Source organism: Cygnus olor, chromosome 2 (assembly GCF_009769625.2).
Source record: "Cygnus olor isolate bCygOlo1 chromosome 2, bCygOlo1.pri.v2, whole genome shotgun sequence".
NCBI lineage: Eukaryota > Metazoa > Chordata > Aves > Anseriformes > Anatidae > Cygnus > Cygnus olor.
The window spans coordinates 72,428,629-72,572,807 of NC_049170.1; the positions used below are offsets into that span (position 1 = coordinate 72,428,629).

Sequence of the window (144,179 nt, forward strand, 5' to 3'; positions counted from 1 at the left end):
CCTCCTGCTACCACATTGGCCACAGTATCAATACCCTTAGGCTCCATGATTTGCACCCTGACTTCATGCAGGTGCAACAGAAGCAGAGCTGGGAGGATAGGCTGTGTTTACACTTGAGTGCAGCATAAGATCAAAGGATAACTTGAGCTGGAGGGACTTCAGGAGGTCTCTAGTTCAAGGTCTTGCTAAAAGCAGGGTCAGCTGTGAGATCCGACAAGATTGTACAGGGCTTTATACACCCTGGTCTTGAAACTCTCCAGTGCAGCCTCTCTGAGCAACACGTTTCAGTGCTTGACTTTTCTCAGAATGCAAACCTTTTTCCCTTTTCCAGAATTTTCCTTTTCTAGTCTGAACCTCTCTTGTTTCAGCTTATGTCCATCGTGTCTTGTCCTCCCATGTTGCACTGTGAAGAACCTGGCTCCATTTGCTTGATGACCTCCTTCCAGATAAAGCAGGCTGCTGTTCAGTCCCCCTGAAGCCATCTCTTCTCCAGGCTGAACAAGCCTTGGTCCCTCAGCCTTCCCTCACAAGGCAAGTGCTCCAGGCACTGGGTGCAGTATTTGAGATGTGGTCTAAGACATGTTGAGTAGAGAAAATTAAGCCCTTTCCTGGATATTCTGGCTGCATGTGGGTGAAAAACTTCCCAGGGCATGTTGCTGGCTTGTGCCCAGCTTGTGTCTGCCCAAGCCCTGTGTCTTGGTTCCTGCCCCCAGCTCCTCCAGCCCAGCTATGTCCCTTTGGATGGCAGCACTGCCCATAAGTGGATCAACAATTTTCCTGCAATTTGGTGTCATTTGCAAACTTGATGAGAATGCAGTCAGATCATTGATAGATATTAAACTGGACAAGTTGTAGGATAAGCCCCTTGCTACTCAACTTGTTACTGGCTTAGAGGTAAAGTATAACCCCTTTTTAGCCCCTATCCTTAGAGCCTAGTGAACGAGTTTTTAACCCATCTGGTTGTCCATCCATCCAAACTGTAACTTCCTAACATGGGTAAAAGAATATTGTGTATGACTGTGTTGAAAGCCTTGCTGAAGTCAAGGTAAATGACATGCTTTCCCTTCACTCAGAAACTGAGATCCTGATCACAGGAAGCAATCAGGTGGATCAGGCATAATTTATCCTTGGCAAATCCATATTCCATGACTTCCCCAGAGACCAATCATCCTGCAGTTCTTCATCTAGACCTTCTGGCCTTCTTTTGAAGATGGCTTTGACTTCTGCTTTTCTTTAGTCATCAGCTAACTTCTCTGGGTCTCTGGGCATATAGCTCTGGATAGGCCTTGAGAGGGAGGTCTTGCCAGGTAGTGTGCTTGCTCTGTCTTTCCTTCAGACACTTTGTCTGGATGAACAAAGTTCGTTTGGAACAGAAAAGAGTGAATTGCTTTGGGTTTCCCTTTTTAACACAATGGTAAGCTTCCATCAGGCAGAGAGCAAACTGAAATTCTGCTGCTGTCAGCATAGACAGCACAGACCGAATGATGCCCTTTGTGTGTGGGCCGGCTTGCACTTACGGGTAATGTTTCAGAGCATTTCTGTAAAACTGAGGAAAAGTAGGGTTACGATGCTGGGCTGGGGTGTCGCCAGATTACTCTGGGCACCCAAATTCCCATTCTTCTGCAAAACTTCCACATCAAACTGAAAAGACTCGAGCAACTTTCTCCTGTGACCTCTACAGAAAAAAAGAAAAAAAAAAGGAAAAAAAAAAAAAAGAAAGGCTCTAATTTTTCCCTCTGTTTATTTATATTTGAACACAACACTTTTGGTCAGAGCATATGGCAGTGTTTCTTCTCACTTGCATAATTCAAAAATGGCTCAACAGATTTCACTCAGACTTCCAACATAATCACTTTTGGGCTGAGGTCAAGTGTGGAAAATTGAAGCCAAAAGGAATATGAATTATGATCAATGGGAAAAGGGACAGGAAGGCAGGAGGGCAGATGGATTTCTAACTACATAATTCTAACTGCATCACAAAGAGCCTCAACATCAACTGCTTCCCTGGTCCAATTTCAGATGAAAGAGCACATATTTGTATAGGTAACATGGGAAGGACTTTCAAAGTTGCAAGGGGAAGTAGCTGCAAACATCAAAACATCAGACCATGCCTTGCTTATGTGCAACCAACCACTAAAGGGAAGGGAAGGGCAAAGTGAAATCTTTTGAGCAGGTTGACTAAACAAATAGATGCGGAAAGCTCACATGATTCATGAATTGGAGTAAATGGTGTCACCTAGCTAACTCAGTATGTGGCAAGGTCTGCAGAAAATGGGGAGTTGAGGGTGCTCTGTGTGGTACAGGTTAGCTCAGTGACAAGTCCATGAGATGGTGACACAGCTGATGCCGCATGGAAGCAAAAACTTACCCTACAACATACCAGGTTTATTTCTGAGAAAAAATAACTAAGGGGGAGGGAAAGCCACCTTTTCTGAGAGGGTTTCAGTGTAGCCTGAGGCATGCTTCCTCACAAATATTCCAGATTTCCTGTGTTAAGAAAGAGGACAGTGTGAAAACAACTAAGCAGATATCATGACAGCAAAGCAAGCAGTAATGTACTTCCACAGAAACTGCTGCCCCCTGTTTCTGTGGCGGTCACTTTATCCATGCCTAGCAGGGAATACCTGGTGATATGTAAATTATCGCTTATAACTAAAACCAGCTGTCTTCCCCTTCGATGTCAGTAAGCCTCAGACTCACTGTTGCTTAAAAAAGCTCCTTGTCAGCTGTCTATATGAATTTGAAGGACAGCCTGGAAAGCTGAACTTGAGCATTTTCTGAAGTCATTCTGGCAGGCAGCCTGAGACAATAGCTCGGCTAAATGTGACATGCTCCATTTTCTGTTCAGGTGTCAGAGACAGTTCAGAGTGGATTTTCCAATTGAACTCAATGGGAATCATACCACTTCCAAAGGAGCCTTTGGGATTTTCATCCTTTCAGCTAAGACATACAAAAATCCTCAGCACTTTTTATGTATAGTCACAAATGAAAATGTTGTTCTAAATAAAAACACAAGAGCCTACTGACTTTATCCAGTGAGATTGCTGTAAAAATGGAATGTGTGCTAGTGTTCATCTAAATGCAGATGCTTGCTTTTAACAATGGGGAGGTAGGAACTTCAGTTTATTCAACTACTGGCTTACAGAAAACTGCTCAAATGCCCAGGTCAGGAAAAAAGTGATCGAAAAAAAAAGCAATTTCTAACAAAACTCAGAGAGGTATTCTCTAGTGTAGCCATTTGGTATTGAAGGCTCCTCATTGAAAAATAAGGGTGGTTAATTTAGCATGTGATCCAGGGGAAGTTCTAGTTTCCTGTAGACTAAACATTTAAATATATTTCTGAAACATTGCAGTGACTTTTAATTAGTGAAATTTTATATAAGCTTTACTACACAAATACACATTAATGAAATACGTATGCACATAAACATAACAAAATTCAAAGAATATCTTCTTTTGCAACAAAATACTTCTTTCAAGCTCAATGAAAATTAAATTTATTTCCATTTTGAAAAGGGCTTTTTAAAAACAAACAAACAAAAAAAAACAAACAACAAACTAATAAATAAACAAAAACAGAAGAGGAAGAAAAAACTATTCAATCTTTTCCAGATAAAATATATTTTCAAATGTGAGGACAGGAATCAATGTATGCAAATGGAATTTTTTTTCTACTTCTGTGCACTGCAGGCATTACTAGGAAAATAACATGTGAGACACAGAGGAAAAAAAGTATCACCTGTCAGTCTGAAACCAGGGTGTTCCTGAAAAATTATTTATTCCTTTTCACAACGTGGGTTCCAACTTCATTTACTGCACTTTCTGAGGATACATCAGTGGCAGAGAAGTCAGAGGAAGTGGTTAGAGCTACTGGATGTGTTCTGGTCCAAGATGGTATTGGGTTGGAATTGCCATGTCCCAGAAGCGTCTTGAATGCAGAAACTGGCCTGGTGCATGTATGTAACATAGAGAGAGCAGCTGTGCTGTCCTCTGCTCCACCATTCCAGGAAGCTTGAAGAGATTCTCAGTTTAACAAAGGTAGTGTTTATGCAAGCAATTGCTGCTGCATTTTCACCATACCCTGTCTTGTCTAGCTCGCTTCCCATTATACTTAATTCCCTGGAAAATGAATAGCCTAATGCTTGTATATTACTGCAGTTAAGACCATTATATTTTCTTGAGAAAATAAATCCACCTCATCCTTGATGAGAATTCCATACGCACAGTTATGTTGTTTTGATGATAGAGAAGTATGTGTTTATACATACTTCTTGTACACGGCAAGTAAAACTTGCTTCTATCCTAGACCGGGAAGGGGAAGTACAGAAAAGAAGTCAAACTCCATTGTTAGACTACCAAAGTTAAGAAGAAAATACTATAATTTGGTTTCTTATACGTTGAAGACAACTTAAGACCAGCTTGATTGAATGCCCATCATGTTCTCTCTCTTTGAGCTTGTGAAGGATTGTAAGTAATTATGTCAGCTCTCCTGCAAGGAGCATGGCCTACTACTTCTTTTGGATTAAGATTTCATGAATGCCAAGCTCCTTAGAGCTTGTTTTTTTTTTCCATTGGAAGGAATTCAGGGCTCTAAAGTTTCACTGCCCTCCTACAAATAGATCACAACCTGCAGTAACTTGTTCAATTTTCATTTTTATTTTTGTGATTTCATATGAAATCATAACGTTTAAATTCAGTTTACTACTTGCTGTTGAACATGCATTGTATACAAGAATCCAACACTGCATTTCCAAGAACAAATATTTCCAAAGGAGCATGAAAATTTCCCAGAATTACCAGTGATTCACCAGGTCTGCAACTTTGGCTGATTTAAATTAGTACAGCAGTAATGAATGAGGTTATGCCATCCACGTCAGCAGAGGATGTAGCACACTGCACAGCAATGTGAAATTTGATGAAATAGTACACATTTTATGTTCTTAGTAATGGATCATATTGGCTACTACTGACATACTTTGTTACTGTTTCCTTTGTGAGTTTACTTGGAAAGGTGTAGCATCTGTGGGCCACAAACAGAAAAGCAAAAGACCAAAGCATCTCTCTGCTAGCTACTTAGTAGATGACCATCAGCCAGACACAAAGACTTTTCAAGAAATGTGCATTAAAATCATGAGAGTTTCCAATCTGAAAACAATAACATGTTCTGGACCAAGTCTCCTTCCAGAAATTAAACAGTAAGTTACAAAATAGACTGGTTCTCAAGCATTTTGGAATGACAACAGTTCAAGATTTTTGTGGTGAAAGCATAACCTTTGAAACCGTTATTTCACAAACAAATGGCAATCCCTGTCCTTTTTCACACAAACACAAGATTTCATTACGTCTGTAAAAACTGACCCCAAAGCATTTCCTTTGGCTGATGTGGAATGCTGACTATTCATTAAATCAGACACAGAAAGAATTTTTTTGGCCCTATGAACTTCTGAAGCTTTGGGGTTTAACAGCTGCTTATCTTGTGAACACTATTTCCTGTTAGTACCCTTCCAGCCTATCTGGTCACCAGAAGCACAACAAATGTCAACAAAAATAACACACACACTACGTTCCAGTTTTTAAAGACTTTTGAGAAATCTCAGATGTTTTACACTTTCCAAGTAGGCCCCGGTTCTATTAATGAATGTACTATTGTGGCCTTGTTCAGATCTCATTTAATTCTGATGACTATTTGTTGAAGTGTGATTACAAAGATGTTGAGGGTCTGATTATAAACACCATGTTCTTGTAATGTACAATGCACTTCTGATACCAGTACTAGCAACCATTTTAGAAAAGATTAAGTACATTTTATGGTAAGAAAAAAAATCTCTCCTTGCTACAACAGTAAAATTCTGAGAAAATCTGTTGTTCTGACTCTCTGCAGGTTAGCTAATTAGCAGTGATTTTGGCTGACAAAATGAGGTCTTACCTTCTCTCTCCTCTGTGGAAAGCTGCCCTGCCATATCTTCCTCAGCTAATTCCAGCTATAGTATCAGTGGAGGACCTGTGGAGTAACTCATTCTTGGAAGAAAATGCAGCAAATGTTCAGTGCCCAATAATCCCAATCCTACTAACTATACAGCTTTCATTTGGCCAAAAAATAAAAGACAGTAACTGTTATTTAGTTCCTACGTGTTGAAGATTGGATGGGCAGGACAATAGTTTTCCTTTGAAAGATAAAGTAGAGTGACACTGGGTATAGCAAGAGCCCAGGACAGACAGACAATATTCATTTGTGCAGCTTCTGTAGTCATCCCAAAACTGGGAATTGGAATTAGGAGCATAGGTCCACTGCTCATCCCAGCAGGCAGTCTGGGATGTTTGAATTACTGGAGAGCTGATTTTGGCCCCACTTGCTTAAGTCTAAAATGGGGGGTGGGGGGGAAGTATCAGGTTCTAACAGAGGGAAATTTGGAATCAATCAGTGGCTGATATTTTTGTAGGACCTAAGGATAAACATGTTACTTCTTCAAAGGTTCACTTAGATTGCAGATAGCTGTAATGAGTCATTCCCCTCCCAGTCAAAAATGGTTCTGATGAGATTCTGCATGATTTCTTGTTTGGTAAATGAGCAGAAGCATGCTGCCTTCTGGTAATGCCATTTCTAGCAGTGCCTGCTGCATAGAACTACACTCATCTGCTCTCTCCAAGTGTACTTGTCACCAAGATCAGATTATCTGTGCAGATCACCAGTTTCCACTGGAGTGGGACACACGAGTGCAGCAAACAGTGCTGCTCTGCTTATTCTCAGGGAGGTAATCTTAAAGCTATGTCTACTTTCTCAGAAGGGGGACCAAACACATGACAAGTCATTTTGCTTAGGACACTACTGGAGAGCATTCACATGCTACAGAAAGCCAAGAGAGCAAGAAGACCACACGCCATCCAGGACTCGGAACTACACTGACCTCCTTTGACAGCATTGGTTGATATTTATAGCACAGAAGTTTGTGCTGCTTAGCGATCCCACCCAAAAAGCAGGAGCCAATTGGGAAGCCCTGAGAATTACACACTACAGAGCTTCACAGTTATTGAAGGAGATGATCCTTCTTCTGGCCTTGCTAGATTAAGCAGGGGAAACAGCTTTGTGCAAGAAAGCAAGGAGATCTGTGAGCAACTGAAGTTGCTGTAACAAGTGGAAGCTTGTTTTCCAGATCCCTGTAGCTGATGCTCATTGCCTACCACACACGTTACGGTACATGCGCACACAGCAACTGCAAAGCACATGTGTAGTAAAATCAGACCATCCAACATCTGTGCAGCACATCTGGCCTCATTTATGTGAAATGTTGACTTGCTATGTACATGTGCCACAAGAAAGACATTCTTATTGTGCCCTTTATAGCTTTTTGCCTTGTGATTCCTCTCTCTATCTAAAGGTGTGGACAGTGTCCAGTTTTTCCTAAAACCAAGGAATTTGTAATACTCACGCAAGTACTTTCTAATATCCCTGTGGTACAAACTCACATTGCAACCATTACCTAGAGTGGAGGGTCAATGGAATCCCTCTAGAAAACCAGGTCATCTCTTTAATGTACACGTGCAATTTTTTCATGTAAGATCTCTCACTGTTGGATGAAACCGTCCAATATGTTCAAAGTTGTGGAGGTGGTGGGGGAAATAATTTTAGTTCTTGCTTTTCCCACTTGCAAATGCTGCATTTTGCATACAAACCCTAATGTGTGTAGAGCATCAACAGTGGCACTGTCAGTGTTGCCCTGTACCCTTGAGTCCAGAAAGCTCTTTTTATCATCCCAGTATGAATTCTTGGGCTTTCCAGTGAATAGCAAGTATAAAAACCATGCATTCTCCATAGATGTCATTCACCCTAATAGTGAGCCAATAATTCCAAAGTCATCTAAAATGCATTTTTAATTGGCATTAGTGATTCTTATCTTTTCAGGGAAAATGTGCTTATTCACACATATATTTGCACCTTTTCCATAAGGATGCTGCATTCTTCTTTGTGATGGTGAGGAAATTGGACAGTCTTCAAGGTTATGTCATTGCAAATTCAAGAGGGATCCACAAGCCACATCCAGTTTGACTTACAGTTTATTGCATGAAATAAAAGTATAATTTTCCCTGGTTGTAGCTGAAATGTATTTTAAAGTAGCTGCTTTTGAAATCTAACAAAATCCACATGAGTACTAACCTGAAAGTGGCTGAAGTGGCTCTGGATTCCCACTGAGAAGCTCTACAATCCAAAACTACTAAGCTTCCCAATGAAGGGGGATAGTCAGTTCTTCCAAAGCATGTTTTCCCCTTATTAAGTGCACAGCGGTGTCTTGGGTTATGAAGAACTGATGCATTTCATTCATTAGCATTTCAAAAGCATTTAACTTGACTGAAGCTCTATATAGGATTACTGTGAACTGTATTGCTGTATGTATATAGGCACTACTGAATACAATAGGAAATGGGATATATTTACATTTTTATTAGAGTTTTCTGAGTTAAAGGAATGTGCTTACTACTTTGAAGTTGAGAGCAAGTTCTCTTTCTGCTCTCTGTCAACCTGAACAGTCCTGTGTGCACTATAGTTGTATTATCACAGTGCAGGTGAAGTCATAGCTGTTCTAAACCATTCATGTATTTTCCATGGGTGCAAATTCATGTGTAGGCAGAAAACTGAATCTGGGTGCTGGGGCTTGTCTGGTGGCTCGCTTCACACCCTTGGCTGTGCTTGTGAGCCATGTCACAGGGAAGAGCTCTGTTGCCCCCTTTAAAATCACAACTTCATCTTCCTGTCTTTACAAAAGGGTAAGAGGAGAGGTCCAAAATATGAAACAACATTTAACACAGCAGGTTTCGATGGCATGTGAAAGTGAAGTATAAGCTAGCTATAAACAGACATGAAGACTGGGCACCTTGAGTGAGCATCTTGGATTCTCTTCTTGTATAACATGAATCCCTGGTGAACAGGGACTGAAGTCTGTGGTCAAGAATGAATAAAGGGTGATTAGTTGAGAATGGGAAGGAAAGAGGAGGAGGACTCAGGGAGAATTTGACTTCCCGGTGTTCCAGTATAAAGTTGAGTGTCGTGCTCTTTGAGCATGTTTCTGGGTCAAGAACAGAGTGTGGAGGTACACTGAGGATGGGTCTGTAAGGGCTGCCTAACCAAGAGGACACAGTGATGAGCCCTTCTACAAACAACTAGTAAAGGTCTTCAGTTTTGAGGCTCTCATCCTCATGTTGTTTTCAACCCTCTAGATATTGATAACATGGCATTTTGCAAGAAATCCAGGAAAACCCTAGGTGGTGTTGGTGATAATTTCCTAACACAGCAATGTTACGGGGTTGCCCATAACATACTCTCTGCTCACAGTGAAGTGCTATTCGAAAATGTAGTCACAGTTGGCAGCTTGGTTTGCAGTAACCACAGCACAAATGAGCGCAGGATTTGAAGGATGGCTGGGAAGGAAAGCAGCAGGGTTAGGACTGAATTTCAGGAAAGCAGACTTTGGCTTATTTTTAGGGAATTGCTAGGCAGAGTGCCCTGGGAAACAGCCATGAAGGGGAAGGGTGCCCAGGAAAGCTGGCTAATTTTTAAAGGAAAACTTTTTGAGAGCTCAGGAACAAACCATCTTGTTGTGCAGGAAGACTGGGAATTTTGGCAGAAGATCTGCCTGACTAAGCCAAGGGCTTGTCAATGAACTAAAAAACAGCACCACCACCACCACCAAAACCAAAAAAAAAAAAAAAAAAAGGATTGTACAAGAAGTGGGAACAAACAGAGGCAATAAAAGAGCAGTGTAACAATATTGCAATGCATAAGGTCTAATGCTGTATGGGTGAAACCAGGGTGGTCAAAACATAAGGTGGGGCTGGAGCTAAAAGTGCCTAGAGGTAATAAGAGATTTTATGGGTATTTTAGCTGGAAAAAGAAGTTCAGAAAAAAGTTGGGTTGGTGGATGAATGAAGAGACAGCCTAGTAACAAACATGGAAATGGCTGAAACACTCGAGTTAGTCTTTTTGCTTCATCCTTCACAAACAAAACCTACTCCCAGATCTCTGTGTGAACGCGCACCTATCAGGGAGGAAGCGGATGTAGCCACAGTTTAGGGACTACCCAGCAAAGCTGGAAGCATTCAGTCCGTGGGAAGAGATGGGTGCTTACAGAGCTTGCTGGTGTGATTGTGCTGCGTCTATCAATGGAAAATAATAACAATCAGCAGAGGCTGCTGAGGCATGACCTCCGGATGTTTGCAATCCCACAAAGGACAAGAAGGTAATGAGAACTATTCAACACAGACATCCAAAGAGCAAACCATCCTTGGCTAAACAGATTACCTTGTCTGGCAAAATGACTGGCTATGTAGGCAAGGGGAGAGTAGTGGGTCTAGCTTACTTTGATTTTAGTAAAGCATTTGACACCACTTATCCTATCCCAAAGCTCACTCAGAAGCTGAGGAAGTTTGGGCTCAGAAAGTGGACTGTTGAGTAGGGTAGAAATTGGGGCTCGAAGAGTAGAAATCAATGGCTTGAGTGGAGTCCCTCAGGGATCAACACTACAGTCCATATTATCCAGTGTTTCATCTGCAGCTTTGATGATGAGGCAGCACTTACTCTCCACAAATGTGTGGATGATGGTAAATCAGGGGGAGTGACTGAAATGACAAATAGCAGAAGTTTAGTTCCAGTGACCTGAGAAACTTGGGGACTGGGGCAACAGAAAACTGCACAGCTGGGGCAGAACAGCCCCATGCACCAGAACTGGCTGGGAAGCAGCTGGCAGAGCAGCAGCCCTGCTGAAAACGACCCAGGCACTGCAGTGGGTGTCAACTGCAAGCTCCCATCCTGAACAGAGGTTATGTGTTACCATAGGGGTAATGTGACCAGCAGATCGAGGTAGGTTATTATTTGTTTTAACCTGCTGCTGAGGTGGCCATAGTGGACTACTGTGTCTGCTTCTGTGAACTCCCGCACCCACCCGCCTACCCTTCAAAAAGGATGTTAAAACCTGGACAGAGTCCTGTGGAAAGCTGTTAAGATGGTCAGTGACACAGAGCACATGAGCATGAGGAGAACCTGAGGAAGCACAGTTTATTTAGTCTGTCAAAGAAGAGGCTAAGGGGAGATTGAATAGCATACTATGACTACACAAAGGAAAGTTACAGAGATGACAAAGCCAGACTTCTCTTCAGAGTACCAAACAAAAAGCAGACAAGGGTAATGGACATAAGTTGTGCCTTGGACACAGTCACAACTTATTTCCTAATTAGACATTAGGAAAACATTTTCACCAAGCTGGTAGTACAGCACTGCAAGAAGGTACGAGAGATGTTATAAAGTTTCCATCCTCAGAGGTTTTCAGGACTCAACCAGATGAAGCCATGATGAGCTTAATTGAGTGTTAATGATTGTCTGTTTTTAAGCAGAAGATTGGGCTACACACCTTCCAAAGTTACCTGAAAACAGCATTTGTAGTATGTTGTGAAATTGTCTCTGGTCTACGCTGAATACTTGCATATCAAGGAGTTTATTTGGCACGTGTTGTGTATATCAGTTAAGAATATACAACTTGGATTGTCAAAGAAAACTTCTGGCTAATGAAGTCATTTCAGTTTATGGTCTATTTCCTCCCTCTATCTCAAAGCAGGTATTTTTTATAGTTGTTTGTATGGAGAGGAAAGAAAAAATTACATTCATATATTATGTTTTGAAAGGTCTGGGTAACCAATAACACTCATTTGCATGTAAATCCAGAAACTGATAATTAAGCAATTGCATGGAAAGCAGCCTCAAACTGCTAACATTTATTTTGTGTTTACAGTACCAACTCTAATGTACTCTGGCTCACAATAAAAATGTTCTAGTTCAGCCTCTTTCTTATAATGGGGAAGAAGCTTGCAGTGTGTTTTTCCAAGGTTGCTTTCAGCAGAACTGCCTTGTGGTGAACTCAACACTCCAGTTATTTACAGGTTAGCAGAAGTAAATCTTGTTCTGTCTCTTTTTGGTATGAGAAGGCTAAAAAAAATGGAGGTAAATCTTCAATATCTTTCATTTATCTCATAGTATCAGGAATGGGCAGTATCAGTTTAAAGTGTCTTTGCAGTATGAAAGCAGCTTTACAAATGTGGATGGTTACAGGATACAGGAGCAGAAGACAGCTGTCCTTCAAGCTTCCCATTTCTTTATCTGGTTGGGGCATCTAGTGGCTCTTCTGACTAAATTTCATGGCTCTGAAAAAAATTGCTGGCTACAGGTTAGTTCCTCCATACAAAAGCCTAGGCTGTAACTGGTAATTGTGGCAAAGGTTTTCAAAATTATACTATAGTAAAGGTGGGCATGTGCTTGCCTCTACAGATAGAAGGAAGTGTCTGAGAAAGCAACATGGGACAGTTATCCTTTTGTCCTCCAATATTACATATGATCTGTGCTCAGAGGCTTGATTATTCCAGTCAGAATACACAGGTAATCGTGTTTAAAAACTTTTTTCTTTTTTTCTTTTTTTGAAGTACATGTAAAGAAAGAAGGCATCAGGATTTGCTTTAAGCTATATTTCTAACATCTACAAACAAAAGAAACAGACATTGAGTAGAAGTGGCAGAACAAGAAAACCAGATGTCGATCGTAGACTGAACAAGACTGCAGCTTCAGACCGTGTACATGGCTATGCATCTTATTCATACATATCACTGCAAATTCACCACAAAATTCTCAAAGCTAAGCCTATTGCATCTGCTGTGGAAAAGCATATTTACACAGAAGATGACTGCCTCAATGTGCTCTGTTCAGCTTTTCTTTCTAAATGCACCAGTAAGAATGTTTATTTTTGGTAATGATGGTTTCCATGCCAAAACCTGGGCAAAGGTAAGCTTCTTCCTGAACTCATTTCTTCTTCTCATAGCTTCTTCCTGAACTCTAATCTTCTTCTCTTTCTGTAAGGAGGAAGTTTATGCTCTAGGTGTAGTTCTGGTGTCAGTAATCCTACCGGATGCATAAGATTGGGCATGCTGGCTATGTTGGGGTGGTGCCTGAGTGCCCTGCCATCTGCATCATCATTAGCTACCCAAGCAACAGAGGGCAACAGCACTCAGAAAATATAGATTTCTCGTCTCCTGCGCTCTTTTAATCCCACTATGTGGACCTGGTTCATCCTTACACTTTTTGTGATCCTTATACTATAACAGGAGTCTAGCCAGCACCATGATCTTACTGATCAATATATTTGACTTGGCTGAGACCTACAACGCAAAGGTGTCTATGAGCTTTAAAAGTTTCTGCCCCTGCTGCAAAGACCTAACATTGCAACAAGACAAGACACGTAGATGGAAATCACATGAAAGACCAAAAAGCAAGGAGACAGTGATGATTTCGTGTTTTGATTATGACTTGATTTTACTTACATTATGAATTTCTGCAGATCCCTTACGGTCCCTTTGCATTGGTGAAAGACTGTATGAGGTCCTACTGTAGCTCTTCTGAGTACTTCAGCCTTTCTGGCTAAGAAGCCAAAGGGATGGTGTGTTAGGGAAGGAAAGGGAAAGGATGGGCAGGGAGAGCACAAAGAAGAGCTGAAGCATCTCTTAAACTCTAAACAATTCATCATTCAGCTAACTGGCAACTGTTTTGTACTATGCCATTGCCCAATTTTCTTTCTCAGAACAATGAAATGGTTGTCTGAATGTCCTTCTGGTAATGTTGTGGCTACCACCTTTGGAACAAAAGCTGTTTAATGATTTCTCTTGTAATCTTTGCATACTAATATCTCAGCCTTGGGCTTATGGAGCTCATGGAATTCAGGATACATTTAATAAAACCTGACTTCCCTTCAGGTGTGGTATTTGCCTTGTTTTCCCGAGAGGTGAATTAAAACACGTAAGTTTGCTTGAGACTACGCAACAGATGTGGACACTACAAGCTATTAGCTACGAACTTCACTAATTGTCATTAAACCCATATGCCTCTTCACAGGAGTCCCATGGGACAACAAGTTCAGGAAGACTTGGCCATAAGGTCACACTGTGGACTGCTGGTCACAGCTCTTCTGTAAGGTGCAAGTGACTTTGATTCCCCTGGGAAATGTGATGTTCCAGATGGACTTGTAAACTACTCCTTACAGAAAGCTGTAATTTTCCAGTCAAAGCGGCTGATTGTCCTGTGAGCTTTGTGTCAGACCTACCAGCAGTGGGGCCTCTCTCGGTGATTTTGATGTGGAAGGATTATGTCCTGCTTATCCCACTGGAAATTTCTTACCTTTTAAACTCACTAACTAGAAACTGGAGGTGCTATTTTCATGATCAGATGTTGTTACTGCAATTAACTGATACTGACTGAAGGACAGACTGGTGGTGTAGTAACAGTAGCAGCCTGTGCCTGTCTCCAAGGCTGTTACCTGCCTCTAAACAAATATGAGCTGCCTGGCAAGCAAAAGCAGTGTCTGCCTCCATTGTATGAGGTCATTCAGTTACACCGGTCAATGAACCGTAACTGATAAGGCAGGAGATGCCTGATACCTCTGTGCTGGAGCACAATCAGTTATCAGCTTCTGGATCTCCACAGATCCCACTGGCCTTTATCTTTTCCTTTCTAAAGTTTTTTTCAGTCAGGCTTGAATTATTTTGTGTGTGCAAGCATTTGAGTTATGCACTGCAATGGCCTTGATCTGACCATATGTCAGGACTCCCCATATGTTCTTTCGTTTGCAGTATCCACAAAATTCACCCAATAAAGGCAAAAGGTATAGCTTGGCTACAGATCCTCTGTCATTCAGCTACAAACAGCTGGTACTGCACATTACAAGGCTTATTTAAAGCTCAAGTACTCTCACCCACCCTCTCTGATAACTCAGCTTGGCACGTAAAAACACAAAAATAAAAATATCAAAGTAGTGTAGCGTTTCAAAGAAGCATTCAGGAAGTAGACAGTGTGTCTTGCTCCAACACGGAGAATCCCGTGCCTAAATGGTTGGAGCGTGCTTTGAGAGCGTGCCTAGCTCTGGTGTGGAATGGACAGGTCACTGAGCTGTGGTTGCACAGCATACCATGGGGCAGCTCATACGTGCACCGCCAGGTCTGAAGCACCGGGTCCTTTCTGTCAGCGATCTGCTGCTAACATTTCCATTTCAGAGAAATCTCCATAATTGACTCTTGATTGGGAGCAGATGTTTTTGTACATGGGAGCGATCTCAACAACTCACGCTATTGGCATGTCTGGTGGTTGGTTGAGGAATAATGGTTTTGAGGCATGCGCATTATCTGGCTCTTATTCTCTGGGAGAGCCACTTCTGTCTAAATGTTTACAAATATTTTCAGTTTTAACCACCTCAAATACAGTTATCTAATTTGACTCTCAACAAGCCATTTGCAGCTTGTGCTTGGCACTAATAGCGCAGTGAGGTATGAGAGGCAGACAGCTTTAAATTTAGTGCCACCGCCTTGAAGGAATAAATGGGACTAAGAACTGTGGCTGCATAGGACCAAAGCTGCTCTGGTTTACAAACTCTTTTCTGTGACCACAACTGGGCTACTGGGAAGCACCTGTGGCAAACTGGATGTCAGGGAGCAGCAAGTGCAGGGACAGTGACTGATGGCCTGGGCTGAGCTGAATGGGGTCCTGGGCCCTGGGCAGGCTTGGGGCAGGCCCAGGGGAGGTGAAGGGGGACAGTCTGGGCTAAATGTGTCCTCAGGGCCATTACTCCAGAGTTCACAGCCAGGAGCTCTCTCGCAAGGTGGGAATCCAGCTTGTGTTTCAAACGGAGCAATGTTTTGGTCCAGTAAGTAAAGTACATAAGCAGCCTTCAGTGCAGAGGTCAGACATCAAACTCTAGAGCAGAGTTTTTCTTCCCTCTGTGTTTGACTTTCTTTTCTGTGCACCTCCGTTCTCCCACCTTGTGAGTATTCAGTGCTACATCGCAGCTGTCAGGTTAGTTAGAGCATCCAGTCAGTCATGCATTTGATCCCACATTACTGACATTCCTGTCGCTGAATGAGATACCCGAGGAGCCAATTCTGATCACTATCGAGGTACTGATGTACGCACTCTAGCTGTTAAATGAAAGACATTTTTTGGCCATAGAAGCCAAACAGCAAATACATTATTCAGCTGTTGCTTCAGTGGAACTTGCAAGTGAAAAAGGAGAAATGACTCCGAGATCCAGCTTATAGATGGTCATGGAGAAGCCTGGCATACATAAGCCATAATAGAAGCTCACAGTATTTGAGCACATTTGCTTCTTTTGTACATAAGCAACTCCAACTCTTTAGGGTAATTGTGGTAGGAGTCAGAAATAACCCAGATAAACAGAAATAAATTGTACTGTCAGAACAGCAACTATATCCATCTTTGGGAAAGCTTGCACACAGACTTCTGTGTAGCAGGGAAGCCTTTTAAACTCAATGGCTAGAGCAAGACCTCCTGGGAGGCACATATGCTTTGCATTATAGACTGAGCCAAAGCCAGGAACATTGGGGTAATGCAGGGTTCACGACACACGTATCCCTACCTGGCCACTTTTTATGTTATGTATGGTAACACCCGGTCTAGTAAAACTTGATTTAGCTATGCCTGCCACCATAAGGCTTTGGCTTGTTAACATTAAAACTGTTATCAGAGGCTAATATCTGCCTTTATTTCAGGATTTAAATTTGGATCAGGGTGTTCCAGTAGCTTTTTATCATAGTTGCTATTTCATGATTTTATGAAAGCTGTTTATTTTACATGTGTTGCCTACAAAATCTATGAAAAACAACAGCAACAAATTTGTGTCTACCTATACTATTGTAATCAATTTTTTTAAAGTAGAAGTGGCTGGTAGTTACGTTTATAAGGAGAATGACATCCACCGCTAATAGAAAATTTTACATATGCCTTACACCTTTTATTTTCCCCAGAATAAATGATACTCTAACCCAGTGGATCAACAGGGAATTAGACTCTAACTGCTTTTTAAATACTCATTATAAAAGTTATTATAAGTGAACAATACTCTTATGAAAGTAAAAAGTTGCACTGCATGGTAAAAGAAAAATGTCATTACGCGTATGCTTATTGAGCAAACGGGCTTGGGAAAACTCCCACATAGGGAAAACCGAATTTCTTCTCTTCCCCAGATGCAAGGCTAAGTCGGCCTGCCGATACACTGGGCAAAACGCTCCCTCTTGTGGCCACCGCTGGGAAGCAATGGCAGGAGGAGGCTTGGGGCTGCTCAGCCCAAGTCGCAAAGCCCCGGGCTGTCGGACTCGGGGTTTGCTATGTATTTATACATAGCATGAGGATTCCTCCTGCTAGGCTGATTCTGGGAGAGAAGCTCTGGCGGGATGAGCTCTTGGAGATTTTTTTCCCTTGCCCACCGGTCGTTCCTCTCTCCCCACTGGGCAGACTGACCAGCAGCCTGCTTGCCCAGAGCAGGAGCTCCTCACTGACACCAGCATCTCCTGAGGAAAAGGCTCAGGGAGAGCCACGGCGGTGCTGGGCCATAGGAGATGGAGGGATGGTGGTGGGATGGCAGGAAGAGGTGGCCGTGCAAGCATGTTGGATGTCTGCAGTCGGGCCTTGCGGCTCTGCTGTCAGACCTCACAGAGCACGGAGCTGCTCGTCAAGCAGAAGGACAAGCTGGATCCGAATAAAAGGGCGAATCAGGAATGTAGGGTTGGAGTTGTTCCCTAATGGCAAAGGTGGAAACGGGGTAGTTGGTGTGACCTGGAAGGCAGAGAGGGCTGAACCAAGCTGGGCCTGAAAGGCTGGAGCAGGAGGGGAAGGCAGGGAGCTGGAGTAACAGGCAAGGGGCGAGAGGAGGAGCTGGCACAGAGGAGGGAGGCTGCCGGGGTGCTTGTCACCGCACACTGACAGAAAGGCAGAGAAGCAGGATTTCAGAAAAGCATAAAACAATTACGGTACACAAAAGGGCTGAGACACACCTACTTTTCCAGAAGAGACAGCTCTCCATCCTTCTGCAGGTGCCTTGCTCAGTGCTTTTTTCTTCCTGATGCCAGCATTTCCCTCTAATTCCTTGCGGGCAGGAGGAAAAGCTGGGGATACTTTACACACCTTTAGTTATGACAAAGAAATGTCCAAAGGCTGCTTCGAATCCCCATTTGGAGACATTTATCACATTTATCAGACATGTGTGACATGTTGATGCAGCAAAGTAACTGAAGGGAGCCTTTGGTGGAAATTCTGATGGGGGGATTGTGTGCGTTCAGAGGCACGTAACCTAATGTGTAGGTGTATTTAAAAGGATGCTGGCTGGTAAACCAGCTCCCAGCTCAACTGGTGTAAACAGCAAACAGATCCCCCCCCCTTCCCAAGCTGGTACCAGCAACAACAATTTATTTTTCAACCCCCCCCCCCCCCCCCCCCCCCCCCCTTATTATTTCACGCTGGCCTTGCAGCAAATGGGACATCTTCCAGGACAACCTTGACAGTGGTGGCCCGGAGGGCACCGGGTGACTTCCCCTGAGCCCGCAGCAGCCCTGACCGGGCCATTTTTTGGCTTAGTTCCCGGCCAAATGCCCAAATGTGGACCCCCTCCCCTCGCCGCCCGGCAGATACCGGATCGGCGCGGCTCCGGCTGGGCTGCGCAGCCGGATTTCACCCTCGGCTCTGCTCCGCGCCCGCCAGCGCCCGTTTAATTTTATCTTTTATTTTGGTCTCCCTTCTCTTTTTTTCCTCGATTACCCCAATTTGACGGAAAACGCCGGGCCGGCCCCTCTGCTGCGTTTGGGCAGGCGTGGCACGGCTGCGGAGCGGGGCTTAGGCCGCCGGGGGGAGCAGGGATGCGGAGATGGGGCTTTTTAAAGGCAAAAAAAAAAAAAAAAAAAAAAGGGGTGTGTGTGTGAGGGGGTGGTGATGGTGGGGAGACTGAAGTGAGGGCGGGCACACGAGGGTGTGCGATATTTGGGGGCTCATCCCCGTTGCCGCGGATGCTCGCCCCCTCCCCGCACCGCACCGCATCGCCCCCGGGGGGAGCGGGGAGAGGGGGAGGGCTCCTCCTCGCAAGCCCACGCCGCCACCCTGCAGCAAAACCGCCCGCCCTGCCCCCCTGCCTGAGCCCCCCCCCTCCATTTTGTCCCCGCCCGGCCGCGCCCCTCCCGCCCCACGGCGAGAAAATGTCCCTGTTCACCCCACAGCCCCCCGGGCCGTGGCACCCCGGCCTCGCGATGCTTGGGGTCGCCCCTCAGCTGCTGGAGCTCCCCAGAGCCGGGTCTCTTCTCCTCCCCCGTCCCCCCCGGCGCTGTCCCCCGTCGCCTTTGTTCCCCCGGCTCAGCGCCCCCTCCTCAAGCCCTCCGGCATCACAGCACGGAGCCTTTTCGGGGCAAACCCCTCTCCCCTTCCCATCCCCGACGGGCTCCTTCTCCCCTGAAGCATTGGGTGTGGTTTTTTTTTGGGGGGTGGGGGGATTTAGGATGCAAGGTGCGGCTGCGGACCCCCGATCAGCGCCGCAAGCCCCCGTCTCCGTGCGCCCCCTAAGCGTGAGCGCCGCGCAGCGCAGCGAGCCCTCGAAATAAATAAATAAGTGCGGGTGGCTTTTGAACTGCCCACAGACTGTCACAGAGAGGGGGGGGGTAGGGGGGGGGGAAGGGAGGGAAAGAGGGAGGGGGAGAGAGAGCGAGAAATGCAGAGGCAGCAGCCGCGGTAGCGGCGGCATTGCTCCAGCAGGCACCAGGCACTCCAGTGCCGGGCGGCGAGCGGGGGAGCCGCAGCGCTCGGAGCGGGGCGAGCGGGCACGGGGCCACCCGGGGCGCTCGGTGACACGGCCACACGCGGACACGAGAGGGGCACGGAGGAGAGGCACGCAAGGTAACACGCGGGGAGCCCATATCGTGCCGTTTGCGGGGGGGAACCGGAGAGCCTTGCCTTTATTTTTATTTTTTATTATTTTTTTTCTCCCCCTGCAGTGTCTCAGGTGTGGGGAGAGGGGCTCCTGAAGCTGGGGGGGTGGGTGTGTGGGGGGTTGGGAGCTGCCTCCCCCGGCGCGTTTGGGGTGCGGTGCTGCGAGGAGCGGGGTTCCTCGAGAGGGAAGGCGCCGGGCACCGAATTCCTTCGAGGCACAAAACGGGATTTCCGAGGAATTTAAACGCCCCGATCGCGCGTTCCCTGGGGGGTGGCAGGAAGCGATGGGTGTGGTGGGAAGAAAAATGAAATAAAATAATAAAGAAAAAAAAAGGTGGGGGGGGAGAGGCTTTTGCACCCCGTTCCCTCTCGCAGCCTGGGGTCTGCTCCCGAGGGGATGCGGCCGAAAAACGAAGCCCGGGGGCGGCCGAACCCGGCCCCCCCATAGGGGCGGCGGTGCTGCGGGGGGCTGCGCGCCGTGCCGTGCCGGGGGGCGGCGGTCCCCATTCTCCCCCTATTTCCCCATTATCTCCCCATTGTGTCCGGCACCCAGGCGCTTGTTCTCGGGCGGGGGCTGCCCACGCCGCCACCACCACGCGTGGGCGCGGCAGCCCACGCGTGTCGTGCCGGTGCCGTGCCGGTGCTGCGGGAGCAGCGCCCGGATGCGCTCGGCCATGAATATTCATCGAGTGCCTTCTCCCGACATATTCCCCCCCCCCCCCCCCAATTTGTCACCCTCCCCTCCCCCCCAGCAAGGAAGCTGCGCCCCCCTGGAGCCGTGTCCCTTTTCCTCCCGGCGTGTCGCCTCTCCCCACGCACTCGCGTGTCCCAAACGCCCCCGGCCCGGTCCTAGGGGGGGGAGCCGAGGTGGGGTGGGGGTCGCGGGGGGGCTCCCCGCGGCCGGGGGGGCGCAGCCGCCCCTTCCTTTGTCTCTGCCCGGCGCATGCGCGGGGCCCGCCCCGCCGAGGATGGGGATGGGGAGGAACAAAGGCGCCCCCCCCACCCCCCCCCCGCAACCCCCCCTTTTTCCCCGGGGGGCTCCCGAACCCCCTCGGCCCCCTCGCTGCGCCCCGAGGGAGCGAGCGCGGAAAATGGGGCGAGGGCGGGCGGGCGGCGCGGCCCCCCCTGCGGGCAGGGTGGTGCTCGGCTGCGGCACCCGCTCGGCAGGGCCGTGCACGGGGCCTGTCGGCGGAGGGGCGCGGGGGGGCTGTGATTTATGCGCTGCGGTTCAGTGCCACGCGAGGAATGTTGCGGAGAAGCCCCGCTTCCACCTAGGGGGAGCCAGTGGCGCTCCCGGCTGCCGGGCGGCCTCTGGAGCATCCCCCTCTGCTCGCCCTCCCCGGGAGGATCCTGCCAGTGCGACATTTTGAAAGCTCTTTTGTTCCGATGGCTGCACCTCGGGGTTGGCACCGCTGCTCGTTCCCCCTCTGCCCCCGTTCCTCCCCAGTGGGGCCCGTGCTCAGGACTGGGGTGCCTGGTCCTGCAGCCCTCCTGCAGCCTGTTGTAAAATGGGTAATTTTGCCAACTGGCGACCTGCGAGGCTCTGCCCGCAGAGAACTGATATGCTCGCCAAGCTCAAAGATGACAAAAGAATCTCGCAAGTGGGCTCCCAAACGGAGGGCGGCCGTGGGGTTTTGCTGCTTCCACTCTGGGGCTGCGGACGTGAGCTGCAGAGCGCACACCCCGGGGCCTCCGGCTGCGACCACTTGGTGTTTCCAGTGAAGGCCACTTCTGGAGAAGCAAAGCCATCAGAGCCCTCAAACCCGTGGCAGAGCTGCTTCTCTGCCTGCCAGGTGCCGCCCAGAGCCACAGGCAGGCTTCAGGCATGGAGGGTTTGTCCCTCGGGCACGCAGGAGCGTGGGCTGGGAGTGCCGTACGCAGGGAGATGCGGCATCTGCTGCTCTGCTGCCACTGCTCTCCGTACCTGCAGATCCCTTTGTGCCTCCAAGGATGTTGCTCACAGCCCCCGAGCTCTAGCTGGGGGCGGGAGGGGGAGAGGAAGGCAGCCAGGATGTGACCAGAGGTTTTTTTTACGCTTTGCTGTGCCTGCTCCTCGTGGCACGGAGCGTCGGATGAGCGAGGAGCCTTGCTTTGTGATCGACCTGCTGATGGGATTGTACGCAGCGGATATCTCCTTTTGGCGTGGCTGTTGTAGTTTTGCTGGAGAGCACTGGCTGTGCTGTGGATGGAATAAACCCAAAGAGAAGGGAAATTCACGGTGGCTCTGTCTATTCTTGTATGCTTCATGTGTGAGATAGCTGATTGTGTAATTTGGGGAATTTGTTCATACATAGCTGCCAAAAAGCAATCACGCAGCAGTTTCTCCTGTTGATATGAATCTCTGAGAGTATTGTATCCTCATATCCAGTTGAAAAGGAATCAGCATTAAAACTGGTAAAACTACTGGCCCAGTAATTGTATGAAGCAATGACGAGGTGTTTTTTTTTTTGTTGTTGTTTTTTTTTTCTCCCTTCTTCTCTTTCCATGCCTCTTAGCATCTGAAATGCAACACCTACTAAAGCACCCTGGTACTAAAAGGCAAATTTATCTCAGAAAGTGGCATACCTTTGGAGCATACCTTTTCCCTGAGATGACAGCGTGCACACCCCATAATTTCAGAACTGACTAGAACGGTCCTTAAGCATTTGTCGGTTTTGGTGTTTCAACATGAAGCCTCTGGAATAAATCGTATTTCTGAGTGAAGCTCCTTGTATTCGTGCTGTGTTCCAGTGGTAGCTTTGCCCCATGCAGTGAACCATGAAGTCCTTCATCAGAGTCTCCTGTGTACAGGACAGCTTCAGACCAAATAATGCGAAATTCTTCCCTTGTGCTGGCATCCACACATGCCCCGATGGTGCACGCTGGGGGACAGAAGCTTGCACAAAGAACAGGCTGCTGGGCAGAAGCAGGCTTTGCCATGAAATCGTGGGCGAGCTTCTTTGCAAGGGTTTGGCTACCACTGAGCTGCTAACTACTTGGAAACTTTATGTTTCATGTTGATGTCACACAGTTTTGAAAACACGAATTTCAGAGTTTTTCTTTCCAGGAATTTGTATATACAGATTTGTGTGAAAATCCCTGGACTGGACTTAGGTCTTGACTTAGGTCTTTAGGTCTTTAGGTGTGAATGTAGTGTTCCTGGGTGCTCTGCAAATTTAATGGTTTAAGCCTGAGTGCTTCGAGTAAGAAAAAGGGGATGCTATTCAAATGCAACAGAGACTTATCAACCAATATTCAAGGCTCTACCTTCTTTCCTGCAGGGGCAGTAAAGGCAGGCCATTCTGAAGTACTGTCTGCATCAAGACAGCTTCATAACTAAAGAAGGAAAGCTTAGGAGGGGCTTGGGTTATTTCTTTTGTGTCAATCAGGAATGACAAGAATGAAGTAACAACTAGAGAAATCAAAGAAATTCCTGAAAGCATTAGAGACTTGAAAATAGAAACCATATGCAGCATAATAGAGGTTTCATGCATTAGTAGGAAATGCTTTCAAGATTTAAAAAAACGCAGAGGGAAGAAGGGGAAAAGCACCTCGTGCAGAATGGAATGAACATTAAAGTCTTCTCTACGGCATCTTGTATCTCACAGCTGCCTTTCTTAAAAGAGTGATGCCAGCTAAGCTTCTTGCTTCAATATGGAGAAATATGGTTCGTATAAAAACGTAGCTATTGGTTGTGTGATATGAAAATGTGTAAGTTCAAAATAGAAACTGATTGATAGCAAAGAGATTCCTCAAACATGAAAGATTCCCAACTTGCCAGAATCTGAAAATAAAATCCTTTGACTTTTTTTTCAGCACACCAATAAATGTAAAGAGATACTAATTTTTAACACATGTGGAGCCGTCAGGTTTTGCCTGGGGGCAAGATGTGTAGTAACTCCCTGTTAAGTACGGTTAATGGAATTTAAGTCTGAGGAAACAGTTTTATTAATAAAACCCTTCTGTCTTAGGATATAAATCAGGGGCAGATCTCTTTTGATGTGTTTGGTGTTGGGTTTTGCAGAGTCAAACTGCAGCAGGCTGCACCGTCGACCTGACTCGTGGGGTGTCGACTGCCAAGTACCTCACCAGTACTGTAGTGCTGGGCAAGACACGTGTTGTTTGGGCACATGTTGCCTAGTTTAGATTTTAGCCTGGTAAGTAGTGACACATATGCTTATGATCTGCTGATCCAGGGATTTTATTATTATTTTTGTTAATTCTTGTTTTTTTCTATCCTGTAGGAATTTGAATGTATTTTCAAAAGATGTAATTTTATGTATGATTCCCTAGCAGTTGTTTAGAGCAGCATGCCCTTGGTGCTTAATATAAACTGTAGGTCTGATGGTGGGAGCTTCATTTTGATTAATGACTTTCTGAGTGTGTAGTAAGATTGGGCCTCAACCACCTACCTTCTGCTACTTACAGAGGTATATTGATAGATGCTTGCTAATGAGGTCATCATGCTGGTAGTAGTACCTACGCATTGGCATGAGGAGGATGTCAACGCAACACTGAAGCAAAGCTTTTTACTCCAAGCAAAAGCCAAGTGACTGTAGTGGGAAAGCTTGCCTTAGGATTACTTTTAATGGCAGAAATGTATGCCATCATGTCTTTACGTGACAAATGGAAGCTGCTCCTATACAAGTAGTGAAATCAGGGGGCTGCTGGCCATCTTCTGTTTCAACAGACCTTAAATACACAATGGGATGTAGAGTATAAGCTCTTCAAAGGCTAGAGCCTGTTTTATCAGTTTATTTTCTGCTATTACTGTTTTCCTTGAGGGATTGGTTGCTGAAGGAGAGGCTTATATTCAAAATTACAGCTTGATGTTATTAACTGTTTTAAGATAAAGTGGATGGTCACATAGCAGTATGCTGTAGATTTGTATTTGCTAGACAAATTTAAGATGATTGCTGAACAATGGAGAACAAATGAAGCAGCGTTAGACAAAACAGAACAGATCAACAATAACAGAACTGATACATGTCTCTTTCACTATCTAATTTAGAAAAGCACACACAAAACAAGACCAAATCAAGATGTAGAAAACAGTGAAAACCCACAGTTACAAACATGCAGTCAGCATGGGAGGGTAAAATCATGACAAACATGTCATGTACATCATGTCCATCTGTTTATCCAAGATAGGCTGGAGCCTGAGAAATGCTACATCAGCTTCCTGTAATCACAGTTCCTCAGAGCAGTTAAGCACGTCATTCTGGGAGAAAAACAAAACAACAAAACAGGCTAAAGGTGGTACAAAACTAGGAGTCTGGAAATGGAGACGGTGAAACCTGTCACCACTAGACGTGATGCTCAGATGATTATGGCATTCCCCATTAGTAAGCAAAGTTTCCTGCTGCTTGTGCTTCGGCCAGCACTGGTAAGTGCATTACTGACTTCTGCTGCTGGTTGTGCTGAGCTGGTGGGAAGAAGCAAATTCAGTGAGCTCTGAGATGGTGAAAGCAGCTCTTCTGGGTTTCTTGCTTTCACCACAAAAGCTGAGGCAAAGCTGAGGGAAGATGTGCTAGGTACTCTAAACAACAGGTTTCTGAAGCAGATGGGCTGAGAGAGTGGGGCTGGTGCTCCTCCAGCAGCATCACTCAGCCCTGGGTGTGTGCTCGGCACCAGTGAATGAACAGCCTGTGCTGGGGACAGCTGGTCTCACTGAGGTGTCTGTGAGAAGAGCTGCCTGCTGAGTTTTGCTTTCATTTGCAGATCTGCAAGCCCTGTGAAGGGAGAGAGACTACAGGTCCCCAGGGAGTAATAACGAGAACCTGGACAGATTTCCTAGCTTCTTCCATTCCATCTTTTCATTGAGAGGCAGTAAAACACAGGTGTTGGTTCGTAGCTTCGTTTTACTAGGAGTTTTCACTAAGAGCATGTGTTGTCAGTGAAGCCTCCACAGTGTACTTGAGTGCTTGGGATCTGAGCCTCTAATTCAAGTCCCTAAATTAGTAGACTGAAGCAAATGTGGAGCCTCTTACCTTGCCTGCTGCAGCTCGTGTATGCTCTGCATAACTCCAGCATTCACAGCCAAGGGCATCCTGATGACTCTAGAAAGCTGCATGTAGGATGTGGGAGCTCAAGGAGTGTGACAAGGACTTGTCCATGCAGACAGTTTTTTTTTTTCTGATGGATCTGATGCCTGCAGTTCATGGTATAAGAAGAACTTATTCATTCTCTGTTCCTGCACTCTGCATTTCTCCTTTCCCGCCTCACGGATCTTCATCTTGAAGAAGACCATCCTACAGTTCAGAAGGATCAGCAGAACCTGTTTTAAGCTGCTTGTGGACATCTGATGTTCCAAGCAGTCTTGTAATTGCTAAAATAACCATTTTGGTGATTTCCTCAGTGCTAGTCTCCCTAGGTGATATTTAGAGGAGCATTCAGCTTTCGGCATAGTGACCCAAGCTTTATATGCAGTTGCCTTGGACTGGTGACATTGCCTTAATGAATAGTGCTTTTAGAACCAAGCAAAATATGTGCAGCCCTCCTGTGCACTCAAATATAATAGGTCATCTGCATGTACTCTTTTCCAGTGCATGTAATATTAAAATCTACAACAGTGCTCAAGAGAACTAACATTACAGCAAGTTTTTTATAAGCACTAGAATAATTATTAGGTCAGTGAAAGTTCAGTTGTCGTTCTCTTCTCTGGACAAGACGTTTGCTGATGGCTTCATGAACAAATTATTGATGGCAATGATAAGAGGAGCGTGGTGTTCCTCATGGTCTCTCACGCCTGACCAAGCAATACAGTGACAATGGCGATCCACAAAACCATGATGTCTTGAAAGTGGCCTTCAGTACTGACGTAGCTTCTGTTACCAAGGGTTCAAACTACACTGCAAACCACCTTCAGGTATTTGTTTTGTAAACATCTCTTGAAACGATGCTGCCAACAGAGCATTGTGGAGAAAAGCAACAATATCCAGTCAGCAAATTATAAATATAATGGATCTCTCCTGCTTGAAGCAGGCTAAACATCATGACTTAAAATACTTGCCACCTCTGTTCTGCCATGGAGTGGTACATGGAGGATGGTGTTGAGGGGAACAAAGTGGCTTTGCGTGTCCTTCCACAGTCATTGACTGAGCATCTGAGCCTCTCAACAACTAAAACAGAGAAGTAATAAGCAGTGAAGGAGGGAGTGAAATAGCTCACCAGTTCTGCATTAACAGATTTGTGGTTTGGAAAAAAACCCTGTCCAGGAGTTTGCTTTAAAACAATGACAGTAAATTTATGGTCTGAGAATAGAAATATTTATCTCACCAGCTTTTATTTCCTTTCTACTTCAAACAGAAAGCTCTTTGGCATGCTTGCTCCTGGTTAAAGAAGCCACTTGATATACTTTCTTATAGGAACTTTGTATTCTAACATGTTGGGATATACCTTATATATCTCTGTGCATACCACGTATTTGTAAATGTGTCACGGTGAAAAGAGTTCAAAGGTCTTCAAGCTAGTACTTCTGGTTCATTTTTTTTCAGCTAACTTTGGCTCTGTATCCTTCCTTGTAATAACATTGTAGATAGTTTTTCTGTTAAATTATCACACTGGTTATGTTGCCATTTCTTTTGGCTATCCTCTCTAGAAGTCCGTATTTTCAGCTGCAAACTAACACAATGCGTTTCACAGAACATCTCGTTAATTGCACATTAACATGCAATATGTGCATTAGCAGATACACAGAGTGCAGTAAGGTCTATGGCGTAAGCTTTAAGTGTAGTCTCATTCCTTTGTAATAAGCAGGAATATGAGTACAGAATGCCTTTAAAAACTTTAATTTTAAGCTCTAAAACTAATAATGTTACCCCACTGTTACCCCACTAATAATGTTACCCCCACTGTTTGCATGGATATGGTTCCCAAATCTAGATGTGCACTAAAGTGAGATCATATCAACATGAGAACTTGATTTTAAAAGTATTTTATGCAAATCCTATAACAATATGGACATCTTGGAGCTCTTCCAGCCAAAAGCATTCAACACTTTTAACTGTTTATTACTTGAAAAAAATATTCATGTGGTTTCTCCTTCTGCTGAGTGGAAGGGAATTAGATTTTTTTTTTCATTTTTTACATGGTGCTTTATTTTTAAGCAAAAAGGGCTCATGACCAAGTGAAAAAAAATCTGTGGTAGCTTGCCCTGCCAGTCTTATTTTCAAGAAGAACTAGATTTGTTTGATTCCTGTAGGACATTAAACAAATTGCCACAAGATCAGAACTAAACTACATTAGTGAAGTGCAAAACCTTCCAAAACGCATTTTTTTGGGGGGGAAATACTTGCTATTACAATAGAGAAAGCTTGTCTGTTAAGCTGTGGCTTTTCTGGGCTGCATATCACATGAAGGCCGGTAGCTGTCACAGCCACACTGGCCTGAGCTTCTTTCATGGAGAAACCTTTCTTCGGATCCACTTATAATTGTTTGAGATTTTCATTGTGCCCAGATAAAGCATCACATCTATAAATGATGGAGACAACAACACAACTGCTGTGCAAATTCATTATGAATGCCAGCAAGATGAGTCATTTGGCCATGTTCGGGCCAAATGAGTTCATGATGGCAAATATATATGCCTTTTTTCTAAAGCACAAGTTTGGTTTCAAGTACTTGGTGGTTTTTCAAGTTGCAGCAAATTCTCAATCCTCCCTGCTTTTGAAGCTCCTTTCCAGCACCTCTGGGGCCTGACCATGGGTCCGCTACAAGCTGCTCCCAGCATTTTCGTGGTTCTGTTCCTGAGCTGCAGGTTCCCGGCTTGCATCTTTTGTCTGTCCCACCCTGCCAGCTCCAGAAACCTTCTCTCTTCTGAGCAGTGTCAGGGACTCCCCCAGGGAAGGAGCTCCTCTGGCCACTTAAGTCTTCTTCTTAAAGCAAACAAAGAAAATGAGACTGTCCGCTGGAGTTTTCTGCGCTGTCTGGCTTTGGTGGGACTTTATTTGTGGGGCATACACAGACTAAAGTGCCAGTCATCTTTGATTCCCTGCACTGGAAAGGAGACCAAATAGTTAACTTAATTATTACAAATGTCCTGCTTTATCTTAATTAATCTAGCCGTATGATTCTGGTTCCTCAATCTAATTATCTGGGGAGATAGTTAAATATAACTTCATGTATCTAGGCGCATTTAGCTATTCATGGTTAAATATGCTCACGGTTCCTAAGAGACTATATTTCAAAGTCACAGAGTCACAGCTGAGAATACCTCCTAGCCACCCTTCATCTGAAATGAAAAATAGAGAGAATTCATCTTAATTAATGTGGTGGAATAAGTTTTTATGTTAACGGTACACCTCATAACTTACAATCACCTTCAAGTCTCTCATGAAAACAAGGAGGCATCTTTCCCTGTTCTGCCACAGAGGACTACCAGGTAATTGCGCTGTACACAGAAAATGGGATTTCCGCTGCTTGAATATAAACATAATTTTAGAACATATGTGGTAAACATTTTCCCTTTCGTCTGTAACAGATGGGAGATGGTCAGTATTGAGTTAAAATAATCTGAATAATTTGAAAATAATAAATCACAAAAAATTCCTTGTCTGTGGAACATTTCTAATAAAGTCATTGTAGCCACGTGATCAGAATTACCATAAAGAAGACTTTGTTGACCAGTGACTTTGTTGACCAGTGATGGACAAGAATAAAAGTGTTCCACTAAATGTCAGCAACCATAATAGAATAAATTGCCTATAACTATCCTAAAATGAACATCTAAGAATTTTCTTTCGTATCCTATGTGTGGAACGTATAAACGTATTACTTCTGTGGGTCATATGCTCCATACAAGGTTGGACTTGGTGCTTAGAGACATGGTTTAGTGGGTGACATTGGTACTAGAGGGATAGTTGGACCAGATGATCTTGGAGGTCTTTTCCAACCTTAATGATTCTATGATTCTACAAGAGAGACATCGTTCAAATGGATGCACACATAAACATTGAGAACAATCAAGCAGAATCTGTGAAAGGAAAAAATGAATAGGTTGGTTTTGAGCAGTGTAAAGAAGAGAATGATTATTTGAAGAGCAGGTAAGAACTACCAGCAAGGCATCACTTAAATGGAAGTCACTCTTCTGCCTTGGAGCAGGAAGGAGGATTATCCAGACTGCTTTTGAGGTCCCTCCCTGCCAGCCCTACAGTTTGTGGGATAAGGCACATGAGGTACCTTTGGGGTGAGCTTGTTCTAGAGTGCAAGGAGATTAGTTCTGTTGAAAAACATCTGTTCCCAAATGTGCTAATTTATTAGCAATATGTCTGAGCTCTGCTAAAGTAAAGATCAAAGATAAATTTCTGCTAATATGAAATACACAAATAAAGCTTTTCTAAAGCTGGTACAAAGAGATTTAATTTATTGATGCTGGACAGCATAGGCTGTTAAACAGAGATTTCTTTTGGGTACTGCTGACAGAATTCTTGAAATGTGTTGTACATTTGAGGCCATTCTTCAAATTAGGGCTGATGTAAAAGAAGGGGAATAAAGCTTACAAAAATGATTGAGGCTTTTCAGTTACTAAATTTTATTTCAGGATGGTAATATGTAGTCACGTGGGTATGTGTGAAAATTGTGCTCTGTAAGCCCAGAAAGAAATTTTGTAACTGCAGCTGAGAATGGCTGCATGATGCTGGTTGGTACGACACAAGTACATCCTTTGTTATTTAATCTATAGGCTGCAGAAACGTTTATGGGGTTGTTCCACAGATGAGTAGAGAATCTAACTGCGTAACAAAGGCTATACACACATTTTCAACACATGGTTGCTCAAACTTAATGGCATAATAACAATAGCTTTGAAGGTTAAGCCTGATATAAATTAGGCTCATTTCTAAAGAAATCCTTGGTGTGTATTCATAAATGGTTTTGAATAGACTTAACGTTTAGCTGAACAAACACCTCTGTGCAATCTGTTTTGTGTGCAGGTGGGCAGCTGCAGTTGAAATTCCTGGGTCAATACCAAGGGCGGCCCAAGCTGCAGCTACTTGGGACTGTGTGTTTGAACTCTGTCAACCTTTTGCACCTGAGTGCAACCTGAGACTTATTTAGTTTCCATATGTGCTTACTGAAAATAGTGGTGTGCTCTTCAGAAGCACTTGCAGGATTTGTGTGTATGCTTCTGTTGGATGAATCAGATTCTTGGCTAGTTGCCCGTATCTTGGTGTTATTAGAGATGAGGAAACGCTCACCTTTGTTCAGCTGCTAATTGTCAGACTGTTCAGCTCGATATGGATTTCGAGCTGCGCACAACAGTGAATTGGCATTCTTTGAAGTGAATCTCTCACAGAGGGAGGCGTGTTTGGGAGCAGAGCTAGAGCTGTGGGCTTGATTCTGGCTCTATTTACCTGCTTGATCAGAAAGTATTTACTCTGAATATAATTGAGTTGTACCAGTAAAGTCAGAGCTGCGAGCTGCTGGAACACCAGGCTAATTTGGGTGGTTGGATATGCAGCACTGATTGGGTCTGATGTTCTGATGTGATACAGCAATGCCTGTGTTTGCAATCATAATATGCAAACATTTCCTAAAACATTAAATCCAAGTGTTCTGTCATCTGTTTGCTTTTCTTCCTCAGTTCCTTTAACACACTAATGGTAGGTGAGCTTGGATAATATTGGTGTTGAAAGCAAGTTTCATACTGCCTGAAGAGGAAGAAGGATTATCTTTTTAATCTGTAGAATTTAAGTGTGTGCAGCAGTGCAATTTTCATGTTGGGTAGATAGGTCAGAAAAAAAATATATGCCTTAAGTTAGGATTCCTTTAGTCAGAGACAAAATCCCTGGCATTAGGTCTTACGAATATTAATAAGCTTATATAAACTGGCACAAAGGGCTGCAGAATTGTCTGAGCAGACTTTTTTTTTTTCCAGTGCATGGACCTCTGCATGAGAAAGAGGCCTAACAATGACAGCATGAGGGAAAGGAGCTTGTAATAGATGTATTAGGCTATCCTGCTATGCCATGGTATAGGCCAGGGAAGGTGGAGAGCGCATGCTGGTGTGCGTGCAGGCAGTGCTCTCTTACTTCTCTGCAGGAGCTACTAGATGAGGAGGTGAGCTGGGGTGGTCACGGGGCTCCAGCTGATTATACTGGGTTAGAGGCAGCACTTTGAGCCCGAGCTGTAGTTCAGGGATGAATCTGGTTTAGGTAAAACTGTACACAAGTGGTCCAACCAAGCCTCTCTCACCAGCTGCTTTATGGAGCTCTTCAGTACAAGCAGTAAGTAAGCAAGATGAAGTGCTAAAAATGACCACACTGGCACCTAATCAGGGGATATGCCCTAGAAAATAGTTTTTATCTTAAAGTATTATGTGCATGCCAGTGTTTAAACTCCAGAGCTGGGCTGGTTTGTCATAGAGAAATTTCTGACATGTATAAACCAGGAACGGCTGACGTAATTGGTGTGCTTCTACAAAAAACTTTTCTACTTAAGAGACAGGCCAATGAAAATAAACATGAACTTTAAAATCAACCCTTGAGTTTGTATTCCAAGATTAGAGTATGCTTTTGAGACTACTATATGCCACAGTAGGACAGTAAAAACATTTGCATTTTCTGAGATAAGGTAAATAACCACAGTTCATACCATTTTCAAGTTTATGACCTAAAGCATGCAATAGCATACAAGTCCTATGGACTAGTAAGTGTTAATTTAAGAAAGGCATATATCACATGCCTGTTGGTAAAACGCCGTGAGGATGTGCAGCAGTAAGAAAACTCATTGCACAAAGTGTAGTGTGACCGATTTGACATTTGAATGTATTTTGGTAGATTTTGTAGATTCCTGTATAGTACTGCATCCTGTGCATTTTTCGACCTAATAGGAAGTGTAATAGTGATAGGAGGAAAGTTTAAATAAAATCCTATCAACACTTCCTAGTCAAATAAAGATTTTTTTTTTTAAGAGGTTGTGATTAAAAAGTCTGAACTTTGAACATGACACTGGAGCCAGCTGGAAATCTCTCAGTGAAATGTTTTATGCTGGAAAATGTTTGAGTTCTTGCAGCTCAGCATATGTAGGAATAATTGTACGGGTTTTGATTTCTAGCTGAAATAAAGGTCAGACTTACCCACTTTGGGCTAGTTAATCATTTAATGTATAAGCAACCCATGCGGGCAGCAAAGGTTCAAATTTTTGTTGTTACTGATCCCAGCTGGGGGGTTTAGTCTTGTCTTCCCTAAAGCAAGTGAGCAACCTACTCAGCAGACTGGTGTCCAGTTTCAGTTGGGTGAGTCTGAGCCGCTGCTGACAGAGCTGGTTACTCCATGCTGTATAAGGTACCCCTGGCTGGAGATCACCTGTGCTCAGAGGTGCTGAATGCCGAGGTTCAGGTCTGAATTGGACAGAGAAAAGAGCTGAACCATGATCACTTTCAGATGAAGTGACTGTTTCAACAGAGGGCTTGAACCTATGGCTAATTCTTTGCTTGTCCGACTGCAAAAGTTCATATAAAAATGCCCCAAATACCAATCTTTCAGGGGACTAGAGAGCATTTGGTTATGTAGCTGTAGTGTAAAACCAGTGTCTTTGTTTGAATTCATAAACGAAATATGCAGCCCTTCTGTCATTTTGCAGTGTTTGATTTGTAGGCGTTTCTGGGAAGATGTTCAAGTCCCCAAGTGCCAATTAAGTGCCCAGCATGAATCTTAACCAAGGAACTGGTCCCACTACTTTAAGTTAGAGTTAGATGATGTAGTATGAAATTGAAATGTTCATTGCAAGCTGTGGGAGTTTTTACTTATTTGAGATCTAATTCTGTCTGCAGTGTTAGGTACTTCTAGCAGCTCCTTGGGGTGGCTCGCTGCTTGCTCCTCCCTGTTTGCTTGTTTGCTGTTTCTGGCTGGGCTTCTTTTGCTCCCAGCTGGGTGAGCTGCATCGCCTCGCCCAGGGCTTTGCTAAGAGCCAGACCAGCTGCGAGGGAAGGGGAACGGGCAGTGGGCCCATCCCGCTGGAAACAGCAAGCTATTTAATTTGGCTTAGTGCATCACTGAGCTGCACATCCATCTCATGGTCTTAATGGTTTTTAATGTTCCTCTAAGCATGTTTTTCATCTAAAAACATATTTTTAAAGAGTATCCACCGTACGAACAGAACATGGAAACATCACATAATGGGTCTTAAAAAAAATTGCATAAGCTTCTGCAAATTAAAAGCAATTGTGAAATTTTCCAGTAAAATGCTTTTTGGTTTAAAATCTATTGAGTGATTTTCTGCAGTGCCAAAGGTCTAAATCTACCCAAAGATCGCTGAATTTCTAAGCTGACAATGGAGTTCAGAAGTGAATTAACTCCATTGGTCTGTAAAGACCATTTACATCTCTTACATCAGTTTCTATTTCGTCTGAATTAAGACCAACTCAAATCTTAAGCTTCCTTTTTAAGTTGTTTCAATTCATGTAAGGCAAGCGATAACCGTTATGGCTTATAAGGTGTCCATTTTGTTTACATCTGAGTTGAGTGTATGATGTGTAAATGAGTGAATGATGTGTAAAACTCAGATGTGAGTAAAGTGGCACGGTGACTAAAGAAATGCCTGGGAGCATCTGACACTTGTGGCCTTGGGCAGGAGCCAGACACCTCTACAGGGATATTGCAATCCTGGCTCTGCAAGAGAGCTACAGAAGCAAGAACTAAATTCTTGCTTTAATGTTGTCTTTTTATTCAAATATTAAAAGTAATGAGTAGCTTGTAATGATAAAACCATCACATTGGGCTGACAACTTGGGTTCATGCTTTCAAGTGTTTCTTAATGTTCATTTAATGCTGACTGGGGGGAATCGGGGGGATTTCCATCAGTTTTAATCAAGAGGACTAAAATTTTAATTCCTAATACATATTTATAATCTCTTCAAAGGAACTTTTTTTTTTTTTTTTTTTTTTTTATTAATATAAGAGCCTCTCATAGTTTGGTTGAAAAGATAAAGGGTATTTTAGCTCAACTGTTTTCATCTGTAATTCCTGATTCCCATTACAAACCAGGTCATTGAGAGTACAGATACTTCTCAATAGAATTAGAGCAGTAAGGCAGAAATCGAAATGTGTTGCACATAACAAATTGCTACACTGGTGCTGGTGTAGGAAATCGTTTACATTGTAAAAGGGAACTTAGCACTGTTTATGAAATGTCTTATCCTGAAGATAGCTACTCAGAATAATTTATGAATTTGTGTCGTTTTCTCACGTAGCTTACTTACATGACGGCCGTAAAACTGAGCTTCAGTCTATGCAGCTTTTTTGTAGTTATGTCTGCCGTGTCAGCCATTTGGCTGCAGGAGAGCTGCAATGCTTGCTGGAAGGAGGGGAGTCAGCGCTGTTAGCCAAGCACGAGGTGGTTTGTCAGGAGGGAGAGGGAAGTGCGCTGTTCCTGTGTAAAGCTGTGTTTTGTGAGGTGAACCCAGCTGCTATACGAGCTTTTCATATAGTAAAGCATCAGGTAATGTCTGCTTACCAAAACTCCTTAAGAGCTGTTTTCCACCACGTCCTGAGGCAATATAGTAAGACAGGATTATTGATGGGATTTCTGAGAAACCAACTGCAAGTGAATTTCTGTCCTGATTTTATCCTCAAGTGGAGAACAGTTGGACCTGTCCTAATCCATCAGATCTACAGCTCTGGATCTACACATTTCTGCTGGGTTATGTTGTGGCCATAAAACCAGGGATACGTCTGTAGTGTGATTGGTAGCTTCACAAGTGCTGGAGTTAGCTCCATTCCCAGCAGCACCATAGCCGTGTTCATGTGGAAGCTCTGTGGGAGCTAATTTTATCCTTCTGAGAATGTTTAGCAGCCTCTTGTAGAATTTCACATGTATTTTACCCTGCTGCTTCCTCTAATGTGGGCACCAACACGTTATGCTGCTTTGTGCCCCATAGTTCTGCCTCCCAGCTAGCTGTCTCAGAACTAACTTCAGTGTTGCAATGTCTGGAGTATCCTTGCTCCATTCTTTTAAATTGAATTAAATTGAATAAATATAACACCAATTAAAAAAAAAAAAAAAACATTGAACGTGTGAGTTTTATCTTTCATTATAAAGCTTAGATTTTATGCACGTGGCTCTCAGAAATGCTTGTAAAATTTAAGAGCCCCTCTTAACTTCAGCCCTAAGTAATTGAATATGTACAATTGCAGCATGGCAACATGAGAGATGATGGTAATGATGGAGATCCCACCACCTTACATTTGCACACTTCTGCAAATGAGCAGCATTATAGGGGCTGGTTGTGAGCTAGCTCAGGGCACAGCAGTTGTATGGCAGTGCAGGGGTCATCAATCTGCAGAAACCGTGCAAGGAGCAGTGTGAATACAGAAATAGTTCACTCACACGGCGCTTCAGGCTGCTGTGGCTCACACCACTACCAGCACCTGGCCTAGCAGGTGTTAAAGCCAGGCTGCATGCGTCTGCATTTCAGGTGGTCTGGTACAAACCCATGCCTGATGCCTTGGAGCACTCTGCCTTCCTGCCCAATGCAGGTTTTATTGAAAATCCCTTCATTAAAAGGGCATTAGAGTCTATGAAGGCGGTGCCTCTGAGAGGAAGAAAGGTGGCTCTTTGAGAAGAACGTATTGAGATGAGAAAGAAACTGTGTTAATCTTGAGCTGAAACTCAAATGAGAACGATATCTAATCACTACAGCAATCCAATCTGAATATTAACAGCCCCTAGTGCTCTTTTGCAAGGACGAACATTTCTTTCTAAATCTCAACAAAGCAAGATTCTAATGTGGGTCAAATGGAAATCTTGTTTATTAAAAAGCTGCTAAAGACAACTAAATTTTTAATTTCAATGGAAGAGGCTTCTCTGTGATCCTTGAAGGCATGCCAGTGGGCTCTTCCAACACATGCCTCAGTAAACAACAAATGAATCACTGATGTGCTCTAACAAGGATTGATGTGTCTACCCAATTAGAGGGATATAATGAGCGTTGTCTTGAAATTCTGGGTTCATTTGGGTTGCTCTGCAATTTCCACAATCTAGCACTGAAGCATTGCTTCAGGGGTATTGTTGGTCTCAACAACTGGCATGGGTGTGTTGTCCTAGCTAACAAGTACAAATTTTGTACAAATATTTCTCCTATGAAGTACTCAAAGAGTAAAACAAAATTAAAAAAAAAAAAAAGTTAAATCAGTCATTAGTCTGTCTAGGCTAAGAGTGAGGTCTTCTCCGGACTTAGCATTGCTATAAACCTAACTGAGAAGACTCTTGAAACACCTGTTTTCAGGGGATCACAGTTTCTTGATTCTAGTTGGGTTTAACTTCTTCATGCCTAATATATGTGCAGTCTTGGGAGGTGAGAAGGTGTAATGCTTCTTGTATAGTGAGACTAATGCAACTGGTCAGATGGAGCAATGCACGGAAAATTCATTAAGTATTTTGAGACTGTTTCTCTCTCTCTTGGAACAAAGTTTCTATTTTCCATTTTAACTGTACACAGGACTAGCACTGCTTCAGAAATAATTTCCTTATGCCATTTTAAAAGAAAATTAAAAATTAGACCATTTTCTGACTATCCAGAATATTTCTATTCCCAGACAAATAGTCCAATTGTTTGCATAGAACAACACAAAGTAGCCAAATGAGGGACATCATGCAGATCAACAATAAAGCAAAGATCAGAGTTTGTTTTGTTTTTCATCCAGCTGCTGTCTCAACAATTGTGGAGAGCTTCGAGACTTCAGGGGGTATCTTGCAGGTACTATTCCTTGACCATGCTTCCAGGAAAACTGCATCATGTTATTATGTGTTAAGATAGTTAGATACTGGCAAGTGAAATTTTATTTCCTAGACAACAAATGGAAACTCTGACTTTTTAAAAAATTGCCTAGGACAAGCAATAAATCATTACAAAACTGCTGGTTAAGATATTCAATTAAGAGTTATAGAGGATGCTCTAACTCCTCCCCTCTTGTTGGTTCTTATCCCTTCAGTGTGATGTGAGTCTTAATAGGGAATAGTAACTTAACTGTGGTTAGCACCTATTTGCATTCGATTACAATTATATGCCTGGGCTACATGATATTTTGAAGCCTAATTCATCAGGCATGAAAGTCTTTACAATAAAGAGCTAGCAGTGCTGTAAAGCAAGTCATTATAATGTAAAAGATTTTGCTCCGTTCTGTAGGTTTTATAAAAAATAAGCGTATAGTGTTACCGTTCTCACTGAGTAGCTTAAGAAAATAAGTAAAATGCCTAAATTAAAAGCCTTGACATATACTAGTGATGGAGGAAGCCAAGCTCCTCAGTGTTCTTAATTATCCACTGAGGATAATTAGCTGACCATACTTGGACATGGTTATCATACCTCAGATGCCACAGAGATTAAAACAATCTGAGGATTTCTTTGAAGCAAAGTAAAATGAGACATGCGAGTTAGAAACAGACTCTGTAAGGTACTGCCTTTCCTCTTTGTATAACTGGAATGCAAATATATCATGTGTGCAATGAAGCAGTGCACAATATTTCAAAAAGCTGTAGATCATTTGAGATTGATTTAAGCCACGTTTACTGGAGCCAGTAACTTCAAACTCTGATCTGTGCTGTCTTTTAGCCAGGGAACATTCTTAGCTCATCTTCTGCCAATTCTTGATTTTTCATACCCAGCATGACTTCATTTTATTAATAGATGCCCTGTGTTGGGGATGATTTGATCTCTTACTTCCACTGTTTATGTAATCGAGTCACTGACCCACTGTGGAAATTCAGTAGCATGCAGCTGTGATACAGAGTATGTGTGCCTTATGTCACTGGCCTTCATGTTCATAAACTTAAAAGCTGCTGCCTGGCCATGACTCTGCTTGCCAAATCTGCCTGCTTGCCAACTGCTTGAGAACATAAAAGAATTGACGTGTTTTCTTAAAATTGAGGCTTTTTTTTTTTTTAATGTGTGTGTGTGTGTATATGTCTGAGGCTTTCCCATTAGAGTGGGGAAAAAAAAGCACAGTAAAAATATTCTGGAATAACATCAAAAAATATCCCACTACAGTAGTGACTGAGATCTCCATCTTTAAAATAACCTTAGTAGAGTTAAATACTAGAGTGAATGGAAAAACAGATGAACCCTGTGCTTGTATTTAATCCATTCCTCTCTGCCAACATGTGCTATGTTTTGTGGCATTGAGGACCGTTTCATCTCTGCTCCTCTTGGGAAGCTGCTTTGGGGCTGGACCAAAGTAATGGGCAATCCTTTATTAGCTCTGATAAACGAATGGTCAGGTAATGGGAAAGGAAAAAACACTGATGAGGAAGGTTTGACAGAGAATATTGTGGGCTTTGTTTTGTTTTTAAATTACAGAACTCCTTAACTCCTTCAGTGCCAGGCCTAATCTATCTGCCCCTGAGCCCCTTCTGACTCCTGACCCAACCTTTGCCAGCATGCAAGCAGACACTTACTCTAGTTCATTATAGAGACTGGAATGAGAACCAAAATCTGGCTATATGAATTAAGGATTGCCTTGATGCCCTGAACAACCTCTTCTTTTATCTTTCTCCCCCCACTCTCTCTGTTCCCTGAATCCTAAACCACAACCAGGTAGCAGAGGTCACTTTGAGCCAGGGCTCTCAACCCAGCACATGGTCTCTTCCAGTCCCCACCAGGGCTGTATCTCCCTGTCTGGCACTGCACTTCTGTGTTGCTGCTCTGGGGACATTGCCCTTGTAGTTTGGCACTGACTGTCCTATCCCTTATCGCAGCAACAGGCCTCTCTAGTTAATTATTGGTACAAACATCTCTGCCATTAGGCATCTCCCTTGTGCAGCTTCCTCACCCTTCCCCCAAATCCTCAAAATATTTGTCTTTGGGTCTCGGGGTTTTCTCATAACTGTTTCACATCCCAGCTCTACTTCTTGTGCTCCCCTGTGCTGCAGCTGGTCCTAGTCCCCTGCCTGGCTACAGGCTCCCCTCCTCCTCTGCTCTTCTTTTCCCTCCTCCCCTCTCCCTGAGTTTGCTCCTGGCTGGGCGCAGTTCAGGTGAGACCCTGCTGGTGCTGCCAGCCCTCACGGAAATACAGCTCTAGCAGACACGACAAAGCATGCCAAAACCTTGTGCCAGGGCACAGGATAGTTGTTCTGGCAGGCTCTCTGCCCCATAGCCTGCCAGCTGGCAATGACTCTTTTATGCACTTGTAGTATCTCCAAAAATACTGGTCCTTCCTTGCTTTGGGTTTATTTTAAATTGCTTGCTTTCATAGCCTAAATTTTATTGCATCACTTTTTACATTGAGGGATGCAGGAATGGATGGAAGCCAGTAGGCACACACTGAAACATCCCTGAGAGAGCAGCTCCTTTTGTTCATTGACCATTAGCCACTTGTTGCGTTCAGATGAAATCCTCTTATGGGTTAAGAAATTCTTTGAGATAATTCACTCCTGCCCCCAACCAGGCAGTTAGGTGCTTTGCCAATGAATACCTCAAAGCAGAAATCTCAGTTCTCTGGATTACATCCTATGCTGGAGAGAAACATCCATTTTAAAGGGAAAATACTTGCATTTAGATACTTAGAAAATTTCCTATGCACTTTGTATGTTGGAAGCAGTGAATGACTGAGTTATGTAAAATGGAAGGAACTTACATAATTAAAGTTTCACAGGCCTGTGGGGAGACTTGAATTTCCTTGGTCCTGCTCTGCTGAGTGGCTTCTAAGCTTTTACCTTGCAAACACAGAAAGAAACACCGAAAGTGAATCAGACTAGTCGTCTCCTGGCCATGTCCGGATCTGTTATGAACTTTTCCCACTGTCATTTCTTAGGACATTTTTCACTCCAAATAGACCTTTTCAATCACCGTATTTGCATCTTGTCTTTTGGGATACATCCTTAGAAATGACTTCACCCACATCAGGAACTCCTAATTCCTTTCCTTCCCATTCCTGATCACCTCACCACTCTCAGTGTTGAATGAGTTTTCCTGTGGTTGCTTAAGACCACTCACTATAAGCAGCTTCCAGTTGGATCCATTTGGGCCTTTAAGGACTTTCTATTCTATTCTGTTGGTGCACACAAACAAAAGAAAAAAAAATGGATCTGCATAAAGTTCTTTCTGGTTAGGAGGTCATGGCTCCACAATAATACTGATTAAATGTTGTCCACATCACTGTTGTACTTGTGATTTTTCTTTATTGAACACACAGTAAAGCTAAATCACTTAAAATTGCAAATTTCTTCTAAACAGTGTTGCACCTACTGAGATAGGTGTTGCTGGCATAATCTTCCATGCTGCACCTTTCATTTGTAGGTTCCTTACCAAAATACTGGCTAGGACCAACTCTCTTGCTGAGTGCTAGTTTTATTGGATCGGTGCAGACCACCTGCTCTTTATACTTGAGTCTTTGCTATCACGTACGTAAACTATGTTTTTATGCAGTAGTCAGAGGATTACAGTTGCTTGCTTGAGGAGCTCTGGAAATGTTCATCGTATAATGCTGTGGCTCTGATGTCCATGCAATTAAAATGCTCTCTTTCTCCTGGCTCAGGGGGGCTAGAACAAGTTGCTGCATTTCTTATAATAAATGCGGGATGAAAGTCATAAGGTTGACTGTGTCTGTGGGGCATTGTTTTCTCTCAGATTGCTGTGCTGAGTCAGTCTTACTGAAATGAGAGCCTGGGAGGAAGCACTGCTTATGCTGAATTCAACAGAAAGCATCATTCGGATAGGCCTTCGGAGGCCTTTGTCAAGTTATGCCAGGGATCAGAGAATAAAATTTTAGGCGTAAATTTAATGAAGAATGGAGCAAATGGAATCCCAGATCTGGAATTTTTACTAGGTACAGTGGAGTGTAAACTAGAACTATTAATAACAGGACTGGTGCCCATGCAATAGAGTGGCAGTTTAAGTTCCTGGAATATAGAGCATTTATTTTTTAAAATATAGTTCATATTTCACAAAACTTGCATACTGAAAATGCTGAGTTTTGAGGATCCTGATAGCTTATGATTTATTCCCCATTGTTAGTTTTCAGCCTGCCTTACTGGCACTGGAATCCAATTTGCCAAGCTGATTTCCATCTCTTTTTCAGGAAGAAATAACAATGGCACTCCTTGCTCTTCGCATGCCTGGGGCAATCCCACGTCAAATTATTTTCCAGCTTTGTACTTGAGTTTCACAGAGTTCCTCAGTACAATTGAAATACTCATATTCATTTGGAGTCCGTGTCTTTATCTCATGGCAATGGCCAACATGCAGGGAGGAAGCTTGTGTTTCTCTGGAGCTGTGGCTTGTTTTCTGCTATATGGGGACTAGTCATTTCACAGTCTTTCTAGTTCAACAGGGGAAGCTCAATCCACATGGGTAGGGGCAGTTCCTTGTAACATTTTGTCACCAGTCTCACAGGATAGGCACAGCTTGAAGAAAAGCTACTTCTGGTCCCCCAGTTTATCCATTCCGACTGGAGCGGATATAAAAATCGATGTGTGAACTGATTTGTGCCTGGTTCTGGAAGAAACAGAATGCATGGATGTCCTCTGAATTCACATTTTTCCTTGCACAGGCTTGTACCAAGCTTGTTTAATGCTATCCTGGTATGCAGGTGGAATCTCATATGCTTGATGGTAAAATTATGATGATCTACTCTTTTTACTTCTGGCCTCAGAACTGTTACTGGTAGGGTTATGGCAAACATTTCTAGCTAGTCTTTAGGAACTCCTAGTTCTGCCTGAAATCCCAGCAGTGCCAGCACATGCATTTGTGTGCAAAGCTTATATAGAGAGAGCATCCTGTCTGCTTTTTTGCTCTTCATTCATTCAGAGCCTACAGTCACCCCAAATAAGTAGATAAGGAGGACTTCAGCAGTGCAGCCTGACAGATCACTTCAGATGTTTAAATGAATTCTGCTGCAGAACTTCAGAGGCAGTACAGCACTGGGGCTAATGATGACCTGGTGACCTACCAGTCTTACTTTGTTATATTGCCCAGAGATGGTACAGGTTTTTTTTAGACAAAAAAAGTAGGTTATTTGCAAATTTGTTTTAATTTTTTTTAATACATATGAAATATCAACCTGTTTGGGTAACCTCTGAAGGGACTGAAATTAGGAAGGGAGAAATGTGCAGATTAAAAAGTAATCAGTTCACTGGTGTGTGTTTTTCTTTCTCTCCCTGCATTGCGTGAACCATATCAACTCTACTTTGCTTCCACTTTTCAGTTAGCTTGTGTCTATATTCAGCTTCGTATGTGAAAATTTGTGAAGTTACGGTAGTTTCACTTCCTGCACAATTTCTGTCGTCCCCGGCTGGTATGTGGTGTGCACACACGCTCTGCCTGGCGCCGTGTTGTGAAACTTTCCTCTTGCAGAAGCTGTGTCCCGGGGAGTGGGAAAGACATGTTTTAATGTTTGCCCTTGCAGGAGGGGAAGGAAAAAAAAAACAAACCAACAACAAACTGGTCTCTGAAGTATTCATTTTTCATGGTTTGAGTGGCCACCTTCTCCTCCAGAGAAGGTGGAACCCAGGCTGTGCTTGTATTCATTTTTTTTTTCACTTATTTTTAATGGAAAACTGTCGACTAATGACACTTGTTGAAGTAATAACTTTGCATACATGCTACCTGTGCTGAACCTCTCCCAACAGGAAAAAAAATTATGCTGACATTAACTGAATGTCTCTGCAAGCCTTCGAAATTCTGAACTGACAGAAAGAAAGGTCTGGAAAAACAATTCTCTGCAGTATTTACTTGAGCCTTCCTTCTGTCCACACAAGCCAAAATTAGCAATGTCAGTGTGAATGTTGGGTAGTTATGCCACACATGGATTTATGAGCTTGCATAAACATCTTGTTATTAAAACTTTAAATATTTACACTGAGATTCTACTGCCTTCTGGACTCTTGTGAGAATATTTCTGAACGCTAAGGGTTGTTTTTTTGTTGTTGTGTTTGTTTTGTTTTTAACTGAGAATATTCTAGGGTTGACTTTTTAACATAGAACTGTGCTTCATTGCTTTTCTAACGAATGGCTACAGAATAATTTACACTGTATCAGGGCTAATGTGTTGCTTAACACTGTTATAGTTCAAGCAAAGAGTGACCATTTGTGTAATCTATGTAGCTTTGAAAATGAGCAATTTGAAATCGGACATTGAGAAATAAAAATAAAAAAGAATGTAGAGCTCAGTGTGCTGACTTCCGCTGGTATCTCCAGGTTTGGATTCTGGTCTTAGGAAATCAAGGCTTGTGCTGACTGTTCCTCCTAAGGGCCCAGTATAAATCCCCGTAAGTGAGACTCCTATTGTTTTTGGTGAGACGTGAATTGGGGCATTAAAGCAGAAATCATTATAGTGGGTTAAACTTTAAACTCTTTTCTGTTTAGCTGTATATACATATAACAAAACATGCCCTTGGGTTGCCAAACATTATCCAGTTGGCAATCACATGGCAAACAACATACTGAAGATTAAAAGACTCTGTGCTTTAAACAACACTTTTTGTGCTTGATGCAGCATTTCCCTCTTAACTATGTAGGGAACTAGCATTGTTAAGTGGGGGCAAATAATTATCATGAAAATTTGCAGATTTTCTGAGTAGAAGTATTACTTCAAAGCAGCAGTGGGGTAGACATGGTGGGAGGTGGGAGATAAGAAACAGCCAAGTGTAGCTGATGGGAGGACTGGCTTACACATGAACGGGTGCTGCACTGGAATCCAGTGTGACCTGGAGGATCTGCAGCCTGCCAGCCATCACCCATGGAGCAGTGCAGTGACAGCTCTCTTTCTGGCAAAACAGTAATGGCTCCCAGGCAGCATGGACAGGGAAATCATGGGATGAGGCAATTTGTTTATGGCAGGGAAGGAAACTCTAGGTCCAGTTGTCTGTCCAGTGGATCTGTTCATTTTAATATTTTTAGGATAATTTTAATTCATTCAATAAACAAGCTAGACTGAAATTTTTCCTGCTTTAGAAGTTTGGAAGGAGGTAACGGAGTAAGTAATAACTTTGGAATTTTACAGTGAACATGGATGTTGGCTCTCTGTTGCTGTAGCTACATCATCCACCTCAACATACAGTAGCTATGGGAACAGAGCTATTCGACATTGCAGAAGGAATGCAAATATTTCACCCCTGATTTGTGATTTGTCAGAGTCCTTTTCTCAGAAGCCTTAATATAATTTCCATTCCTGTCTTAGATCTTTCAAGCCTAAGGCTCTAACCACGGCATTTCCCTCCTACAGAGTCAGTCTCGAGGCAAACAGGACTCTTTTCTCCATATTCTTCAAGTCTTTGTATCAAATTCTACTTTGTTGTCATAGCTCTGTGCATGGCAGTTTTCTTGGGGTTTCTTTCTCTTTGACTGAGCAAGGACACTGAATAAAAAACCTGTGTAGAAAACAAAGGAAACCAAATGGACATGGAGTAGCTTCTCTAACATCAGAAATAGCTTTACTGCTTGGGACACAATTCATGGTTGGGTAGCTTTGTTGCAGAATCCCATGGGTGACGCTAGCACAAGTGCTTTGTTTAACCTGGATCTCAAGAGATGTGGTGCTGAAGAGCTGTTTAAAAAAAGCTTGGTAGAAGGCTTATTAAAAGGAATAGTAACTATTAACTTCTTGTGTTGCTGCATTCAGAAAACATGGCAGTTAGCTGCCAGGAATGCGGGGCATTGAGCAGTTGATCCAAGAAGAAGTTTTGTAAACAAGGGATACTCCTACTGGGCAGAACCTGTATATGTATATATACATACATTTATATTTATAAACATGTAAAAATGCTTAAAGATAATATAAATTAAACATAGATACAAATTAAAGTTTTAACTGTTTAGTTCTCCTTTTCTATGTGGCATCCTGGCATGTACTTTGAAATTGCTGCTCTTTTCCGGCTGAAGGATTGGCAAAATTTGGTACAAGTGTATTCGGCTAGTTTATCTGAGCACTATTGCACATTGGTGGCCCTGAGGAGGGACAGAAGTGCTATAAATACTGCTGTTTCAGTAAGCTGCAGGAAAAGAAACAGGGCAGTTAAGTAAGGTACTTATGTTGATGAAATTACTGCTCAGAGCATGAATCTGTCAAACCTTGGCATAATACATTGTAAGCAATTTACCAAAGAGAACGGGTATATTCACAGTGCATACAGCCACAGTCTCCTGGTTTCTGAGAGTGGAATATAGTTGAGTTTGAATCTCAAGAATTTGATCCAGGCTTACCATTTTTGGCTACAAGTCAAGCCAGTAACATCCTAGTTTCCAGGAGATGAATTAAAATTAATCACCCGTGAAGCCTTATTCTGTTTATTGCTTCTCTCTATTCTCCTGCAAGTAAGATTTCTTATTAAAAATCACCATGGATACATGATCCTTATATTCCTGGGTGTCTTATTCTGATTGCTTAGCTGCAGGAAGTTAACTAATACAGTGCCTAAACTTGGAGAAATTGTTATGGAGGTAAAAATGAGATTGATATCTTCAAAGCTTCAGGAGAGGAAGGGAAAAAGCATGCTTATGAGATCTCAAATGCTCTGCCAGAGACAGGGTAACAAGCTGGCAGCAAGGTGGAATAAGGTATTTGGACAGGTGCCATTGGTTTTTATACTTGCAAGGTTGAGGGGGTCCTTGCCTGAGAGCCATGAAATTGCTGCACAGTTTTGCCCTTTTCCTTCTATTTTCCCTCCTCTCAGAGTAGTGTGTTGAGCAGAGACAGCTATTCTGCTTCAAATTAAAGTTAATTGCAGTGTTTCTCTGTGGAAACATATCTGCTTTTACAGAGTTTTCCACCTGAATCCATGCGTTGTCCAGAGGACTGCACGGCTGTGGGAAGAGGGCCGGCTGCCTTGCTCGCTGAAGGACAGATTAGGCTGCAGGAGATCCAAAGTTCAAAGTGTTTGTTAGGATAGAGCTCTTGTATTCTTCTTCCCCCTGAGCTGGACAGAGCAGGAACTTGAAACCCAACCTCAACATCTCGCAACAAACATACTGCCTTCCCAGACCCCGCAGTAGTGAGCAGGGCAATGACCGCTGCTCCCCTCCCCGAGTCCCACAGCAGAGAAGCTCACCTCTAAATGAAGTGCAGTTGTTCTGATCTATGGCAGATACATCAGCATTGTTTTGCTTTCATCCCAGTGGGATCTGTGGTGCTTGAGAGGGGCACTTTGCAATGGCAGAGGGAAAAAAAACATGGTGTGGGAAGTTCCTTAGACATCTTTGGAAAGGGTGGAGGAGCAGTTCAGAAGCAATCACACTGCATACCTTAACAGAAGCCTGTATTCAATAACTGGTGTGATTGCTGTGGACCAGCTGGCTATTATTACTAGTAAACTGGTAAAATCAGTACTCTGATTTGTATCAGCACATCCCTGCAGTGACAACATGAACTTGTAGTCACTGGTTTTCAACCCTGCTTTTTATGTATGTGGATTTGAGCCTCTGAAACTTGGTAACATTCAGTGCTTTGGGTGACCCCGTTGCTGTTGAGAGCATCTCCTGGGCTGTCTCATCTGGTTGCAAACATGCAGTGGTCAGTAAGGAAGAGGGTCTTGACTTGGAGCAGCATTTTGTACTGGCAAGTACCACTGCCATTACTTTTTGCTGGTATGAGCTTTCATTAGAAGGTAGCACAAGTAATTTATGTTGCATGCATCCTTTCTGGGTTTCTCCTTAGCAGCACAGATGGGGTACCATTATGAGCTTCTCCACTGGATTAAAAATGACTTCTGTTACTGTTTAACATACTGCAGCAAATGCGGCGTAGATCTGTAAATCAAGACATTTGTTCTTCATTTTTAGCAACGCCCTTTCCCTGAACTCTTTTAATGAGACTGAGTTGTAAGATGTTTGTATGTTATCCAGCTGGACTGGGCGCACAGTGCTTGAGCACTGGCTCATACTATGTTCTCATTTTATAGTGTTCTGTGTCAATGGATGGTGGCAGCTATACTTTTAAGGCAGCCTTGTTTCATACAGTAACACTCTAATGTTGTAAGCAGTGTAACAGACAGGAAAATGCCTGAGACTGAGAGCATTTTGGAATTTCTTTGTTACTGGAGTCTTTGACAGCTGTGCTTCATAACAGTGAAAGGGCACCGTAAGTGCAGGGGGAGGGTAATTCATAAAAGATAATGTATGAGCCAAAATAGGACATACAACAAAACGTGACAGTGAAAAACAGAAGATTGTGTGCTTTATGAAGCTTTCTTGTCCAGTATCATATCTCACAGGAAACGTGCCCAGAAATAGGCTCCAGCATATAGTTTATGCAATTATAGCAATACTAGCAATTAGAAAAGTAGTTGCAGAGGCTTCAATTATTACTCTAATTTCAGATGTCTGTTAAAGAAAAAAAAATCATAGTTGCTGTTGCTGAGCAACTGAACTATTCATATTTCTAACTGTTCCAGATTAAACTCTAGGTGAGATTTTTTTTAGAACCCTTTAAAAATTTTTATGCCCCTTTTCCACCAACTGTAGTGGTACACATAGGCTGTTCAGATTCTGAGGTCAGCTATGCATCTTGACCTGATGATCCTAAACAACTATTTACCAAGAATAGTAAATACGCCTTTTCTGTACACTTTGCTGTTAAATTTAATCTGATGCTTTGCTGGGCCTCATCTTGCACATTCAGACTGTGCCCCAGCCTCAGTGACGCTTGGCACTTGGAGCAAACCAGTACTGACTTGAGAGAGAAGTATCACTTTGAAGATTTGCTGATGCTGCACATTTCTTATCGAGGCCAGGAGAACACTTACCCCTGTGTGTAGCACCCGGTGTCGTGGGACATTACCTGGTGTACAGCTGCAGGTGGTAGGGCTTGTTTGCAAGGGCCCCAATGAAAAAGGAGGTGAAGGAAGTCTCTTGACAGCATCTCCTTACGTGTTTTGAATATAGAGAAGGATAGTTTTCCTATATATCATTTTATCAAGATTTCTGTCCTCTTCTGCCCCTCTCCTCCCTTCCATCAAAGTGTAAAAGAAAATCTCCTCCTCTGTATGTTTTCATCTAGAAACTTCTTCTGGAAGCTTCTTTTGTAGGGTCTTTTGTTATTCCTAGAACAAAAGTAAAGCTTGGAGCTGTTGTTACACTAACTGTGTGGAAATGTCTTAATCTAGATATTGGTGTTTTAGGCTATGTCTGGTTGTTCAGCCCACAATGCATAGAAATCTGCACAGAGCTCTTGAATGGTGCTGGTCTCTCAAATCTTTGCAAGATTAGCAATGGAGCATGGAGCCTTTCAGAGCTGCAAGATTGCTGATCTGGTCAGTTAGGATGGAAAATAGCCACTCTGCGATGCATTCCCACTGTCTGTGGATAACCATCCATTGAGTCCCCATGGCTGACTGGCAATGTCGGGTGGTACAGAGCATGCAGGATGACATTTTCATGTCTGTGTGAGTGTGTGTGTGTACCTTTCCAGTACCAAATAAGAAATAGAAAGAACACCATTTTCTCAGATCTCATTACCTCTTTACAGACTCCAGACTTTGTTTCCTGCTACATTTAATTGCAGTCATGCTTTAATGTCTCTCTTTTTAATACACGAAAGTGGATGCACCCAGTTACTCTCTTCTTGCTCCCTTGTCCTGTCTATTTATTAGCAGAAACATGAACTGCTTGATAATGTCACATGAAGGAAGACAGGGCTTTATATTTTTTTAGACATCGGTCTGATGTTGATTTACAAAGTGCTGATGGAAAGTCAGGCTTTTAATTTTATCCTGATGTAGTCAAATATTTAATTAATCATTGCATGTTTTTGTGGCTGAGTAGTAAGCCTTTTATTCCACATGCTTAATCACACGCACTGAATCTTTGTAAACCCAGTGGTGCATTCTGCTCCACAGCATCGTGCTGAGGTGCTAGTCATGGCGAGGCTGTAAATCGTGGTGATTTACAGTGGGGAAATGGTGTTGGGCCTTGTGAATGTAAAGAATATGCTTTTAATAACCTTCTAAACAATGTTCAAAGGTTGTTGAAGCAGTCTGAGGAGGGTGATGCTCAGCTGAGAAGAGAGTTAATGGCTCTCAGTCTGTATGGGCTGGTGGCCATGTACAACTGTACAACCTCTCTTCTCTGGCTATTGAATGTTGATATCCATCCAGGTATACCACTGATACTAATGTTTTCCAGCTGCTGCTTGGTAGTATGAATTTATTCTGGTAACTGAAGATCATAATAGAATAATTGTAGATGTCATACAGTTGGGCTGTATACAAAACACATGATTTTTGAAGAAAAAAAACATGTTAAATGTGGGCTTCAGCATAGCCAACAGGCTTCAGAGCTTCTGGTTCACTATTCTTTGATCCAACTGCTAACCTCATAAGTAGGGCTAGCAAGCAAAATCTCACTCTTTTTCTTGTTTTACTGAAAGGGAATTGTACTGGCAAATGCTGTAGATGTGGTCAAGGATCCCAGATAAATTTCACTCTCCTAAATATAAAATTTAGTAATTTAGTACTCATTTGAAAGTACAGAATTGCAGGCAGATATTGCGGATTATCTTTTGTTTAGCATTGCTAAGCATTACCGTGTAGTTCTTCGAGTGAAACTGCAAAATTATTCTTAAAGCTGGTGGCATTTTGTAAAGACCATTTTCTGTAGCTATCCTTTCTGTAGCTTTGAGGGAAAGATCATAAGGAAAAACTGTCAAGGGCACCTAGCTGGATTTTGAAAATGTAACTAATGAAAATAAAATTTAGAACTTAGAAAGGGGTGAGGAAACTCCTGTCTCTTCAGTAACACTGCAGTTTCATATTGATTTATATCTGCATTACTTGGTGCAACACATAATATCACCGCATTATACTGAACAAATTTTAGAACTACTGTTCTAATCTAGCATCATGGCAGATAGCTATTTGCGAATCACTAAAAATAGGAATGAGTTAGAAAAAAATACCCAGGCGAAACAGTAGAAATGGCCTAACAGGCAGCCAATTTCAAATTCTGATGTTTTCATTTGTGGATTTGTTCTATGCTATAAATAACATAAATAAAATCAAATTATTGTTATAGTGCTCCAGCTGGAAAACCACTCAGAGCACCCAAAATATCAGTTAAGTGCAAATGAGCAAAGGGATGTGTGGGAAAACGTTGCAGAAGCTCAGTAGATGGAGAGCTGATGGCATAGATCATCTTGCAGTGATGCACTGTAGCTAGCTTGTGGACAACCTTCTCAACATTAAGAAAAATCCAAACAGACTTCTTGAAGATCTTTCTTATTTAAACAAAAGTGTTCTTGACCTTTTCATTTTAAAATTATTATTTTTTTTTAGGAAAATTTTGGATTCTCCATACAGGTTTGAAATGGAAAAAAATATTAGCAGTATTTCTCGCTCCCCTCCACAACTCTTCTCTCTTCTCTGTGGTCTTGCTGTAGAGCCCTTTGTCAGGTTAATTTCTAACAGCGCTATCTTGACTCCTGAAAGTGCAAGGTTAATGTATCAAAAAAGCATGCCAAGGAGAAACATTCATACAAATATTAAAATAGATTTAAATATTTCTTGTGTTTCTTCATTGTCCTGAACACCAGGATAATGGTTATGGATGCTTAAAATAAATTGGCATTAATTTTTTAATGACTGTTTCAGATACCTTTTGCTCCTTACAAGCATGCTGAGTTCTCAGCCTTAAGCACTTAAAATCAATGATGTCTTAAGCAATCATGAGATAAAAACATGGATCTGGTTTCAGGACTCTTTCAGGACTTTTCGTGCTAAAATGAGGATTAGAAATGAAAGCATGGATTATTTTTGTAATAAATGCCAGAACTGATGGTTTGAAAAAATTCAAACACTTTGAGGTTATGATAAAATTATGAGTTGACAACTTATGAATATGAGAATTCATAGAAACTGAGTTCATTTGAAACTGAACATCTTATGGTTATGATCCCATATGATCTAATTTCTTTAACCTCAATTTTTTCTCAGACAAGTAGCTCCACAATTTTTTGGCACACATGATATTTTTTCTAACTGGTCTCTGACAAATGTGGTGGTGAAATCAGTTTTCTTTCAGTTAAATAAAAAGACATCTTTCAGTCTTTTTACTTTCTCTGTAACAGTTATTGGAACTTTTAACATGGAAATTCTGCATATTTATGAAATTCATCCAGACAATCTTTTTGCTTTTAAGAGAAATTTATTTGTCAGTCAGTGACAATAAAATAGATTCTGATCCTGCTCAACAGGCACTGATTTGAGATTTTTCAGAAGTGTGTTTACAGAATTGTCACCATGTAACCTGCATGACAACAGTTAGCCTCATATGTAAGTCTCTACAATAAAATGTGTGTCCTTCATCTCTGCATATTAAAAAAATATGAAAATATATTGAAATGAGACTAGTATGCTTTATATAAAAGTTAGTGAATACAAAGTTATAGGTTCCCAAACTGACCCTGTATCTTTGAACCTGCAACGGGCCGTGTGGCCCTTTGCAGCTACTTGCCTCAATGCAAGTACTGAGAACTGAGACCTCTGGGAGCATTTTTCATTCCTGCTGATGCTATTTACCTGGCCAAGTTTGTGCTGCCGGTCTTACCTTACTTACCAAGGCTTCTGAAGCTCCGGAATACAGACTAGTTGGAGAAGCCAGCGTGAAAATGCTGCTTACAGATGTTAAGGTGAATTAACCAAAAATTGTCACCCTCAAATTCTAATTCCTGCTAGTCCTTGCAGAAGATCTGTCTGTTTCCTGCTCTATTGAGCACCACCTCCAGCAGCACTGTGTTGCGGTGTCTGGCTGACATTTAATCACAAGTTATAGGAAGATGTTTTTAATTTTCACAGCTCTCCATTATTGTAATGATGTTGCTGCTACAACTCAGTTCTATAGATAGGAAAGGCAGCTTCTGCAATGTGTGACAAATATAACTCAGAATTTTCTAACTTTCATAGTCTTTAAAAAGGTCTTGGAAAGTTAGTGAACCAGTTTAGAGCTTCCTCTTGCATCTGTTCATATTTGAATGATTGCTCTTAAAAGGGAGGTCCTTTTAACAAAGACATGCATTTAACTAATAAACATAGCATAAAGATAGCACTAACTATGATGTCTGAGCCCAGCTACTGAAAACCTAATGAAAGTAGATTAAAAGGGGTTTGCTGGAGTTTTTCAGGCATTCACAGTCTTCTTTTTAAGCAAAATTACTTTGTTTTCTTACATCTGTCTTTAATAATGCTCTAAGATGGCTGCCAAACAGCAGCTTCATCTTTATCCAGCTGGATACACCTGAGTTTTCCTAGCTTGAGCAAAAAATCCTTCTCATCAAGTGAACAAAAAATGACTGAAATGTGTGCATTTGGAACTCTAAATCAAAATGCCCATGCACAGATGTTCTCAGCCTAGAGGCGCAATTGCAAAGGAGCTTGGTTCCAAGTAGGGCTTTCAGTAATACCTGAAAATGTTCAGAGATGCTTTACATCTCCATACCACATTAGCACAGTACCATAACATCTGGAAGAGTAACTTGTTCATTATGATATTCTAATATGTTTTATATAATAGTACGCTTTAGAGACAGTAATTTAGCACAGTGCCAATATGTAAAAGGACAGCCTTCCCTTATAAAGAGATTTGGGGTGAAGCAATTCTATGATAGGAGCTTTTGTTTTAAAACAAGGAAAAATCTCTTCAGTTCTTTATAGCACCTGTTGGCAGCAGCCAGACCTTTTCTGAGGAAGAAAAATGATATTGTCCATTTTGCAAATGAGGAAGTTGGATTGCAGATGAGCTGGACTTTGAAATGCAACTGGCGGAGACTGAGTAGGTTCTGAGCTCTTGCCTACTCCAGGTTGCTATGAACCCCTGAAAACATGGAAATGGAGGTATTCTTATGATTTTGGACTACAATACAGTTTTATTGCAGTAATACTTGTCTGTATTTGGGCTTTGGAAGGTAAAATGTCATCTTTCATTTTTACCATGGTAGGCTTTGTACTATGACAGATGCCAGGAACTTAGAGGAAGGGACATTGTCTCACTGCTCTAGGATGGCTCATTTCATCTTGAAAAGATGACTCCTGCCCCAGATGAGTGATTTTGAGGGACGACTGGAAGGTGAGGTTGGTTCTTTGGTCCTGCAGAAGGAGGCAGAGCTGGGATGGGCATCACAGCTGAGGCTAAATGTGAATGGCAAGCTATGAGAAAATGTAATGGTGTGATGGTGGTTTTGCATAATTTATCTAAATTGTCTTGAATAAAGATAATAATTCTGTCTGTATTTGATTTCTGTATTTGAATAAAGTGGCTCATTTTTTAAATTTAAAGTGGCAGATTTTTTTCAGGAAAAGTGTGTAACATGAGAGAGATTTGTAATTACGAGCAACCAGTGTACAAGGACCCCTATTTTTAACCCCATATATTCACACAGAAATTTGAGGGAACACTAGTCCAGACTATGAAAATAAGTCATTTTAAATAATTCCTTTGCTAAAGCTAATAAATAATCAAATAGAACTCTTGCCCCTTGGTAATGAAGAATTGCTGAACTGAAAGTGAGCAGTGAAATGGCCAATTAGAAAAAAAAAAAGTTTTAAATTCTGTTTTAAGTATAAAACATAGAATAAACTTAGTTGTGGTGTTGCTTAGTAGTTACCCATGATTAAAAATAGAATGAATACCAGTCAGAGATTGTGGTAGTTAAGAGACTTAAATGAAAATTGCTGGGTTACAAATACTGTTAAAACTAGTCATGTGTTTCTTGATAAGTGTTTCTTGATACTATCTCACTCACCATTTTCTGAAATAGTATGAGACTTTTGAAACCAATATTTCTAAATATGGACATGAGACTTTTATGCACTTGAATCATCCCCCTTTGCTTGGCATGTGTGAATTTAGTGCTTCACTTGTGCATGTGAGGGGATTATCCAGAAAACTGTGGTGAGTGTGTGTGCTGTTTCTGCAGAACTGAAAGCCTCTTAGTTTGTGACAGCCAACACATTAAAGTTCTTGAAGCACAGCTCCCTTTTGCCACCCTGCCCCAGGCAAATGAATTGTAAAACGCTGCAAGCCAGAGCTGAGACAGTAGTGCTGAGGGGCTCATTGGGTTCCCATTCCTTGATGAGATTTCATAGGGGAATGCAGGGGCTCGTGCCTCCAGCTAACCTGCTAGTCTGGGAAAGAAAAAACAAACAGACAAAAACACATTGAAGGGCTGCTCAGTGTGACTGCTGCTACCTCACCAGTCAGGGAACTGATGACAAAAAAAAACTTTGGAAAAAACAATTATAGTCAGGAGTCTTGGTAACTGTGATCTGTTCACAGCATTAAAACAGATTGATATCCTCTCACTCCTTTTAAAACCTGGACAGCCTGGGGCAAAGATGGACTCCACGTATGTGCCAGTATTGGGGGCAGCAAAATGGGATCTGGTACTGGTTTAAATCATGGGCTACTACTGAAATGTATTAGTGATGAAAGAGCTAACAGAAACTTTCTGTTAGTGTTTATGGTTCTGTCTTGAAAAATGCAAACCAATCGTCCATACTTCTCATGTCATTGCTTTGAAACACTTTTCTCATTTGAATCCTGAAGTAGCTTAGTTATACTTTATACTGATGTCTGCCTGCCTTCTTTGGTTAGAATAAGTAATTTTCAAATAGCCATAGACAGAAAGCTTCTTAGAGTGAAGGAATAACTCTGAGAGTTCTCTATAAATAGATTCCCATACTTCCAAAGCATGTGGGCTTTTGAAAATAAGCTCTTTTCTGTTATGTGCTCTGAGTTGACTAAAACTGCAAATTGGCATATATACAACCTTGATGGAGAGCTGGTCTACATCAAGAGTAATATAATCTAAAGCAATTGATATGCATTCTGAACTGCAGGTATTGAATTGTGGCCATATTAAACTATTAATTACATATATTTTCACATGATGCAAGTCAGTGCTCAGGTGAGGGGGAGAGAAATGGACTACATCCAACTCCACAACTATGCCTACAAAGTTATTTGTGTTTTGCTTTCATTTTATGGGTTTAAATCTGATAGCTCTAAGATGGTCAGATTTCCTGCTGATACTTAAATGCAAAATGAAAAGGAAGCTATTTTATTTAAAGGAAATATGCACCCGATCACTTTTCCTAATTTCTGGTTTTCTTTTGATACCTTCTGTATTGTTTGTTCTTCCCCTTTTTCTATACTAACTTGGAATGGTTCTGGCTGAGTAATTATTAACTTGCGTTTCTACCTTGCTTGGTTGAATATAAATCCCTTAGTGCAATTCAGGGAATACACTACTAGCTACTGACTTTAAATTTTGCCAAATGGACTTGTTAGTCTCCATTCTTATGCAGCCTTCCTTCTAATAGAGTTGATCAGCCATCCCAATATGAACTGAACCAAAACCAAGTCAAAATAAAAAAAAAAAAAATTACAGAGGTCAGAAGGAAACCTAGGCAATCAACTTAGATCTGGGAGTCTCGAATCCTAGCTGACGTCTGACAGCCCAACACATGACGTGGTACGGCTTGTTTCCAGGCATAGCTTTTACTTTGGGTTTCTTAGAACACTTTACGTTTTCAAAGTGGGTTTCTGAAAGCAAACCATTGTCATATTGGGACAGAAGACAAAGCTCTCTAATAAAGCTTGTTTTGATTCTGCCGTGCCTCGTGTCAGCTTGCACCACTGAAACATAACAGCAAACTCTGCCTTTTTCCTCATGGTCATCTATGGCACACTCTATCTTACTATCAAAATGTGACACCTAAGAAGTGTAATAGGCTTCACATGACAATGTCTGCTGATGCATACCTATGGTTCTTCATCTGAGTCAAGAAATGCAGCTATTGCTAGTCTTAATTAAAAGAGTGCCTAAGGCAGCCTAGTATTTTGAACAGCCATTAGAGGAATGTAAATGAGTAGTGGTAAAAATGGTGGAGAAAGACATTTGCAAGACACAAACAGAAATCAGATGCTTGATGATCTTTGCTCGCCAGTGACTGTTGTATGCCAGTTATTTTGATAATCCTCCCCCAGTGACTAGAGTGAAACCGGTAAGCCAGGTAGTTTGAATGCAATGCTTTGTTAAAAAAAAAAAAGTAAAAACAAAAAGTAAAAATCCAGTATAAACATGCATTCTAAATGAGATCAAAAAAGAAAGTCTGGAATATGAGATTTTCTTTTGTGTTATATGTATGCTGTTGAAAAAATATACATATTGTACTAGTGTGAGAACCAGGAAGTGAGAATGACTGAAGTGACTACCCTGATGTAATAGGGCAAGCTGCAGTGAGGTAGCAAATGTTAAAAGGCACAAGAGAGTGTCTGGGAATGTGAATGCAAAAGGTTTTCTAAGATGTTGAGCATTCCAACTCGCATTTCTCCCATTTCTTTTGAACATGTCTTCACTACAAGACGTTATTACGACAGAGCTGTGAGAAGCTGAGAGCTGATAAGGTGCTGACACTGATACTGTGCTCACAAGGTGGGGGAATTTCTTAACAGCATGAGGAATACTTGTAATTCAGCCCAAAGTCTTGCAGGGTTTAATTACAGGTAGTTTTGGTGCTATGTGAAACATGACTGGACTTGTATACGTTGACTTTAATACAGAATTTTTCATTTAAAAGGAAACTTTGTACAGAAAGATGAAACGGCAAAAGTGGTTATTGCAAGGGGAAATGCAGCAGCACTTCAGGAAGTCAGTGTAAAAATCCCCTGTAAGTGCTGCTGAGGTGGAAAGTAGGTTTTGTGTTGACCACTTGCAGAAGGTTAGTTTCTACCAGGGAGGCCTGATGTGTAGCACTGTCCTACAGCCGCAACTGTGCTCAGCTTTCTAATGCACTGTTAAACTTGCAAGTATGTTCAGAACAACAGTTCAATGACTAATTTAACGGTCACTAGCTGTTGTGCATTAATTGGAGGATGAAATTGGCTTAATTCTGTGATTCTTGCACAAACCTTCATTACTGAGGAATGCCATGGAGGTGTTCAAGGCCAAGGTTAGCAGGGAGGTGGGTGCACCGCCATTACCTGAAGCAGCTGTATGTTCTCTGATGCACGTTTGGGAGAACAGAATGGGGGATGCTTTTTTAAAATCATGCCACCTCTTCCAATCTGCTGGATTGTCAGGTGGATCTGCAATTGATTCTTTTTGAAGAAAATGGAGGAAGGCTAGCAGTGCAGCTTAACATGGAGCTGCACTGATATAAGAGGATAAGGAATGTGTTAACTAGATCCAAGATGTTACAATTCTTTAATAGTTAGGTAATGGAATAAAAGAGTTGACAATAAATGCTTCATTTAAATTGCTAGTGTTCTATTTTGCCGAGTAAGGCAGACACTGTGTGTTTTGGAAAGAAGGACTTGCAGTGCCCTCATGAACACCGCCATGTGCACCGCAGCAGCGAGTGCTGCGCCAAGTGTGTGGCGGCTTGCCTTGCCTCCCTGTTCCCTTCCTCGACACAGTGTGACTGTAGGGTCGCCTGCTGCAGTCAGGAATGGCAGCTTGTGTTTGGAAAAGGAAAACAAAACTGGGAATCACAGAACCACAGAATCACAGAATATGCTGGGTTGGAAGGGATCCAAAAGAATCATGCAGTCCATCTCCTGGATCTGCACAGGACCACCCAAAAATCAGACCCTCTGTCTGAGAGCATTGTCCAGATGCTTCTTGAACTCTGTCAGGCTCAGTGACATGACCTCTTCCCTGGGGAGCCTGTCCCAGTGCCCGTCCACCCTCTGGCTGCAGAACCTTTTCCTAACACCCAGCCTGACCCTCCCCTGTCCCAGCTCCATGCCGTTCCCTCGGGTCCTGTTGCTGTCCCCAGAGAGCAGAGCTCAGTGCCTGCCCCTCTGCTCCCCTTGTGAGGAAGCCGCAGGCTGCCATGAGGCCTCCTCTCAGGCTGCTCTGCTCTGGGCTGAGCAAACAAAGGGACCTCAGCCACTCCTCATATGTCTTGCCCTCTAGATCCTTCACAATCTCTGTAGCCCTCCTTTGGACACTCTCTAATAGTTATATTGCTCTTATACTGTGGTGCCCAAAACTGTACACAGTACTCGAGATGAGGCCACACCAGTGCAGAGCAGAGCAGGACAATCCCTTCCCTCGACCAGCTAGCAGTGCTGTGCCAGATGTACCCCAGGACACAGCTGGCCCTTTTGGCTGCCAGGGCACACTGTTGATTTATAATCAATTGGATTTGGTTCACAATTATAAATGTGGTTTCACTGCCTGTAGCGAGGGTGTCATGCAAACATAAAAAGGAAAATATATGGCCCGAAGATTGTTGTGACCCATCATAGGTCTGAATTGTCAGTTAAGAGTCCTATTCCCAGCTGTAGCATGTTTCCTTACAGCTGGGGCATATACCTAGCACTGTTTCCAGTGAGTAGCCTAGAGATGGGAAAGAAAGAAGAATTTGACAATCACATTGGAGAATCCATTTTCAAAATAAAACTGGTAGTTCCAATATTTCAAACTGAATGTATCCATTTATTGTTGTATACTGTAATTTATATTCTAAGGACTGTTTCAAATTTGATTGAAACTAGTTTGACCAGTTAAATGGGCATTAAAGTAATAAAGTTTTTTAAAATATGGAATGTTAAGCGGATATAATGTAAATGTAGATCCCCATAAATAACTATCTCCAGTGACAGTTCCATAGTTTAATACTCTAAGGTGCTTTTTAAAACGTTAATGTGGTTGTCCATGTCCTTGCTAAGGAAATGGCAGGTAACTTTTCTATTTATGCAAACAGTAGCTGGGATCCTTTGTTATTGAAAGAAACATTCAGATGAGGATCATATAATATATATATATATATTTTTTTTTTCTGGTAACTGTGCTCTGGTATAGAAACCATGAATTTGAAAAGCCACGTGCCTCATACTGCATGTTTAGTATAAGGCTGCATGTTCTTTATTCAGGATGAGGCTAGAGATATATAAGTGATAGGCTTTACACTTGAAAAAAAATTGGTTTCCCAGCATACAGTCCCTCCAGGATAGAGGTTTTCGCACACCTGCTTTTCACCAAGATTGTACTGTGGAGGAGGCAAATGTTTTCTTTGCTTACTAGCATCTGACTGTTACAGTTTTAGAGTGTCTTTTTTGTAGGCACCCAAAATGGCTCAGGGGTCTGTAAGCCAAGCATGGCAATATATTTGTGGTACTGACATCTGTAATGGAGATAATGCTGAAGGGACACGTTTTGAGTAAAATGCAAATTGGAAGGAAATTGTCCTGTTATCTAGGCTTTTATCACTTTGTGTGTTTTTGTAGTTAGACATGGTGGTGGTGCCTAAAGTATTTGAGGGAAACAAAAAGTAGCTCACCATAATTGGAATAATATGTGTGGAATCTCGCCTCTCCCTCTGCCGTGAGCACTCTTGGGCCCTGAACAGTTTGAAAGATGTGGGTAATCAGCACCTCTGAAATTTGCATCATTTCCTACTTAGGAACGTAAATCTAGGATATAGATTAGAAAGCTTTGGCTAGTGTAACATACGTATTAAACTGCTTCTTGGGGAGTCATACATGAAAAACAAAGTGATGTTGCAAGTTGAAATGGGTAAGGAGGAGGCATGTACTTTTATTTTTTGGCTTATTCTTTCAGGTTAGTTTTGAAGCCTGCAAACTCTTTCTACAGGAGGTGCTGTAAAATTAATCTCAGTCTCTGAAAAAACAGGTGTTTACAGCAGAGTTCCTTCTTCCAAGTATGTGCCTAACAATAGTGTGATTAGGATCTTGGTCTGGGGCAGGCTGACTTTTGACTGCATGTGTGTATCTGCACAAGCATGTCTGTACACTGCTTTTTTTTGTTTGACAGAGAGAATATATGCAGGTAATCTGAATATGGGAGAAATGCTTTGAACATGAGCTAGGTCTCAAGCCTGTAGAAAGGCTGGTAGACTGAATGGGACAGATGAGGCAAATAAAAATGGATGGAAGCATTTTTAATTTCATCAATCAGAGCATTGAACAAACTGAAAGCAAGACTAAGCAACGCATACACTACACTGTTAAAATAATCTACTTTATGCTTCTTCTGTGTTGCGTGATTTTTAACATGACTTGCGTTTCTGTATAAACAATGCCAAATAGGCTTGGAGGAGCTGCCAGAGATGAAACTGGAGGCACTGGCAATTGTATCTGTGCTGCTGGGCAGTGCATCATTGTGTTGGATCACTGAAAAGACAGATGTGGCAAAACCAGTGAGGTTCTGATTTGAAACCTGCAATTGGAAAGTATCAAATAATGTTAATACTAAAACAGATCAGCTAGGGACAAGTGTATAAGGAGAATTGGGGTAATGCTATTTCTGTCCATATTAGCTGGTCTGATAGAATCACAGAATCATTTAGGTTGGAAAAGACCTCTAAGATCATCAAGTCCAACCTTTAACCTTGCACTGCCAAGTCTACCACTACACTGTGTCCCTAAGCACCACATCTACATGTCGTTTAAATACCTCCAGGGGTGGTGACTCCACCACTTCTGTGGGCAGCCTGTTCCAATGCCTCACAACCCCTTCAGTGAAGAAATGTTTCCTAATATTCAACCTAAACCTACCCTGGCACAACTTGAGGCCATTTCCTCTTGTCCTATCCCCTGTGGCCTGGGAGAAGAGACCGACCCCCACCTTGCTGCAGCCTCCTTTGAGGTAGTTGTAGAGAGTGATAAGGTCTCCCCTGAGCCTCCTTTTCTCCAGACTAAACAACCCCAGGTCCTCCAGCCACTCCTCATTAGACTTGTTCTCTGGACCCATCACCAACTTCATTGCCCTTCTTTGGCCAGGCTCCAGCACCTCAATGCCCTTGTAGTGAGGGGCTGAATACAGAGGGACAATCACTTCCCTGGTGCTGCTGGCCACACTGTTTCTGATACAGGCCGGGATGCTGTTGGCCTTCTTGGCCACCTGAGCACACTGTTGGCTCATATTGAGCTGGCTATCGACCAATACCTCCAGGTCCCTTTCCGACGGCCAACTTTCCAGCCACTCTTCCCCAAGTCTGTATCACTGCATGGGGTTGCTGGGCCCCAAGCGCAGGACCCAGCACTTGGCCTTGTTGAACCTCATACAGTTGGCCTCGGCCCATCGCTCCAGCCTATCCAGATCCTCCTGCAGAGCCCTCCTATGCGCGAGCAGATCAACACTCATGCCCAACTTGGTGTCATCGGCAAACTTACTGAAGGTGCACTTGATCCCCTCATGCAGATCACTGATAAAGATATTAAAGAATATAGAAAATAGAAAATGTGATTTTTGCCTATAAAGCACAGCCTTGCCTGGGGTGAGTAGGAGTTTGCACATAGCAGAGCATCTCTTCCATGCTGTCTATGGACTTGGGAAGGCATGGCACATTAATCCATGTTCTGCTCATGTTTTCTAGATGGCTTTGTAGCTGGGGAAGCTAAGGGTGTAACAGCTTAAAGAAATGACAAGTACTGCATTCAGGAGCCAGCTGCAGCAGAGCAGCTCTGCATCGTGTCTTCATACAGTGCGCAGCTCAGTATTGCACAAGTGGCTTTAATAAAGGGTGACACATACAGAGACTACCTAATACAGCACCTTGATGTGTTTGTTTCTGCAGAAGCTCCTAAATCTAAAGTAGTGTTGGTGTCTGACCAGAGTCAGACTGGGCGGTGGACTTTCAGTAGCTATGCACCTCCATGGTCTTCAGCTGTAGAGTTCTCCAAGTGAGGAGGGCTACGTGCAAAGTCTTAGATATCTGCTTTCAACGTAACCCATGAAATCTTCATTGCTTTTTGATCAAATAATTGATAGATTTTTTTTTTTTAAATTTATTTTTAGGAATTCTGCCTAGCTAGATAGCAAAGATGAATTATGCATGTGAAGTACTTGTGGTTTCAGGTTGATGATAATATGAGTAGATAATTTTGGCAAAGCCTTTGCCTGTGACGAATCTGCTGATCTTCGTTACTATTCTGTTCCTGGAAAAATGTGTTCCTAATTGATGAATTAAAACATACCTCAGAGCCCAAATATTTCACATGAATCTTAGTAATTCTCAGGTACAAATTTTTAATTTGCTCACTAAATAATCATCATATGTTTATGAAATTTTCTGATAACTCATTATACTTTTCAAGTGAACCAGTTACTCATGTACGAGTTGTTAAATAGCCAGACACAATTTCATATCAGCCTGCAGTGTGCTTAAATTATTATAAGCCTCATAATGGCTATCTATTATAAATGCTCATAATTCACATATGTTAATGATAAATGGCCAATATTTAAAAAGTACATTGTCCTTCCCATTTTTCTGTGGTATACATGTCCCCAAGAATTTTAAAAGAACTTAAAAATTAAAGTTCTTCATAAAAAAAAAAAAGCAACAGAGGTATACTACTTCTAACCACAGAAAAATAGGATTAAAATCTGGCTGAAAATTACACCCTTAGACTTGGCAATACAACTTCTTAGGGTTCTTCTACTGGCTGCCTATTAGAAGAAAACAGGACAGTAACAAAACTGGCATTGGCATTTTTTTAAATATCAAAGTTAGTCATGTGAGCACAATTTCTGTGTTTTAAGCATTCACTGTTCTTTTACTCCATGCTCCTTCACTAGATCTTGAGGTTCACAAGGCTTTGGAGGCACAGTAGTTACAGGCCTGTGCACAAACCGAGGAAAGGAGAAAAGATTATCAGTGGTCAGCAAAGAAAACAACACAGACTGGTTACACGCTCCCCGAGCACCAAGCTGAGATGTTCCCAGTGTACTGTCATGCATCTCGCAGCAATAAACATGCTGAATCGCTAAGTTTTAAGGACTGGAACAACCATAACATGTGGAGACCACAGGTCGTGCATGCATCTAATGAGCCAATATCTTGTTATGTTCAGATGCGTGAAGCTGCTGTCACAGACCTGCAGGTGTGGCATTGCTTCAGCTGCCTACTCTCCAGGAGAGGAGAGGAGAAAAAGAAAAGTCACTATTACTGAGCTGTGAAGAGGGTTGAACCTGAGTGAGACCTAGCATTTCTGCTTTGTTAATTCCAAGTAATGGCAGAGGAAAAAGAAGATTTGTGAGGGTAATTGAGAAAGAACAGAGAAGCAGGGCTTTGTGGCTGGACGCAGGGCTAGTGAATCAAATTCTATATAGGGGTTTGCTACAGACATCTTCTAAAATTAAGCTGGTAAACTGGTTGTCTGTGGCTGGTGAGTTGGGATACTGTGTTGATGTGTAAGGGGAAACATGAAATTGTTCTGCATATCTTAAGAAGTAGTAAGTTTTCAAAAATCTTTTGACATTTATACTTGAAAGTCCCTTATTTCCCTAAGTCCCCATATAAATAACCCTTTATAAAAACTTCCATTGTTTTTTCAAAACAGAAGTGTAAAGCAAATCAATGAAGTAACAGGGATGCAAAGCTTTCTTCAAGATCTTTTTATTTATTTTGAGTAGTTGGTGCTGGAGCACTTTCTGGGATTGGTATTTCCTTTGGTTTGGGTTGTTGAAATCCTGCCTTGGGAGGGATGTGCATTTTACAGCTCGTGTCTGCAGGTAATGTGAGATAACTCATGCTCAGGAACTGGCTTGCACCAGGGCTACTTTTGACGGACCTGCTGCACACACCTGCACTGCACTGAAGGCAGCAGGACTTCAGAAGATACCTACTGCCTTCCTGAACTGTATTTTTTTGGAGGTGGACTGAGCTCCCCACACTTCATGTGAAGTTAAGCATGAGCTTTGGAAGGTTAGCTTTGCCAGTCATGTGGTGGTCCCTTCCTGATGTGCTGTTTTCTGCATTAAGGGTGAGGGTGACAGCTTGTCCTCCTCCTCTGTCCATTCTTGGGAGAGCCAGACCCTTTCATGGCATGTGGAAGTGTTTGCTAAATGAAATTTTTGGATTGTTGCATGCACTTAAGAAATCTACCTGAGCAGACAAATCATTACTGACAGAAGAGAAGAGAAAGAGGATAATTCTAGGAACTTACTCATTATAGAAGCACAATCTGAAATATAAAACTTGGAAATAATATTTTCTGTCCTGAACTGTACGAATGCATATGTTCTGTGTTCCAGGGACTCATTGCCATCCTATCAGCTTAGTCTTCACCCATAAAATTTGAAATGATCTGTGAATTCTTCTTGCTATGCTATGGTCTTATGGACATTGTCTTTTTTGACACTATTATCCCAGGAAATCCTGATTATCATAAATGTTCAATTTTTGAAGGGCTTAACATGCTCAAGGTGAGCTGTAGATGTGATATTTGTAATGCAAATACTGCCAGATTATTTCTTCTGTACAATAAGAAAGATAACCTGTGCAAGCTCTCCATTCTTTTCCTGCTTTCTGGAGGAGAACGGAAACTTCAGGATGAGCAGAATGGCCAGCAGCTCTTAGGAACTCAAGAAATCCTTGTTCCTGTTGTAGAAGTTCTCTCTAGTGTTCACTGGATCTGTTTCTTGCTCCCTGGGAAGAGCACAACAGGTGAAGAACACTAAGTATGCTGCAAAGCAGATGAAGTCTCTTGTAACTTTGATGTGTTGCATTGAACTGTGCTCTTCAGAAGTACTGGTCTGCCAGCGGGTTTCTCAAAGTTGCCTGAAAATAACCAATATATTGCAACCACTTATATCATGGCTGCTTCTAGACTGTCTCCAGACCTTTTCCTGTCAAGTAGTGAAGAGGCAGAGCCATCAAATCCTGTGCCATTTTGCAGGAAAGGTGCTCAGCACCAAAATTTTTGAGGATCCTCGTTTTGGATGTGCTTATTGCAAAGTGTTTTGCACTCAGCTGGTAGCTGCTAGAGCTGGGAACCACTACATGACTGCAGTAAGTAGTACAAGGAACTGAAGGTATATTGGGCTTTGAATAGTTGGAGACAATTTATTTATATTTTTTTCATGGTCTTTCATTCACCTTTTTTTTTTTTTTTTTTGGATGTTGTCATTCTCCTTTTTGTTAGATTGTAGCCCTTTTTCAGGGAGGAAGAAAAAAGTCCTCCCTCTTGCAAATGTTAGTATGTAGGCAGTAATGCAGGTTGTATTTAGCACCATATGCATACAGGCCTTAGTGGTTTAAAGCAGTTTGCTATTTCACTTGTGAGGCACTTCACTGAGACATTTCTTCAGGGAGTTTTTTCTTTAAATAAAATGTCACTGTAGCAGGTTTTTTTTTTTCTCTCTCTCTTGATCTTTTTTTTTTTCCTTTTTTAAATTTTTTTTTCCTTTCTCTCTCCCTCTCCCTCTCTCCCTTTTTTTTACTCTGAATGCCTGGTTTCATACACCCAGTACTGTTCAGACAACCAAGTGACCCGATTGCCAGCAAGCTGAGTGACTTGGATGAAGAGATTAAAACTGTGCCTTACACTTTAGATAGGATGATAATTCCTTGTGAATAAATTCAGGAGGGACTCGGCATTCTGCCTTCATATGGCACCAGGCAAGATTAGCCCTGCAAGAATACTCAGCACAGTCACAGAGATGGTTACGTGGCTTGGTCTGTGTGCTAGGTTTCTTCCAGGTACAGCTGGCTTTAATTTCAAAATACTTTTAAGGTCTGCTTTCTGTCTGCTGCACCCTGTGACTTTTTGCGCTGGACAGTGCAGAGCTGTCCTTCAGGCAGGGTTAAGGTGGGACAGGGAGTCACCGTGGAGCACATGTGGTTTTTTTTTTTTTTTTTTTTTTTTTTTTTTTTTTTTTTTTCTGGAGAACATGACAGGGGAGCCTGGATATGCTACTGGGGACTGGGAGAGGAGGAGGAGGAGGAGGATTGGTGTTCAGATACAGGGGAAAAGACACATCATGCCATTGCTACCTGCAGGGGCTGGCCTATAACCCTGGTGATTGCTGGGATTTTGCATGATAGCCATGGTATAGCTGCGATGAAGGCTTTTAAAAGGGAGATTTAGGATTCAGTGTCACAAGGAGCAAATCTGTTCTGTTATAAAGTAGTTGAAACTGCGCTGGAAGGTGGCAGTCCATTTGCAACTGTAAATATTTACTAATAGAGCATAATGATAGTCTCTGAACCTCTTCCCTATCTTCTGCTCCACTGTCTGGAGCCAGCTGGCTGCGATGCAAATTGAGACACAGCGATTCACAGCATACCTCTGAGCAAAGACAGTGCATGTTTCTTTTCATAGTTTGGGAGCACTTGTCTCATATGCTTGCTTCTCTGCTTATTAAGGTCCTTTGACATATGCATTCTGTAGCCAGCTCTATCTGCAGTTAAAGCTTTCTGTGGAAAAAGAAATAATCATAGTGAGTTACTACACACGAAATAGCAAAATCTGGAAAATACAGAAGATGCAGCAAATGAAATTACGCTCGCAGTATCTGGGCTTTGCTGGGAAACAAATACAGCTCAATTAGGGATTGCAGATTGGGATGCACACATGACTTTGGTATAAATCTCTGATTCCGTTGACTTGCAAAGCGCTTTCATTTTTTTTTTTTTGGTTGTAACTATACATAAACAATAAGCTGAAGCAATTTTTATGGAGTATCAGGAAGTCTAGATAACAAACTATGTCTGTAGCCTGCCTCTAAATACAATAAAAACTGGTTCTGCCTTGAAGGTAGAGATTAGGTTGCTCAAGTGCAGCTCTGTGGAAGTTAATCCTTTTAGTAGTGCTACCATAAAATCCCCAACAACAAAGTAGGGTTAAGCAATGTTAGGTTACCATTTTGCAGGGCTGTGTGCTGACCGTTCAACAATACTTGCAAATTATTATTCCTCCTGAGACCTGAAATCAGACAGTTCTCTGCTGATCATAATTTCTCATTTTTGCCCGAGACATGTGGAAGGTCTGCTCTTGGGCTGTGCCTGTGCCTTGTACCAGTGAAGGTGGTACAAGGCACAGTGAAGTTCACAAGGCACAAGTTCACAGCAGGTGAACTGTTGAGACGCAGACAGTTCTTGGTGGCATTTAAAGTAATTTACTATACAGCCTTCTATGAGCTCTCGTATGAATTTTACTGGTCTGTATTCATGAATTTTGCAAGTGTGTGAAAAAATATAGGGCCTACAAGACTATGTACCTTGGAAAAACAGAAAATTAGAATGATTGAGCTCCACTTGGAGAAGCTCATAAACACTTGTTTGGCAGTACTTAAAAAAATTACCTTCTCCACTGTTTTCAAATGGCGTGAAACCATTGAGATTATGTTTTTATTAACCATTTGTTGAGTCTGAATGATATATTTGTTTTAATATCAGGAGCGTTATTTTAGGCAATTGTAGATATTTTCAAGTTCATGAGATGAAACAATGTATCTGTAAGTGTCTCCCTGCTTTAATAGGCAGATTTGCTGTGAAGTACTGTGAAAGATGTGTATAGTCTTAGCTGAGACTCGCCACGCAGGATATGTAAATTGCTGGTATGGTTACACATGTGCTCAATGTGTGCAGCCATATCATTTCTTTTAAGCAGCAGAACTGCTTACCCGGTCACTTCTGATGCTTGAAAACCTTGAGCAGAGGCCACAAAGCACGTGCCTGTCTCTCCCCGTCTCTTTTATTGCACGATACCAACTAGGACGCACAGCCAGGGTTCCCCTGTTGCTTTAGCTGCCTTACCAAGGGGCAGAGGGCTTGCTGTAGTTTGGGCTCCATGTTTCTCATCCGTACCCGTTCTGCTGTGTGGGGCTGTGAGGACAGGCTTCCTCATGCTGCATCCCTTTCTCAGGGTGGAATGGGTTGCAGTATATGCTGCTCCTCCACATCCTGTCCCTCCCTTGCCTTGCTCATAAGGGTAGTTAGGGTTGGAGGGGCTCTGGGATAAAGACTGTCCATAAGGGACGGGACAGAGTGGGGCCTGGGGGACCGCGGTTGCTGTAGGGCTGGAGGCTCGGCAAGCAGTAGTGCTCGGCAGGCTCAGTGTGCTCAGCTGCTAGTGCTTGACCAAACGGATGTGGTCCCCTTTCCAGAGACTGAAATTTCCCTCTTGCACTTCAGCTGATCTGCTTTGTTTCTCTCAGGGTAAAACACTGCGTTTTGGGTAACCACCTCTTTCTCTTTTCCATTACAGAGCTCCAGAATGGGAGGCAAACTGAGCGAAAGAGAAGAGGGTACAGTGTCAATGATGAAAAAGCTAAAGACAAGACAAGAAGGCTGAAGGAGCAGCAGCTGAGGAAGAGAACCCAAAGGAGGCTGAGGATTGCCCGCAAACCACAGAGACCACAGAAGTGAGGAGAACAACAAGGAGGAGAAGGGTGAGAAGGATTCTCAGGTCGCTGCCAATAAGACAGAAGAAAAAGAAGGGGAGAAGAGAAAACGTGACCCAGGAAGAAAACCCAGAAAGCAAACCAGAGAAGTCAGAGGCTGTTGTCGATGGCGAAAATAGAGCCACAGAAGAACAACGAACAGGCACCCAAGCAAGAGGAGCCAACTGCAGCCTCTGCTCCTGCTGCCAGTAGTGAAGCACCCAAAACCTCTGAGCCTAGCAGCGATGCAAAAGTTCTCAGACCTTCAGAAGCCACAGCTCCAGCAAAGCAGATGACAAGAGCAAAGAAGAAGGGAAGCCAAAAAGACTGAGGCTCCCGCAACGCCTGCAGCCCAGAAACTAAAAGCGAAGTGGCCCCAGCTTCAGACTCAAAACCTAGCAGCAGCGAGGCTGCACCTTCTTCCAAGGAGAGCGCGGCAGCCACAGCAGCACCTAGTTCCACTGCCAAGGCCTCGGACCCTGCAGCCCCACCAGAGGAAGCGAAACCTTCTGAAGCCCCAGCGGACTAATTCGGATCAAACCATAGCAGTGCAAGATTAAATTGGACAGCCTATTGAAACAACCACTTAAAACAACCTGTGTCTTTTTTTTATTTTTCAGCTATACTAACTTGTTTCAGATCTGAAATAACAATAAGTATTGCCCAGAAAGAAAAGGAAAAAAAAATGAAAAGGATGTCCCATCAAGTTGGGAGGGAGGGAGGGGGAGAATCCAAATAGTATTTTTGTGGGGAAATATCTAATATACTTTCTGCCAACTTGACACAAGTCCTGCATTAAAAAAAAAAAAAGTAAAAATAGATGGATGTCTGAAAGTACAGCACATCTTTTGTATCTGAACTGCTGTAAATGCATTCCACCAATGTATCAAAATCTTCTTTTTGTTCTGTAATGGGGTTTGGGAGTGATGCGTTTGATTCTGCCCACTGGGTTTGTGCCAAGGCAATCAGATCTTTATGAAAGCAGTATTTTCTGTGTTTTTTTTTTTTTTTAATTTTATTTACAGCCTTTCTTATTTTGATATTTTTTTAATGCAGTGGATGAATGCAACTTTCAGACAAAACCCACTTAGCTGTCCACATACTTCTCAATGCCAATCCTCCAATTCTTCCTCTCCAAATATTTTTGGGAGTAAAAAGCATTCTCATCCTACTAGCCTACCTAGATTTCTCATGACGAGTTAATGCATGTCCGTGGTTGGGTGCACCTGTAGTTCTGTTTATTGGTCAGTGGAAATGAAAAAGTCTGCGTTCATTGCCGTTCCAGTTTCTCTTCCATTCTGTGTCACAGACACCAACACACACTCATTGGAAAACAAATGAAAAAAACAAAATGTACAATGGATGCATTGAAATTATATGTAATTGTATAAATGGTGCAACAGTAATAAAAGTTAAATAATTTAAAAAAATATAAAAGTGTAAAGACTGATTAAATCTTCACTTTCACCTCTTAGGAACTTGGCGAAGGAAATCCTTACACCCAGAGCAGAAGCGTTACATCTGGGGCTGCTCGCTCACTCATTTATAGCAAAGCAGAGGTAAACAAAGTGCCATCAGTCTCACGATCCTAGAAACATGCTGCCATAAACTGCTTCAGCAGCCATCAAGCATTCACAGATGAGGTTGGAAGTGGCAAATGAACAGCATCTCTCATACGTGTTTTATTCCAGGCAAAGTAGAAATGCCTCATGCATTAACATGTGGAAAAAAATGCTCTCTTGCTCTCTCACTATTTTAAAGAGCCAGAGGTATGCTGACTGGGGCTTTAACTGGGAGTAAGGCAGTAGATTTGATAAAATGATCTCTTAAGACAAGGCAATTACATTTAATCCTAGTCCTATTAAAATGTTCTTAGCGCTGATACACTTTGTTCTTTTCCCATTGCCATTGTGGAGGAGATGAAATGCAGCTGTCACAAGAGGCCATGTCTGTTTATTTCAAATACAGCTACCCTTCTGTACTGAGCAGAGTTAGCCTAGTATAAACAACATTCTTCAATAGTCTTGCCCTGTTTGCCCGTTTTTATTCAGCAGAACAGATAACTGTAGTTTCTGCTGAGTGGTGTCCTTGCTGATATGGACAAAGATTTCAGTGTGGAGCCCAGAATTCACAAAACTAGTAAAGCAGCATATTGAGTCCCGTCCATCAAAAAGCTCTTGAGCTGAGCAGAGGTTCTGAGAGAACTGAGCACGGAAAACAGAAACACAGCTTGTACACATAACAAAGGGATGAGTGGCCTTGTATTTAGTAAATAAGGAAGTGGTGTTTAAAAATGATATAAAATATTTCACGTATTCTCCTTCCATGCGGTGAGGATGATTCGCTTTACAGACTCCCATAGTTCTTATCCTTTATTTCGGTCAGTAATTGGGGTTCTTATTTTGTGCTGGAGATACTGGTGTGCATTGGTGCACCCGTGGAAAGCTTATTGGAACAGGCAGCTCTGGTGGTTTCAGATCAGGCCAAATACTTGCATGAATCTGGCACGACCATCAAGCTTTTGCATCCTTAATGAAAAGGAGCCAATTTCCTGCATAATATGTCAAAATAAAGTGGATTCTTTTGCACATAGATCAGTACTCTGGCTTAAAAACAAACAAACAAACAAACAAACAAACAAAAAAACAGCAGGTTTCTCAGATGAAAGAGCTGAAGCCCTGTATGGGGCTAGGCAGATAACACATTCACTGTAGATTACCAGCTTTGTGCTTGCTTATGTAGCTGTCACAGTCTTCAGAATCCTTGTGAGGCCAAGTCTGCGGCTTTCTTGCAAACCTTTGAGAGCCCTCTGCCATCGCTCCCTGGTGTATGTGTGTCCTGGAGAGGGAGAACTTCTGTCCAGGACTCCCCCATGAATTTCACGAGAGAAGTCCAGGATGGAGAGGAGGTGTGCAGGGATCCTGCAGCACTTTGTGGTGGTGTAGTTCTGAACCAACCTGACGCCGATGGGACTGGATCAATGCTCTGCCTTTGGGCTGGAAGGGGTTGCCCATGGAGAAGAGGTATGTAAGTTGTTTGTGGGGATGGTACACAAATGTGCCTACTGACAGTATCACACCTTGGCTGATACCACACCCATCCACTTTAAATACAATTGCAAAGCAGCGCTCAGTCTCTACTAGTAAAATAGATGACATTCAACATCAGCCTTTTGTCTATTGAAATGTCTTCAGCTGGCATGCTTAGACTTGGTGAAAAGGTCTTGAATGTAGTCTTACTTTAATTCTCTGAGGCACATTTAAAATATCCCTGTGCTCCATAGCTGCCTCCAAACCCAGACTTTTTTTGCAGTGGTTGACAGCAAAATCTTAACATACATGCTGCAGTTCTCAGAACCTGCTTATCGGTGGAATTTTCTTCCTGATGCTGTCAATAGTGCAAAGGGATGTCATCCCAAGTGACTGGAGATCACTAGCAAGCAGGTAAAGAAGTAGACGTGTGTTTGGGAAGCTGAGAGGAAAGGCGACCAAAACCTGATGCAATTAAATGCTCAGTCTTCTCAAAAACTTAGAAGTAAAGTTACCATATAATGTTTTTAATTCTTTATTCATAGAGGGGGTTGCAACACAGGTCTTGTCACAATATTTATAACACTTTATGTGCAACTGTTAGTGCAGAGGCTTAGACCCTTGTTCCACAGTGCTGCTGATCTGTACCTACATACACACGGAAAGAAAACACCTCTGTTCAAAGAGCTTATGAATTAAGCAGCATGATGGGTTAATAAAAATGTGAAACGTTTCTTGCCTGAAGTGGCATGAAAAGAGGCTGGAGTCCTGCTTTTCTTCACCTCAGTCCAGTAGCTCATCTCTGAGATCCTCCTTTTCTGAGCTATAATTACTCTTTAATAACAGAAAATATATGTGAAGGGTACTGAGCTAACAGGCATGTTAACGCTCTGAGCCTAAGCACATTGCAGACAACCTCAAAGACCCAGCCCTTTCGTGAAAGCATGCCAGAGGAATACACAACTCAGCCCTGGGAAAGAACCTTTGCTATTGTTTAAAGCCCCTGCAGAGAGATGTTGCAAGGTCTCCTTTGTTTTCCCTTGGAGACCGTCGAGAATTTGTTGCTGTCCCTTCCACAACAGGAAGGTCAGTCCATTGGCCTCGCTCACACTTTCACAGCAGTTGATGTTAAACAGAGAGCAACTTAACCTTTACTTTTTGGCTTGCTTGTTTGTTCCTAACTGTATTTGAAATATACCTGCTGGCATTTTGATAACGACATTTTGAGATGGAAAAACAACTGAAATTATGTTAAGATACTAAATAATGAAATAGCCACCTCAGAGCAATGCTTACCATGTGCCCTGAAGTTCGTTTCTGTGCATTGATTTATGCGTCCATACAGGATAGACACCTCTGTGAAGCAAGAGTAAATACAACATTGCACATTGGTATCCTGTGTGACAGCATGTCTGGGTGTGTGAGTACAGGAATGCTGGTACCTAGGGAGTCACGGGCTTCCTGGGGGGGGGGGTCCCCATGTTTCAGCACTTACCTGCAGAGGGTCAGGGCTCTGTCCCACCTGGAGGTTGCCTTCTCCAGGTCAGCTTGAACTCCAGCTTGATTCCAGTGTACTGAACTGAGTTTGAAGCGGGTGGAGGGAATCGAGCCTTCAGTCTTGCTTCAGGAACAGCTTATCACTAAATTGAATTTTCATGAATTTATACTTATTTAGCAAAACTGGGGAGTGTGTCAAAGAAATACCACAGATTTGTTGCCAGTGCTGCAGAAAGCATTTTCTCACAGTACTATTTTTTAGTACACTTACTGTTATATTTTTGTTGCTGTCTCTTTGCACTGAATTCATAGTCTTCAAGGATTTTAAAAATATATATTTTTTAATGTTAGTGGCTTGGTTTTCTCTTGTTTTTTGGGGTCATGTTTTTTTTTTTTTCTGTATCAAGCTCTTCTTCTGTCACATTTATCCTGAGTCTGGTTTGGTTGACTTTCTGCCTTTCGTTTCCACTTTTTTTTTTTTTTTAACATCCTCTTGTATATTTAACCTCCACACCATATTTCATGCAATAAGAATGCATATCAGCTGTTGAGCAGCCAGATTTGGAAATCATGGCTCTCCAGTCATGGGAAAAGGACAGCGTAAGGAACAGCAGCATACATGCATTTTCCTTCACTGCTGTCACAAAGATTTTTACTTCAGGACCTGGCAGAGCTTTACTTGCTGCATTTATCATGGTGGGCTCAATTCCTGGTTACAGAGTTAGGTAAGCAGGAGAGCATTTTTTTAAAAATTGTTTTGTTGTTGTTGTTTTGGGGGAAGGGGGTATGTCAAAATACAGCCACAGGAATTAGGACACAGGGTTTGTGACACAACCTTTTTGTTTCCTGGAGAAAGCATTGTTATATCTTAACTGGCTGCTACAAGGTTACCGAGTCTCTCTCAACTTCTTGTTATCAGCATACTTGTCCCTCTTACAGCATATTTACTTGTGTCGGCAATAAATATTAATTCCAGTACTTCCTCTCATGGATGTCTAAATGGATTCCCTCCATCCTTAGCTGGTCTTCCCTCACAGTGTAAGTAAGTCCTACATTTCTGAGAGTCTCTCAGTGCACCAGGAAGCCTACTGAGTTTCTCGATGACTTAAGTTCATCATGGACTTGGCTTGATCAAGATGACTTTATTTTGAGATTGTTCAGTCAAGTGAAGTGCAGATCTGATTGAGCTACAACTTTGTTCCACTTACTAAGAAAAATTTCAAAGGCTTTACATGATGATTCTGTTGAGGACAATGTGAGACCTTCCCACAAGGCCTACCAGTCTGTTATTTGGAACATCATCAGGTTGCTGCAAAATGAGTGACTTGCTAAACATCATTGCCAGTTCAGCTGGCCAGTAACATTAAGTTAACACTTGAGAAAATTCAACATTCAGTCTCAAGTGGGATGTAAACAAATCATACTGGGCTCACTACAAGGACAGATTAGAGCTGTTCACATTAGGATGTGGAGAAGTAATAGAATTTTTTTTCCTTCCACTCAGTTGCAGCCAGTTCAGAAAACCAATGTGACACAGGATTATCTCTCTAGATAGTATTTTGACTTTGGGAATGGGGCAGACATGGCAAAGCTCCTAGCAGCTAGATTAAGTCATATGAGCCATAAACTAGAAATCTTAAAACTTAGCAGTTAGTACTTTAAAACTTAAAGCTGAGTGGTAGATGTTTTAATCACAAGCTCCATGGCTCCCCTGAGAAGGTAGGCTACCAGAGACACCCTGTATGGCAGGAAGCCAACTGCTGGGCTTGTGTCTACCAGTGGCTTTCATTTTTAGCAGTGCCTTTACCTTATCCCTGTTTTATTGGCTTTCTACCAGTTTTGGGTTTATTATTTGTTAATAATAGAGAATAGTGTACTTTAATGACAGACCATACTGATGCTCCATTAATAATATATTTCTGGCATTTTTATTTTATTCATTTTAATTTTATTTATTATTTATTTTGGTAGAGTTTGGCAGAATTCCAGACTGGGTCTGTAAAAAAACTACGTATTTGCCAAGTAGAATATGAACTGACCTGGTAGAAATGAAAAGTTGGAAAAAAAAAAAATATCACTGGAAATTGGTGCAAGCCTGAAAGAGCAAACCCTTATTCTGCAGTGGTCTGGGATTCTGAAATGTCTCACTGTAAGCTAAAAGACCCTATGAAGATTTAAAAAGATATCATGTCTGTGCGCCAAATGCATTGTTGGTTTAAGCTCTGCTGCTCTGTCCAATTATTTGAACTTATCAACTGTACATCATTTTTATTTTTTATTTTTAATAAAAGGGAGCATTTCCAAGCTAACATTTTTGTTTCAAAAGTCAAACAACAGTAATTCTTAATGACTACATTGCAAAGGAAAATTTCAATCCCATTAAACCTTGAATAACCTTTCCCAGTAGAAGAAGCTCTGACACTACTTAGGAATCTTTTCCAACATTTTGTTTAAAAGAAAAGTTTCCCGATAGACAGTTTTTCAAGGATACATTCATGAAAGCAAATCTTTATAGTTTAACTTTTGAAGATAAGCTAAATAGTTGGTCTAGTTGAGTTTGGCCACTCACCTCAGGATAAGGAGAGAAAATCTGGAACATGGGAGGCCAGCCCATCAGCTGGCAAAATCAATAAAGTTCCACTGAACATCATGAAACACCTTTTATTTGCAGTTATTTAACACAAATTTGAAAAACTAATTATTAGCAATAGAATGTCACATAATAACAGGTAGCATTGCGTGGTTGGATGTGAGACAATTAAGCTGTTAGCTTTAGTGTTAACCTGGTAACAGATAGATTTGGATTTGAATGGAAGCAGTGTGTGAATACTAATCAGGAATGTAATGTAAGTTCTGAACCAGTATATTTAAAGTATTAATCAAAGACTAGGTAGTCAGTTCTTATGAATGTTTCACTGGGCTTCTGTGAGACAAGTGGGCAACATAAGGATCAGCACATTTCTATATATGCACAGAAAGAAGGAATGGAGAACAAAATAATGGTATCAGGGGTGGTATACACTTTTTAATGTGTTCAATTAGGCTGCACTTAAATATACTGGGCTTGAATTTTGCCCTACAACAAGTTTTGATGTTCTAGCTCAGCTGTTTCACACACGTTGGACCAGCTTTTGGGGTGAGATTTGAAAAGCAGCTCTGCACTGCTCTTCACTGCACTGCCCCTGTCTGTGTATCATAGCCGTGCCTGACCTAGCATCCCCAGTTTAACCTGCCAGGACTAACTACATCAGCAGGGCTCTGAGCATCTGAAGGAAGGGAAGCAGAAACACTGGACAGGAATCATGTGGATATAGGTGTAGCTCCCTTAAGGTGGGAGAATGGGAAACCCTGTGAAAGTCTTCCACATCTTCTATGGTTCCGTGATGACCACAGATTGTCCCAGTGAGAATTGTTTTCTTTCAGCTGAATAAGTAGAAGTTAGACTATATCTGCTTTCATGGAATAATAATTCATTCTAGATTGCCTTCAGCAGGTCTAAGGGCAGTACAAAGCACGGTTCAGTCTTAAACAAACCCCTTGGTGCTGTATTTCAATCACTGCAGACTGTTACTCTGGGATACTGAATATTCCCTTTTTAAATAGAGTTTGGAAGTGTTGTCTGAGTGCCTAGAATGAAAAAAAAATCATTTTTTCATTACTTTCTTTATTTTTTCCCCTCTCTGTTTCATGATTTCATTACAGCCATTCTTTTGTCTTTCAGGCCATCAAAAGGCCAAGCTGCTTACTTTTCCCTGCATACATCAATCAAACCACAAGTGAGAAACAATAGCATGTGTTTTGGTCACTGTTTTCCCTAGGATATATATGTGCAGCACTTCAGTTCATGTCTCAGACTGCTATAGGCAAGGATTATATTACTATTTTAACTGGACAAGTTCATCCCTCTTTATAAATTGACTTGGGGATATGCAGATGTCCAGCAGTGGTGAGAATTTTCTAATCTTTGAGGGCTTTAGTTAAAAGTGCAATTCACAGTGGATCTCTGATGAAAAGTGCTAGTAACCCTGCAAACTCTCAGAGTGCTGCCTGTGCAAAACTGGGAGAGGCTTTCTTTTAAGAAGTGCATCTGCTGATGTGGCAGAATTTGGCCAGCAAATTGTAGTGATCAACTGGATAAAAATGACCAGGAAAATCCCTGCCCCATGTACAGTGCTGACTGCTGAGCAATCACTGCTGTTCTGTGCTTTTTCCTTTGTGCTGGCCTGTGCACAGCTCTACTAGTACTGGGTTAATTCAGAGCTGGCATAGGTGTAGGAGAAACCACAAAATTTTAAACTCCCTTTTTTCTCCCAGACAGATAATTTTTTTTTTTAATTTTATTTTCCATGGAGGGAGCAATGAGGTTAGAGGCTGAAGCGCAGTCAGACTTTCTTGAATCCTTGTGTGTTTTCACCCAGCCACGTTTGAGCAGTAGAGACTGCTCTGAAGTGACTCAGTCCTATGCATAAGAGTAATTAGATCCATTCGAAACTCAGGAACTGTCAGTTTTGAGGATTCTTTCAAAGTCTTTCCAGTTGAAAACTCCATGGGTTCATCTCCCTCTGTGCTCTGTCTTGGCTCCTGGCACCTCTTAACACCTAAACCTCAGAGCAAAATATCTGCAAAAACTGCTGGGTTTTATGTCAAAAATCTTGGAAATCATCACAGTTTCCATGCTTCTCACACCCCTCCAGTCTTAGTTGGGCCAAATTCATCCAAAGCTCAGGGAACTGAAGGATCGGACTATGTGTACAGCTTGCCATGATTGTACCCAGAGTAATTATGCTGTTAAAATAATCATTAAAGGTATTAAAACAAAGGAAAAAACGAAAACGAAAGATTTATTCAACTGGAACAACTGTGTCTAGGCAAAATACTAGAGCTTCCAGTTCCATGAAAACTGGAACTGCTGAGGAGTCTGCCGTGTCCTTCCACAGAACCTGGACTGTTTATGCAGGGGTGGTACCCAAGAGTCAGCTCAGCTGGTATCTGAAACCAGCGGTGTCTTACCCCACTAATGGGTAGATTTGCTCCAATGTTTTATCACTGTGCAGATACAGGAGGGTGTGTAGTATTTTACTACCTGCCTGTCTCTATAATACTCCCCCAAAGTCCCTAATCTTTATTGAACAGCTGTATCTTTCTCAAATAAGAAGCATACATTTCTTGCAGAATGTACAATTGGGCCTGTCAGCAGAAGTTACTGAATAACTAAGGGGAGAGATGTGTTCCTTGAGTCATTGTATCAAACCTAAACACAGTAATAAAAAGAAGAGAACTCATTTATCTTCTTAATGCAGTTAATAAAGATCTTAGAGGGTGAAAATCGCAGTTCTTTTTTTTTTTTTTCATTTGAAAAGTATTTTTTTTTCAGTTCTTATAATTTATTTTTAGGGGAATATTCCAAATTTCTCCTATGTGTAAAGTATTTGGCATAACAATGATTGCAACTGCTCATGGGACTCATTATCCTTCGTTGTGCAGAAACAATATCATTTTAAATCATTAAATGAATGGAACTGTTTAATATGTACTTTGGCAAGTTTCACTCATGGACTATACATAGCTGTATTTGATTAGTTGATTTCACTATGAAAGATAAATGGCAGTATACATACTCCCATTGCACACAGCTGTTACAGTGGGCCCTGTCATTTGTATATTGTGTGGCAACTGGATTCCAGTGGTGCCATATGATAAGTCAAACCACTCCTGCTAGGGCTGATAACCCATACAATGACAGATATCACAACTCTGTTTATCAGTTTATGTTTAATGAGATATTGTCCCACCCCCCGGGACAAAGACAAAATACTTTTATTTTTTTATTTTTTATTTTTATTTTTATTTTTTTAAAACATACTACTCTAGGTCTGCTTAGATTTAAAGCAATTGCCTAAGCAGAAAATCAGAACAGCTCCCAAGAGATGCTGGGGGCTTAGGGGAAAGGGAGTAGAAAGGATGGAAGAAAACATATTTTTATTTTTGATTCATTTCTTATTATTCAACATTTGGCAATTTCTTTACTAATAGATTTTATTTTTAGGAGATAATTTTTGTTTTTAACTTTTTAGAGCCTGATTCTTTCTGTAGATGGTCTTAAATGCATGATCTACTCTTAATGAAGAGAAAAATGTCCTAGAAGTTTTAAAAAAGCTGTCAATCTGAAATGAAGCTTCATGTTAATTTGTAAGAGTTGCACCTAGTTCAGGCTTCAAGTGCATGAGCAGTACCACAGCAAGCAAAGAAGTAGAGTCTATTACAGAGTGACAGTCTAATTTACTTTGTTTTTGGAAAGCTGAATTGAAACCAACACAGCCTTGTCCTGGACAAGGTATCTGTGCTGTTCATTACTAACTGCTGTTCTGAAACCAGGCAAATGCTCCTTACCCATGCAGCGCACTCTTCCCCCGCCTTCCCCCTCTTTAAGAGTCCAAGGGAGTTCTTGGTTTGCAGCCAAGCATCACAGTCTGGCCAGGAAGTGTCATCTGAGGAAGAAAAAATGCAATGGGGTTGCTCTGGCATAACCATTAGAAGAGCCGCTGATAAAACAGGGGAGAGAATAATGCTGGTGAGATGCAAAGCTTCAAAGCTTATGTTTCCATGTATGTGTCACAGTACTAACTCTATTAAGTTATTCAAAAATATAGGGATTTATTACACCTCTGTGCACAATGCTGTTCCAACTGGGTATTTTAGTAAGCTGCCTTTATGTAGATAGCTGTACAACATAAGCTAATGCTCCACAAAGAGAGAAAATCTTTGGGATTATCCTGAAATGATGAAGAGGGATTGTATGAATTGCAGTATTATAAATTACTACCTACTGGTTTAATTAGTTGGGGGGGGGGGGGGGGGGCTTGGTTGACAGAGATGCACTGGGGAAACAGTCAGTGAGAGGATTTAAAAGCACTAGCTAAACCCGAGAGACCAGAGAATTGTGAAGGGTGGAGGCTTTCTTGGCTTTCTCGTATCCATTTTGTCTTCCCACTTGTAGACTCAGAAATTTTTGGCACTTCTTGTTATGGAATATTTCTGTAGTCCTCTGCTGGTGGACGCTGATGATGTGCTCTAAGTCTACTGTCTCCTCTTTTTTCTCTGTAGCTTTCCTGACCAGCAACTCATTTTGAGAATCTATAAAATATACTCTTTTAAAAAAGTTATCTACATTTTTCCACTGGCCCACCAGCCTCCCAGTTGCCCCCCTTCTGCATGTACTACAGTGGTGCTAGAGAGAGCTATCTCTGGGTTTTTCTTTGTTTGTTTTTAAGGCTTTGGTTTTTTTCTTTTTTTCAAAATCTTGAAGGAAAGAACATGACTTCTTTCCCTTTGGGGAACAAAAGATCCCAATCAATATGCTATTTTTCTCATGGAGTAAAAGAACTCACTGAACTTACATGCTGTAACAATCTGTTTAATTTTTCTGTGTTTATCCTTGCACGTACTGCTTCACATGGGGAAAAACAATATCCTAATTCTGTTTTGAATGAAACTGAAAGAAGTTTGGCTTTTACTGGCAATGATTGCAGAATCAGGTCCTTGCAAAACAGGGATCAGATTGTGCATCAGACTGAACGAATTACATCACCACTGACTTAAGTGTGAGAGAGGACAAGTCCAAAGTAGTATCAAAAGATGATTTTTCAAAGAACCGTTTTCTATGATTTTCTCTTTGACTCAGAAAGAGTGAACAAACAGGCTGGCAGAAAAGATGGAGGAGGAAAAAGTTTTTGAAGATGACTGGCAATATTTTTGTTTCTCTCTTCACAGGACAAGAATAATTTGGATCCTTATTATGGTGAAAGGCCAATCCCTTCCCTTCCCTTCCCTCCCTTCCCTTCCCTTCCCTTCCCTTCCCTTCCCTTCCCTCCCTTCCCTTCCCTTCCCTTCCCTTCCCTTCCCTTCCCTTCCCTTCCCTTCCCTTCCCTTCCCTTCCCTTCCCTTCCCTTCCCTTCCCTTCCCTTCCCTTCCCTTCCCTTCCCTTCCCTTCCCTTTTTCTGTTGCTACTAGGCTTTATGCAATATTTCAGGTGTGGAAAACATAACTCAGTGATCACTTGAAATAAACAGTCATTCACAGCTGCACTTGTAAATATGTGGGGAAGGCTTCCCATACAAACAACTGGTAAGAAATATCTGAATCCCTCCCTTGTGAGAGTGGCAGGGTAAGAACAGGGTGCACTGGAGAGCCAAGGTATTTCAGGAGAAGTGGTGTTTGGATGTCAAGCTCTGTGCCAAACCAGGACTGTCCTAGCGGCTAATACTGGCTGCTATAGGCATGGATCCAGCAGGAGCAGCACCCCGCCCTCAAGGTATGAGGCTTTTTGGTGTAGCCTTGGGAACAGTAGGGCTACAGCAGCCACAGGCAGCAGCTTTAGTGCTGTCTTCATGCTTGCTTCATGCTTGCTCTCAATAGCTTCTGCAGATGGGGTCAACAGGCCCCTTATTCCCTCTGGTAAGTCTGTGCCTGGATACGAAAGACATGGCATGCTGTGTGCACTCTGAGGGCCTGCTGTGAAATCTCTAAGTGACTGTCCTGGTTTCAGTTAGGACAGAGTTAATTTTCCTCCTAGTAGCTGGTAGGGTGCTATGTTTTGGATTAGGATGAGAAGAGCGCTGATAACATGCTGATGTTTTAATTGTTGCAGAGCAGTGCTTACACCAAGCCAGGACTTTCAGCTTCTCGCTCTGTCCTGCTAGCGAGCAGGCTAGGGATGCAGCAGGAGCTGGGAGGGGACAGACCCAGGACAGCTGACCCAAACTGGCCAAAGGGGTATTCCATACCATCTGACGTCATGCTGAACAATATATAGCGGTGGCTAGCCGGGGTGGGGGGGTGGGGAGGCGGCTGCTTGGGGATAGGCTGGGCATCGGTCAACGGGTGGTGAGCAATTGCATTGTGCATCACTTATTTTGTACACCTTATTATTATTAATACTATTATTATTATTATTATTATTATTATTATTATTATTATTATTATTATTATTATTATTATTATTATTGTTATTATTATTTTCCTGTCTTAATAAACTGTCTCTATCTCAACTCACAGGCTTCACTTTCCCGTTTCTCTCCCCCATCCCAGAGAGGGAGGGGGGAGGGTGAGCGAACGGCTGTGTGGTGTTTAGCTGCCAGCTGGGCTAAACCACAACAGTGACAAATTTAAACTGTGGTTAAAATTTGTCCAGATCTCTCTAACAGGTATATCCTATGACTCAAATTATTGGACTATCCTCCTACACCTTCCTGGGTGCCAGCTCCCCAGCTCCATCATCTAAGTCTCAAGCATCCTTTTAACAGCTTCAGTGAGAAGGCAGGAAAAAAAGTAAAGAGGCTTTTTGAAAGTTCAGGGACTGCACAAAATAAATTGAATATATTATCTTAATAAAACAGAGGCTACTTCTTACTCAATTCCTATTATCCAATTTTATATTCAACTGAACACATCTCCAGCTGCATAAAACCAGTATAGCTCATTAGACTTCAGAGCTTTGGCAGTCTTAAACCTTCTGAAGATTTGACTCTCAACTTTTGAATGTAATGAAGCTGTCACTAAATTAACACAGAAACCAGAGCCCTCCTCTGCAGAATTTAGCTTAACTTGTCACATTGTATATTAAGTCCCGGAAATACCACTCATTTAACTGCAAGATTATTTGAGGAGGAATTTATTAGCGTCTCTAAGTTGCTTCAAACAGGCAAGCTGGAGTGAAAGTGCTATGTGTGTTTGTATTGACTAATCTAGCATGGATTGCCCCACTTGCTAGTAAAAGACTTAAGGGAGAAATAAGTATAAAAGGCTATGTAATCTGGAATACTCTAGAAGATGTAAACAGAAAAAAATGGAACTTTCTTCAATGGAAAACAGAATATTTAGAAGCTTAGTTTTACTCTGAATTGAAAATGTTTCTATTTTAAAATTTCCCACTTAACCAAAACTTCTGAAAGTTGTAATTCTGAAAAGGAAAAAAAATGTTAACTATTTAAAACACTAGATTTAGATTGTAAATATGTACAATTGTGTGTGTTTGTATTTTGTGTTTATATATATATATAGGATTCATAATGAATGTTTTGAATATTGGTATGAAAATAGAAACACAAACCTCAAAATGATAAAGCTGCAATGACATATACCATCCCTACAGTTAGACATTAGACCTCAAACTATTTGTTTTGATGTTACTTGTAGGAGGAAATGAATGTTTTTGAAATGCTTTAGTTTTGACAAGCGTGCATTTAATACAGTGGTGAAAAACTCTTCTGGACTTTTGGGGATGCCTTAAAAGTTTTATATTTCTTTGCTGGGAGGAGACAGTGTAAAGAATTAAAGAACACATGTCAGAGCAAGAACTGAAGGTTGGCAGGAGAAGCACTGAACTTCACACACTCAATACCTCCCAGGAATAGGCTGGGAGCCCACTGAAGTCAATAGGAATTTTTTAACTGCTTTCAATGTGCGTTGGATTAGACCCAAAGGGACTCTATTCAGCAAAATATTTAGGTGGATTTTACTTCAGGCATGAACTTAATGAGACTTTAGCAGTTAAGTCATGCACACTTGCATTTTTTGAATGCACACTCGAATTTTTTGAACTTCCTAAGATCTCTGCAGTGTGACTTGTTGCAATATAATACGAAGAAAAATCTTGAGACAGTGGTATTTAGTTGTCTAAATACACAATGAAATGAAAGTTCAATAGGAAATGTTGGGCTACACTTCTCAAAGGAACCACAAAAAAGACAACTATTTCAGAAAAAAAATGGTTCTAGCAGAATGGGAAGTGAGAAAGAGCAGATGTTATAACCAGGGGATTTTCCAAATTTTTAATATGAGGCAAAATTTGCACTGTGGTAGGACTGAAAGATCAAAGCCAAAGGTGGTATAAATTGACATACAAATTACTCAGATTAAAGGTTAGTTTTATAGTGTCTCTGCTCTGGAGAGGAAAAGAAATGTGAAAAAGCACTTCATTTCTGGATTCCAGTCCCTCCTTCCAGCTCCCTCTTCACCTGCAGTTGACATCTTAGCGAGTGAGAAATAGCTTGTGTTTAACTTATTTTAAATAGAAGAGTAGGAGAACTGCTTAGGTACTTATAGAAATTGAAACTGTTTAAAATGCAGGCTTACAGATAACAGCAGCCAAGAGCTACTGAAATAACATTGAAATTTTCAAAGAAAGCTTCCCTCCTTACGTTACAGGAAAGATATTCTTGATGGAGGAGGGGAAGAAAATTAGATATGAAGTTGGCAAAATCAAGACAGATTAAAATCTAAATCCCAAACCTGGATCTAGACTGGCTTCAGAACTCAAACCTCATTGTACAGGCTGAAATTCGAGGTCTGAAGATATAGTATTTGAGTACATTTGGACTTGCATTTAGCACTAGAAGAGGTATTCTAAAATGATATTTTTCATTAGCTTGTAGCAGGGGTTGCTTCTATGTCGCTGAATAAATTGGGGCCCTACGGTTGGTAAAATGTAGTTCTATTTTGATGTTAGCCATTTTACATTGATTCAGTTATGTGGACCTGACTTACTGTTCTGATGCAGACATGCTCGATAGGCAGTGAAAACCTTATCACAAATATATATGAGGTTCTCTTAATACCATGTTAGACAGCCCTGTAAGTGTAGGCACCACATGAGTATCCTGCTTATTTACTAACCAAGACATCTGCACAATTTTATCACAACACTCAAAATGAACCACCAGCCACCCCTGGGGGATGCTTCCATCAGAGGCACGGTCATTTTCTGGAATGGCAGCCTAGCAGTGAGAAATCTGAGAAGCAATAAGCCCCTAATAATGGTAATCGAAAAGCCCAGTCTCCGCAGGCCCTCGCTCTGGGGTCAGTTGACTCATGTAAAAGCAATCTGGGCCAGTCATGAGACAAAGTTTTTGTAGCCACATCAGCTTTCCAGCATTTGCTGCCGCTCTCAAGTATGGCTTGTGCTCATTGTGTTATTCATCAGATTTATGAATGCATTGTTCTGAATTTTAAATTACAGCCTGTAGTGATCATGTTCATACAGATCTCCCAGCGGCAGGCAGTAGAGAAGTCTCAGGAGCAGAAATGAGCGTATAGACTTTGCAGGATACTGCTCGCTTAAACCGACTCTATTTTAAGATTAAAACTTTCTATGAAAGTTGCTAGTTTCTCTCTTTCACTTTCCAGTTCACAAGCCTATCGTGCACTTCTGGTATGCGTCTTTAACCCTCAGGAAATGTGCCAGAATGCTGTGGGGATCAAGGACATTCTCCATGGCTCAGTTTCTGCCTTGCTTGCTCTTACCTCAAACCATTTTCCAAAGTTGAATGTTCTTGTGGAAAGGTTTAGTTTATTAACAAAAAGCCAAGCTATTTACCTCAAGGATTCCAAAAAAGGACTGTTAATCACATTGATTATCTCAGATTTCATTTAGGAAGGGTACTGGATCTTACTTCTTACTACTGAATTGAACTGTAACAGTTTCATCTGCCCATGCTTTCTCTCTGCTCTTTCTGTTTTGTCCTCTTCTCCTGCTTGTGGTAGCAAGAGTAACATAACTGGTGGTGTGTTAGATGGTGACTTTACCACTTTCGACCACAGTCCTGTGTATTTGTTAAAATTGCTGAGGAAGTTGTGTATACAGTACGAGTCTGGGGAAGCTTGGGATGTATAATCCCCCTGCTGTTCCTTTTCTGGGAAACCACAGTGCTGCAGATGAATCAACACAGCTTGACTCTCAGAACCCTTTTGTCATATTTATTTAAAGAGGCTGAATAAAGCTAAGGATATCAATAGCTCCCCCTGGAAGAAAAGTATAAGCAATAATAAATAACCAAGACCTTTTCCTCTCCTTAGGTCATACACAGAAATCCATGTACTGTCAATGGAAGTTCAGCACCAGATTAAGGACAAGAGGTATGTGGACTTTTGTGCTGGAAAGAAATTAATTTGTGGATGTCCATTGGTGACACGGGTTGGTTAGGGCATAATTAGAGTAGCCTCTTCTCTGCGCTTTGCACATGAGAGAGCATGGCAGCTGCCATCTCAGGTCACGGTGGCTGAGGACACTGAACTAGCCTCTCAGCTGAAGCTGGGCTTTCCAGAACAACTACAAAGCACCAGAACAGGGACACCAGATTTCCTCCCCTGTATGAAAAGAGAAAGGGGATTTTCATCTCTGGGATCACGGAGTAGCAAATTTTGAAAGCACAGCAGTTACTAGTACTTTCTATAATGAAAAAATGAATAATGGTCAAAGAAAAGCAGAAGAGGAAGCAGCATTCATAGCTCATTTGACATTCTGTCTCCTTCAGATAGTCATTATGCTGGACCTCCTCATCCCACAGAAATGTGACTTGGAAACTTTACCAAACCTCCTAATAGCGCACTTTTCAGAAATGATGTTTCAACTGGGCACAGTATTGAAAGAAAGAATGAAAAGGCTCTCATTGACAGCTCTTTTCAAGGAAGCTTTTACTGGGTTTTACTGGTTTCATGGCCCTATGAGACATGAGGCACTGGAAAGTTTTCTATCTATTAGAAGCAAACTTTTTGTGATCGAGACATTTTCATTTCACATGCTAAGTTTAAGATGTAAAAGATGTCACCATTACAGATGGCTGAGCATTTACAAGGTGTACTTGAGATGTGTTTTTAATTTAGGGACTAAATCTGGGTCTGTTCTACCTTGTTCCATCCATAGGTTAAAACATATATATATACCTGTGAGGTATTTTTTAGGGCTTAGGCTATGTATGTAAAAATAATATTTGGACCTGAAACGAAAGACTAAAGTCTGGATTTAGCACAAGTAACACTAAAACACTCACAAATCACAGTCCCAAATAGTTAACATGTCCAAGACGTCCACAACTGTTGCTGATGTATGGGCTCTGAGGACACTGTTATTCCAGACTGCTCCCACCCAGCCTCCCCTAGGTCTCCCCCTGCCCTGCTCATGGCTCAGGACCCCATTTCAGCCCAGCTCAGGGTGCTCAGACCCTTTCCAACTTATGTTGCAGGTGGCCATTTTCTGCTGTCCTTGCATTGTTTGGATTTCCCTGGTTGATCCCTCGGCTGACTTGACTCACCCCCCTGCCCTTGTTAGATGATCACTGGACTGTTGATGGGACCTTTTCTCTGTCCCCACTGCAGATTGGTGCCTCCTGGGTGAGGGCATGGCCAGTACTGCGGTCACCAGTAGCTCCCAGCTCGTCCTCCGCTCCCTGCTCCCAGAAAGTCTCACTTTTTACTGACCCAAAGACAGATGGTTTCACAGGGTTTTCTGGGATCTCCAATATCCTCTTTCAGTCTCCACAAAAGTGAGTGGGCCTAAAATTGGGATCTTGGTATAGGGACTTTTATGGTTCTGCTTATGGCAATTCTGCATGGCTCACTGTTGCTTGCACCATTGTAGCCCAAGGGAAAAAACAACCAACCAACAAACAAACAAACATACCAACAACAACAACAAAAACATAAAAATACAGAAACCAGAGCAGGAAATGATCTCAAAAACTGAATGTCTGTTTAGAAGGTTTAATTTCACATTAAACACTAAATCTGTATCTATACAATGATATTTAAACGTTTTCCAAGTACAGGATTATCTTTCCTCACTACAGTTATTCTACAGTACATTTTCAAAACTTCAAGCCAGGATATCTCAGTCTTAGAAGTTTTACAGATTTGGTGTGTATCCTTTAAAGTTAAAAGGCACTTCCCTGCTCTCAGCTGATGTTTTAACACAACCAAGAAACAATCAATGTTCAAGAAAAGAGACAAAAGAATAGTAGTACTTCAAAGAAAATAAAACAAATAAAATAAAAATCACCCTACAAACTTTATAGCAACACTTACATGAAAACTGAGAAAAGCCCTTTTAGTTTTTTCTTTCAGCATACTTAACAATATGGCTAAATATGGGATTGCCAAAACTAAATTAAGAAGTCTTGATGGTACTTTTCACAAGGAACAGCTTGTAATTCATAGCACCTGGAGGCTGTTGTTTTCATGCTGTCTTGTAAATGACACCATGGGAAAGTGCTTAGCTATCTTCTAGAAACGGAGCTTTGGTAAAAAATATTCATAATTAGGTTGAAAAAATATTATCAGCAGTAGGCAATTGGTTAAGCAACAGTTTTTGCAGAGTTGTATACTTTACCTGTGTTTTAGTCACAACACAAAGTGCTGTAAACAGTTATATACCCTAGCTAATGCTCAACAAGTTACATCTGGGAACAATCTTTTACCCTACAGTAGTGTAATTTTATTTTATTTTATTTTATTTTATTTTATTTTATTTTATTTTACTTTATTTTAATTTAATTTTATTTTTTGGCAGGTAAGTTATGTAGACTGATGTTGCCATGGCCTGCTTCTTACCTGCCTCTAATCCTCCAAGTTTAAATACTACTGCTCTGTCACAAGCATTTTGTGACTGCAGTCCTTACTGTCCTTGGCCCAAATTTGGCTCCCAAACATACATGTGCAATTCTAGAATACATTAACTGAAATCAATTAAATCTCTCTCAATTTATAGCAACTGAAAGCTGAATTTCACCAGTATACTCTTTGCTGACCCTCTAAATGCCTGTATATTTACTGGTTAAATGCAGTGCTGCTCTGCTACTTTGAGCCAGCAGAGAATTTAGCTATGTATCGGAAAATCAATTAAGTGAAATTTTCTAATAACACAAACTAACCTCTCAGCTTGGCAAGCACGTGGAAACATGTATTAACATTATTATAATAATCATGAAAAAATATGAAAGTGGATCTGAAGCTACTATTATTTATATGATTACTACTTTGGGAATAGAGAGGAATTTCTGTATAAGACCATATTCTTCTAAACAAAATCATTTAACTCAAGGGAGCATCACGAGAAAGAGATCTACTAAATTATGATGCGTCTCTCTGATGTGACAGCTTTGAGATTCTGGATTATTCAGACCTCTTTGGCTCCTTTTTCCTGAATGATTAATGTATGTCAGAAGAACGTTTAGATGTCTGAGAACAGACATCTAGGAATAGGAATATCTAGGCTTGCCTGAGAAGCTAGAATATGGATACTTCCATTCTAATGATGACAAATATCTTGCTAGAAGCATATGTTTTAGGATAAGGGAAAAGTTAAGGAGTATGAGTCTGCTCAGGTTTAAATTAGGAATAGCTGAAGTGAAGTGTAAAACCATCAAGTACAATATCAGGCTCAGAATTTCCAGTTATCTCACATGATCACTCTGAGGATGGTATCTTATTCAGTGAAGCCCACTGCAATCATTGTATTGGTCTCAGCTAGCAACTTCCTTTTTTGACTCACATGCTTGTTAGTCTTCTTATAATGAAGCTTCTGTATTTTGTCATTACAGAGAGCAAAAATGGAGGGCTTTTATTTTAGCAAGTGAGTAACAGTCATGTTTTGATTGATTGAATGGTGCCATTCCAGAAAGGGGTTGGGAAAGCCTTGAAAGGTTTTTGCTATAGTGTTTCCCGAGATTAAATTTACTTTATCCTTCTGACTGTGGTGATGTAATTAGAAAGATCTTTATATATACGTTGAAAGACATGCAAAACCCAAGTACAACTGAACTAACATAGTCAGTGCCTGGCTCATTATCTTTTTATTAGCTACTTGCCTGCAGGTCTGCTTCTCCAAATGGCTATTTGCAACTAAACTACTGGCTCCTAGGACTCAGAGAACAAGGCTGTTGTGGGACAAAGATGGCTTACCTGGATGGCTTAGCTTCTGGGCAAAGGTCCTTTAGTGGAATTCAGAGTTGTCTGTCTAATTTCTGTAGCCCAAGGCTACCAACTGTTTATGGATATCCAGTGATTTATTCTTTTCCTCTTCCCTCCCAGGATTGCAGTTTTAGCTGATGAAGTGATAGTTATGTAGATAACTAGATCTTCACATCACATTCCCTTTCTTCTATGGCCTATTTCTTAATCTGATCAAGTCAAAGGGAAAGTTTCCAATGAATTTGTTGGTGCAGGATACAGCCTTAGGTGATTTATTTATTTATTTATTTTTAATTTTTAATTTTTATTTTTTCTAAATACATATCGCAGAAATGTCTGCAGAAGTGCCAAGTCAGAGCAAGGTTCCCCTATTTTTTTTTTCTTTCCTGAAGTGTTGTAACAAAGCTGACAAGTTGAGGAGGAATATTTTCTTGCAGCATATCCAGTCACATCAGATTGCAAAGGATATGAAAAAGAAAATTGTTATAAAAATGAGTAAACTGATAACATGATTACAGCGTACATTTCCCAAAGAAAAACAGCTGGTGTATTTCAGATGGAGTTCCCCCCATGCTGTGAAATAGTAAAACAACACATTCCAACAGTAAGATGAAGCTAAGGACTTTCAGGGTGGCAGCCTATACAACGTATTCAAAGGATCCTGTTGTCAGTTCAGGAAAATCCTGTGTGATCAAAATCTTCCTCTCTGTTCTGGCTGTAATTTGACATTTTCTAAGAGCTGGTTGCAAATTACATGGTAATAAGATTTGTAGAAAAGATGGAGAAGGATAGAAGGCAGGCCTGGAGAACAGTTCTGAGTAAAGTCTGGGCCAAACTGAGCCCCACTGCTGCTGATTGCTGCACACGCTGTCATTCATCCAAAAGAATGCTAACAAAAAATAAAATATTTCAATGAAATGTGGCAAGTAATTAGGAAAATCCTAAATCAGTCCTGTCTGTAATGTGACAGGACATCCATCATTAATTACATCACCTAGTCCAGCCCTTTTTCTTCAGGTTGATTCCTCAGTCAGAGCAATGGGTGGTTCACTGCCCTGAAGGAGCAATGTTTAGTTTTGTCCTCACCATTCAATGTGAATTGCTAATTCTGGTGCTATTGCCTCCTGATAGTCTGCTCCCAGTAAAGAAATTAGTAATCTGGGGACTTTTGTCTGGTTCTTTTGGGTGTTCATGACAACATTATGCATTTAAGAGAAGTTGTTACTGTATTTTATAAAAGGCCCACTTCTTACTTTTTAGGAAAACAAAACCCACCAAAAAAAAAAAAGAAAAAAAAAGAAAGGGATATTTAGACTCTCAGTTCTCAGCAAAATCAATGCTGTGGTAGTTAAGTATCTAAGTTCCTGTAAAACTTTAGGTCAGAGGGACTGTGCTTTTTGTTTGAAAGAACGGAGCCTGGGATATCCATTATCCATGGCTTTCTTTAGACTTTTACATTCTTTCTGAGAGCAGCTCCTCTGCTCAGAGCATGGCTGTCATGGTCCTCAGTCAGAAAAGGGTGCTGAAGATCTCTGCAGATCAGAGCCTGTGAGGGGGGAATCAAATCCATTTTGGAACTGATGGTTTTAAGTCTCTCCCTGCACACTGATCATCTGTTGTGGGAAAGAGTTTGGCTCAGTGGTATATTCAGCATCACAGAAAATATGCAGGGCTGAGGGAGAACTTTGCTTTTATCTCTCAGCTCTGCAACTCCAGGCTGCTCATTCACTTTCTTATTACAGTGCCCCACACCTCCAGCATCTGTACTGGTTTTGCCTCTGAGTTTCTGCTCTTGTTATGTGCTCCTAAACACTGTTCTTCTTTATCCATCTCTCTGCTGCCTGGGTCTCATTAGAGCAGCCACTGAGTCGCTCTGCTGTTTGCCGCTATGGGGGGTACTAGCCACCGTAACATGGCAGATGCAGTTCCAGGGAAATCCTGTTCATCCCCCAGGCTCTGAGGAGATCAGAGCAGGGTAGATAGAGTTTTCTAAACATTACGCTATCAAACCACTGGGCAGGTACAGACTGAAATATTCAGAGGCCTATAAACTGGTTTGAGTTGAGTGGACATTTTGTCAGGAGAAAATCCAGTCCTGGGTTGATGCATCTGTCAAATCTGAAGCTTCTGCTCAAAAACACAGAGGAGCCCTAGTGAATACCCTTGGAGTGCTCTAACACGGTCATTCCTCTATATTGCTTTCATTCTGAGGAAACTGGTCATTTACTTTTGAAAAAACAAGAACTTGTGGTAGGCAGCAGTTTAGGAATGCTTCAGTGCAAGCAGGTAATGTTTGGAATATGTACAAGGAATTGCAAAAAAGTCTTACAGCAGAAAGGGTAGTAAAAATGTTCCAGCCCTTGCTTTACAGAGTAAAACCTACAGAATGTATTTACAGGTTTCCACCAGTTCTTCTGAGTCTCTCCTTTCTCTCCTTTCACTCCTTTCTCTCCTTCTTTTTCTTGCACATTAAGAAATCAGAAGGAAAGAACTACCGGCCTCATCAGTTCACAGATGTGTATGTGAACACATGCATTTGGTATAAAAATAAGGAGATCTGTGCAGATGCATACATATATAGATATTTAAAGTAATTGCTTTAGCAAGGTATGATTGTTTGGGGTAGTGTTCTGCATTAAATAGTCTTGCCAAAAGAAACTCGTTTGTATTAGCTGTGTCTACAAACAGCAGAATCTTTTTAAATGAAGTAAACGTATCTCTCAGAACAGATTAAAGTCAAATATGATACTCAGGAGTGTCATTCTCTGCTAACAGTTAAGCATTCCAACATGAAGCAATTTCTAAAACACTGGCATCTGCAGTAGGCTCCTTCTTTGAAGTCAGCTAATGTTTTAGCTCTAATTGGACATTATAGCATTAGGAATATTTTGTGTTTTAAATGTTCTCATCAATATGTTCACTCTCTGACAGGAAAATAATGCTAGGAAAATTAAAATACCTCATCAGACTTAAAATGCTTACAGCCTTGCTTTGGACAAAGAGAAGACATACTCAAAGTATCTAGATCATTAAGTTTTTGTTTTGTTTTGTTTTGTTCGTTTGTTTGTTTTTTCTTTTTTTTTCTTTTTTTTTTCTTTTTTTCTTTTCCCCAGCTTTCTTCACCAGTTCTTATAGTTCTGTTGTTGCTGTTGTTTTCTTACAGCATATTAACAAACAGAACAAGTTTCACTGTCTCTATGTTTTGGGGTGCTGTTCTATAATCACATTTCCTAGTCTTGTTTTGATTTGCCAGTATTTGCCAGTGAATTCAAAGTAGACCTCAGTTTCATAGTTACCTCTGTTTCGTAAGATCTGTCTTTGAGTTGATGCTCATCTTCAGAGCTTTTCAAAATATTCAGGGGGCTCTTAAGACTGTGCTCTGATCTCTTAATCAGCCTGAACCAGAAAACTTCACCTGCTGCTATGTATGATGTTCTAGGATGAAAAACACAGTCTTCTATGCCAGTATTGGTTTAAATTAATTACACGCCTCCCTCCTTTATATATTAATGCTGACTGAAACATAGCTGTTCCAAGTTTATATGGGTCAGCAGCTCTTTGCTTCTGCCAGGTCAGCAGGAATCCCATCAGAACTTCTGGCAGGTATTCCTGCCTTCCCCGATGAGCCCTCAGCAACCTCCCAGGGACATGCAGGATGGCAGCACGCTCACCTCCCTTCCTGTCATGAGGCCTGGAAGAAAGTGCTCACTGCCAATCACCTATTGAAGAGTCTTGATGGCCCAGGATCTGAGTAGCGTTTTCTGACAGCCCACAACCCCTAGCTCCACTACTTGTGTTCATGGGCGGGGGGTGGACAGAAAAAAGAAAGGCAAACAACACAAACCTTTCGAAGGAACATCAGAGTGAGAACTGCTTGAGCAGTCTACTGAGGTATTCAAGGTTTTTGAATGGGGCTCTGGAAAAAAGGAGAAAAGCAATAATATTCTTGACTCAATATGAAATGTAAATTATTGCTCCTCAAATTATCTGCCTTTTTTTTTTTCTTTTTTTTTTTTTTTTTTTTTCCATAGGTAAGGAAGCAGGGGAAAGTTAAAGTTTTTCATTTATCTATCAGCATAAATAGCATGGTCATAGCTAAAGCATGTAATTTAATTTGTTCAAGGGAAAGCTTTCATTCAGAATGAAACTGTATTAGCAACATTCTTGACCAGAAAACATTCTTTATCTACCACCGAACTGAACACAATACTGAAGCCTTGAAACTAACAGGTGAAGTAAAACCATGATTTCATTCCAAAATTTACTGGAGAATTTTTGTTTTGTTTTCCAAGTTATTTGTCTTGATTGTAAAATTAGATCAATCAGGTGGATTAATATTTCTGTATTAAGTTCTAGTAAGCAGAACCTTGATGCAGATTTTGTTTTGCAAAGATCTTGTAGTTATTGATTGTTATTCATTCTCTCCCCAGTGGAATATTGTTTTTCAAAAATGAATAGTAATATTTCTATTTGTCTTCAGTTACACAAGCAGAGTGCCAAATTGTTTTACCTGTGCTCTGTTAGTTGAACTTTAATTATTTTTTGTCCTTCTCTAAATCAGTATTTCTTTGATTTTAAAATATATATAAAATAAATATGAAATAAATATACATAAAATATATTAAAAAAAATAAATAACCAGTTGGCTTGTACTTGGTTTATTCTCATCCTTAATATCTTTGTGGGTATAAAAATGTGAGTAAACAGCAACTGGCATTTGGTTTTGTCCTAGCTTTGTGCTACATAATAGAAAAAATTGGGGGTAAAAGACATACTTTTGCATTTTTATAACCCTTTGTATTCCTAAACATTATAACTTAAAATTTTTGTTTGTTCACCTTTATTAAACACAAATTTGGATTACTAGTATTTTGGATTTCGTTACTGCCTTTGTTTCCTGGTGACACAGAGGTCTGAAAAGGTGGAAGAAGTTCTCCAAGTAGAAGATTCTTTGCTCTACTTATTTAAGTAACATACATTTGCTACAGGACCAGAAGAACAGTTGAAACAATATACTTAACTTATTGGTAGGAGGCAATGGTGAGAACAAATAAAAGAGTTTGAATTTCATACTTTGGGGGGATGAGTTTACATGATCAAAACACAAAAGGCAGCTGGTCATTGACAGGCAGTACTGATCCATATTCTTCAAACTTCATTTTCTGCTTTCCATCAGTCTCTGTGTTTGGGAGAAGGAAGTAGGAGAAATGTAAGAGTTTGTGGGGGTACCTTGGAAAAGAGGAAGGGAAAAAGAGAGGGAAGTTCTGTAGCAAATTAAGCTTTCATTATACATGAACACTCCTCCAAAGACCTGAGATCTCAGGTGAAATCTTCCTGGCCTTACCAGAATCTACATTGATTAATATCTGTTTAACATAGCATAGCAGCCATAGGATTGCTTTTAAGGTGAAAAAAATCTCTGCAGTATCAATAGAACATTAAACTTTCTGTGGAGAGATGGGTATGTCAACTGCTGGCTAACTATCCAAATAGCACATTTGGCCATTTTTTCCCATTTTCAATTGTATCTGTTTCTTCATAGAGGTTGGTATGTTTATAGGTTGTTGATCCTAAATCAATTTAAGAAATGCCAATGATAGAAAATAAAACTAGCAACCAAAGTACATCCAATTTCTGAGGAGAAAAATGGTTTTTGTATGTGCAATGTTTGGCCTTTTATCAAAACCCTTAGATTTTTAATTCCTGACTTGCTTGTAAGTTAAAATGTTTACTGGTTGAAGAACATTTCTCTAGTGGCAACCTCAGTTATGCACTATACCCAGACAAATTTATTTAAAAGAGATTAATTTTAAGATTCTGCTTCTAAGAGTAATTTATATCACTGCAGTCATGACAGGAAGTAGAAACAATGTTGTTTGCTTTAGAGAACCCCTGCCTCCCTCTTCAGATATTTGAATTTTCTGTGTGAACAAGATTTTTTTTTTTTTTTGCTTGGTCTATTGGAGAGAGAATGGTGCATTTTACTAATTGTGATGAAATACATGGACTTTAGGCATCAAAAGTTTTAACATTCTTGTCTTGCTGTAAATATGAGGTTTGGATTTACACTGCAGAGGCAACACATACTTTTTCTAATGATAAACAGAGAAGCCTTTGTCAAGCCAGGAAATTTGCTGACTAGGATATGCACACCTACAAACAGAATAAGTCTTTTTCAAAATTAAGTGGTTGTGCAGAATGAGCATATAGTTTCCTTTCCAGACAGGATGCACAGGTTAAAGACTTTTAGCATGTCATGTCATTCCACTTAGCAGGGAAGAAAATTTCAGTTCAGTTTTGAGCAGCGAATGAAAGAAACTTTCCTCATCTTTGGTGAAGACAGACACATGGCTGCAGGGGACTGGAAAGAGATTGTGAAATGCAGCTTTTGCTGTACCTCAGGTTTTCTTTTGTTTTGCCATTGATCTTGTGTTTTGTTTAGTTCAGTATGTGAGGCACCTGATCCATCATGAGAATGTCTTCACAAATGATCAGCTGATCTGAGATGGCATGTTGGCTACAATTGACTTTTCTGGTTAGACCCCCCCTCACCACCTTCTACCCCACCCACTTTTTTTTTTTTTTTTTTTTTGTCAGACTCTTCAATTAAGATGAAATGAGTGGGAGACTTCAACTCATCATGGTTTCTGCAGGTGGAAACAGAAGATGTGATCCTTGAGGTATCCTGGTGAATTCTGTAAATGGCAAAGAAAATGGATGGCCTCTCTACCTATTTAGACATGACTGTTTGCCATTCACTCTTCTCTTATCCCTGCAGAGTACCTCCCCTCCCTACAGTTTTGGACCACTGAATTTTTGATGCTGCTCATTTCCTCTCCAGCAGATATAAACTAATCCAATCCTGGGAGTATATAGCTTCTTTTTTATTTTACTTTTTGCCAGAAATAATAACCTTGACTTTTTCATTTTTCTCATCGCATCTAATATTGATTGGAATTGCAAAAGTAAATGAAGTTGTTGCACAGTTAAAACAGAATTGCACCAGGCTGTAACTAATAATAGCTCAGAACCAAAGTAAGTTAGAATGAATTACTTTGATGGGTGGCGTGAAGGAAATGCACAGTGTACAGGGGTGTGAAAATTCATTTAACCTTTCTCTAATTAGATAATGATAGTAGGAAAAAGTGAAAGAAATATGTTAAAAATAGTTCTATGAGGTTTCAGAATTTCAGTGTCAATATCTTCAGTGTCCACACAGATGATCCAGAGGGATCTAATTTTCTTTCACCAAGTTGATAATAGGGTTGTTGCTATGGTATTGTTATTTGAATTTGCTCACTTGTGCTTCTCTGAAGCTGTGGAATTGGCTTATCCCTGCTGTTTGAACAAATATTGGGCCATCATGCTGCAAAGAAAAGCAAAATGCTCTAACTGTAAACAGTTTAGTTGACATTTTTGTCTCCAGTAAAATTTTTTTCTCCTTACACTAATCTAAATACTCAGTATATTCATGAATCCCTTCCCCTTTAGTCATTCAACTGAGAGCTAGACTTGTCCATGGATATCTTCTGAATGCACCTTTTATTTAATTTTGGTTTTGCTTCACCATTTGGAATACTTTAGGAAGATTTCAGGAAGCATTGGAATAAAATGTACTGCTTTCTTGTATTAGAATTCTGTTAAAAATGTATCTCTTCCAAGTTCAGTCTTGTTTAAGCTAGTGCATCTCCACAGAATATGTGGTGTCAGTTCTTCCTCACCCTGGGAGCAATCAGTCTGTTTCTAGCTCTTGGTCATCAGAAACACCTCAGTTCTCTGGATTTTACTCCCAGTTAGACAAAAAAGAGTAGAGCACTCTAGCAGTAGAAGCCACTGTTAGTTGAACCATATTAGGTGTGTGCTGAAGGCAGAGGATCAAACTTCATCTCCCGCCTTCTACTGTATCTTTCCATATTCACCGTTACGTAGGTCAACAGCAGAGCTGGAGCCCCTTAGGAGTGCTACCCTCTGCCACTCGGGCTGCTATAGTGTGTGATGGTGTCAGTAATGGGGTGTCATCCTCTGTTGTCACCTGTGCTGCAAAAGGAAGGGTCTCTCCTCCAGTGGGTTTCTTAGTGGCTCCATAACCGAGGATGAGAGATGAGATCCACAGCCCTCAGACTCCCTCAACTTCTGCGAGTGTGCACTCTAGGGGGACAGGCTCTCCTGCCTGCTTCTTTCTTATCTTGACTCTTTTTTGCTCTGTTCCATCTAATCTGTCCCTGTTGCAGACACTTTTTGTCCCTTAGCTCCTTTCTCAGGCCTGTCTCCATTACTTGCAGTTCACATTCAATTGATGTAAAATGGCAGCCAGGAAAAAGCAGTACCCAGGCTTTATTCTGCTCTTTGTGTTATGACAACCACCAAGTACTTTCTGTAAGTGCTTTTAAATTCCTAAGCATTAACTTGTAAACATACGTCAAACAGACCAGTGCTAGCAGGTTCATGATGTAGCTTCCCTCCTGTCAGTTTCATGGGAGATAATGAAATGAAACATGAATATCATAACTTGTGTGCATACTGAGCTCTTATTCCTTGAAAATCAGTTTCAGAAAATTTAACACCAACTCTACTAGGAGTTTATTAGTCTATTTAGGGAATCTCTTCTGTCTTTGTACTAATTCTTTTGCTTATTTAGCAAGATGTTGGAAAAGCTTCCAGTGTTTCTTTTGATGCTTTGACTACTGCTTTGCACTTGCTTCATCTTGTGCTGGGATATGTTGAATCTATTTTTGGCATCTATTGCTTTTTGGCTTGTGTTCTATTTATATCAGACTGGTGGATTCTCTGAAAGCTGCCCATGTTACTGTTATTAGAGCTCTTTGACATCCAGTTTCTGTGTGTATGTTTTTTTCTTTTCTTTTTTTTTTTCCTTCTTTTTTTTTTTTTGGTGGTTTGTCTGTTTTTTTCCTCCACAAATGGAGTTACAAGCAAACACCTGCCAGTTGCTTTTTGTCAAAGGGTTTGGTAAACAGTTACTCTGCTGATCTGATATATAGCATGAATATTGCTGAAGTTGACCATTGCAACTTCATAGTAAGCATGTAATCCTACTTTGTAGATCCTTAAAATAGACCTTTAGTGGGACGTACTTCAGGAGTATGTGTGTGCCGCTCAAAGCAGTTATTTGCTAAGAAAAAACACACTGGTATTTGTGAGCCCTTATTAAGGAACATCTTATTACCACACAAGATTAAAGGAAAGAATTCCATCAATCTTACGTTAGCAAAGAGTATTCTTAGGAACTTGGTAGCATGCCTAGATATATATTTCCTGAAAAGTGAGTTCGGATATTAACCAGTAGTCCTACTGAGGGGCTGGTTCCGGATGTATTGTGCCCCCTTTTTATTAGTTCACAGGTTTGGATCCCTTTCTTAATCAAAACCTTCTGGAGATGTTCTCTCTTGTTGGTGAAACTCTGAATGCAAGTGAATAAAATGAAATAAAATAAAATAAAATAAAAACAACAAAAAACTTACCTTCCAGTATCCTCTTTTCCTGCTATTCAGCTCAGTAATATTGCAGTCTTGTTTGTCCCTGAAAATACAAATTTAATACTAGGTTGTCTCATATAGGAGAACTTGTAAATATAAATACAGTTTTTCCTGTTGTGTTCGTCTAGCTTTACTTGCTATCAGATTCATTCTCTGATGAAGTGTGTACAGTAAATGTTAGTCTCTCTCCTCACCTTAAGAGTCTGACTTCAGGTTTAAGTTGTCTTTAACTAGGACATTTTTCCTAGTTTACAGAATCTCTTCTTGCTTGGTGGAAAATTTCTTTTATAATCAGTCTTAAAAATGATTATGGCATGAACTCCCTGTGAACCCCACAGCTTGCCTCCAGCTTTTCTTACAGATCAGTTATGATACATTGATGCAGTAGGCAGTAAAAAAAGGACAAAAAAGATGCTTGGTCAAATATTACCCCCTTTTCTCAACCACATTATTAATTTAAGATGATTTTTCACAAAAGAGTTGGCTTTTTTTTTTTTTTTAATGACAATCTCTTGGAATTCAAGAATGGTGCCACATGACTTTTCCATCTGAACATAAATAAACACTGTTTTACTATGAGGGTGATGGAACAGTGAAGCACGTGGCTGAGACCGCTTTCATCCTTGGACATATTTAGAAGATGTCTGGACACAGTCTTGAGCGACCAGCTCTTGGGCAGGGAGACTGGATAAGATGATCTCCAGAGATCTCTTCCGAACTCAACCATTCTGAGATTCTGTGACTTTTTTTTTTTTTTTAACTCTTTCACCTTTCTTTTGGTAGTATGCAACCTTTTTAATAATTTAACTTGATTATTTAACTGACATTGGAAAAGTTTGTTTGTTGTTTCTCTCCTGTGAGTTGTGTAAGCAGGTGGCTACTAGCTAAAGTGGTAGTTTGGGGATATCATTGCTGTTAAAATGTCTTGCTGTCTTGTCTGAGAGGACTGCTGGGGTAGTTCATTTAATTTCTAGTGGCCTGTAATAACAAAGTAGTTTGCAGTAACCTTTTTTTTTTTTTTTTTTCCTTCAAGGAGTGAAGTTCATGTGTGCGTCTGTCTGTGTTCACCCCCTTCCCCCTCCCCCCTCGATTTTTCTTGATTCCCTTCCTGTATTGTTTGTTCTACATATGACATTTCCTGTGTGGCTTGAGATTCTTTTTTCCTGGCTTTAGCTAATAAAAAGCTAGACTTCTATTCTGAACTAGCTATAAAACAAGGTTTTCTCTGAAGTCAGTAGGGAGAAATAGGTGCCTCTAGGACAGTTAACTCATCCAGAGATCTCAGTCCGTTAACTTTCAGGGCAGAGTAAGCACATAGTTTAGATGACATGCCTGTCTGCCTGCAGTTAGGAGAGATGAATTCACCTTTAGGCTTCTATATGGTATACCTTTGCCTCCTTTTTTTTTTTTTATTTTCTTTTTTTTTTTTTCCCAGCGTGGCTCTGATCTCTTCAAAGATTTCTTTTTTCATTAGTGTGAATATTACAAAGTAATATTATAATATAGGAGGCAACATATTACACATTTGGCTTGTGTTAAGTCCTGCTGTTTTGAGAGGTAGATGAAATTTCTCTGAGGCCAACAGAATAACATATATGAACACCAATTCATCTTAGCTTTGACAGATTCGTTTCTGGATTCTTTCCAAACCCCTGCCCTGAAACAGGAGGCTAAGGGACAGCTGTGCCCCAGTCTCATATTTCCTATGTATAGAAAGGGCAGACATCCTTCCAGCTGGCTGAAGATCTCGTGCTCTGACTTAACTGCTGTTTATTTCGTAGAGTGAGGTTGCTCTGCATAACTTGGTAAACACATACCTGTCCTGTGCACCATCCATCAAATACATTAGACTGCAGACTCAGTAATTGGCAGGAGCCCTTGATCTGTAGTGATCTGTGTTTAATTTCAGCATGAATAGTTCCTTCTCCTTGACCATACAGCTTGAAGCTTTCCCAGGTGAGTGGCACTGAAAGGTATTCCTTTTCCACTTGTCTCTTGTCTGACTATGTATGTAGTGGTAAATAAAATAGGCCTTAGAAATTTAACCTCATATGGCTAAACTGTCTTCCTGCCCTTCACAATCCTCAAAAGTGGTGTTGCCTGTGCTGTCAGTGGGGACCATTGACCCTTCGGCTTCTGCTGTTCCTGAAACTGTCGCTGGGCATTGTCAGTGAAACTGCACGCTGTCATGAAGGCACCCTGGCAGCTAAACAGTCGGGCTACTGTGTGCCAGGGCTCAAGCCTGTGTCCTCCCTCTGTTTATAATTTTTCTAGTGTGCAAAGCCTCTGCATTAGAAGGTACCTGGGGCCAGGCTGAGGACGGGCTGGGCTGTGGGCCCAGCTGGGTGGAGGCTGTGGGGAGCTGGAGCTCGGCCTAGCTGCAGCCTCAGTGGGGCAGGGGCTGGAGGCCCTAGGGCTGCCGTGGGGCCTGGGGTTGGCCACAGGGAGAAGAGAGGCCGGCAGCATCCTTGGGGTCATGACAGCCACCCACCACACTAAGGCACAGGATTTAAAAGAGGGTACGTGGTCTCCCTAATTTCTGAGAAGAGCTGCTCTTCTGTGAAGACAGACAGAGCTGTACAGCCTCTGTGTTAGTAGTAGCCTATTCACAGTTATATCTCTCTGTTGCAGGGGAATTGTTGTTGTTGTCTGTTTTTCACTTTCATTAAATTTCATTTCAGATTTATTCCTGGGCTCCTTCTGGAGATGTGAGCAGAGCCATGCTCTCCACCAGCCCTGCTGCTGTTTGCCAGAGCCACCCTCACAGCGATGCTGCTTGTAGAGAGGTTTGCTGGCATTGGCTAGCCACCAACTTTTCCACATCCCTCTACTGTAAATGTGAGTTCAAAGTGTTAGTTTGTAATCATAGCTGATGATTATGTAAGAGAGAACGGTAAAATCATGATTTACTCTTTATCATTATAAGTAAAAATGATTTTTTGATCTGCTCCCCTGCCTATTTCCTGCACTGTTTTTCTTCATGTATTCCCCACTACCGCCAGGTTTAGAGGCAGTGCTTCCCTTTCACATACATGTTCCAGACCTCTTATATTGTTCAGCCTCTTCACTTGCAGAGACTAGGACTCTTAGTTGCCTGCTGCAGCACAATCTCTTTGCTTTATGCTGTTTCACTGTTTCCTGCTCATTCTCGGATGCTTTTTGAGCTTCTAAGTCAAAGAGCACAAACCTATTTACTGTAAAATATGCACTAATCATTTCATAACTGCAAAACGGCCTGTTTTATTGCGCAGAATTATTGAGATACATGTTACGGAGTGAGAACAACTATTGATTTTTAGCATCATACGTTAAGAACAGCTTTGCCTAGTTTATCAGATAATGGTTCTGTAATTGGAAGCATTTAGATGCAAATTATTATTATTATTTAGTTTTTAATATATGTATTTGGCTTCTTGATGGGCATCCTATGCTGCTTTCTGAATTTTTACTATGTAAATGTGCAATACTGAAAGCAAATAAATAAGATACTAACAATATTATGTTGGCTTAAGCATGTCCACTTGATCATTTTTTGTCTCTGAGCATCTTAGTTAAAGGCTTGCCTTAGATGTGCCTTCATTGCATGGAGGCAATAGTGCACGAACCACACAGGGCCTGTTTTATATTTATGTGTATCATATAGGAATCATCTGTAATTCAGGTTTAATGTGCTGGGGTAAATACCTTTCTTCTTTTTGCTAAATGTTTCTCTAATGCTTGTGCTACATGAATTTTCATGCTATCTGCTTTTTACTTGATATTCTTGATTTACCTGGCCTTATTGTGCTGTGTTTATGTTATCGATGAGTTTAAAATTTGGCTCTGCTATTTTCCTTTCTCTTCATGTACTCTTCTGAAGAGGTCTTTGTAGCCTTTCACACACATTGATGCCCGCTGTTCATTTGCATTCCGTTTCTTATTGTGTTCTGCTGTCTTGTCTTTGCATCTGCTGCTAATCTCAACTTCACAACTCATTTATTTTTTGCTGTTTTGCACTGCACTGATGTCACATACGTGCAAAATCTCTGAGTCACTGCTTACTTTCTCAATATGGGAGCTTTTTTTTTTTTTTGTCTGCAGTCCTTTACATAATAACTTGTCAGAATTTTTGCATGCGACCCCATGTAAAAGGCATTTCATTATTTTATATATATATATTCACAGTAGCCACAGATCTTTGGGACTTGTTCACTTCTTCTGCTTTGTGTTGATATGCCTTCCTTTATCTGATTTTCAGTAAATTTTCATGGTTTCCTTGTTCTGCCTTCTGAAATGCTTTTGTGACTGCTTTGCTTATACTCTGTTTGGATGTGATCTTGTTCACTAGCCATGCACATCTTTAGCTCTCTGTAGAGTTAATGGGCTCTCTAAGCATTTTCATTTGAGTGCCTGGATTTTTGTCCTGTCATTATTCTATCGCAAATTAGTTCAGCCTGTAGAGTTTGATAATTGCATGAATCAGTCATCTTTGTATCGTTTGCCAAAGCTCTGACCCATTGTTCTGCAGGTTCTTGATTGACGGAAAAAGCAGCCTTTCATGTAACAGGATTTTTTAATGAATTAAAATACTCAGGAGCATTAAGATTTCTCCCTGCCTGCAGCTGACATAGTAGGATGTCACTGAAGTGTAAGACACCCTGTGCCCAAAACAACAGTCTGCTCCAATTGTATCCTTTTTTCTAGAGCTGCAATGCATTCTGTTGTTTTCTTTCTGTGGCTGTGTAATTCTCTGTGTTTTCCCTTTAAATGGTCACCTGCTCAGACACTGGGCTATATTTTCCCTTAGCTTATGAGTTTTGTTGGCTGTAAGATCACATTGAATTTTTATCCTGTTATTGTGCATATGAACACAAGCAAAGACATTCAAAACAGGACCACATCCATGTTTAATTCCATCCTTCACAAGTAAGGTTTTGAGCATCTTGTATTTGGGAAGAGCTCTACAACATTTTTCTGACAATGTTAGCCTCACCTTTCTGTCCCCTTCATCTCTTCACTCTGTGTCTGGCCTCTAGTCACTTGTTCCTTATCTCCTGGCTCTGTTCTTGGTCTCTTACAGTTTTGTGTCCTGGTGTCTTTGCACAGTCAGCTCCATGTCCACACGCTTCATCAAATCTGTCTCACCTATCCCTTAGGGCATCTTTTCAGTGGTTTGCAGGTTTGCTGCTTTTAGCCTCCTCTTTGGTACTCCTTTTGACACCTCTTCTTGCTACAACTACTTGCTGGTCCTATCTTTTATTCTTTCTTTGTGTGGGAGTCAGGTAGATTCTTGTTCTTTATTTGGTATCTAGTACACCTGACAGGAAGCTCATCAGAGAATCATACAACTATGCAACCATTTTGCTTGGAAAAGACCCTTAAGATCCATAAGTCCAACCATAATGTGGCAAGGAAGGTGTTGCTTTCTCCCTCAAAATCTGGGTGGAACAACAGTTTTAATTGTTGAGCCCTAGTTAATCTCTACTGTACGTATGCATAATTGGATGATTCCCCCAACACTACAAGGCTTACAGGACACTGTTTTGAATGTATATTTGCAAAGTGTGTTGTCCTGATACGAAAGGCATTACTTTTCCCATTTGCAGTTTCTACTCCAAAACATGCAGGTTTCAGCTGGATCACCAGTTTTAATACCAGGAAAACAAACAAAAAGACCCACCAAAAACTTACACTTCCCCTAGTCTTTCAAAAATACCTGATTGATCGTAAATCAGGTAGATTTAGAAGACCACCAGAAAAAAAAACACACAACAAGCAAACAAACAAACAAAAAAACCCAGGTTGACCCAGTATCAAAAGCCAAAATTTTCTCTCCAACGCTTAGTGGAACAAGCTTGAAAATAAATCAGAGCAAATCTTGCAGGGAAATGAATAAGATAATTGTAATAACAATTTATTTTACTAAATATATTAAAATAAAACTGTGAGTTTACGAAACTGGGTATATGAAACGTATACGATCCATTACTTTAGCTGGGGTTGAAATGAGGAAAAGGAAGTTGCATGGGTGAATAGCTTCATTTAAATCCACTGAATCAGTATGCAAGGAAAAAAATGTAGTATCACCAAAAAACCACAAAGGAATGAATAAAAACTTCAAGAGCATTTTGTTTTGAATCTCTTTGTTTAGGATACATAAATTTGCTCCAGATAAGATCAGTGTAATTAATAGCTGCAAATCTTATGAGCTCAAAATGTATTTGGGTGTAGATCTAGACTACAGCAGTTTGTGTCTTATTTGCCAAGGGCCAAAAGGCTACAAAAACAACAGCATTTTTGTGATATCTGTCAGGACACTTTTGGGTAAAACCAACAACAAGACTTACTACTAAATATAATGTCATTCTGACCATTTTTATTTCCTATTTGTGCACTAGAGGGATAACCATTAAATCTGAACACCTTAGTGTTTAACCTTTAGTGTAATGATGTCTCCAGCACCTTCCTACAGCCATTTCTATCGACCTTGTCAGACGATTTCTGTTTTGGAGCCTGCCTCTGCCATTCCTAAGATCTCTGGGTTTATTTGTGTAGCTTCATTATAATTACAGACCAGGTCCAGAGGCTGTTTCCCAAACGCAATAAGCTGTTCGGTCCTAGGATGACAATTTTATTTGGTAACAGTACAGCACAAACCCAAGAAAGAGTACAAATTGAGACTAGGTGCACTCTATATGAAATAGTGAGAACTTTTTCTGAGCATTGACTATGACCGAGAAGACTCAGATAAAAGGTGCTATCTAAAACAAATACAATCTTGAAACCTTGTCCTCTGCACTATTCCCTCTGTTCTGTTCCCCTTGAACTGTTAAGTTCTTCAAAACAGAACAGTTTACCTCTTAGATAGTTAATCCACTGTGATACTGAGTATCTGGGTTTTACACTACTGTGCAGGCTTTAGAAGTTAATTCCAGATTTACAGGATGGTTTACTGTCTTTGAGATAAAGTCCATTAAATATAAACAAACTCCCTTACATCAGATGATATTAATGGCAACTATTTGGGGATTTGATGTTGTCAATATTTAAAAAACATAACAAAACAACAACAACAAAAAATCCACAACATACTTTTTGAGGCAAATAGCCTAAGCTACTTGCAGATATTCAATGACAAACAAAGATTTTAAATTTGGACTTTGTAGAAGGCTTAAGGATAAATGGTCTGAAGGTGGACTTCTGGTTGTTTTTAAAATTTTGGGGGTTATTTTTATTTTATTTTATTTTTTATTTTTTTCCCCTTTGGTCCCATCTTACCTTCATTGAATGTATTTGACAGGGACAATGCTACAGAAGCCTTTTGAGGGAAGAGGTTTATTGCATCAGGCAGGGTATTTTTTTGTGGGAAAAATGCACTCAGAGTAAAGTATGTGACAGATTGCCAAAACTCATTTGTGCATTTGGCCCTGGCTTGTTGTGATTTTCCAAACTAGGCGTGTATGGTAGCATGATGACAGCAACACTTTCACAGGAGCAAATAATGGAAATAGCATTGCTGCGTTTCATGGCTTATCTCCCCTGAGTTTTTAAATTGAACAGAATCAATTTCTACTGACTATTATTTTTTTTTTTTTCTTTTTTTCCCTTTGTGTCACAGTTCAGCTGGGTTCCTGGTGCTCTTCTGGAACAGGGATACAAGGCCAGGTCTGTGCTAGTCCCGTAAACACTGATGAAGCTCCGGCACTGGTCCTCAAGAGTACATAATTGTGACCACATTCCTGTTTGTCTGATGGCTTCTAGCATGCTTCTAGGCACGGACTGGGGGAAGGACTGTGAGCCGAGGACCCTTCCCAGTGAGCAGTATGGATGAGGCCACCCAGCTGCGTCTGTGGGAGCGAAAACCTTAGCCATATGATGGTGGGTCACATCGCACCACTTGCCATCTCAGTGGCAGAAGCCGAGCTCTTGGCTGTGTTGTTTGCCTATAGAGGTGCAATCTAAATGGATCAGCTGTCTGAGCCAGGCAGGGGAGCATTCTTGGTGCCACACTGGCTTCCATGGAGTTATACTAGAAATGACACTAGTCTGTTGTGTTTCAGTAGTGATGTAGATGTGGGTTTTCTACTCTTCTGCTGTTAAACCGTGTGCGTTTTGACGGATCTTCTGAAACTATCAAAGGAAAGGGGCCAAGAGCTGTTTAAACAGTGCATGTCCTTCTTACTTCTCTCTTCAGCCTTTTTTTTTTTTTCTTTTCTTTTTCTTTCTTTTTTTTTTTTTTTCCCATGTACTCCTACAGTGTTCACTGGAGTATTCTGGGTTTGTGGCTTTTTTCTTTGCAAACACTTCAAGACATCACAGCACAGGATCTGATAACCTGAACCGGGGAAGATGCACTTCGGGACAGGACTAACAAATCTTGAAAAAGCAAAAAGTTGATGAATTTGTAAAGACAGCTAAAATTTAAAAATGCAAATGTATTATTTTCTTGTACACCCTCCCCACCCCCAAAGTAATTAGTTTAAAAAAGGTTTTGACAAAATACGACTGGTGACTGACTGTTGTTAAAAATCCTTGGTAAGGCATCATATGGTACATTGTGACAAAGCTGTGCCAGATATTTTAAGCTGGGTCTTTGTGCTGAGAGATCACAGACAACTAGAAAGCAGTAGGTTCCAGTTGCTGATACATTGCCAGGGCTCGCCACCTGCCCGGGCTGGCAGGAATGAGAGGGCACAGACCTTTCAGAAGCAGCTTCCTAGTGGCCAGCAGAAAAACAGGGATTTTGACAGCAGCGCTGGTTGGCCAGGTTTCCATGGCTACTATCTGCACTGTCACTTCTGCTGTGTATCTGTGCTGACAGCCACTGAGCACAGGCCTGTGGAATTTGCCAGAGAGCACCTTGTCTTCTCATCCAGGCTCACTGCGTGATTTCTCTATTACCTGTGACACCAGTCTTGCATGTTATGTTTGCTCTGTGTGCTTTACAAAGTCAATCTGATAATTGCTTCTGGAGAACAACAACTTGCTCTGCTGTCTGAGCTTGCTTCTTACTTGCCTTGTCTTTGCTCCTAGGCTGTCCCTCTTACAGAATTTCCTTGTCCAGCAACAAAACTGCTGTCTGCAGGTCTCATAACCCTCTGGCTCTCATCTAAATCAAGTCCTGCCTTCATGTCTCTTCTTTTCCTGCTCATTGAGCACAGGGTGGGAAGGTTTTAAGAGTGGAAAAACTGGGACAACATTTGTAACGAGCACAAAGCATGGATCAGGGATGCCCATCCACTTCCACTTAAGCAGGCAGGAGGAAGGAAGGTGCAGAACAAACTTTTATTTCTAACCATATTCAGCTAAGCAGAATTGTCCCTTTCAATCCTTTCCACAGATAGGTGGTAATTAAAGGCTGTAATGTGAACTGTCAAAACCTGAGAGGATACAGGATTTAAAGGAAGTGGAAGGCGAGCAGGAAAAGGAGAAGAGCAGCTTGTAGTTTATTCAAGGATTAATGCAAGTGGAAGAAAGGAGGGATGGAAACAGAGAAGGCAGGAAACAGATATTCCGAAGAATAATCTTTCAGAAACAGCTACTGGGGTTAAAATCCTTCTGGGATTTGCTCTGACTATTCTAATAATTACATATGTTTGAGGGTGACAGGACTTGTGCAGTTTGAAGGGGTTTCTTAAGATTTTACAATAGATTTTGATTTTTTTTTTAAGAGATAGTGCAGAACAATAGGTCAAGTACTGAATACAAACTAGATTTCCAAGTTACCAAGTGTTTTTTTTTTTTTTTTTTTTTTTTTAACTTCCAAAGTTTTTAAAGGTTTTGAGTCGGATCTTTAGTCTGCTGCTGTGATAGAGCTTTTTTGAAATCTGGCTGTAAACCAATGTGGAAAAAGAGGGCTGGAAGGAGGAAGGCTCTAGATCTACATAAAACCTTAACAGCCTGTTGTAATTTTCATGGAAATCTGGCACTTGTTCTGACTTCTGATTGCCCTAGAATGACTCTTGTCCCACACTTATAAAATAGCAGAAAAGTCATCAAGTAGGAAATTGCAACCTTGTATATTACACACAGATGTATCTTCTGGTTAATCTCCTCTTTAGTTTACTGGCTGTTATGTAGGACAAATGTGCCTTGTCCAAAAGGTAATTTTAAAACCAAAAGGAGAGTTGTTATTTATAATAGTCTGCAGAAGCACAGGAAGGAGTTATTGTTTTAGAAAGAGGCAACAGCAAATAAAGATATCACAGATATAAAAATAAACTTATGCAAGACAGCATACAAAGTAAATAGCCAGAATACATTGTTTTTAGGGCATACATAGTCAAATTACATCACGTACGTGAGTCCCGTATTCCCCACTTAAAGCAAAACTTGAAGACACTGATGTACGAGAACTAGTTTTTGTGGGCCTGCTTCAAATCTACTGGGTGAGAATAGACTTGTTTTTGTGCTTTCACTCTAGATGCTTATGCTATTTAATTTCTACGAGTGCAACTTTCCTCTTTGACGCCTAGTATCAAGCAGAAAGTTGAATAGCTTCCATAACAGAAAATCCCCAAATCTGTGGTGGGTCAGTCAGAGCAGTCATAACCTATAAATACAAGCAGCTGTGCACATAACCTGTATTTTCAGTTCCTGATTCAGTGTGGGAAATTCCAGCAAACTCACTGGAGATCAGTGAGTGGGTCCATCTCACTCTTATCAGGTTCTGTCTGAAGCCAGGGTTTGCTGATGCTGAATGCTAATAAGAGTAGCAATGTATAGGTGAAGGGCAGTACAGAGATGCAAGCTTTCCCTGTCCCTTGAAGTTGCTGCTTTTTCCTTTTCTGAAAACATAGTTAAGTCCCCTTATGTAGGGGTTCTAGCACAATGCAGTCACAGAAAGGAAAACCTCTGACTGGCAAGGGCCTAGGGTACTGATTCTCAACCTCAATCAGTGAGCAGGAAAAAATCCTGGTAAAGAGTGGATCTCTCCATCATAAGCTGATTAGCTTTCCCTAATAACTGTTAGGCCCTTGCAGACCAGGGATAGTATTGCAAGACTATAGGGGAAAATAACTTCTTAAGTAGGGCCATTTCTTCTCTGGATTTTTGTAACCTTTTCCACAGAGCATCAATCAGTCCACCAGATCCTCTCCTCTCATCCCTTACGAGACAGTAATGAAGCACATTTGAAATAAAGCAGGGTCAAGCTGCATCACAAAAAATGCCTTTTTTTGAAGATTATTTTTGTCACCAAACTGACTAGAGAAGGACACAAAGACACATAAGTAAATTAGTACTTGTACATCCCCATGAAATTCTCTTCCATTACAATATATTACTGACAGTTAGTGTACAAACAAAATTTCCCATTGGCTTCACAGTGGGTTTGTGATGGTGTCATGCCATTCTTTTTGAAACATTAAGAACATAAGTGCAACAGAAGTAAAGCACAAGCAGCGCCTGAAAAATGGTTTTTTTTTTTTTTTTTGGTGTGGATTGTTGCATTTGGATCAAAGTACATAGTCATTAAGGGAGAAGGTGTTAGTTGAAAAAGATGTGGTCCCTGGTTGGTCAAGCATAGGCAGAGAGAAAACCTGATGATAGGAATATGGTTTCCTGTGCTTTGCATTAAGGAATTTACATTTGTCAAATCATTTGTCAAAAAATGCAGAAAAATTATTAGGCTCTAAAGTAAACCACAGCATTGTAGTTGTCAGCTTAGTTTTCTCCGTGGTTAAAAGCTCTGTCTTGTTTGGCAGTGTAATCCCTTAACCGCCAGGGCAGTCTTTTAAGGCAACCCCTTGTAAAAGTAATGAATGGTTTCAATGTAAAGTTGTCTTTGTAGTGTATTTTGAGCTGCTGTGGTATCTCAATGGTCATGATATTCTCTGCTGGTTCATCCCAAAGTGCATGTGCATTTTTTTTTGCCTGCCATTTAATGGATAAGTCCATAGCAAGGAGACATATGTATTTTCTGAAGCAGCTGTAATCCGTGAGTTTTGTTGTATGTGGCACACTGTTCTCAGATGCACAAAGTTGAAAATATTGAAAGTCAATTTCCATGGGAGTTCCCTTGGCTATTTCCCATATTCCTCAAATAGCATAGTCAGAAAGTCACCAGAATTTTCTGCAAAAGTCCTGGGGCTGAGGGAATGCACAGAGATTTCTTTCATTGTGCTGTCCCTGGAAGAATAATTAGCTCAAATACAAAGGAAAAAAAATCCTGTTTAACAGAGGGATCTTTCCTTTATGCCACTGTTTTCAAGGTCACATGTGGTTTATGAGAGGTGAAATTGCAATGCAGGGTCACATAAGGCTTATAGACTGCCACATATTTTCTGTATTTGTGCAGGAGACAGATTTGCAATAAAGTCAGCAGGTTCAGAAAGTTTAGCAGTCATGCTCACTATCCTGGCACTGCCACAGCTGCTGGTGGGCAGATGCAAGGCAGCGCAAGGAGGGGTAAGACTTGCGATGGCTGATGCTGGGCAAGGAGAAAGGAATGTGACAGCCTGGGAAAGGCAGGGGCAAGTGAGAAGACAGTGACAGTAGCTGTAATGGGAGGAGGAAAGAGATGGAGGAGGACTGAGAAAGAAGTGTAATAATTTGTGTGGGGTGACAGGAAATGAAGCAAGAACAGATGGGAGGATGCAAATGAGAGAGAGAAGGCAGCAGCAGTCAGGCTCAGCCGCAGACAAGTTGAAACCACCATCTATGCTTAACATAATCCTCTGTTTGACTCTTGCTTTGAGAACAGGGATATCTGGAATATGGGTTATGGAATGGTTTGGGGTGTATCTTTCTATGTGGCAATTGACATCTCTTCTGCAGCAGCTGGCTCGAGCCCTCCCGCCCAGACAGAATGAGCTATGCAGATTGGTGAGAAGTGATGGAACCGCTCCTCCTCCTTATCTGTCTCGCACCCTGTCTCTGGATCAGCTAGCCAAAGAACTGACATCCTGCGAGGGGCTTAAGCAGCTTGCCAGGAATACCTAGGAAGCAGAAGGGCACTGGAACCATAAATCTAAAAGTATTGCTAAACAAAATCTGTGGTGATATACATAAAAATCCAAGCTCTACACAGAGCTCTATAAACCGAAATTCTCAATTTCCTCCCCTGCTAGAGAAAGTACCTATTCTCAAAACTTCTGGAGAAAGGATGCCATTATTTATTAAATTCCATACAATAAAAGTCTGATGAACCCTAATGATGTTATCCCACATTACATTCCATACAATTTTTTTCATAGGCAGTTGACATATATGGGGGCCACAGTGGACTGTGCATAATTTCCATTTCTGTAACGTTTTATGCAGTTCTCCTCATGGAGAACTTGCAGGTCACTGAAGCTGATTTCAGTAGAGTCAAAACTGGCTTCATGTGAGAGAAGCACTGATCACATAGTTTTCCTTTATTAAAAGGTTATAGTTCTTTAACGCCAGTACCAAAAGTTACTTAAGTTATAGTGTCTTAAATACGTCATCCCTATTCCTCAGACTGGAGTAACAGAAATACTGTACTTGCTCTAAGCAATTAGACGAAAAGAGTCTCACCCTGTTTTGAACCTTGAGTTGAAGGACATAAATATTTTGAAAGGAGTTGTTGGCTTACAAATGTGACTCCAGCTGAGACTTTAAACATCAAAGAGACATGTTGATGGAGATCAGTAAGAATTTATAAAGCCATATGACTTGGAACATGTCAGCCAGAGATGAAAAAGAGACTGAAGTCCTGTGATCCTTATTTTCCCTTATTTTCCCATAGTAGGTTGCATTTTCTTGGGGATGCTCAATTGCTATTAAACAAAAAATAGTCCCCTCAAAGTTCAGTTTTGTTTTTGTATAATATCAAATTATGCTTAGAGAAAGATGAGTCATTGATAATGTGTTTTTATTATTATTTATTTTATTACAAGATAAGGCTTAGGAAAGATTATTTATCCCTTTTTCAACCATCAACACAATTCCCAGGTACTACAGTTATTAGGCACTGGAAAAGCCCTTATTGGGACAACAGGGTCACGTAGAACAAACCAGCACAAGTCTTCTGCAGCTAAACTTCAGCGTGCTTCATCAGAGGTTCTAGAGAAAGTTTGGTACATTATTCCTTTTGCTGAGGAAGAGTGGTGCGAAGTAAGTTGTGTGCAAGCAGCAGTTTTACGACGAGTCACAACTCAGCCTTTCACTGGACAGTAGTAGCAGCAACATGTGCTTGCAGAAAAGAATTTGAGAGGCATTTTTTTTTTGTTTAGAGTAGAAAATCTTGATTTCTCCCTCCCCCTTTTTCTCTCCCCTCCTTCCCCCCCATCTCTATCCAGTGTTTATTTCCCAATTTGTATAATTATATGTTACTTCTTACTGGCAAAAAAGCAAGTGTAGAAAGCCACCACATCATATTCTGATATCATCCGTTGGTGCCTGTATAAAGGGAATAGCAGCAGAAAATTAAACTTCTCTTTTTCATCACATACAGTTCATTTTGCCTGTAAACTAAAATAGTGGTTCTATAACTCACTTGCAGACTTTTGGGTCGATTATTCTTTCACAATAATTGACAATAGAGCTTGTATTCCTTTTTCTAGGAAAGGATTGTATCCTTTTACCTTTTGCTTTAAACAGGCCCAGAACTGAACTGTTACAGGGGTATGGCTTGTGTCTGCAATGCAGTCTTTCCAGTGGTGCCAGAGCCAACCTTTTCAAACATGGAAATGCATCATGCTAGGAAACCTATGGTGAGGCTCAATCTGATTTCTTCACTAAGGAAATCCGTGTAAGCAACCAAGCTTCTGAACATGCCCACATACCATCTGAGCTTCACAGTTAGCTTTTCAGAGCAATTTTTTTTTAAACTGCCTCTTATTCTTTCAGAAGTGAAGGTAACAGTCTAAACAGTGTTTTTCACAGTTCTTGAGCTCTCAGTATGAGATTTCAAAAATGAGCATACAAGCAGAATGTCTTTTAAAAACTAAAGGGATTTTAGCTTTAGAAGCTTCTCTAGTCATTTTGGGGGTGTGGGGCGGGGAGGGGGACATTCCACTTAAGATTATTTTCAAAATTCTTCTTTTTTTTTTTCTTTTTCTTGAAAGCCTCAAAACTTGATTTGGTCATCTTCTAGGTTCTTAGTTCCTGGTAAATTGTATGCTTAAAAGCAGGTTGGTAATCTGCTTCTTCTTCATTAGTTCTGAAGAAAGTGTGAAAACATTCACCTTTCTTTTGCTGTGTTTTTGTTTGTTTGTTTTGATTTGATTTTAGCCATTTGGAAACCTAGTGGATCACCTAATGGATCACTATGAGGAAGCCATTTGGATCACCTAGTGAAATGAGAACTAGGAAAAAATGCTATAACATACATACTCCTATACAAGGAAGAAACCTTAGTCATTACTGAGTCAGTGGTCTAATGTTCCAAGTTAAATTCATTGACAAAAATCCTTACCTCAAATGAATTAGCAAGACTTCAAAAGAGTTGTATAGTCCAGCTGAACTATGGTTACTGATGACCAGTATTGGCATCTATTTTTCATGCAGATATTTGCTGATTATGACATGAATTAGTCTGAAGGTTTTTCAGTGTCCTTTACTTTCTCACCAAGGCCGAAAACTGAACACTGGAAGACAGTCTAAATGGCAGATCTGTTACAAGAGGTCTTCTGCTTCCATTTAAAATTTTGTTTCATTTCTAGTACTTCCCCTCTCTCTCTTCTTTTCCGTGTTTAGATTATACTCCCACATGACAGCAGCTATATATTGGGCAAAGACACTGGATGAGAAAGATATCCTGAACATAGCACACCCACACAAGCACTGTATGATGTTTTTTGTGCAACATGTATAGGATGATCTTGTAGAAACAGCTGTTTCTATGAATCTTGTTCATTATTCCTGAGGGCAGAACCACAGATGCTATGGTCAGGTGATAAATGTTTGCTTTATATTTACTGGGTTATCCTTCTCTCAGCTTGCAATAAGGCATCATTGTTATGACCATAGAAACAAAACAAGTTTTCTGTGAGGGATGGTTTTATAATTTTTGAGACTAATCTTTTTTTCTGGTATCTGACAAATTCTGTATGCCGAAGAGTTACAGCATGGGAATAGTTAGCCAGCAAAGCTTTAAAATAACCATGGATAAAAAGAAGCCAAGCAATTCATGAGTCTGCTGCACTCTCTGACACCTGTGAAGCTTCACACAGTCTGCTTCCTTCTAATATTATTTACATTCCTTTATAAATAATTCTCCTGCTTGCATTAATTTCTGCCTCAATCATTTAATTTCCTTTAGTCTTCAATACCTTAGGTGAAAATGCCAGAATGATATTTGCTAGTGTCTCTTCCTCCTTTTCTGTTTTAACTTTTGGTCATCCACTTTCATCTGGGACTGAAAGATGAAAAGATTACTAAATTTTTGTCTGGGAGTCTGTTCTCAACCTGACTACGTCTTCCTCTATATACTCTTCTTCCTGTAGCTTGTGCTTTCTTTGTCATACTTACCCTCTTTCAGCTAATGTTTGCAGTTTGTTAGTCATACCTACTGGCATTACTAGTGCTCTGAGTCTTATTTTTACAGGTGGAAAGTATATCTCTTAGGAGTAACATTCTCATTCAAAGTAGTTGCCCCTTTCCCTCTCCTTTTTCATTTTTCTCACATTATTTTATTTGGAAATTGATTTTTAACATACATTTGAGCTCTTCTCCCCTTCTGTCCCTTGCCTTGACATTTACACAGATCTAAAACTGTGTTTTGGCTATTACTCAAACTATTCCCTGTGAGTTCCTTCCTGTCTCTGTTCTGTGCTTTTGTTGTGTACAAGGAAGCCTTCTGATGATGTGCGTACAAACATCTCTTTCTGTATTCTTTGCAAATACCCATTCCCATTTCTTTAGCTGAGATCTCCTGTAGTACGTGCCTAGTACTGAGTCCCACCTCACTTTCAACCAACACTTGTATACTCTTATACTGCCGTTCCCTTGACTATAGAGTTTTTAGAATAAAGCCCCATTGTGCTATTTTTTTAGGCTGGATTCTGCCCAGTTTTTGTCTATTTCTTCTTCTATAGCAGTCCTTGAGTAGACACTGCTGTTAGTGTTATAACACTAGGATCAGGTCTCCTAGTTATGATTTGAAACTGGGGTTGTGCTGTGTTCCAAACTCTTCTGTTTAAAGCAAACAATTCTACCTACTTGGTCTTTTCCTGTGAATAACGAACCATCTAGCTGTGATAATTTGGATTACTTCTGTAGCATATACTTGTTGATTCCCATATTTTCATTTGTTTTTTCTCTGTTACATATGAGTAAATACATATGTATTTACTGAAAATACATATGTACATGTCTAGTGGTTCTTTTTATTGCTAGGATTAAAAAAAGGAAAAGAAATGACTGCATTTCTCTGAAATAAAATAAAATCCTCCCGTATTATTGCTATCTCCAGTAGGAAATTATTTCCCAGTTCCACATTTCCAATCCTTTTGTTAACCTCTTCATTTGACTGTACGTTTTTTCCATCTGGGTAGTACTCTTCCTTCCTGTTCCCCAATTCTTAACCTGAACAGATGGCTTTTTCCTCCTTTACTGTCTGTGCCCTTCCACCTCAGTCAGTTGTATCAACTTCACTTCCCCTACACTTAAATCTAGTCTATACAAATTAATTTCAAGCTATGATACTTTATCTTCTGGTCTGGCCTGATCCTCAGCACAACGGGGCCCCTTTTAATAGGTAATCCCAAGCGTAGCTAAGGAACCTATGATGAGGTGATGAGGGTCTGTGGAGAGAAGCTGAGAGAGAGAGAAGTTTTTTTTTTTTTTCTTCATCAATACAGCACAGTGAAGAGAGGTTGCATCTTACATTGGCTGAATTTAAAGGTGTTCAAAACTTCAGCATATCACCTGAGGTTCTAACTGAGGACCCAGATGGAAAGCAGTGACTGGTGAAACTGAGGTTTCACATGTAATTCAATTCTAGTCTTCTTCTTAGGTCTTTATTGATGAAGGCAGTTCAGCTTAACAAAATAACTGGAACCTAAACAATTTCCATTTCTAGTCAAAATGGAGAGTGAGTTCTGGGGCAAGGTGGACTGTAGCTGGAAGACTTGCCTTCTGCATCTTAATTTAGGTCCTGAGAATAGCCGCCTCTGCAGAGTAGTTCTCTGCTGCATGTTATTTCCTAAATATGGGGGTTTTGCACAACATTAAGTCTGTCAAATGAGGTATTTTTATGTGGGAAGTACATACTGGTATCTGTTTACTTTTGTTTCAAATAATAGTATCAAACTGCCTCCACAGTGCATGTACATTCCCCAAATACAAATTTATAAACTGTGCGGAAGTGTCGTCTTTGTCACAATGTTTCACTGCTCATAATCCAAAACATGCTTACACATGCATGAGCATGCTTCCAGAGAGATTCATAGGGCTCATTTGTGGATCAAGGTTAAACATCAGTGTCATAGACTGAAAATGTAGGTCTGTAGAGGTGCAGCAGTGAATCAAGTGCTTGTGACTTCATCAGAACGGAGATAGTGCAAATGATGCTAGCATTACTCTTGCAGCAAATGATCCTCTTCGATCTAGCTGCTGTTTGTTTTCCTATAACCACATAGCAGCTATGTCATACACCTTGTAAAAATGCCCCAAAATGCTTTCACAAGTTTTGGTTTCTTTTGAGATGTGTGTCTGCATGCTTCAGTGATTCTTGAAAGTTAAAGGGCCTGTTTAATTAAGGCTTGGTTCAACCCCTGGAATGTGATGCTGAAAGACATCCATTTAGAGCTTTTGCCCATTACAATGAAAAAGTCACTACGGGCATCAGCAAACGGTAACATCCTTAAGTCCTCCTATATTTAAGTTACATGAATGTTTACACTTATTCCTGGTATTTTCAACATCTCCCAGGTGATAATGCAATTGCTGACAATTTATTAACCTGTCAGGATAAATTAGTAAGTATCTAAGATAAACACGTGGCTTTCTGAGTGCCATTGCAACTTCTTGGACTTTCAAATTCTAAAATATAAGACCAAAGTGTGATCACAAATGCCATTACTGGTGGTGCTTGTATCACAGTTGCAGTAAGAATAGAAGGACTAATGGAGGAGGTATGAGGAAGTCATTCTTAATTTTTTTGGAGTTGACTGTCTGTTTAATTGTAATCTTCTTCTGATCAACATTTTTTACTTAAATCAAAAGAAAAGAAAAAAATGTGACTTATCTGTAAAGACAGTGGGGAAAATGTTCTAACAGTGTGCAAAAGAGAAGTTTTAATAATCTTTTTAATTTTTAGAAACTTCAAGTTTTTAAGTAAGAAGTGTTTTTAATCACAAGAACAAGTAAGTAATTGTATTGAGCATTATTGACATGAAGTTGAAGGGAAATATTTTCAATAACTTTGCTTCTAACCACCAACCTCTTGTTCAGCCTTTGTCTTGGATCTCTGCATCCCAAGCATGTGACCTTTGTAGCTGAACATGAATGTGCAGCTACTTTTTCTTTGAACATTTAGTTTTGACTTCAGGCTACAGAGCTCAAAAGCCAGGAGCTGCTAAGAAAGGTTGCAATAAAATGGAAACAGCCCCTCCATCAGCCCTTTGCAGCTGGAAACTCTGATTTCAGATTCAAAGGTCCTGTGTACACACAAACATTTCCCAACTGAAAGAGTGGAAAATTTATGAACTGATATAGCTAACTTACTGCAAGTTTGTTCACCATTCTTTCCTGTGTTCAGTCAAGCCCGAGTAGAGACTTGACTTCTGGGCTAGTACTGATCTTATTTGTACCACAATTACTAGTCTGAATACTCAGTGAAAAGAATCAGTGCTTGTTGGCCTTACTGAGCATAAACCTGTATGTTCTGCACTCAATTTCTTTACATTGCAATAATTTGTTTGGATTTAAATAACAATATTTCTTCTGGTTTTTAAGAGAAATTACTTGCTCTGTGATACACCAGAGTTAAATTAGGGATCTGTCTTCTTTTCTCATACCAAGAATATTGTGACGTTGTTTATGTTTATTATTACACCATATGGTCATAAACGCAACATTCCAACTTAATCTAAACAATCAGAGCCTCATTTATGAAGAACTGTGAGAAGTCTGGCAAGAGAGGTTCAAGGGAAAGTGTATAAAAACAGTCCTGGAATCTCCCCAGCATATCTAAACTTGTAGGTAATAAATCCAGAAACTGCTGGAATTCTTTAGAAGTTGAGTAGTTGGGGGAAAATTTAATTTTTCTCACTTAGTGGATTGATTACTATGGTATTTCTGTTACATGTGAAGAAATCAGCCCACATGGAAATCAGCCAACGTGCTCCAGGGCTTCTTTACAAAGAACTCTTCAGTCTTGTTGATACATGGATAGAGAGAGAGAGAATATCGCAGGGCATAATCTTTAGGTTTTGGCACTGTAAACAGGAAGTCAAGTATCTGAATTTCTCTTTGCAGGCAGATGACTAGGTAAGTGTAGTGCTAAATTACCTTTCACAGGTATGCTCACGACGAGGTTGAGCCCATCTTTCTCATTTCAACTAGAGCCGCAGGATGATGGGCAGAGCCAAATTTACATGGTTTAACATGAGACCGAAGGCCTACCTTCTCCAGAATTTGCAAATGCAGGTAAACCAGCATCTAAATGTAGCTGGAAAGAAAGATGTTTACCTGATCTGGGTTATCATCTGCAGCTTTTCCTGAGCCCAGACATGTCTCAGTTCTGGTCTGCAATAATGCCTGAAGGAGTAAAGGCTACTGGTACAAACTCTGGTTTTCTTTTTGTGAAATCTATCATAATTAGAGACACATGCTTAATTCAGAAAGTCTTGCCCGAAATTTCATTCTGGTTTTGATAGAATTCAAATGAAGTTCATTCTAGCGTAAACTCAGCCTGTCCTGAATTTTGTCTTTTTCTCCAGTTTACTTCTGAATAATCACTCTTCCATTCCTTGAATGGAAAAGACATTTTTGAGTGAAGTAGAAAACGTTCATGTTCTATTTCTAACTTTTGCTTTTATAATATATATAGACCTGACTTCATAGAATTAATATTTTAAATTGTCTGTAAGGGAAACATCTGCTTGAACTCTAGACTCATTGACTCAATGTTAACAAAATATTTAACTGAAGGAGAAAAGGGGCTTAGTTTTTTTTCAGATGCTGAAGTCAATGTCATCAGCAAAACCTGCATTAACTTCATCAGTACATCAGTGAGCCTGTTACTCTAGACCATTAAAAATATCATCACATTCTGGACAGAGCCATATTCATTATGTGTGGTAGCAGACAATCAAGGAAATGAGCAAAATGGGAGGTGAAAGTAAGACAGGTGAAGGGTGTGATCAGGAGTGAAGTGCATGTGGAACTAGTGTCCCGTATAAAAGCTGTATCTTTTTTTTTGCTGTTTTCCCTTATTCCAGGGCAGTTCTGGTTTTAAGACAAGAGGATTTGTGAGGTGATATTAGAAAACTTTTACTGTTTCTATCATCAAACTGTATTGATTTAGAACTGTAAAACTTAAGAGTTAAAAAGAAAAGTCCTTCAATGGTTACTGTTGCCAATTTTCAGTTTCATTGCTAATTTTTCGGTGTTTATTGTTCTACTTTTAAAGCCTGAGTTCCTGGAATCAGCTAATGAAATGAGTTAAGACTCTCAAGTTAACACCAGCAAGGAAAATTCTAATCTTCACAATTGTGACAAGAATCAAATAAATGAATTCCAGAGGTATACAAACCAGAGCACAAGATCAAACATTTCAAAACTTCTAGTACTTTAAAATTTATTGTTATATATTATTTAGGGGAATATCTACTGCAATGAACCAAACAGTAGAGAAATGTATTTATTTATTGTTTGTTTCCTTTTCCTTTGGAGGTCTTTAAAAGACGTTTAGATGTAGAGCTTAGTGATAATGGTTTAGTGGAGGACTTGTTAGTGTTAGGTCAGAGGTTGGACTAGATGATCTTGGAGGTCTCTTCCAACCTAGATGATTCTATGATTCTATGATTCAGCGTAATTTTATACTTGTGCTGAGAGACAGCTTTGCAATTTCATTATTCTGCTAGAGCAGACAGTTTGAGTTATTTCTTACAGCATTTCTTGCAGAGACAGGAATGAGGAACATTGTGCTAAAAACACAGAGAAGAAAAGAACAGCTTGCATCTAGCCTTCTTTTCCACTTTTCCTGTATAGTAACCTTGGACAGAAGTCTCCTGTGGTAAAGGACTTTAAATGTTTTAGCTGCCAATGCTAAAAGGAAGTGTATTATGCAATCAATAGAATTTCACAGTGGAAATCTCTATACAAATTAAGCTCTTCTAAATTATGATGATGCGTTAGGATACTTTTAAAGACAGGAGATGCTGTTGCAGGCATCCTGATTGTTCAGATTCCTCATGTTTTACTGCTGTGTTCTTCAGATCCAGGGTGAATATTAGTAGAAGGTACTGATCAAACTTCTGCATTGCTATCTTGTGTCAGGGGACTGTAGGGACCATGAGTTGCTGCCAGGACATGAAGCACAGGCTGGCAGGGCTGTGTCCTCCCTGGCTGGGCGCAGTCCCACTGCACCCCAACAACAGGAGCGGAGCAGAGCCGTGGCTGAGGACCAGGGACAGCTGTGGGCTGGTGATCACCAGGTGAGGCCGTGGTGACAAGACCATTCCTGGGGTGTTCTGGGCAATTGGGCTGTGGATCGGGGTCCCAGTCAATGGCCAGGCACAGGCATGGTTATAACACAGCTGCAGCATAGCTCAGGCAGAGGCCAAGGGCGACAGTCATAGTTAAGAGCACCCAAGGGTAGGAGGACCTGCCCCTGCTTCGGCTTCTAGTTTTCTTCACAACAGCTTTCAAAGCAGCAGATGTATTTTCCCTAAGCTGGCCCTGAGCCCAGGCAGCCAAATCCCCAGGAACATGGGGATGCATGTTTAGCCAGGACACTGCCTGTTTCCATGATGCCACAAAAACAGAGGTCAGATCAAACAAAATACTGGCAGTAAGTCAGACCAAAGTTCCCACTAGCTCAGTTTGCTACAGCCAGTAGTAGATTTACTGCGAAGTATATAGGGACAGTACCTGCATGTAGTGGTGCTTCTCCAGGGACTTGTCTGGTCTCTTCTCGACCTCCTAGAAGACTTTAGTATCCCTAGAGTTTATTCATTGTTTCAACTTATTTTATCTCAAATTCAGATTTTTAATGTCAGTCCTAAAGCTGTGTATGCCAAAATTTCCTAACTTCTCTGCTGCGCACCAAAGATACTCTTTTGGCTGGTGCTTCTCTCTAGAGAGGCTTCTCACAAAAATTGATGTGTTATCAAGTTCCAGGTTGGCTGACAGAGGTAGGGAGATGTGACTCTCAATCCTTGAATATCCTGAAAAAGACATGAGCTAGATGTGGTTTCTAGTTTGGCTGTAATTCTTGAGGGATTTCTCTTGCATGAACTTGACTACTGCTCTCTTCAAACCAGGTAGACTTTGAATGTACAAATTTATCTGGTAAGGAATTCCACCAGTTAATGACATTTAGGTGATAGATTACCTCTGTTTTGAAGCCTACTCCTTCAAGACTTCTCAATGGCATTTTATTCTTACAGTAAAAGAGGTGAATGGTTTATCTCTGTGCCTTCTCTGTGCTACCTATAATTTTATAGACCCTTATTTTAATTCTCTGAGATTCCCCCTGAGTCAGATAAGAGTGCTACTCCACTTAGTCATTACCTCTACTGAAGCTTGTCCATACTAATTACCCTTTTCACAAGCTTATTCCAGTTCTTCTAAATGGGGAGCCAGAATTACCACCTTGTTGTGTAGGGTAACCCTGATCATGGTGGCATGAGGATATTCTCTGTTTTGTTCTCAGTTTCACTCGCAATCATCATTAACACTTCATACATTGCAGCCCCATGGTCTTTCTCCTGAGTGCTAATAGTCAGCTCAGAGCCTTTTTTGTTGTATATGAAGTTAAAATCGTTCTTCCTCTTGTGTATTGCTTTACATTAATCTATACTGAATTCCATGTGCTTTTTCATTATCCACTCTGAAAAGCATGTCTACAGTTTTTCACCAGCGTTCTTCACTCTTCCTACTCAGTATCAGTATGTACTGTCAGCAGATATTCTCGGTTCACTGTGTATGTCCTTTCCAGGTTGATTATCACTGTATTGAGCAGCACATGGTCCCAACACAAATTTTTCTAGATCCTGGTGATATTGATCTGTTCTGTTTTCATGCTACTTTGTTTCATGACTTCTAACCAAGAAGGTGTCATGCAATGTCATGATTAGTTAGTTTCTTGAAAAAGTACTGTAAAAAGGCTTTAAACAAACAAGCAAACAACAACCACCACACCCACACACACAAAAAAACCACAACACAACAACAAACCAACAAAAATCTTTGGAAAGATGGGTAGTTTTTATCAGCTGGATATACTTGTTGACTCTGTGGAGAACTTCCACAAGCTTGCAAGGCAGGACCATGTAGAAAATCTTGTCATTTTTTCCCCAAATATGTCATCTTTATCCACATATACACTAATTCTGTTTTATATTACAGTTTCTATTTACTTGCCTAGCACAGGTATGGCCTGTCATTCCCTTGTGAAACCTCTTTAAAAAAACTGACATCCTGTTTGTTACCTTCCAGTCCTCAGATGCAAGGGCTAATAAAAGAGTGATTACAAGCTACTTTTTTTTTTCCTTCTGCTGTTTGATTTCCTTTATCATTTTGGACTGAATATCATTTTAATCCTGGTGATTTTTTTGCTGCTTATTTTGTTCTGTTCCATTGTAACTTCTTCTGTGGTTCTTTGTTTATGACGTGTCCTCTGAGCTTCTTACAGAGAAGACTCCAGTGTGGTAGTCTCTTCATTTTTTTTGCAATCAGCCTTTCCCTTGATTCTGTTTGAGATACATTTTGGTTGAAACCTTGTTGTCTGAAAAAAACTTTTCTTCTTTTTAATTAGGTCAAGGAAAAATCTTTGAAATTTCTCGTCCAGATTATGGCCTGACACTGAACCATACAGTGGTTAAAGTGTTGCAATATGAGTTTCTTCTCACCAGTTTAAATTCTATTTAACCTTCTGTGCATTCTGTACAAAACACAAAGCTTGAATTTGCATTTATACAGTCAGATAAAATAAGAATTGAATGCTTTTACTTGCAGCAACCATGCTGGAAAGCAATAAATTTTGGTTAACAACATACTTATCGTGCCTGATGCCTAATTACATTATAAGGAGAAAATCCAATATTTTACAGTTTTATCAATTATGTTTGTTCACACAAATGTACAGATATGGATGCTGTAGAATGGTTGTGCAGAGAGGCAGCATTCTGCCTCTACAAAGCACTGGGTAAAACATGAACAGAACAACTGGTGGGGAAATATGTTAGTAAAAATGGTCATTTCCTTACTGTCCTTTGCATTCAGTCTTTTTGGACTTCAAATAAATTTCTTCCCCCACCCCCTGGTTACCTCAGATCCTTAAGCGGTAACATAAATCCTTTAATAGTTCCACCTCAGAACCGAAATGAAGCTAGCCTGTGCTGAACTGCCAGATACTGCTGCTCAGGCTCTGTAGGCCAGGGTTACCAAATGTAGCCAATTTGTAAAGCATGACAAAGATGTTGATGCTGTCTGTCTGTACAAGCAACACCAACAGTCGTTTCTGGCTTCATTGGAGCACGGCAGGATGAATTTCCAGTTGGGCAATGTTTGCTGATTTCTTTATTGTGGCATATGCACTAGTGATAGACATCCTGAGCTGGGGACCCACAATTGCAGGCATTCATTTCCCACCTTTTATCCTCTCTCTCTTTTTTTTTTTTTAATAAAGGCGATAGGTATTTAATTTTTATTTTAGCATTTTGGAATATAATGGCTATGAGATTGTGCTCAAAGTTGTTGTTTTCTACTCTCCTTAATGGCCTGGACTTAATTACAAAAAAAGCAAACATTACTGAGAAGTATGGACAACAAAACCTTAAGGGATAAAATAATAGCAATCAGGCTGTTAGACTTAATGGATTTGGTTCTGATTCTTCCCACCAACTTGAGTTCATTAAATGGCAAATGTATCCCGTTAACAGTTCCAAAAGTGCTTGATTAGGTAGCCCTGAAGGGAGACTGATGTACTTCTTAAAACAGATGTCAGAGTGGCAGCAGTTCCTCACATTCCTTGTCAACATATCCATCTCCAACCTGGAGGGCTAGCAGGGCTACTTAGCTGCTCTTTTCTTTAGAGCTAGTATGCAAGTGGCAAAGAAAAATGGAAAATAATTGAAAATAATTGAATTTCTGGTTTGCTTACTTGCTTTGTATTCCCTCTACCCTCATATGTTTTTCCCTACTTTCTCTCTCAAACATTGACATTTTCCTACTGTTTCTAATCTTTGTTGAACTCTTGTTTTGTCCCTGAGATTACCAAATGGTTGGTTGCAATCAGTATTAATTATGCAAATACATGATTGCATGAAAATGGAATATAGCTATCTGGCACTTGCAGGGCTTTTCTGAAAAAGGGTGTCCTCAGGTTTTGAACTACTAATTGACAACTTGGATATGAGGTACATCGTATTACATTAGTAGTTCCTTGAATTCACAAAATGTATTTGAAAGTATTATTTTATTGCATGGATGCAATATAAATGTATTTTTATTGCATGGATGCAAAATAAAACTGACTAGGAAGTTTGAAAATTTAAGAACTGAGCTTTTACTCAATCGAGACTCTACCTGCATATAAGCATTATGAAGTGAGCTTGCATTAATAAACTTTATTTTCCCATCTCTGATTTCTGCCTCAATGCACAAGGTGGTGAGAAATGGCCATTTTTTTCCCCACCCTTATCACTAGCCTTCAGTGTTCCATGCACTCTGTTTGCTGTACATTCAGAGCCAAGCCTGTTCTGAGTAAATAATTATTAATTTCTGTGTGGGCTCCACTGCTGATAATAACATTTCTGTGTACATGACAAATTATTTAAGTTACTGTCCCACAGCCTTTGGGAGGTTGAGGTATATTACTGCCATTTTACAGGTGGAGTATTAAGACACAGAATGCTTAAGGTTATATATGTGTGTGTGAGTGTATCCAGGCAATCTGGGTGGCTGGTTTGATTGCAGTTGGAATTTGTCAGAAAGACCCCTACTGGATGCAGAGGCAGTTCTGGTGGTCTGAGGGAACTGGTGGGATTGGTGCTGTTTAGTATCTTTATCAATGACACAGATAGGGATATTGTGTGCCCTCAGCAAGTTTGCAGATGACACCAAGGTGTGTGGTGCAATTGATACAACAGAAGGAAGGGATACCATCCTAAGGGACCTGGATGAGCTAGAAAACTGGGCCTATGTGAACCTAATGAGGTTCAACAAGTCCAAGTGCAAGGTGATGCACCTGGGTCAGGGCAATCCCAGACACGAGGACAGACTGGGAGAAGAACTCATTGAGAGTAGCCCTGCAGAGAAGGACTTGTGTGTGCTGGTGGACAAAAAGCTCAACATGAGCTGGCAATGCTCACTTGCAGCCCAGAAGGCCAACTGCATCCTGGGCTGCATCAACAGAGGGGTGGCCAGCAGGTGGAGGAAGGGGATTGCCCCTCTGATCCGCCCTTGTGAGGCCCCACCTAGAGTGCTGCATCCAGGTCTGGGGCCCCAGCACAAGGAGGATTTTGATCTGTTAGAGCGGGTGCAGAGGAGGGCCATGAGGATGATCAGAGGGCTGGAACACCTCTCCTATGAAGAAAGACTGAGAGAATTGGGGATGTTCAGCCTGGAGAAGAGAAAGCTCTGGGGAAACCTTATAACAGCCTTTCTGTCCTTAAAAGGGCTTATAAAAATACAGTGTCCTTTTACATGGTCAGACTGTAAAAGGACAAGGGGGTACAGTTTAAAACTAAAAGAGGGGAGATTTAGATTAGACGTTAGGAGGAAATTATTCACTCACAGGGTGGTGAGGCACTGGAATAGGTTGCCCAGAGAAGCTGTGGATGCTGCATCCCTGTAGGTGTTCAAGACCAGGTTGGATGGGACTTTGAGCAACCTGGTGTGGTGGAAGGCATCCCTGTCTACAGCAGGGGGTTGGAACAAAGTGATATTTCAGGCTCCTTCCAACCCAAACCATTCTGTGTCTCTATGAACTCTGATGCTTCCTTGGTGCCATGCGACCTGGGCTGTATGGACCGTGACATGGGAAAAGCCTGTGCAAGTGTTTGTTCAACACCCTCTATACCCCATCAGCATCCAGGCTTAGGTACACAAAGCTGTGTGAGCACAAATACCACCCTTAGTGCAAATACTTAAATTGCCTTCTGGCATGGCACTGGTCTCCAAACTAAAGACGTCTTCAGGACTTTGATCTGTGTGGTAAGGGACAGGGTCCACTATTGTTTCTGTTTGGGGTGGGGAATATGGGGTTGGAGAGAGAGAAAATAACAACAAAAGCAAGGGGGAAAAAAAAAAAAAGGGCAGACACAGAGATGGCCAGGCACAAACAGCGACTTGAGCAGTTCCATAAAGAGGAAAACCTTGGTGGAGGGCTTATTGGCTGGAAGGTTGGATTTTTCTGGTGTTGAAGGAAGCAAGATATTGCATGTTCTTGTACCTTATCTGGCCAGCATCAAAGACCCTTGACCTCCCACCCACACATCCTCCTTTTGAAGGTGCAGTCTTTACACACTTGGTGTTGTTTTCTCTGGTTAGACAGATGCTTAGGTTTGAAAGACTAACAGGTTTAGCCATGCTCCTGCTGACCTCTGATATTCACAGGGAACACTCAGCACTCCTCCAAATAGAGTTTGATCTCATCAAATGGCATACAAAATAGTTTTTGCATGTAGTTGCTCTGAAGGTGCTTTTATAGCAAATAAATAATATTTTGTGAGAATTCTCCCACATGGAGCCATCCCTACCAAACAAGGCTGGATCCTCTACAGTGAGAGCACCAGTCTTTCATGACTAGAGAAGCAGTCTGTTTCCTTTCTTTGAACAGTCACCAGAGAGGGTAGAGCTGCATGATCTGCAGTTTCTGGGTTGCAGTACTCTTCACTCCCAGCTCAGAAGGGGACTGTGCTCTGGTGGTGCATAGCTCTGCCTCATTTCTCCCAGCTTCCAAGCCCTTTTGCTCCTTCCCTGCTTGCTCTGTTGTTTTCATTCAGAAAGATGAGGGTGCATCCATGCTGATGGTTTAGTTTGGATCAGGAATGCACTTTTCAAGTGACACTCCATGCATCTCCTCTTACTGCAGATCTTGCTGTGCAGATCTGTTTGGCCTGTACTGCCTAAATTCCTTTTGGAGGGAATTAAACTGGAAGATGTGCTCTAAGAGCCTTTTGCGCCAGTGTGCATTTGGTCAACAGGATCAGGCCAGAGGCAGTCAGAAGTATTATTTGCTTCCTCTCCAGTTGCCCTTCCTTCTCTATTGTGCCACAGTACTTGTCAACTCCTTGTCCTCTTCTCCCTGTTATAGCATGCATTGTAGTTCCTGTCTTATGTTGTCAGATCTCTGCCTACCTGCTAAACTAGAAGAACTCTCAACATCACGTTTATGTTGACTATGCAATGCAGTCTATTGATTCAGTATTAATATATCACTGGAGTTTGTATCCTGTGAAATTAGTACTACTCTACAGAGTAGGACTAGGATCTGGACTCTTGTTAGTTGAATATCTAGGCTGAATAAATAAAATAAGAACTGTTGCAAAAAGGCCTTTCTAGCAACAAAAACTTGTAACAGTAGATACATATTGTTCTGACTTTGGTAAGTAGGATCAGTAATTTATCATGCAATAATTTTCTAAACTGTGTAGGAAGGCTTCAGAGGGACAGCTGGTTGGTCAGTGTGACATTTTGTTTATGAAATTAATTCTAAAAAAATGAAACCCACCGTACTTTACCTTGTTGTAATACACTTGGATTCATTCTCTCTTTTTTTTTTTTTTTTCCATTTATCAATTTGCATTATTTTTCCCATGAGGTTTGACAGTATTATTTCCCATTCTTTCTTCTTTCTATCAGTCCCTGCAAAGCAACCTTTGTTTTGCTGTCCTTGTCCTTTTGCTCTTAAATTCAGTTTGTTTGATTATGGGATTCTTTGAAGTTTAATTTGGAACAGAGCATGTGTGTCGTCCTTGAAGCTTTGTCAAGCAGGTAATCTGGCTTCTCATTCCTTGATGGTTAGCCAGTTTTACCTTTTAGAACCACACCAATTCTGGCAGGCCTGGGAATCCCCTGTATCGCAAATATTGTAGTATATGTAGTACCAAGTTCTGTAAGACATAAACATATTTGACCTTATGTGTACCCTATATAAGGCACATGTACCATATATATTAATATATAATATAATTTAATTTTTAGTAAGAGGTCTTAGCAGAAAACATCTGCAGTTTATTTACTGACATAGTTTCAAAATGACAGTTGTTGCCTTACTGAAAATATCAGTGTAGTCATATCTGATTGACAAACTCAGCCTCTTTCTCTGAAAATGCATTTTCCCATGTTTATTTCTAGAAAATTTTCTGCTTAATTTTAAGAGAAGAGATATTTAAAGATTTAAAAGGGACAAAGAGAGAAAGTGAGATTCCCATAATCTTATTTTGGAGCTGTTGTGTCTTTGGATTTTTTGGGTAAGATCCATCCACAAAATAATCCAGAATGTGTTTATAGTCTCAGGTGACTATGGAAGCTTGCGTCTCTGTGGTTAAGGTACCAAGTTCCTTATTCTGCTTTAATCTGTTAAGGGGAATTAAAAAGTAAAGGAGATGCACTTTTAAAGTGTGGCACATTAGGAAAGATCATCACAAATTTTAGAAATGTTTAGAAATATCTACATTCTAGACCAGGCTTCTTTTATCTAGTCTTGTGAAACCTGAGGGCTTTGGGTTGCTTTTGATCAAGGCAGTGGACAAAATCCAGTGGGGCATGCCTTACAGTGCTATCTTTAACAAGAGTGAAACTTCAACTTGAGAAACCTCAAAACAGCTTCTTAAAACAGGATTATGAGCATAATCCCAGATACTACATTTATGTAGATTCTGTCCAACTTAATAACCTAATGTACTCTCACACAATTAAAAAACTTCTAACAAAATCATTAGAACTACCTGATGGTGTTATCCCTTCCTGTATTCCATTCCCTATTCTCAGATGTATCTTAGGTATATTTGTTTGATTTTTTAGCACCAAACTATGTTGAAGAGGACCTTCTGTGTAGATTAAGAGAAGAAACAAAGTTAAATCAGAATTTAAAAGACCTCTGTCTTCCATCCATAGTTACGGTACTTCACTGATTTGAAATTAATGTATTTCTGTGTTGAAAGAGAAAACTCGGGTAGAGACACTAATACTAATACTAACACGATCCAGTTTCAAGTATTTTAACATACCCAAAGTACCTCTGTCTATTGATGGCAGTATCCTAAATGACAACTCATACATTTCTCATTTAGTTTACAAATTCTTTAAATTCTTCTAGTGTATTTTTTCCCCCACTACACACCCCTGTATTGAATGAAAAGGGTATCATAATTAGGGATGATTTTTTTCACATCACCAACAATAAACTGTAACAAAATGTTTTAAAATGCTTATTTTCTAGGCTTCCTCAGTCTGGAAATTCTATACCTGGTTGTTTGTCTTCTTCTTAACCTACAGCAGCATCTTCCTTGTTCTTTACAATTTTAAGTTGAAGCAGTACAATATATTGATCTTTTCTGTGGGCAGAATTCTTAATTTCAATGCCCCTTTAGGGAATAAATATGGATTTGAAAGAGATGTCCAGCTGCTCATACCATTTGGCAGAAGCTGTCTAAATTGTGCAAGTGGGGGATAAATGCAGACATTTTGAGCTGTTCTAACCTCTCCTTGACTCAACATCTCCATCCATTATGAATCCCTTGGGCCAGGTCCTCACCGAGGTAAATTGGCATAGTTTCCTTAGGCTTATTCCTCCTGTGCTGACTTGTACCAGCTGGGCCTGACATTATTTTCTCATTAAGTGGACAAAAGTAACCAAAGCATGTCTGCAGGCCTCAGACTTGAAATGCATTTCTGTAAGTACTGCTTTGCTTTACTAGCAGCACTAATGCAGTGGAAGCTCCTGATACCCTCTGTAGACACAGTCACAGGGGAGAGAGTGAATTAGGGTAATATATCCACAGCTGTGAACTGTTCTCTATTTGAACAAGAGGGGACCGGCTGTGCCAAATGAAGCAGAGGAAAGATGAGCCATTCTGCTTGATCCTGGCCCAATGCCCACATGGTTCTGCTACCCATTTCTTCCTGCTAATACCCTGTCTCCTTCATGGCTAGATCCAGATCTTTCACAGGTTAGTCCTCTGTAGAAGCTACGGAAAGTTTTATGCAAGAGAAAATGGGACTTTCCAAGATGTCATATGTCATGTGAAGTTTTATTGTACCTCTCCCCTGTCTTCTCCAAAACCTGCAACCAGAGGTAGTAATATAGATACGGGCTGAAGAATACAGTGTATATGACTTGGAGAAAATTCCCTCTGGAAGGGATGTTTTTGATACCTGGGACATACACTCTCATCTGATTGGGAATTAGGCAAGAAAAACAGTATTTTTCATAATGGATCTCAGATTTTCAGTTCTTCTAATCAAGAGTGAAATAAATACGTTGGTGCCTAATCCATATTAGACACTAATATATTTCTAGTCACAACTCTGATACCACCAAGAAGGGCTGTCAACTGGATGCAACTTATCTCAAAAATCTAGAAAGGCTACTGCTTATGAGAGATTTAAAATATCCATGTCTTCATAAGCCTTGGTCCTTCTGTGTCCTGTGCATGCTACTTGTAGAGACGAATGTACAGTCTGTATTATGTTAGAGCTTTAGCACACGTTTCAACTAGGAAATCTTACTGGTTTTGAGCCTGCAGAACTGGCAGAAGAGTGAAATCAAATGTTATGAGTTTGCTAATATATTGTTGCATTTAGCTAGCGTAATGATTGTGTACTTGATGTATGCATAAGATCCTGTTTAGCACCAATCTTAAGTGAATAGAAGATCTCTTTAAAAAAAAAGGAAAAATGAATGTTTCACAAGTAGTATAAAAGCCTGTTAACTAGGAATTTAAAAGATGTTCATTGCCAGGGGAAAAAAAATAATAATGGTGTTTAGAAATGCTGCCTGATTTTACTGGCTGATTGCTCAAACACTACCAGCATGATACGCTTTTTATTAGCTGAGTGCCATCTTGAACTTGCCTCTGCTGACTGTGTTGGGCTTGGTTTCAAATCTCTGTTAATCCTGCAATGAACCTTTAATAAAGCTGGATTGACTTTAAATCAGTACTTAGAAACATTAATTAAAATAAAACAGGAGGAACCAAAAGATCAAATGATCCATTGTGGTGGTGGTGTTTAAATCAAAGCTCTTTTCTCCACCCCTCTCCAGAAAAAAACAAGCCTTTGAAGACTGTAGCTGTATGACTTCCAACATGTTTTTTTTAAGCTGGCCTTAGATTTTAATTACTTTTGCTGTTTTTGGTTGGCATTTTCTCTATTTTGGAAGAGTTGTTTGGGACAGTTCTTTTTGCCCTGCCCTTCAGAACAGCAGAGGATAAACCAGGAAAGACTGCCATGAATAGTGTGACCAGGCACGACAAACATTCTAAGTCCAGGCTGCTCTGTGTTCCAGGGTGCACGGTCTCCTGCAAAGGCTGGAAATGACCCTGGAAAGTTTTCTGTTTCCCAAGCCAAGTTATAATAGCTAGCATATATGCACTCCTACAGCTCTGGCATTTTTATTTTCTTATTTTTTAATTTCCAAGTGACCCTCCAGCAGTTCCTTTGTTGCCTTTCCCACTACCAACTAGCAGTGTGCTTCTGCAGACAATGCAGCCTGTATGGTAACAGCACTGCACTCCCTGTTGTTCTGCTCTGCTGTGCCTCGAGCCTGCAGGAAAACCCACTGATAGCAGAAGGAAAAGAGACTTGATGTTGGACTCTCTGAGGACTGATATTAATTACATGGTATGGTTACACCTCAGGAGCTAGTTCAGGGACACCTGATCCTTGCTGTCAAGCCTGCTATTTTGTAAGTGAATGATCTCATCAATTGTTCTTAAAGCAACTGATCTTTATTTTTTGTACTGTTTATCAATTCCTTTACTCCCTTAATATGTGTCAGATTTCTGCAGCAGTTTTCCTGTACTACTTTTTTTTCATGCAATTAAGTACGTGAGAAACCTATCAACTGTGTGAGAGAGAAACCTAATAAACAGTAGCTAAACGTTTGCCTTAAGTGGCTTTTATAGAACCATAGATTGGCTTGGGTTGGAAGGGACCTTAAAGCTCATCCAGTTCCAATGCCCCTGCTACGGGCAGGGATGCCACCCACTAGATCTGGTAGCCCAAGGCTGCATGCAGCCTGAACTTGAACACCTCCAGGCTTTCATCTACTAGAACTGGAGTACTGAATATGCTTGATAGTACTACTGAAAGGGAAGTGGAAGAAGAGGGGTTGTATTACTTCTTCCAGCCTTGGACAGATATGAAGGCATGGATCTGTCTTCCAAGACTGTCTTCCAGGAAGGTAATATGAAGCTGATAGAAAATGTGTGACTTCAGACACAGGTAAGGTGGTTCTCTGAGGAGGAGGGTGAAGTTTAACTTACTGTTGTGTTTGGGTTGCCTGTGAGTTGAGTAGCCTGAAGCCTGGCAGAGGTTCACTCACCATCCATCTTCCTACCCAAGGGCCGGCGTCGCAGCCTTCAGGAAACCTGCAAGGGTAAATTCTTAAGGTCTGTAGTAATTTTTCAGTGTTACCACAATGTCAAATAGCACTGAAGCCTAGAAGCCATAATGTAGAGATTAGTACTGTTGGAAGCTAGGCATGGATACGGCTTGTGTTGGACCACGTGCAAAGTAACATTGCTTTTACCCCATCTTACAGTCCTAAGTAACTGCTAAGGAGGAGCTACCAAATAGATCAGTCTGAGATGGTCAAGTTGTACTGGGGAGAAACTGTGGGTGCGGGTAGGAGGCAAGAAATTCTGTAATACTGAGCTGGATACTTCTCACAGTGGAGTGCATAAAGGTTTTCTTTCTCATTTCTATAAGAGTGGATGCTACTTTTGTTCTCGTTGTATCTCAGGTCTGGGGCTTCCTAGGGAGGATGGAGAGAGTTAGAAGGACAAGTAATAATGCAACTACTCATTTTCTTGGTGTAAGTGCAATGCTTTTTCCACTGCATGCATTGCACTAGGCTGAGTAGGAGGAACAGAGTTGTCAAAAATAATTATGGAAAAAAGGAAGCAGAAAACTCAAAAAAAAATAATGTTGAGAGCAGCTGCAAGCTTGAAAATGTGGTTTCAAAGGGAATTACTTCTTATATAGCAATGTGTTAGCTTCTCTAGTGGGCAAACTGGTCTTCTTGATACAGTCACACAGCATTAGTCATTATTCTTATTAGGCACCAATCTGCTAAGTTTTGTGTTACTGAAGATAATTGCTTTGTGAGATAACTCCATCTACTTAGTTAATTTCTCTTTCTCTCTGCCCCTTGTACTCCATTTGAAGTCTCATCATCATCATCATTATGAAACTTCCTGAAAATATTTCTAATGGTAAGTCTTAAAAGTCATAAAGAGGTGATAAGAGGATAGGATAGTAATGGGAGTGGGAAAGAGATGAAAAGAGCGCCCCCCCCCCCCCCCCCCCCCCCGCCCCCCCCACCCCCCCCCCCCCCCCCTTTTCAGCAGAAGTAGATCAGTGCAAATCAGTTGCTGTGAAAGAACTTTAGCAGATTTAACCTATGGAAGATGTGATTCATTCACAGAATCATCATAGAATCATAGAATGGTTTGGGTTGAAAGGGACCTTAAAGCCCATCCAGCTCCAACCCCCTGCCCTGGGCAGGGATACCTTCTACTAGATCAGGTTGCCCAAAGCCCATCCAACCTGGCCTTGAACACTTCCAGGGATGGGGCATCCACAGCTTCTCTGTGCAACCTGTGCCAGTGCCTCACCACCGTCTGAGTAAATAATTTCTTCCTTGTGCTAATCTAAATATACCGTCTTGTAGTTTTAAAGCTGTACTTCATGTCTTGTCAATCCACTCCCTGACAAAGAGTCCCTCCCCAGCTTTCGTGTAGGCCCATGTAGGTACAGGAAGGCCGCTGTAAGGTCTCCCCAGAGAACTTCTCTTTTCCAAGGCTGAACAACCCCAACTCCCTCAGCCTGTCTACATAGGAGAGGTTTTCCAGCCCTCTCATCATCCTCGTGGCCCTTCTTTGGACTTGCTCCAACAGGTCCATGTCCTTCTTGTTCTGGGGGCCCCAGAGCTGAATGCAATACTCCATTGCCTCTATCAATATCTGCATAGTTAAAATTAAACTTATTTAGAAAATGTATTTCTTAAAGGGGCCATCACAGTTCCAGAAGCTGTGACAACAAATACATTATATGTGAATTGAGGAAGATAACCAAAAACATTAGTAAAAAATAAGTAAAAATCAACTTTCTGTCTTTTATTTAATTTTTAAATGAATACAGTGATTTCATCAAATCACACTAAATCCCTTTATTATTATAGGAGGTAGGTGGTGAATGATGGGCAGAGAATGTGTGGGAAGGAAAAGTTACTTCCAGAGCAAAAGTCAAAAAAAAATAAAGGGAAACAAGCAATAGAACAGAAGTGACAAATTAAGTACAGCATATATATAGATTTCTGTGAGACCTTGCACTTTCGGTTTGTGAGGGTTTTGTCTGAAATGTTCTCTTACATCTCTTGAGAACTGTTTGCTTTAATGCTGAAATGACTAAAACAAACTTGACCTAACCAAGTAACCCTCTTTATTTTACTGGGCATACTCAAAAAATCATCTGTTTGACACAGTATTTAATACCCTATTTTAGTAATTTTTACTTCCTACTTCGTATTTACGATTAAAATTCGGCGGAGGTTGGAGTGCCATTGCTTGCCAGTGCAGATACTGAAACTCAGTATGTTGACAAATGTGTAATATCTTTCCTGAAAAATCTGCAATTTAAGGATGTACCAATATTGTAGTTAATCATTGTGGTTAATAAAGGCCTTTTCAAGATAACTTTAGAGCTATCTAGCTCGGGGGTGCTGTTAAGTGTATTCATGATGCTTAACAAGGTTGTGAATCTCACAATGAATTTGAGTAAATTTTTCAGCTACTTAGTAATCTTGAGGTTTATGGTGTGGCTACTGCCCTGCCTGCAGCCTGTGACCTAAGTACTTGAGTCTCTTTCTGAAATGTTTTTTCTGGAAACAGTGTCTGGGATGTAAACATTTTTCAATCAGAACTCACAGTCTCAGTTGCTCAGAACTGCTTCCAGGCCAACTGCAAATGGTTCAACCACCAATGGTTTATCCCTGGGTTTCTTTAAATGTGGGAAGGTTGCAAGGTCTTACTGACACAGCTACCTGAAATGAAGTTGTGGGGAGCTGGGGGTTCAGCCTCTTCTTGCCAGTACTATGATCGGACTGGAGGGAATGGCCTCAAGATGTGCCAGGGGGGTTTAGGTTGGAATGAGGAGACATTTCTTCCCAGAAAGAGCAGTCAGGCATTGGAACGGTTTGCCCGGGAGGTGGTGGAGTCACTGTCCTTGGGGGTGTTTAAGGAAAGGTTGGACATGGTACTTAGGGACATGGTTTAGTGGGTGACATTGGTAGTAGGGTGATGGTTGGACCAGATGATCTTGATGGTCTTTTCCAACCCTAATGATTCTATGATTCCATGAATGGGGAGAAATTTTCATTGTGACTTCGCCTATCTCCAGCAGATCTATTCATTAGGCAGCAAATTGCACTACTGAACTAATGTGTTTGCTGTCCTTAGCATTGGGTATCATGTGGGGACCATGGGTATCTAGTACTGTTAGAGCACTTTGTAATGAATTATGATGGCAGTGGTCATGATAAAGGCTGTGCCTTTGAATGCTGAGTATTAGGATGTCTTGACAACTAGACTGAGTGAATGTTGGAAACTCAGTTATTAAGAACTGTTTATTAAGTTTTATTAAGAAACTCCATATTAAGAACTGTTATCACCGGAAACGAAAAAAAAAAAAGGAAGATGAAAGAAAAGATGGTTTAGTTTGATCTGAATCAGAACAGTTTGGGTTGGAGGGACCTTAAAGATCATCTTGTTCCAATCCCCCTGATGAACCTGAGCAGGCAGGAGGCTAGAGCTTTGGAGATCCAGTGCTAGCTTTTCTGTTCACTTCCTCTTTATGCACAACCCAATCCTTAGAAGTCTGAGAATGTATAGTCTGTTCACAAAACGGCTTTCTGATTTGAATCACTTCTAGTAGGAAATTAAGGATCTCAGAGGCTTTTAGGATCTAATTTCTAACATTTATAAAGCACTCTGAAGAACTAAATGCACCTTACAAATACTGAGCTTCTTTTAGGCTTGAATACTGTCCATGTAGTTAAATAGAAATTTTTATCCACTCACAATTGTTTTCAGTGTCATCACTGCATTAATCCAGTCTCTTCTTTTGAACAGGGAATTAAACAATCTGATTCTCATTTATTTGTCCTGCTCTGAGTGTCATTTTTAACAGCAAAAGATCACTGGAGATTATTTATGGAAGAGTTTGCCATTTGATAAGTAAAGAAATCTTCACAAAAATTCAACCACCCCCAGCTTTCCACAAATCTATGAAAAGGAGCTAGACAAAACCAAATATGATTTATGCACTTAGCATAGTTTAGTAAGCTGATTGTGTCACTGGCTTAGTAGAATGTGAAAGAACAGTTTTGCTTCTTTTCTCTTTTTTCAAGTACTATGTGAAAAAAAAAGAATATTATGATGGCCAGTAACTACCATCATAACTTTCAGAATTGTTCAAAATCTGTCATCAAGTTGAGCAGCTCAAGGCATTAGCAAGTTGAGCTAACACTTCTTCCATACCTTCCTCCTTCCTGCCTCCTAGGGGCATAGTTAGTGCCTAGGTTCAGTGGGAGAAAACAGCCAGAGAAAGAAGGGAAAGAGATGTCCTGTTAAAGATGGCCTGTTTATCAGTTACACACATGGGTGTATCATTTGGCTTAGCCCAGTGATACAAAGAATTAAGGGGATTATCGCATTTTTCTCCCATGTGTTTGAAAACCTCCAAGACCATAGTGCTACTTGCCAAACAACATTTTAAGAGCCAGACGTGCTGTATGGAGGGCTCTGAAAGTAGAGTCAATGGGGTACAATAGCTAGGAGAGAGTGCAGAACCAATGCCCAGAGAGATAAGCGCAAAACATCGTCTTGATGTTTTTTAAGTCAAGAGCCATTTCTTTAAGGTTATGTCAGTCTGATCTGTGCATTGTGTGAAAAAACAGCAGATGAAGTTTGAAAGGAAAAAAAAGTCACAGGAGCTTTTCTTTAATATTTGATACCCATGAGCTTGCACTGTTTTAGCCCAATTCTTCACTAGCTGTTGATAGTCTGAGAAATAAGCTCTTGAAGTAGGTCTAAGAATGTCACTATATTTGGCTCTAAACTTGGCTACAAGCAGTCTCTCAAAGTGAAACTGCCAAATGTTGTCTGCCCACATTTGGATGAAACCAAACTCCTAGCTAATTCAACTTCAACAAACCCAAAACATAAAGATCATTGTTCTTCCTTTTTCCTTGAAACCTTGCACCAAGCCTGACGTATTTTCTGCATTTGTAGCTTACTCGGCCTTATGCCTGACATTCATGTGGATGTTTCTACTGTCTCCAGCTCTTATAACTCTCAGAAATAGGTTCATGTGAAACTCCCTGGGAAAATGTTCCTTCCGCCTTTATCTGTAGCCTTCAAGAATGCTTGTTTGTATCATAGAATCGTGGAATGGCTTGGGTTGGAAGGGACCTCAAAGATCATCTAGTTCCAACCCTCCTGCAATAAGCAGGGATGCCACCCACCAGATCAGGTTGCCCAGGACGTTATCTAAATGGGTTTTGAACACCTCCAGCTATGGGGCATCCACAACCTCTCTGGGCAACCTGTTCCAGTGCCTCACCACCACCTGAGTGAAGAATTTTTCCTAATCTCTAATCTAAAGCTCCCCTCTTGTAGTTTAAAACCATCCCACCTTGTCCTATCATTATCGGGTTGAGCAAAGAGTTGCTTTCCATGGTTTTTTTATAAGACCCCTTCAAGTACTGAAAAGCTGCAATGGCATCCTGTAGAGCAAAAGGCAGCAATGAAAATAGTGGTGCTTGTTTGTTCAAGCAAATATTTTTCAAACACATCACAGCAAGTTAGTATAGTAACTTTTAAACTCTAAAAATGCAGCTTCAGAAATGCTCGAGGGCACAGAGAACTGTCTTAAACACATGTACATATCTGTGCCTCTTGAAGCAAGTGAACAAGATATCAGAAATATACATTAGAGATGTCTAGAAATGTTGGAGTGCTTCCCTTCTAATTCTGGTCCAATTTATTTAACAAGAATCTCTTTCTTCTCAGCTGCTGTGAATGTTGTTACTTACCAGGCCATCAATTACGCAGTATTAGTCAGACTCTAGCTGAGCACGCTGGCTGATGAAAGCAGGCAGAGCAGAATTTGGGCCAGGGTACCTTCATTCATGGGCATTACTCTTTATCTGTGTGAAGCAAGTGAGATAGGGCTATAATTCTGTGCTGAGTTACTGTCCAGAGATGAGGAAGGTTATGCCTCTCCCTGTGCTATTTTTTTCTTTTCATGCAGGGGATCAAGAGCCCCCTCCTGCTGCCTACATGTATTTACTAACCTCCAGTTTTTGAAGGTCTCTACCTCTCCAGTGTAATCCATAGTCTATCACATTAACATGTATGTCCAAAGAAAACAGGGTTTTGATTATCAGGAACTCCATGGTTTAAAAAATAAATAAATAAAAAATCACTAAACTTGTATTTTTTTTTTACTTTATGTAAGTTTTCTTTTTTTTTTCTTTTTTTTTTTTTTTTTCTTCCCTACCAAATGGACATCCTAGTAAACAGTTACATGAGATCACATGTAGGCCAGGGGCACATGAACCCAAGGCAAATCCAGCTGTCCTGTATTTTGAAAAGCAACAAAGCTGCCACATGACTTGAATACAGCTTTTAGCTGTCCCAAAGCACCCTTGAATGAGTCAAGGCTGTTTCTTGCATAATCAAATGTCTTTCTTTCAGCATGTAGCTTGCTTCTTTTGCAGGCTTTCAACTGCATGGTCTGCTCCATTCTCACTTTTCTGCTCCAAGTGTGAACATGCAGCATGGCCTCTTTGATCATGTGGCCATAGCCTAAGCTAAGAGTCTCTTTGACTGAACGTTCCAAGATTTCTGCTGCTGATATTTTCAGCTAAAAAGACTGAAACCAGTACAGCAGCAGCAGAAGAGCTTTGCAATTCTTTTGCAAGCAGGCTCTTGATCAGCATTTTTTTTTTCCTGAAAGCCTTGAAAGCTAAGGGGTCTGCTTTTGACTCTTTGTACGCTTGCAGGGAGGTGTAAGGTCCATGACAGCTGGTGGGTAAGGGGAAGAGGGCTATTCTCTTTCACCAGTGGGAGGACTGCAGCAAAACAACAAAAGTACTTACCCAAAGCCATGTAGGAGAACTTGACATTCGCCATGAGATAGTTCTTTCTCTCAGTATAATCTCTAGATTTTCTTCTGCTGAGCAGGAGCTTGGGAACTTTACATGTAACCTAGGGGATTTTCCAGGCTATTGCAGGTAAATGCCTGCAGTAGGTGTGGAAGTGGTAGCAGGTCATATCAGGAACCATTTTGCAGCAGTAGCTTGGTCCTCTGAACTTTGAAAACAGTAATGTTTTTTATGGACTCTGCTTGTAAAGAAAACCCCAGAAGCTTGAATCGTCGGCACAGAGCAAAGAGCTTGCAGCAGTAGTTCTGTGAGGTGTGGATGGTCCATTTATTTCAAGCAAGATAACTCAGCTGGCGAGTAATGGCAATTTAAATGTCAGACTTGTTAGCAGTTTCATTCCTAATGAAAGACCTGGCTTTACGGATAGCTTTACTGGATAACTTTCCTGATAAAACCCTACTATGGAATCACGGTTATACTAGCAAAAAAAGTGCTGTGGCTAGCATAGTTTACAGTGGTTCAATGTGTGAAATGAGCTACACTGACTAAAGCACTTTTGGACAATATAACCTGCATCTATGGTAATCCAGCAGATTTGTGGCAATGGATTAAAACTAGACGGTTGGAGTAGTTATTGCCCACAACGTTGATTTAGGTCTATTTCAGTACACCAGGTTGAAAACTGAGGTAGTTTAGGATTCACAAGTGGATAAGGGGTCACTGCTTAGCAGTATCTGTCAAGAAGGTGCAGAGAACACCTGTGTCATCTAATTTCAGTCTGTTTGTCACAGTGTGCCAGAACACAAAGATAGAACTTTAGGCAGCATAAGAATGTCCTTTTTTTTTTTTTTTTTTTTTTTCCTTTCCTGCAAAACAGGTACACAGCTTTGGATTTAACCAGTATAACTAATCCAGCTAAAATTTCTTACAAACTTTTATGTAAGAAGGGGTCCACACCTTTGTGTAGCATACCATATGGCATATATATGGTCATATAAATGGCATGTTTGCTTGATGGCGGAAGTGTTATACTTCTTCCGAGTAAGGAAGGAGCTAAGTCAAGAAACCTAGCAGAGCTACTGAATGCATTTAAGCTGCACTCAGGGCCTCTATCAGCCCAGCTGTATTTTGAACATTTGTGAGGTACATTGCATATAGCATCTCAAGTAGGCAAACTTGTCCTCTGCCTGTACTGCATATGGAAGGACTTGAATACACATTGCCATTTAAATCCTACTCTGATATTCTGATTCTTTAGAGAATATTTATGTTGGTTAGGTATGCCTTAAACTTTGAGTGAAAATACAGAGGGGAATCAGGAACAAAGCTGGGTATCAAATGTTGCTTGCATTTTCTGGTTTGGTGAAAACAGTGTGAAAAATAAAATTTCTGAATTTGACTTTTTAGGGTGATTGTTTGAATTTGCACATCTACCATGATGTGCTCTATACTAAGTTTACTCTCCAAGTGGTTTTCCACAGAAAGCACATTTTCCATCTTCTGTTAGGGAAAGGCATTTAACATGTAACCACACTTAATGGCTGAAGTTTAACGATTTTAACCCTGGTTCCGCGTGTGCACCTTTGCATCTATTTTTTATACTGTGCTCATCCCCTGCATTACAATACTGAAAATCTAAATAGCCTGTCCCTGCATCCTACTAACTTTTCCACTCCACAAGCCCAGAAGTAGTGCATGAATGTATTATCCTTAGGCTGAAACTAAAGGGCCTCAGATCAGCTGTGCCTCTTTCCAAGATTTTGCTAGCCTTGCTCAGAAGGTAAAAGTTGGACCATCAAAGTAAGGGCCAACACCTTCCAACTGTAATGTCATTCTGAGTAATCACGTAGGATGTTGTCACTGGATGTCAATCTGTTTCTCCGCAGAAAGAAACACTAGACCTGGGCACACAAGTCATTTTAGGCAGAGCTTCCATTATCAAGAGAAGCACTCACATATTTCTTTGTTATTCACCTGTATGGAGGCATCCATAACCTTCATTCTTCTTTAGCCGATTAGTAATTTTCCCTAACTTAGCTTCCTGTCTTATCTACAGTCAGAGCAGCAATGCCACAAAAGGAAACGGTGTGGTTTATCTGATAATGCATTGGTCTGGGATTTAAGACCTACAGATTCCCACCCTGGATTTGTCACAGGCTTAGTAGGTGAAATGAGAGCATTATAGTAAATTGAACACTTTGTGCCTGTTTTTTTGAGGAAGGGGAAATACTACAAATGGCCTTATGTTTTCTAAAATATGTCTTTGGGCATTGATTATATGTGTTGCAGAGTGTTAAGCTGTTAGGTTTTGTCATAAATAATAATAGAAAACAAATTTATTGCTTATACAGCTCATACAGTTTGAATATAGTTTTGTTTACAAAACTGAATTATTTTATGGCCAAATACTTTATTTTTTTATAGGTTTCACTGAACACTGACATTCTATTTAATAATCTTTTGTAAAGCAGCAATCATGCCTGGGTTACAAAATACCTTTCTGAAATTGAAAATGCAGGGCTGCAGTGGGCAAATATTTGAAGTGCATGACTTTCATCAGGGATTTTGTTTAGTGGGGTGAAATCCTAACTGTGTTAAAATCAGCAGGGCTTTTGCCATTTGTTCCAGCAGGCTATTAAATTTTCAGCCAAGAACAGTTTACCAGACTGGGTGCAACCTTCTCAGCTTCTTTGTGGTTTTAGAATTATGTCCAGACAGAGTTAGATTAGATAGAGCATGGCTTTCAACTATGAATTCAAAAATGCCTTTCAAATCTCCTAGCAGTTCCCTGCATCATTTAATGTTTATTCCCATTTTAGGGCTGAGAAAATGGAATAATAACATAAATTTAAAAAGCAGTTGTCCGAGATTGCACAAAAACAACCACAAAACTGAGGGACCAAACTGACCAGTCACAAACTCTACATGTCACAGTTCTTGACTCAATACTGAAAGGAGGGATTCATGCTTTGGAGTGCCAGAGAGACTGGAATCTGCCTGTAACCTTCAGAAGATGTGAATAGCACACTGAAACATGTTTCATATTGCTTTCTGGTACTGATTTCCTAGTTTGTTTTGTTTCTTTACATTCTGTCCCAGCTCTGTATGTTGTTTTCTTTGATGCCTGTACCACATTTTAGGATTCTT

At 41.0% G+C, this 144,179-nt stretch overlaps 1 protein-coding gene across 1 annotated transcript; it reads left to right on the plus strand.

The window, feature by feature from the left end:
- Positions 1 to 17,473: 17,473 nt before the first annotated feature.
- BASP1 (brain abundant membrane attached signal protein 1) lies at positions 17,474 to 69,480 on the plus strand. The gene is given in 11 exon segments (XM_040546053.1): positions 17,474 to 17,593; positions 19,462 to 19,744; positions 68,640 to 68,708; positions 68,711 to 68,797; positions 68,800 to 68,884; positions 68,886 to 68,943; positions 68,945 to 69,095; positions 69,098 to 69,127; positions 69,130 to 69,165; positions 69,168 to 69,337; positions 69,339 to 69,480. Coding segments are annotated over 11 exon segments (1,125 nt in total). The 3' UTR covers positions 69,375 to 69,480.
- The last annotated feature ends 74,699 nt before the right edge of the window (positions 69,481 to 144,179 follow it).